At 35.9% G+C, this 142514-nt stretch overlaps 15 protein-coding genes and 1 non-coding gene across 17 annotated transcripts; 7 read left to right on the top strand and 9 right to left on the bottom strand.

The window, feature by feature from the left end:
* Positions 1 to 5180: 5180 nt before the first annotated feature.
* Positions 5181 to 8968, bottom strand: LOC133862206 (signal peptidase complex subunit 2). The gene is made up of 5 exons (XM_062297971.1): positions 8777 to 8968; positions 8519 to 8670; positions 8046 to 8127; positions 5692 to 5834; positions 5181 to 5565 (listed from the first exon to the last, which is right to left on the bottom strand). Exons 1-5 carry the CDS (start codon positions 8876 to 8878, stop codon positions 5469 to 5471), a joined length of 576 nt encoding a protein of 191 aa, XP_062153955.1. The 5' UTR covers positions 8879 to 8968; the 3' UTR covers positions 5181 to 5468.
* An 832-nt stretch (positions 8969 to 9800) lies between these two features.
* Positions 9801 to 17034, bottom strand: LOC133864226 (peroxisomal nicotinamide adenine dinucleotide carrier). The gene is made up of 11 exons (XM_062300508.1): positions 16765 to 17034; positions 16585 to 16662; positions 16293 to 16367; positions 14908 to 15038; positions 14575 to 14629; positions 13218 to 13328; positions 12468 to 12536; positions 12294 to 12401; positions 12133 to 12201; positions 10835 to 10889; positions 9801 to 10225 (listed from the first exon to the last, which is right to left on the bottom strand). The coding sequence occupies exons 1-11, from the start codon at positions 16843 to 16845 to the stop codon at positions 10032 to 10034; spliced, it is 1026 nt and encodes a 341-aa protein (XP_062156492.1). The 5' UTR covers positions 16846 to 17034; the 3' UTR covers positions 9801 to 10031.
* A 6121-nt stretch (positions 17035 to 23155) lies between these two features.
* LOC133862764 (protein SRC2-like) lies at positions 23156 to 24359 on the top strand. The gene has a single exon (XM_062298634.1). The coding sequence runs from the start codon at positions 23256 to 23258 to the stop codon at positions 24189 to 24191; it is 936 nt and encodes a 311-aa protein (XP_062154618.1). The 5' UTR covers positions 23156 to 23255; the 3' UTR covers positions 24192 to 24359.
* A 19333-nt stretch (positions 24360 to 43692) lies between these two features.
* On the top strand, positions 43693 to 45466 carry LOC133862762 (uncharacterized acetyltransferase At3g50280). The gene has a single exon (XM_062298632.1). It carries the CDS (start codon positions 43794 to 43796, stop codon positions 45270 to 45272), a length of 1479 nt encoding a protein of 492 aa, XP_062154616.1. The 5' UTR covers positions 43693 to 43793; the 3' UTR covers positions 45273 to 45466.
* Positions 45467 to 46263: 797 nt separating this feature from the next.
* On the top strand, positions 46264 to 47522 carry LOC133862765 (uncharacterized). 2 transcript variants are annotated; one of them, XM_062298636.1, is made up of 2 exons: positions 46264 to 46497; positions 46869 to 47522. In XM_062298636.1, the coding sequence occupies exon 2, from the start codon at positions 46871 to 46873 to the stop codon at positions 47294 to 47296; it is 426 nt and encodes a 141-aa protein (XP_062154620.1). In that variant the 5' UTR covers positions 46264 to 46497; positions 46869 to 46870; the 3' UTR covers positions 47297 to 47522. The 2 variants fall into 2 exon arrangements, with proteins under 2 accessions (XP_062154620.1, XP_062154619.1); XM_062298635.1 differs by having other exon boundaries at positions 46267 to 46497; positions 46633 to 47522.
* A 113-nt stretch (positions 47523 to 47635) lies between these two features.
* LOC133862763 (BAHD acyltransferase DCR-like) lies at positions 47636 to 51179 on the top strand. Its single transcript, XM_062298633.1, has 2 exons — positions 47636 to 47651; positions 49885 to 51179. The coding sequence occupies exons 1-2, from the start codon at positions 47636 to 47638 to the stop codon at positions 51177 to 51179; spliced, it is 1311 nt and encodes a 436-aa protein (XP_062154617.1).
* A 1682-nt stretch (positions 51180 to 52861) lies between these two features.
* LOC133864807 (26S proteasome non-ATPase regulatory subunit 7 homolog A) lies at positions 52862 to 56701 on the bottom strand. The gene is made up of 10 exons (XM_062301224.1): positions 56378 to 56701; positions 56057 to 56149; positions 55861 to 55942; positions 55341 to 55437; positions 55107 to 55182; positions 54874 to 54932; positions 54656 to 54778; positions 53523 to 53580; positions 53339 to 53424; positions 52862 to 53132 (listed from the first exon to the last, which is right to left on the bottom strand). Exons 1-10 carry the CDS (start codon positions 56562 to 56564, stop codon positions 53061 to 53063), a joined length of 933 nt encoding a protein of 310 aa, XP_062157208.1. The 5' UTR covers positions 56565 to 56701; the 3' UTR covers positions 52862 to 53060.
* A 5180-nt stretch (positions 56702 to 61881) lies between these two features.
* On the bottom strand, positions 61882 to 62716 carry LOC133865053 (WUSCHEL-related homeobox 5). The gene is made up of 2 exons (XM_062301523.1): positions 62337 to 62716; positions 61882 to 62223 (listed from the first exon to the last, which is right to left on the bottom strand). Exons 1-2 carry the CDS (start codon positions 62665 to 62667, stop codon positions 62015 to 62017), a joined length of 540 nt encoding a protein of 179 aa, XP_062157507.1. The 5' UTR covers positions 62668 to 62716; the 3' UTR covers positions 61882 to 62014.
* Positions 62717 to 69170: 6454 nt separating this feature from the next.
* On the bottom strand, positions 69171 to 72911 carry LOC133864830 (eukaryotic translation initiation factor 3 subunit F). Its single transcript, XM_062301258.1, has 6 exons — positions 72570 to 72911; positions 71952 to 72031; positions 71117 to 71346; positions 70013 to 70134; positions 69822 to 69935; positions 69171 to 69572 (listed from the first exon to the last, which is right to left on the bottom strand). The coding sequence occupies exons 1-6, from the start codon at positions 72789 to 72791 to the stop codon at positions 69483 to 69485; spliced, it is 858 nt and encodes a 285-aa protein (XP_062157242.1). The 5' UTR covers positions 72792 to 72911; the 3' UTR covers positions 69171 to 69482.
* Positions 72912 to 75491: 2580 nt separating this feature from the next.
* LOC133862769 (aquaporin PIP1-2) lies at positions 75492 to 77173 on the bottom strand. The gene is made up of 4 exons (XM_062298642.1): positions 76756 to 77173; positions 76223 to 76518; positions 75988 to 76128; positions 75492 to 75861 (listed from the first exon to the last, which is right to left on the bottom strand). The coding sequence occupies exons 1-4, from the start codon at positions 77090 to 77092 to the stop codon at positions 75769 to 75771; spliced, it is 867 nt and encodes a 288-aa protein (XP_062154626.1). The 5' UTR covers positions 77093 to 77173; the 3' UTR covers positions 75492 to 75768.
* On the top strand, positions 76564 to 76636 carry TRNAK-CUU (transfer RNA lysine (anticodon CUU)). The gene has a single exon. It is a non-coding gene; the product is annotated as a tRNA-Lys (tRNA).
* Positions 77174 to 89327: 12154 nt separating the features above from the next.
* On the top strand, positions 89328 to 93873 carry LOC133864332 (glycosylinositol phosphorylceramide mannosyl transferase 1). Its single transcript, XM_062300631.1, has 5 exons — positions 89328 to 89870; positions 90709 to 91105; positions 91718 to 91881; positions 92003 to 92073; positions 93431 to 93873. The coding sequence occupies exons 1-5, from the start codon at positions 89674 to 89676 to the stop codon at positions 93589 to 93591; spliced, it is 990 nt and encodes a 329-aa protein (XP_062156615.1). The 5' UTR covers positions 89328 to 89673; the 3' UTR covers positions 93592 to 93873.
* A 1210-nt stretch (positions 93874 to 95083) lies between these two features.
* LOC133864616 (uncharacterized) lies at positions 95084 to 97436 on the bottom strand. Its single transcript, XM_062301000.1, has 3 exons — positions 96655 to 97436; positions 96019 to 96572; positions 95084 to 95862 (listed from the first exon to the last, which is right to left on the bottom strand). Exons 1-3 carry the CDS (start codon positions 97378 to 97380, stop codon positions 95610 to 95612), a joined length of 1533 nt encoding a protein of 510 aa, XP_062156984.1. The 5' UTR covers positions 97381 to 97436; the 3' UTR covers positions 95084 to 95609.
* Positions 97437 to 100415: 2979 nt separating this feature from the next.
* LOC133862806 (nematode resistance protein-like HSPRO2) lies at positions 100416 to 102116 on the bottom strand. Its single transcript, XM_062298680.1, has one exon. The coding sequence runs from the start codon at positions 102034 to 102036 to the stop codon at positions 100639 to 100641; it is 1398 nt and encodes a 465-aa protein (XP_062154664.1). The 5' UTR covers positions 102037 to 102116; the 3' UTR covers positions 100416 to 100638.
* A 19604-nt stretch (positions 102117 to 121720) lies between these two features.
* LOC133863564 (large ribosomal subunit protein uL10) lies at positions 121721 to 124226 on the bottom strand. The gene is made up of 5 exons (XM_062299557.1): positions 123755 to 124226; positions 123603 to 123671; positions 122624 to 122722; positions 122164 to 122556; positions 121721 to 122013 (listed from the first exon to the last, which is right to left on the bottom strand). Exons 1-5 carry the CDS (start codon positions 124007 to 124009, stop codon positions 121864 to 121866), a joined length of 966 nt encoding a protein of 321 aa, XP_062155541.1. The 5' UTR covers positions 124010 to 124226; the 3' UTR covers positions 121721 to 121863.
* A 3523-nt stretch (positions 124227 to 127749) lies between these two features.
* On the top strand, positions 127750 to 132796 carry LOC133864815 (syntaxin-31). The gene is made up of 6 exons (XM_062301235.1): positions 127750 to 128154; positions 128247 to 128497; positions 128949 to 129094; positions 131278 to 131316; positions 131907 to 132104; positions 132303 to 132796. The coding sequence occupies exons 1-6, from the start codon at positions 127935 to 127937 to the stop codon at positions 132460 to 132462; spliced, it is 1014 nt and encodes a 337-aa protein (XP_062157219.1). The 5' UTR covers positions 127750 to 127934; the 3' UTR covers positions 132463 to 132796.
* The last annotated feature ends 9718 nt before the right edge of the window (positions 132797 to 142514 follow it).

A 142514-nucleotide genomic window follows, 5' to 3' on the forward strand; every position in this document is an offset into this window, starting at 1 on the left:
GTACTCGGGGGAGGCCGCGCGGCCTCCCCCCAGGGTCGGGGGTGGCCGCGCGGCCTCCCCCGGCTGGCAGCCACCCCTCTGTTTTTTTTTTAATTTCTTTTATTTTTTTTATTTAAATTATTAATATTAATTTCTTTTATTTTATATTGATTTAAATTATTAATATTAATTTCTTTTATTTTATATTGATTTAAATTATTAATATTAATATTTTTTTTGAGTCAACTTTTTCTGCGCTGGGTCCCACCATTAATCTGAAAGACAGTCAAGTGGACTCAAAATTCGGGTTTTTAGGCGGGTGGGTGGGTTTTAGAAAAAACCCGGATGAAATAATTATTCATTTCTAATGCCAAACAGACCATTAACATTTAAACTTTTTCTACTCTTTATATCACATCAATAATTTTTTATTACTATTCAAATAAAAAAATTTATTATAATACAAAACTCTTTCACATTTTTATATAAATTTTTTTTACTTTATATCACATATATCGCTCTTTATTAATTTAACATTAACAATTCACTGTTATGATATGTTTCATCACTTGCCAAACAAGGCCCTTAGCATCCCTTTTCTTTCTATGATTCTATCGGTTGTTCTTTCGCACTTCAACACGCATATTTATAGGGTGGGGTCAAATTTTGCAATTTTAGAGGGATAAATTGAAAAATAAATAAATAAATAAAGGATAAAATTAAAAAAAGTTAAGAATAAAATTTTAATTATTTTTTAAAAAGAAACCTTTGGGCCCCAACCTCTTGCTACCTCCGCGCCCCTACATATGTACGTTTAATTCTTTTCGTTAAATCCAACGTTTTAACTTTTCTTTTTTCAACCACTGACACGTGTAACTTCAACTAACTTGAGCTTTTCTACATTTCACCACCACCTCCTTCCAATAATGTTTCTCATTTTTGTTACAGTTTATTGGATTTCCTTAAAAAAAAGAAAAAACTTATATATTTCTCATTGCATGCCACCTGCAAGGGCACTGCACCAATCAAGAAGCTCTAGACTCCATGTCAAGAAACACGTAATAAATGTGAAAATATGGTATATGGTTACCTCAAGACAAATTTTTGATCATTTTTACTTATATGACAATTTTTACTTTTATTATTTTTTTAAAGAAAAAAACCTTAAAACTAATTAGAGGACCTCTTTGCTATATAGGCAATGTAATAAAAAATTGTGTCTTGAAATGACAAAAAATTATATCTCATAAATTTGATAGTATTGAGACAAAATTGTGTTGTTCTTGAAAGAGTTTGTTTTTTTTTTCTTTTTCTTTTTTCTTTTTTTTTAAATAAGCTCGAAAGATTCAATTGTTTAAAATTTTGGTAGCCAGTGTGGATAATCGGGTATCAACCATTGACCACCTGCTATTAAATACCTAGTGTTTTTTTTTTTTTTGAAAGAATGAGTAGAACTATATATTGACAAAAAGAATCAATTGTACATCAAAATGTTTACAAATCAAAACAACAAAAAAACCTGATTAACCGACTACCTGGTTACTAGAGCCGATCAACAATTTTGGCCATCCGAATTTCCGCCCTTATTTTTATTGAACTTACCTGTTCAAGTTAGCTAAAAGTCGAAAGGAGAGAAATTGAATGGCAAGTATTCTTTCAGCAACTAAAATGGTTGGGTTGGTTTATGTAACTATGTTTATTCGGTTAAACGGTGTGGCGTTATTTTATACTATTAGATGTAATAGAATAAATTATATAAAATAAAATAAAATTTTAATCGTAAAATAAGTTTTGAGAATCTTAATTCGTGTGAGAACATAATTTTTTTATTAAAATAATTTTCCAGATTTATTACTAAAAAAATACAAAAAACAATTAGCTAAAATTACTATAACCCTTCCTTGCAATCAAGCTAGCAATACCTTTTCTTGTTGAAACAATCAAGATGTTCTATTGGATTATATAAATGAACGTTTCTTACAAATGGATATTTACACAAACTGATGGGGAAAAAAACCTTTTGCACCTCTTGTTATGTATTACATATTATATTATGGACACCTATTTCTTTTAAATTGAGTTAAAGCAAATTATCTATCAACCCAATCTGTATTACCGTTCGAGCATGTGAGAAGCTAATTAAAAAATTGTATACTTTTCACATGCAAATTAAAAAAGAAAAATGTTTTTACAGAGACACATGATAAATTTATGGACTTGATTGGAAGAAATTTCTCTAATACAGTGTATGAGAAATTTTTGTCCTTGTATTATTATCTTATGTGTTTGATCTATAAAATAGATTATGGTATAATTCCATGTTAACTTTTAGAAAGATTAAATAAAGTATTCATCTAAATTATTGCTTGGTTGAAAGGTAAGAGGTAATTACTCCACAACTTTACTTTCAGAAAAGGAAAAAAAAAAAAAAAAAAAGTATAAATATCTATTTCAAACTGCCATACAATTTATATGGCAGTTTTTTTTTTTTTTTGAAAAAATCGAAAAAAAAAAGAAGAAATCCCAGTTTTTTTATTTTTTCTTTTCATTTTTCTGTTTTGTTTTGTTATATATATATATTAGATTTTTTTTTTATATAATTTATAATTTATGTTTTTTTTTTTTATAATTTTATTATATTAACAATTTTTTTATAATTTTTAAAAAAATATTGATATAATTAATAATTTAAGAGAAATATTCACAATAAAGTTACGTAATTTGACGTAACGGGTAATAGGGGTGGGCATGGGGCGGGGCGGGGCGGTTTTCCGCCCTTTTTGGCCCCGCCCCGCACCCCTGCGGGTTGGAAAAATTAGACCCGTGAACCCCTTATTTTGAGGGAACCCCGTGCAGTGCGGGTACGTGCGGGGCGGGGGTGCGAGTTTGCGGGGCGTAGCAGGTTTTGTTGAAGAGAGTCAAGAGACCTCTCTGAATCTCTAAATATTTGGTTTTCTTTTATTTTCTCACATTTTCTCACCAACCAAACAGGATACCACTCACAATTCACAAACCAAACAACAAAATAAAAACTTCATAAGAAAGAAATACCAAAATATTTTCTCAACTGAAATCTCGAAATATTTTTTAAGGAACAAAACAGAGACTCAAAGAGATACAGATCGGAGTGCCGGAGAAAAAGACCTTGAAGATCTTCACTGTCAGCTACAAGAGCATGTACAGGAACCTTGCCTGTGGACCTCCAGCAACCTTGACCACCCCGCAATGTTCGCAATGCTCGCCATGGACTCGAAGATCTTGAGAGGTTCGTGAAGAGGAAGGAGTAGTGCAAGAAGAAAAAATGAAAGATGAAGAGAGAAGGAAGAGTGCGGCGCTAGAAGAAAAGAAAGGAAAAAAAAAAAAAAAAAAAAAAGGAGGTTTAGTTTAGGGAATGCTAGGGTTAAGGACTTTAAAATATATTTTATTTATTATTTTTTGTTTACACGGTGCGGTGCGGGGCGGGGGGGGCGGGTCCCCGGGATTTTGAAAAATCCGGACCCGCAAACCGCACCGCACCGTGCGGTTTGCTAAAAACTGAAACGAAATCCGAATATATTATGCGGATTAAGTGTTTTTGCTAGGCGGGTCGGGTCGGGTTTGCGGTGCGGATCTTTTTTTTGCGGGTCCTGCCCACCCCTAACGGGTAATGTGTACCTTTTCCAAAAAGATAATTGCCTAACATCAATCATGTCAAGTAAAAACATAGTAGAAAAATTGCCCAGCGACAAGAGTGGGGAAGGGAGCGACAGAGAGATGAGAATAGACTTAATGGGCATATGCTGGGCATATGCTCCACTTTTAGCCTAACTTTCAACTCCTTTTAGTATCTGCTACCATGATTAATGTTTCCCCTTCTGGCATGTGACTCCGAAGTCAAGCTCTAATGTGCATCAACAATGACTTCTTTCTTTCACACACCCCCCTCTCCCATCATATGATGAACCTCATATGTGAGGGAGGCCGTGCTGAAAGAAAAGAATAAGCCTTGTTTGGTAAGCAATATAATTTTTTTTAACTTTATTTTCATATTTTTCAAAAACAATTAACTTCAAAATATTTTTATTTTATTTTTATTTTTTATATCGCATTAATAATTTTTTTATTGCTATTTAAATAAAAAAATTCACTACAATACAATTTTTTTTTTTTCACTTTTCTATATAAATTCTTTTCACTTTATATCACATGTATCACTTTTTATTAACTCAAAAATTCTTTTTCCACTATTATGTTCTGTTCACTCACTTGTCAAACATACCACTTATTGAACTCGAGGTTCCCTGCTCCGATAAAAAGAATTAGTGGTTCTTCAACGAATTGCCAGATTCAAATTCAAGAGAAAACCAGCCTTGTGCAAATAGCATAACTCCATTTCAATTTTCAAATGGACAAGCCAAAAGGAGCATCTCACCGGATCTGGATTTTTTTTGTTTTTAGTTTGTCTGAATTTCATAAAAATTTGAACCTAAAATAGGAAAAGGTACAGGGATCCAGATTTTTTTGTTATTAGTTTGTCTGAATTTCATAGAAATTTGAACCTAAAATAGAAAAAGCTACAGGGATCCAAATTTTGTTTGTTATTAGTTTGTCTGAATTTCATAGAAATTTGAACCTAAAATAGGAAAAGCTACAGGGATCCAGATTTTGTTGTTATTAGTTTGTCTGAATTTCATAGAAATTTGAACCTAAAGTAGAAAAAGCTACGTATCCCACTTGTGGCTAGACAATCTAGGATGCAAAACCTACCTGCCCAAAACAAGTGAACCCCGTTACCCAAATTAAAACAGCCTAATAAAAGAAGATTTCAATCCACAACACACCCTTCTCTCTCGCATTGGCAAAACAATTGGCTGATATTGTGAATGCATGCATCATACATCAAGAAGTTGGTACAAAGCAAAACTGGGAGCGACGAGGGCAACGTGAGCTCCACGCCGAACATGTACTGCCAAGTTTCTAGCTGCCATGAAGAGTCAAGAGGGGAAAGATGGCATATGGCAATACTAAGAAGAAATCTAATTAGCCACAAATTAAATTGTGCATGATCCTTGATCCACACCCATCTCAGCATTGAATCAAAGACTGGCAGTAAAATTTTCGATTAAAAAGCAACTAGATAGTGAAAACCATCTGACCCATGCATAGTATACAGCATTAGACAGTAGCAAAAGCTTGACTATCATCAGAAGTGGGGAGAATACTGAAGAGAAAATGAAATTTTTTGAGATAAATAGATGGCAAATATTCCAGGTTTCACTAGCTGAATCGACTATAATGGAGTAAATTGTCTTATAAGGCTGACAAGATTTTAATTCCCTTAGTTCGGCTCTACGTTTATCAGTGCAAAAAAAAAAACCATGATGTCAATGAGGAACATCTTAGTCACGTCGACATATAACTAGAGTTCTTTCTGCCAACCACTGTCCTATCAGACAACGTCTGAAGCTAAGTCTCCCCGGAACTGGAAGATCATTTTTACGATCTTCAAATCACTTGTTCTTCTTTGGTTCTCTAGCATATTGATCTACTAATCCTTCAACATCTTTCCAGAATAGGCCCTCCACCAAAATTCCATCCTTGGTGAACCTGTAACATCACAAGAGACCAGAAAATGTAAAAGGCATATACGGATGCAGTTCAAACCTCAAAAAAAAAAAAGTCAATTTGTGTGCTTGTGTGCACGTGTACGCAGAGAGAGAGAGAGAGAGAGACCATTGAGTAACACTTTTGGTAAGATGTACAGGTTCATTTGCAGAAATTGATTTAGGATCTGCACTTGCTATGGTAAGTGTGTACATATCTGAAAATCTTGGCAATTTGGAAGACACCACCAAGCCAGTGCTGGTAAACGATTCCTGTACAGAGAAATTACAACAAAGATGAAGGACAAATAAATTTTATAACACATTCAATATGTCTGAAGTTACGTGAGACAAATTTGGTTGACATTGACACATAATTTTTTTTTTTTAATTTTTATAAGTAATTGGACACAAGGGGAGGGGAAGGGGATTTTTGAACTAGTGAACATTGACACATAATTCAAATTTAGGCGAGGTAATCAAATGGAGTCTTAAAATATATATTTCATGAGCCGGATCTTGTTTAATAAACCTGTTGATTTATTCAAGAAGCAAATATTCAGAGAGCTTGCCTTGTTTTTACTTCTCTTCGGATCAAGCACAAGTTTGTAGCCTTGAAAAGGAGGTAATGCATACTAAGATTTATGACTCATGAGCTTACTGGTGGCTTCAAGAAAACCATGAAGGCTAGACCTCAAAAGGGGTGCTAAGTTCGTAATGTAAAGATCTAGAAATAAACAATAAACATAGTTTAAATTCTCAAATCTATAATAGGAACTAAGAGATGCCCAAACCTTCCGAGTTGTTTAAACAATAATCTTTCTAACGCACGGGTAGAGTATTAGACCATAAAGGTTCCTACACACAGGAGGTATCCAAAGGCCCTAAATACTTGAAGTTAGATAAAACAATATCCAAAACCTCCAAAAAGGGACTCTTCTTCATGGATGAATGTGGAGACCTCAAAATCAACATTGGTCTCAGAAAGACTTGTCACATACTTTGAGCTTTATCAAAACTGGTCTCTCTATTTAAAGATTCTTGTATTATCTATACTACAAATGCACCAAGTTGTGCTGGTACTCTTGCTTCCAGCTTTTTCAGGACAACCAATCCAAGTCCCACCAATTCATAATCATAATTACCAAACACTGCTAACCAAAATAAACCCCATCAGACCTCTAACTAGAGCTACTATCCCCAAAAAGGAGACCTCAGAAGCAATACGAGTTAGCACAGAAACTCCATAATTTAACCCAACATCTCAATCACTCGGGAATATTTTGAGAGCTGTCTACAGGCCATCATGTCTTCTCCTAACCAACTCGTGCTAGTACATTGTCTTTCTAAAGAAGAGCACGACTACTTCTAATGCCCTACCTTGCATGCATTCCCTCCCTTGAACAAAATATGTAATCTCGAATACGGGCCCCCATTCATAACTACAGAGAGGAAGCACGTGTTGTTGGCACAGACAGCCAGTAGAAGTAGATATGATACATTTTCATATCTTTTTTTATGAATAAGTTTTCATGTATAACCCTGGGCCTTTTACCATTAAGACACCACTAGAGTATGAAGCCATGAGTACAAGAAGCTATACATTATATGAATGATGTTTTAAGTTGTGATAGTTTGAAGCATACAGTATGTCACCAAGAAAACTAAACTCTGATGATTCAGCAACTATCCTTCATTCGACTATCTTATGCCCGCAGACTCAGTATTTTCACAAGCAATTATCGAAGGATTTAGAATCTACTTAAGAACTTATAGCTCACATGAAAGTATCTTCATGGGGATAATGCTAGATTGCTACTGAAAAATAAACTGTGATGGAAGATTAATTGCATTAGAAACCTTTGGTTTTTAACCAATCTAACATACATAAAACATCATTGGAAGAATTTTGCAGAAAAATAACATCTATGGGACTAACTTTACAGCTCATTTCTCCTCAACCCATTCAAGAATGCAAATATCAAGTATCCAGTTATCCCTGTCCAAATTCTAAAAATTATTGTACAGAGCTATTGGCAAAAGCACAAACGGGCTCATCAGGCAGGGTATTGGACACTTTCTACAAATTTTGCACAAATATATACCTTCTAACAGATACTCCTTCAAGTTTCAAGCAGGTTATCGCTTTATTTGATGTGAACACAATGATGACGCCAGTTATTGAGGATATCAGTTGATTCCGAAGGATTTCGGTTTTGTTAAACTCCATAAAATGTATACATAAACACTTCTAGCACAATACTTGCAAATAAAAAATAGAGCTACTGAAACTTTGTTACCATCTGAAACTTAGGATGGTGATTAAATGTTTGTGAAAACTACGGTAGCCAAACAATTGTTGAGAAAACTGACCAATATTTATATTAGCAAATATATTGCATCAAAAAAAAAAAAACTGTATCTCTAAATTAAAACACATTGTCTAGTATAATTGCAAACTTTCCATCTCAAAAGAGATCTTACCGCAGGAGGATAGGTAAACAGAATCGCATTCTTCTCCTTTGTGTATAAGATCAGCTGCAACAACCCATTGAAGACTATATACTTGCCAGAGTCAAGGATCAAACAAGCTAGAAAATGAGTAAAATGGCATAACATACCATATCATATGCTTCCATTTGACTGTCAAAAGAGCAAGAAAAGAAAGAAAGATAGAAAAAAATTATTTGTTCTTTTCTTTCTTTTCAGGTCCCAAACCGTGAAATTTGGCAAATTGTTCTTCATTGATTTCCTTTCCAGTTTTTACAAATAAGCGAGATCGAAGAACAAAGCGGACACATTCTCAATAAAACTAAAGATTTTGAAAACCTGAAACCAAAAAGGCCAAATGTCCCTTTCTCTTTCTCGTTCCACATCTCCTCAGCAACCAAACAGATATTAACGGTAACAGAAAGAGAATTGACACCTAAAAAACCTCATGCGAGGAAAAAGGATATAATACGATGCAGGCGATGAGAAAATCCCGGTTCTCAGGGAACTTCTTCTTGTAGAACTGAGCCACCAGAGCAATGATAATTATGATCGTTCCCATCACCAGTCTTACATTACTCATCCTCACGTCTTCCGCATAACCACGACCCGTCACGATCTATTCAAAGAAAATTGAAAAAAGAAAATAAAAAATAAAAAGAAGAATATGATAACGGATCTATAAGAAGAAAGAGCGAGTTAGGGTTTTCTTTTTCTTGATTTACCTCGGAGATGGACTCGTCGAGGATGTGCTTGATAGAGTGGTGGTCTAAGAGATTGGCCTTCTTAGGGTTTTTGGCTGCCGTTTCTGGTTTCTTTTCTTGCATGTTTGGGAGGAATGGGGAGACTCAGGAATGGGAGACAATTGAGAGGGGGCAGGGGGAGCTGAACCTTGTCTATGCGTGCTTGAAACTTGAAAGGGTAACTTTATATATATATATATATATAATAAAATAAAAAAAAAATTAAAACTTGAAAGGGTTTATATTTTGATCTTTTTAGGTATTTTATGCTGTACCCTATGCCGGCTGCGTAATGCGCCTGTTCGAAGATGGTAAGGTTAATATTCCGTTATGCCGTGGCCCTGGCCGCTGGTGGTGATTGAAGAGGCCATGCGTGGTCTAGTAACATTCAGCTTTTGTTTATGTTTTTGTTTTTTTTTTTTTGTTTCTTGTTTTTTTTGCAATAATGTAATTTAAAAGGTTAACGACACATCAGATTCAATAAAATAAAGATGAGAGGTAAGTGTAATATATACTATATAGCATTCCTCAAAGTCAATAGATAAAAGTTAAAAAAAAATAGTAATATTATATATTTCATACCACTATCTCACCGTAACATTATATAAGTATCACGTAAATTGTCATGTTAATTTGTAAATATTAATAAGTATTATATATAAATTCTCATGTCATAATCTATTTTTTAGTAATCGATGCAACAAGAATCGCATAAACTTCCACATCAATTTATAAAAGATTTATAATATATATAATGAATTTGAATTGTTCGCATCAGACCATATATTGTTTGCACAAAAAAGAGAAATAGCCCAACCCTGTAATTTATATAAGAGTACAAGACTAAAACAATTGAGGAAGAATGTGGTGTCCTAAAATGGGATTCGACCCAATATTAAAACTTATAAACAATAAAAAAAAAAAAGGGTTTTTAGATGAACGAGTGCAATAAATTAATTTAAAAGAAACAATTAAGGTGTCAGGAATAGAAACAAATATCAAAATCTGCTATCCCAAAAAAAATAAATTTATTAGATTTCTGATTCCATTTGTTTTTACAAAAGGGATAATGATATTGCATGAATAAATCAGAGGCATTTCAACGTCTAACGTCTAGGAAGTCTAACGAATATAACAGAATCTTTATCACAAGTGCTGGAATGCACTTATAAAGATTTATCCAAATGACACCCAACAAAGATTGTGCCGAGAAAAAATAAAAAAGCGAGAGGAGGAATCATGGAGGCTTTGATTTCAGTGTGTTAATAGCATCCTTGGAAAGCAAGAACCGAGCACCCCTCACAAGTTCTTCCTTAACCATGAATAGAACAGCAGCAGCAAGAACGCTTTGCACAATTTTTGTACTCATCCCTTTGTAAAAGCCATAGAACCCTTCATAGCGGATCATCTTTAGAATTGCATCCAGTGTTCCTGAATAAGGAATGAAAGATATGCAACGTCACAACCTGGTTAAAATCTACTCAAGAAAATATCTAACAGACATGAGGAATTGGCTCTGTTTATATATTAATGTATTTTGAGGGGTGGTTTTTCAATAATGTCTTTTGTTTTTTAGCAATAATGCTATATACCACACCAATATCCCATCACTATCCTACTATGCTGATGTGACAATGCCAATTCAAATTTTTTTTTTCTTTTAACAAGAGCTAATCTAATGGTAGATTGTAACAACCACGTTGGCATAGTAAGATATTGACAAGATATATAGCATTACTCTTTTAAGAGTGTTCTGTGTTTGAATTGTATGTTAATGTTTTTGTTTTGAGAAGAAAAAACTAAAATTTTAACCAACGTAGCCTCTTGAACAAGATTGACCTGTGCAGAATTGACCAATCTACTATTAATAAAAATCACATAGAAGAGCCAATATTTCATGGAAAACCCAACCAATAATGGGCTACATATTCTTTTGTGTCTATCATACACAGGATCATGCTGCAGATAAGACTTACAACAATAGGAATTGATATTCTCAGAATAAATGGTTCAAGTAAGAATCACCAAAAGAATTCGAACCTTTATAATGATGCCTTTTATCTCCAGTAGAAACCTGTTTTGCTTGAAGCCTTGACTGCAATGGAAGAGTATTAGTGAAAATTTGAATAGATCAACATTTTTCAATATATATATATTCTTACAAGGTTATTTCAACTAAAGGACAGAAACAAGGTTAGTATTCCTGCTTTCATATTCAATCTCACCACCAAATGCTTTAGAGAAACATTTTCTCTTTCCAGTTCTACCCATCAAGCTAAATCTCAGCCAAGATATCTGCTGAATAACCTATAGTATTGGCCAGTTTTTCCCTTCGTTTCAAGGACAAATTTCTGTTGCCTCTTGCTTACTGTGAAACAAACTTTTGTCTCAGCTAGCCAAAACCAACAAGTTGCTAAAATTTAAAAACAGGACAGGAGAAAACACTTGAGAGGAACTAACATAGCCACTTAAGCTTTAGTTATTAAAAATAGGGTTAAATACCCTATTGGTACCTAAGTTTTAGGCTTTTTTAAATTTAGTACCTGAGTTTTCATTTGTTTCATAGGTGGTACTTGAGTTAGGGATAAAAATCCATTTAGTATTTCTGTTGCATTTTCCGTCGAAATATTAATAGCCCGCCACGTGTCACAGTTGACACGTGGCACTATATAAAAAGAATAAAATCTTTAAAAATAAATTAAAAATAATAAATTTTTAATTTTTAATTTTTTTTTAAGAAAAAGAAGGGGGGTGGCCGGTCACCCCCATTTTGGCCAAGAGCCACCCCCTTGGCTGGTCTGGGGTGGCCGAACCACCCCACTCATGGCAAGAAAAAAAAAAAAATTATTGATGGGTTTTGGCCCTTGAGTGTGGCCTTTGAGGGTTTGCCCATGAGCCACCCCTCTTCACTTTTGTTTTCTTTTTTTCAAATTTTTTTTTTAAATTATTATTTTGTTATTTTTAATTATTTTTTTATTTTTTTATATAGTGCCACGTGTCAACTACTAAGGTTGACACGTGACGAGCTGTTAATATTTTGACGGAAAATGTAACTGAGGTACCAAACGGGTTTTTACTCTTAACTCAGGTACCACCTAAGAAACAAATGAAAACTGAGATACTAAATTTAAAAAAGCCTAAAACTTAGGTACCAATAGGGTATTTAACCCTTAAAAATAAGTCAGGAATTTCAGACTTTTCAATCAACTTCACAGGGTTTAAGTTGGCAAAGAGCGGTCCAAAACAAGATTTTGTGAGCTTAATTGCTATCCATTCAAGTTATGACTTAAGTCAACACTGCTTCATAGGCATTCATTTCTAGAAGCTGATTCATATACCTTAACAACTAAAAGAGGATACGTCACAACAGTAGCTCCAAGTTTCGCCAAAGCACCAAGAAGAAATATCTACCAAAATCAGGCATTTTGTCAGCTAAAAAACTAACATTTTAAGGGATGGAAAGCAATATGGGAGGAGCATGGAAGAGCTGAATCCAAACCTCTAAAGCAGTCACTCCATTGTTGCCCATCCTACTTAAGGCACGTCTTTTCTTCAGCCTCTTCAACATAGTTTCATACAGCATGAACTGTATGGAAGGATTGCTCACCTGCGATCAATAGCAGGAAGAATCAGTGATGTCCCTTAGCACATATAAGAGCCACTTCTCACGTACCATGATCAATGTCGGGAATACACCTTTCCAGAAACCCCAAACTCCAGCTTCATCATAGACTTCTTGAATCTGTAAATGTTCCTCATTAGAATATAAAATAGAAAGAGGCATTAAAGCCCACGTCATCTGCATTGCAAAACTTAAGTCAATAAAGAAGCCAACAGCAAAACAACTTTGCCTCCCATCCAAAATTTTATGCTTACATAAGACATAATAATGCAAGCTATCTGCAATCGCCAGAACCCAGCAAATGACAAAAAAAAATAAAAAAATCGTTTGGAGCACTACTTTTCTCCACATTAATCAATTTACTATTCCTTTTCTCCTCGTTTTCTTCACTCCCTACAAACTACTTTCAATATTCTGAGATGCAATTAATCAGTATTGACACTTGAAATTCTATGTTTGTAAATGTCCAATCTTCTCTTTCGTTTCTATTTCTGTCTTCAACATTCGATTGGCTGACCAATCTGCATCAAATCTATTGGACAACAGCAACAATGATGACAAATTCAATTTATCAATCCAGCAGAAATGTAAAATACATCCGAATTACTGTCATGTCCTCATAGCATATCCTCCAGCAGAGGATAATTATGATCCATTTAGGTGAAATATGATGCAATCATGAATGCTTTCATACATCTTGTATAGAAGTTTGAAACCAATAGGAGGAGTAATCTTATAAGCTCTAATGTCATCCAACCCCTTTAAAAGGGGAAAACTCTTTAAAAAAATGATTGTACCTACCGCATGTCCGGTTCCAAAGGGAGGAAGCTCACTTGCAGCAGGAATTGTTTCATCTGGAGTTACAGACTGCGTCTGACCAGGGAGGGACTTCTTTGAGATTTTTGTATGTGTCTGCTAGGCAAACCTCGTTAAGTGATAAAATAATAATAATAATAATAAATAAATAAATAAAAATAAAAAAGACTAAATTCCTAGACTCGCAAAAAGTATAATTTTTTTTTTGTGTGTGGGGGATTATGTTTCTGTTTGTTCAATTTAGAGCATTCATGATCAAATTAGTTATTTACATTAAAAAAAAATGCATATCAAAAACTTCCAAAATTTTGAAAGAAGAGCATGAAGGTTCTGACATTTTAGGGTATTTCAGAATCTTGAAAGAATATAAAAACCATGAGGATACAGAATTAAAAACAGGAATTAAGAGATACTTTTTTGCTAGTATCATGCATTTTAATTGGAGTACTTTCTAGCTATCAGGCAAAGCTTTGCATAAAAGAATTTACAAAATTCACCCTAGCTTGCCAAATTCATGGCAACTTCCCCGATCTGTCACGACCCATAGAAAGCATTAGCCACATCTGTGCAATTAATCTAACATGACTAATCAAATTATAATTTGAGTTCCTTAGAATCACTTATAAAGCTTAGTTTCACCAAGTAAGAAACCAATGTGACTTAGCATCCACGAGCACCTTTATAATCCACCCACTCAATATGAGCAATTCATCTTTCCATTCTGGAACTAACTTTCAAGTGTGTCATAATTCTCCCCCACTCAAATCTTTGACGTCTTCGTCAGAGCATGCATCATGCAATGCTTCAACATCACATTGTGTTACTAGGTTACTCTGATACCATTTGTCACGATCCAAGGAAAGCACTAGGAACATTTGCAATAACACTATAAAAAAACTAATCAAGTTGCCATTGGAGTTAAGTAGAATCACTTATGAAGCTCAGTTTCACCTAGTAAGGAATCAATGTAGGACTTAATACCTATGAACACCCTTGTAATTTACCACCTATGAACACCCTTATAAACTACCACTCAAGGAACCAATGTAGACTTAACACCTATTATGATCTAAACAGAACGAATAGATTGGCTTCCCAACTTCTGATACTTAGAACACTATCAAGATTATGATTTCACAGGTCATGAGAATTGCTAAGAAAGTAGACACAGAAAAACTTAATCAGCTGAAGTTCCAATAATATTTTCCAAAGTAAGTTTTTGCCGAAGTAAATCATCAAAATAATACAAGAAAAGAGCAAAGGTAACATATGTGGAAATCAAAATTTTGTCTCACATGTTATCATGAAAGAAATTTGAGGCTTATGTCAATTTGCTTTTTACCTGCATTCGTGTAACAATTACCCATATAGGGTTTGTCAAAAGCACATTCAGACACCTACAAAAAGGAATTTTTCAAGCAACTTTTGAGCAGAAAATTACATGAATTGAAAAGAAATAATCAAAAGGAAGAAGACAATGCAGCAACTACTATACACAAGTGATTGTTGGGGGCACTTAAGGATTTACAGCTATTCTTGGGGGAATAGTAAGAAACAATGATTGTTCAGCCCTAAATTGTATAACCAAAGTCAATCACCCACATAATTTGTGAATAAAAGTCAGGGAAATATAAATAATTTAAGATATTGTAACTCCAAAAACAAAATAGATCACCCTGATAAAGCAGCGACCACAAGTGATGAAAACATTCCAACCGATCCATCACCAATCCCTATTTTCATACGTTTAAGCGAAGCAGCCTCAGCCTTGTTCCTGAATATTTGATAGAAATAATAGTAAACACCCTGTACCATAAAAATTGCAAGTATATAAGAAATCAGAAACATAAATAAACTAAAGATACAGATTTTTGGAATGTAAGTTAATACACAACCTCACCATAATAATATTCAGTCCAAGGAAAGAAACCACAAAATATTTGGCTTGTCTTCAAAACGAGTTCCATAATTGAACTTAAAAACGAGCTCTCTCTCCCTTTACATAGTCATTAGAAGACAACATAACGACTATGATATGCAGTTTGGAGATCCACTAGGCACATAGTCTATACAACTGGAGATAGTATTCTCCAATCCATTAAAATCTGATCCCAAGTCTTCAGAAATCAACCAGTACCTTCTAATTAAACCAAAAACTGACATTTCAAATGCTTGGGCTCAGCATTAAGTGACATCCTTCGCTTAGTCGGCCACATTAGGTAAGATCATTACTCTAGATAACTTATGGAAGCGGCATATCATTGTGGTAGATTGGTATTGCTTGTGTAGGAAGAGTGGGGAATTCGTTGACCGCCTCTTACTCAATTGCAAGACAGCTAGTGCCTTATGGAACTATCTTTTGGCTTGTTCAATTTAGTGTTGGTCATGCCCCGTCAAGTGAGCGATCTTTGCTCTGCTTGATGTGGTATATTTGGAGAGGAAAAAAAAAATGACCGAAGGCGGGGTTAAAGACTTTCTTCTTAATTCCCTTTTTCATTGGATGACTGTCCATGATTGTTTTCATATTTCTAATTTTCATGACTTTCTTCTTTTTTCTTTTTTTTCTCTTTTATCTTTTTTGGGTTAGTTGTTTTGCTTGTATATGTCATGTGTATTTGGGTGAATCTTTTGGTTTTTAAAGAAGTTCAGTTACTTATAAAAAATAATATAAATATAAATATAATTATTAATTAATTGACATGATTGTAATGGACAATTGGTCTTTCAGGCGGAGAAGACAACCTAAAAACTGAGGCCGGTGCAGATAACATGTCACATGAAATGAACAAAATAATGGCACATTTTCCACGGTCCACGGGACCACATGCCATATGCTTTGAAAACCAAAATACACGCTAGTCACAACAAAATTTACATCATATACGCACAGTTTTGTTCAGGTAACCTGACAAACAGCTGTGTTCGGTGCCTAATAATTTGTATAACATAACCAACTCAATTTGAAAGGTCGCCAATAATCACTTCGAAAAAAATAGAGTTACAACAACATTACTATGAAGCAATAGCAACTAAAGGTAATTAATTACAGAATGCGCTCACCTGAGACACAGCTGTGCCCGCTAGTGACGGCGTTAACCCTCCGTACAACCGCCCCCATCCCTCTTGTTTTACCACCTACATATTTTTCCAATTACAGAATACAAATAAAGTAACAAAAAAATAACTAATAAAAAAAGTAAGGTTCCGTTTGGTCGCCGAGAAAAAGTAGGAAAAAAAAATCATTTTCTCAGCTATCAAAGTGAATATAAATGAAGAGAAAATTATACAGATTACATTAAATTATTTTCTAAAGAACCAGAGAGAAAGTGAGAGAGAGAAGGGGGAGAGAGACCTGAAACATTAACTCAATGGTTCCATGCTTCCTCTTCTCCTTCTTCAGATCACGCTCTGTTTGTTGACGAGTATTCACCTACAGATCCATCCGCAACAAAATCACAAAACTAAAACCCAAGAAAAAGCAAAACGAAGTAAACGCTTACGGAATAGATAAAACAGGAAAGAAAGATCATACGGTTTGAAGAGGATAGGTGATGAGCTGTGCTATGATCCCCCCACCGGCTCCCGAGAGCCCGTTGATCAAAGCGTCTGACATATTTTCTCGGGAAATTTGTTGAGAGAGGCCTTATTTTCCCGGGAAAATGCGTTGAGGCATTGAGGGAGAAAGGGAGATCGACCAGCACAGGCAGAGAGGGAGAGAGACTATCTCAGATTTTGGCTGTAGCGAACAAATTTACACATGCCGATGGCGCTATGCTGCTATGGGTCGTTGGTTGAATGTTCCGTTCAAGAAAGTATTAATGACGTTGAGTATGGTCGCTTTCTACCGGTATGACTATTTTATCCTCTAAGAAGTAAATAAATACCGATGTTTGTCATCATTGAAGATGGAAGTAACCCTTCTAAATTTTACTAGTTAGATAATTAAAAGTTATTTTTCTTTATTACGGTGAGTCACTTTTTTATTGCACTTCAACAGTCTTATTATTTTAATTATTAACTATCATTATTCTATTTAAATAATATTTTTTTAGATTTCTTTATTCTTTCTTTATTTAATATTTTTGAATGTTTTCAGTTATATTTTTGAATATTTTTCTTATTCTAATTGTCATATTTTTAAAAATTTGTTTTTTTTTTTCTTATAGGAAATATATGGATGTTATTGATCAAGAAATTAATGCTCTCTTGCTCAGCAAGAGCTACATCATGCAAAGCAACATCCTGAATAATAAAATGACACTATTCAATCCAACTCTTATCCAACTCGTATCTTGTATTATATTATATTATTCTTTACTATATTTAAAATTGTGAACACTGAAAAAATTTATTTTTTAAAATTATATATGAATGGTTTAGAGAACTCGAGATAAAATTAAAATTTTTTTTATAAAACTTGAGTAGAATTCGAATTTAAAAAACCTACCTATACATGATTTTAAAAAATATGAATACTAGAATTCCTTCTAATGTTCTTCTGGATTCCATTTGGAATGACATAAATGTAATAAAAAATTACATCTATGTCATTCTGGATAACATTGATGCAATTTTTTAATTTTTTTTATTACATTTATGTCATTCTAGATGGACATCAAAAGAACACTAGAAGGAGCTCTAGCATTCCTCTTTAAAAAATAATCAAAAATAAAATGCTACCCAAACATGTCCATTCAATTCCCAAAACCTGTTGGAATATGTGAGCAATAAATGTGTACGGCACTGGATGTCTAAAGTGTGAAAATATTGTGGTTTAAGAGGAAAAAAAAAATACACTTTTAGCCTAAAAAATTGCATAATGAAATAGAGCTGTGCATGAAAAAAAAAAAACCAACTTGAGAGAGAAATGGCCAAATTTTTATAGTTTTAGTGAGTATTGTTCACTTACCAATTTTTTTTTTTTTTTTTTTTTTTTTTTTTTTTGTTATAGTAGTGAGGCTGCTGAGAGTAGTTTTTACGTGTTTTCATCAAATTGCCTCACAAAAATAGCTTTTTATTTTGGTGAGACTGCTATGAATGCTCTGACTTGATGGCTTGTGCAACCTAACAAGCTAAAAAATAAAAATAAAAATTCGTCTTGTCAGAAAATAAATCGTATCGAAATTGCGTTTTCAAAAAATTATGATTTGAAAACGCATAAAATTGTTTTTTCAGATCGCATGCAATGGAGTTTAAAGGCTAACATATGATTTTAAATGCCAAACTGTGATTTTGCCAAACGTCTAACTGCATTTTTAAAAATTATTTTTTCAAATCATACATTTTAAAATTGCTATTTTTAAATCGTACTTTTTAAAATCACAAATCCAAACAGACCTTCATCTATTCAAATAAATACTTTTCAAGTAAACACCAACAGTAAATAAGTTATATAGCTATAATATTTTTCTAAACTTTAGCCCCGTTTGTTTTGTGTAAAATGTTTTCAATTGAAATCAGTTTTAGGAAAATTATTTAAATTGAAAATGTTTTCCACATTTGGCTCGTTATTTCTTATATTTTTATATAATTTGAGAAGCTGTGAGAAAGAGAGAGGCGACAAAGAGGAAAATAACGTGTAAGAATATAAGGCTTTCAGAAGTATGATTGAAATTAAATCAAGTGCAATTATCCACCTATGCATATCACTTGCAATTTAAGCAGACAATTGTGAATGGCATTGTGGGGCCCAGCTATTCAGGCGAGTGTTTGGGTAGACAAGACTTGCCTAAGTAGGTTGGCACCATAAGCATAAAGGCCTTCTCACAATAGTCTGTCCTGATGTGTAGGAGAACGAACGATAAAATACGCATATGAGAAGTGTAAACTATTTTACGCCTCATGAATGTTATTTTTCTAAGTCAATTAAAAATATTTTAAGGTTGACAAATATTTTACACCGTGCCAAAAACTCAAAAATAGAAAAAACTTTTTCCAAAAAAATTTTAATCTGAAACAAACCAGGCCTTTCTTTTTTGCAAAATTTTCATGTAATTATAATTTGTTAGATTAATATTATAATTTAAAATAATTATATCATAATTACAACAATATAGTAATTTCATTGTCAAGAAAATTATAATCGGGATTTTGTTTAAAAGTGTTAACTAGTCATTAATTATCACAAAAAGTTTGGATTCAATCTTTTAATCAATATTATAATATTCTTTTAAACTATCGCTTAATAAATAAAGTCCAACAATGAAATATTCAATTGAAATGAGAGATAAATTATATAAATAGGTTTAAATTCAGGACAAAATCTTTAATATTACATTAAAATAATATTTATTTATAAAATTTAAGTTAATGAAAAATAATAAATTAAATCATTTAATCGATGTTATAGTAGAAAGAGACCGGGTTGCATTGACTTATTTTGGGTAAATATTAATAATTTTTTTTTGACATGTCCACACAAGAGGGGGAGGAAAAATTCGAACTAGTGCCCTCCGCTTCATGAGGCGTAGACTCCGGTCGAAGAACATGTAAATCATTAATAAAATAAAATTAAAAAAAAAAAAAAAAAAAACCTATAAATTTTTTGTTTTTGTAAATTTTTTAGAAGTGTGGATTTATCCCTAGCTATAGCTATAGCTATATATATACATATATAAGTGCACTTTTAGCGAATATAAATTTTTATTAAGATTATTATTTTAAAAAGAAAGCTTAACCAATTAGAACGAAAAGAATGTGTGAACCCTAGCCATAAACATGATATGCAACCGCCGTGCTTATGAAGGAAGACTCGTAAGATTTTCACGAGTCCGGCCCGTTCCTCCAAAACCCTAATTCCTTTTAGGTCCACTCCGATATATAAAGACTCCTAACATTGGCTCCGTGATTGACTCATATTCGATCCACAGCGACTTTCGCTCAAATTTCTGAGCGATTTCTTGTATATAAAAGGGGATCATCGTTTTCTTCTATTTGGCGTACGTGTTTTCGAATTTACTCCATGACTGTCTTTATCTTTCTGCCTCCGGCAGCAACCAGAAAGAGAGGAGGGAATAGAATGGAGGAGGATGCTTTTCAAATAACGGTTGGGGCGTTCAGACTCGCTGCTGCATTAACTGAATATTATAACAGAAGATCCATAGTGGACGACGTCGTTTGTTGTCTCACAATCCACCACGCCGCGGGCATCGACGACCCTGTTACCAATCCTTTTGCTGCTAATTACAACAGGGTTTATCGTGTTATATACCATATAAAGCCCGGCGAAGAGTTCTTGACGGCGGAAAGCGAAGGCTTTCCCGACCCGGTTTGGAACAGTAAGGAGTGCATCCCGTTGAGTAGGGTCGGACCGTACAAGATGTTGGTCTTGGACGTGGTTCGGGTTCACAACGGAGACCCGGAAACCTCCAGCGGCATAGTTTTGGTGGGCAGCGCTGCGGTCCCTTTACCAAATATGCTCGACAAGAAAACCACTAAGCGGGTTGTGCTTGCGAAAGATGAAGGGCAAGGGTGGCATAAGTCTGTTGGAGGGTACTTAGCAGTGTCCATGGAACTGAAGGATGTTAAAATAAAGCATTACTAATTTAATTACTAGGTACGCAGTTTGCTTTGTATATATGTATACGTATACCCAGGATTAGTACCAGTTTGCCTTTTGCTCATGTTTTTTTATCATGTTAATCAACTTACTATTTGCCATAGAATCCTTTGTTATCATGGTTGGAGCCGGCTTTTAGGCTTTGATGGGGTCAAATTGAAAAAAAATAATTGTGGGGGCCAAAACTACAAATTTTTCAAAGAATAAGGATAAAAATTATATATATATATATATATATATATATATATATATATATATATATATATATTTTTTAGATTTTTTTTATTTTTATTTTTGGGGAGCCCTTTGGGCCCCCCAAGCCATAGTGTGGCTCCGCCCCTGTTTGTTATAATCCAACCGGTCGACGAGTTTCAACTGAAACTGAAATTGATTCATCCGGCCATCGTATAATTTATAGATATGTTTGAAGTTTCTGTTTATAAATGAATGATACCAATGCAATTTTATGAAACATAAAATAGCAAATACATTATCACATGCAAATTTTGTGATCAAGCTAGCTAGATTGAGAGGAAAAAGAAAAGTCAACTTCTTGAACCATATTGCTTATAAGATACTTTTTTTAAAAATATATAGTAATTTCATAGTTTTTATATTTTTGGATTTTTTTTTTTGAAACTCGATTTATTCTTTCTTCTTATTTATTTATTTATTTTTTTTCGGAGTAGCTCTAATAGTAAAACCGTAATAGTTCCAAAAGGAAATAAAATCTCCTAAGACTGAAAATAAACACAAATAAGCATATTGTTGAAATACTTTGTGCCAAATAATATTTCCAAATTAACGGGAAATACTTGGTGCCAAAGGATGACCATATTAGGAAAAATATAATAACTATAATATTACTTGACGACAACGTAAATATAAATATGGGATTCCTCTAAAAGAGGAATCAGGAGATTTGTCAATAATCTATTCTTTCCTTCTTGGTATTTTCCTTGATGGCAGTTGACAACTCAGAAAGTCTCCTAGCTATGTCAATACGGCAATTTTTATTATTAGGCAATCTTCTAATTATATTAGTTGGGATACTCAGGCCATCCCGATCGCAGAATATTCTAGCCGTCTCGACCTCGGAATACTCTCGGGATGTCCTTGCCGTCTCAACCTCGAAACACTATATCCGTCTTGACCTCGAGATACTTTCGTTGTCTCGACTTTGGGATATTCTAGCCGTTTCAGTCTCAGGTCGTTGTCTTGCCTCAGCTTCCCACTAGGCATCAACTAGGCTAATAGGCATTTCCTCTTGTACTTTCAGTGTCGGATAGTAGCTGTCCTCATGTCCACTTGGTACCGCTGATATAACATGTTTCCCTTAAGGTAGTTTACACGTCGGAACCTAAGGCTCAGAACTGACCATAAAACCACTTCATCTCGACTTGCTACTAATCATTCGGCGTAGCTTTTTGCCCGACGGTAAAATTGTTATTAAATAAACCCGTTTAGAAATAATCCTGATGTTAAGTTAGATCCTCTTGGTAATAAGAGCCTCTCATGAACATGATGGAAAATCGATCTTGTCCTACATCAATTTTGCAACATCAAGTGCCCTGTCATCCACATGATAAAAAAAAATGCTGACAATGAGTAAAAAAAGATATGCCCTCAATCTCTGTGGCAGTGAAACCGCCCCTTTTTGTGCTGTATAAATTATGGGGCACTTGGCGCGGCAAATTTGTCGACATAGCTTGCATTGTGTATATGACATATGTGCTGTCAAAGCACACAGACTCTTATCCAAGAGCCCAAGTATATATTGAAGGACTTTTATCAATAACATAAAATAAGAGAACATAATCAATACTTTAACATGTGCAGACGAAAAATCATTAATTTGATAAGAAAGTAACAAATAAACCTATTTGAAACATGAACAAAACCTAAAATCATGATGGTTGAAAATTGATAACATATGGATTAAATTGAAATCAGGCAAAAATTTAGGATTTAAATATGATTTGTTTCCTAATTTTTATTTGATAATATAACATGTTACAAAAAGAAAACAAAACACCAAAACTTCAAAAGGGAATGAAAATATTTATTTGATGTAAATTGAGTTCTCCATATATGGCGTGCAATTGTACAATACTTTCCTAATTATCAGATCATATGAAACATATTTTTTTTTAAAAAAAATAATAATTACTCGGCATATATATTAAATGCAGTATATCACTTGACATTACAATTTAATCAAAGAAAAAAAGAATTGGGGTATCAAATTGAGTCGATGATGAATTACACTTTGGGTCACATATACATATCCCTAGCTGCTGCACCAGATCCCTATCCATCTGACTACCCCTCAAGGGCAAGAAGGTCATTTGGAGCCTAAAAACTTTCCCTTTACTTCTCCCAAACCAAACAACGTGCTCTTCCTCTTATCTTCTCTCCATTGATCATCCTACGCACCCTTCTTGCGCACGTTAGCAGAGACCGCCATGGCCTCGTCGCGCCCTCCGCCACCGAAGCCTTTGGACCTGGAGCTCACCGTCGTATCCGCCAAGCACCTGAAGAACGTGAACTGGAAGAACGGCGAGCTCAAGCCGTACGCGGTCTTCTGGGTCGACCCGGACCGCCGGCTCGCCACCAAGTCTGACGACTCCGGTTCGACCCATCCCGTCTGGAACGAGCGGTTCACGCTCCCAATCACCCTCCCACTCCACGAATCCGTGCTCACCCTCGAGATCTTCCACTCCAAGCCCTCCGAGACACCCAAGCCCTTGGTCGGCACCCTCCGCGTCCCGCTCAAGAACCTGGAAAGCCCAGACGACCAGAACCGGATCCGAAAATTTGAGCTCACCCGCCCCTCGGGTCGTCTCCAGGGCAAGATCCGCGTAAAGCTCTGCGTTCGTGAACGCCCTCTGCCGCCGGATTACCATATTGCCCCTCCGCCGAGCTATTTTTACTCCAGTGCCCCTGTCATTCCTCCTCCGCGTGACTACAGGGGATACCCGTCCTCTCCGTACACGTCGCCGCTCCCTGCGCCCTCTCCGTCGCCGCCGCCTCCATACCAGTACAGCTCGTATCCTGATACTTATCCGGGGTACTACTCCGGATACTACTCAAACGCGCCGCCACCGCCCCTTCCGCCTAGGCCGTTCTTCGATCGGCCCGTGAATTACGGTGGGCCTGGCGGGTCCAGTGGGCCGTCTGCCCCGGTGGACTACTCGCAGTATGAGCAAAAGCCCAGGAGCTCGAAAATGGGCCTGGGGACGGGACTTGCTGTGGGCGCGGTCGCTGGAGCATTGGGTGGGCTCGCGTTGGAAGAGGGATTGAAGTATGAGGAGGATAAGATAGCTGAGAGGGTCGAGAATGACATGGCTGCGCGCGACGATCAGAGCGATTATCACCCAGATTATACTGACTTTTATTGATATAATTGGGACCGAACTTGGCGAGGTTAAATGTGTAAGTGGCCAATGTCGGTTTGATTTTAGAGTACATCTTTGTGTGTATATATGTTCTAATGGTTTGGATGGAACTTGTTTGGTGTTTATGAACTTTATTATGGTAAATAAATGAAAGTTCACGAGCTTGGCATACATTGTTGTGAGTATGTTGAAAATTAGGGGGAGCTGCCATTGCCATAGATTCCATACTGAAAGACAAGATAATGCAATTGACAAATAAATATAAAGCGGAATATAAATAAAGACACAAAGAATTTCGTGGTTTGGTCTATATGACCTATGCATACATTTTGTTCTTATTTCTTTGGTGATGCTTACAATATAACACGTTTCTATTTATTAGAGAATTAGGGTAAATGAAAATAATACAAATATTCTTCAACTACAACTAAGTAATAGTCTTCGACTGTAGTTAGGTCACAATCTTCAAATATATGAGTCTTTAACTGTAGTTAGGATGGATAATAGAGCTTTGCATTGTGACTGATTTCTATTGTTTGATTTTCGATGTTAAAATTCGGATGAGCTCTAGCACCTTAGCTTGGGCCTAACTCAACACCCTTGTATAGAATCGGGAAATTGAACCATTTGAGTTATCTGGTTTTGATAATGGAAACCGAAAGTTTGTGGTAGAGTAATGTGGACAAGTGTTTTGTCTTTGGATTATAATAAGGAACAAAAAAAACTAAATTGAAGAATCGTGGTTAAATCTGTTGTGAGTCTAGGGTCCTGTACCCGGATCCATTCTCTCAGTTTGAGACTGAAAATAGGAGATGTATCTTCCACAGTAATGAAATTCAAACTTGAGTGATTGTTTCAGTAACTAGATAACCAGAGTCCGTGAAGAAAGGAATAACCACATTCCTTGAGCCTCCATGGTCCAATATCAGCACCAAGTAATCCTATAGATTCTGTAAAGCTTCTTGAAGGTTTCCTTCTTTCTGTTTTATGTGATTTCCTAAGGTTTTTCGGGTCTATATATTTGGCAACAGATTTTTGTGGTTTGTATTTTAGAAGGGTCATTTCCATAATAACTAAACTGTCAATTGTTGCCTTTGCATTTGTCAGATCACAAGTTCTTGCGACAAAAGGACAAAGGTGACTCTTTACCTCTACATGTCTGGTTTAGCGGTTGTAAAATGAACAATTTGAAAAAGTAGCGATTTCAAAAACATAATTAATAAAAATGCATTTGGTAAAATAGCAGGTTGAACTTTAAAGTCATATTTTTTTAAAAACTCATCCTCTTACTTATGGTTTGAAAACATGGATTTTTTCACGTTGTCAAACTTCCATTTTTTTCTCAAACGCACTTTCAACTGCCCGTCCAAGATCATTTGGCTTCATCATATATGTAATCAGTATTAAAGTCTCCATTAATATTTTCTTGATCCCAAAGAGATCTTTTCCAGTGCAATTTTGCAGCATGGAATTTGGAAACACTTTTGACTGCTAATGTAGTTGAAGTTGTGGTAGTACATTCAATATATTGTGCCACTAGGAAATGGACACTCAGGAACTCAAGTTTGCAATTGCTCCTGCAAAGTTGTTCATGCATATGATATCCAAGCAACAGTTTTGCTGTATTCTCTGACCCCCTGCCTCAACCCCAATCATATTCTCCTCTTTCATCTCATTCTATCTATGGATCTAGATTCTCAGCAATTTTTTGCTTGGATTGCTAGCAATTTAGAGATAGAAAATGTGAGAGAATAAGGCCCATCTGTTCCAGCAGGTGAGTGGGACTGGTGGGCCCTATAGGGTCTGCCTTATATTTGCTATCCGAATTACTAGCAATCTAGACAGTAAAATTGTTAGAGATCTTTATCCCTGTCTCAATGTCCTCAAATGTTTTGTTGCTGGGTTTAAACTTTAAAGCGTTCTGAGTACTTTATATGGCTGGCTCAAGAATAGTTTTTTGGTGGAGCTTGTATGATCTCTGGCAAGAATAGGAAGTTTGTTGATTTTAGTATCAGGATATGAATGTTGGATGTTGAACATTATATGACCGTCAGGCTCACTGGTATTTGCACCTTGTGACGTTTGGAGAACAAAGTGAAGATGGAGAGAAGGGTGAATTATGGAATCGTAGGTGAAGGTTGAAACCAGGTTAGCAATTACGGATAAGGAAGTCGAATTCTGATGTTATGATGAAAATCAGCCATGCGCCATGCGCAACTTTGTGTACTTCATAGTTCATAGGATTTCAGATATAATGCAGAAGGGTCATGTGGATGATGAAAATTGCGGTAGATAAATAGAGATTTTCAGTAATTTTTTTGTTTGAATTGCAAATGTGAGAGAGTCTCTATAGGCAATAAGTTCACGCCGGTCTCCGGCAATGTATCTTCCTCTTCCAACAAGTGAGTTTCATAAGGGCTCTTTTACAGTAATTCAGATAAGAAATTACTGAAAATCCAGATAGACTGGAGTTACAGATGGAATTTGGAATTTAATTGTAACTGTTGATGGGTTGTGGTTGATTTTCTTTGTCGGGAGTAATCATTCTGAAAGGGAAAATCTTTTCAGCAATCAATTATTTTAGTACACAATTTAAAGAAGCATTATACTTTGTAATTCAATTGTGTGCGCAAGGTGGCAATGGAGCTGCTAATTCAGCCCAAGCTTAGATCACAATCTGTAGCCAATTGCGACTCATGGTTCCTGTGGCCAGCTATTAGAAACCTAAATTCACAAAACAAAGTTTCCTTTAAAGGAAATTATTTCAACCTATTTATTACATATGCATGTAAAAATGACATGTTTTAAGGACGGATGTTAATATAATAAACTGAGTTTGAAGAATTTCTCATAAATTTCTTCTAATCATTTGGGAAGAAACTGTCTATTTACAAACTGTATAATCCCGACGTCTATGTAGACTAAATCTCATACCAAGCAACCCTACGGCATTTCGTGTCTCCAAAAATGTTTGGGTACTACATTTTTTACTATAGCCCTCTTATAGACTCCGTAAAAGCCTATGAATGTCATGTGACACAATATGAGAGAAAAAAATAATAATTAAGCAACACAATTTGATAGAGAAATTAAGGGAAAAGTACATATATTCCCCTCAAACTATCACTTAATTGTCAATGTACCTCCCAAACTACCAATTGTGTCAATTGCCTCCTCAAACTACAAAAAAATGTCAATGTCCCCCCTAATACCAACAAAAAGACAAAAATAACTCTAAATTTTTTTGAATAAGACAAAAATGTCCTTATAAATTCGAAAAAAAAAAACTAAAACTAAAATATTATTTTTTTAAAAAACAAATTAAATAAATTAAATAAATAACGAAAAAAAAATAAAAAAACGAAAAAAGATTTTTTTTTTTTAAAAAAACAAACGAAAAAATAACTGAAAAATATAAAAACAATTTTTTTTTTTTTTAAAAAAAACAAACGAAAAAGAAAAAGAAAAAGAAAGATTTTTTTTTTTAAACAAAAACCAAACGAAAAAATAACTGAAACTTACAAAAATAATTTGTTTTAAGAAAAAAAAAACAGTTTTTATTTTTATTTTTATTTTTTATTTTGTATAAATTTTTGTTATTTTATATTTTTTAAAATATTTTTTTAATTTTTATTTTATTTTAATAATTTTATGAAGGGTATTTTTGTCATTAGGAGGACATTGACAATTTTTGGTAGTTTAGGGGGAGCATTGACACAATTGGTAGTTTGGGGGGGGGACATTGACAATGATATGGTAGTTTGAGGGGGTTATGTGTACTTTTCTCATAAATTAAATTGTTTAATAGCTGACGTAGTAAGTGTCACGTGAAATGACACGTTAATTTGTAAAAGACTTATAATAAAAATTATATTACTCCTAAAAAAAATTCTTCTTGCCCTTCTCCTTATGCGTACATAGATGGTTCTCTTTGCGGGTACGGGGGTATTTCTCTTTTCCACTACATATACATATTGCAACAACGTGGGCTTGGATATAGTTTCATATTTATGGAATAAATGCAATCCTGTTGAGCATTCAACTTCAAAAGGATTGCCTGAATTTTGTGTATACCATCAATATTGTTATAAAAGTTAACCTTGTGTCAAGGTGCTGATCGGAAGTACCTGCACATAAAAAGGAGTTCAGTACAAGAGCTTATTGAAGTGGACCAGCGGAAAATAACTCTGATGCTTAAGTCTATATAATTTAGGATAATACTTTTTAAAAAGTAAAAGACAACGTCCAAGAGAATAAGACAAAAGTCTAGTTTAACCTTTTATTGCAAATTTGCCATAAATGCTAGCCACATGGCAGGCCTTCATTGGAGGATTCCCAATTGTTGTGTTCCCTAGGCTATTCATCTCATGGGATTTATTTATTTATTTTTTCTTTCATATAATTACCTCAAGCTTCGCGGAGGAATTAGGGCTTTATTTTGGCTCGCGTGCTTGATGAGGTCCAAGTAGAGATGTTATTGGACAATAAAGTTCAAATATGATGTTGTCCATGATCTATTGATTATCTTAGTTTAGTCATTGATTTCAAAGTTTTTCAATGTCACCATTATTATGTCTTATCATCATTATGCGAATGGAAATTATTGATACAGCTGAAAAGTTATTTATACAAATGTATTTGTGACAGGTTTGACTCGCAATCTTACATAATCAAAATATACAAAAATACATGAATTCAAATATCTGTATTAAAAAAAAGTAAAATAAAATAATTATGTGTATGTTCTAAGCTTTTTGAATAAATGGTGATTGAATATAGTATTGCTAGAGCAAAAATTTTGAGTTCGAATCCTATACTTTTTATCACACATTTCAATTAAATATTTCGTATGTTAGTTTTACTTATTAATGGAGAGTAAATGACTAAGGGTGATAAATGGCTTACTTATTTCTTCCATTTTTGTTAAATTAATAATTTTTTATCAGTTTAAGTTTTTGGGATAAATGATGATTTAACACTAATAATCCCATAGTAGCATTTGTCATATGATTTTGGTGTTTTATTTATTTATTTTTAAATAAATATGATCCATAAACTTCCTTCTATTATAAGACAGAATGAGTACAACATTTACATGAATTACATGTTTTCTCCTCCAATATCCATTATTCTATCATGAAAAGACATACCAAAAAAAAAAAAAACTTACAGACACGAATAAAGTTTTCCTCTGAATTGAGTAAGAAAATTTTCTCAAACTCACTCTATTAAACTAATATGTATCCAAGTATATATAATTCTCGCATGCATTTTTTAAAATGCATGTAAGAACTAAAAACGTATAACATGAAGACATGCCAGATCAATAAATTGAGTTCGAAAAAATTCTTCAAAATCGCAATCGGCATGCAAACACTACATTTATTCCATTAGCTTCATAGTGGTCATTATAACTAAGTTAATTACTAGTTGTCAAAGATAACAATGGCACCACTTAGCAGGCACAAATTGGAAAAACTCGACTTTTTTGTGAAATATTTATATGAAGATAATGTGGAGTACTAATTAATGACAGAAAGATCCCAATCTGCATATATCAACTTTCTCTCTCTCTCTCTCTCTCTCTCTCTATATATATATATATATATATATTTTATATAATCTTTTTTCTTGGAAACTTTGAACTAGAAAGATTTAACAACAAAAGTTCATGATGTCAAACGTACATATATATATATATATATATATATATATATATATATATATATATATATATATATATATATATATATATATATATATATATATATATAATTTATTAAATATCTCCGGCCATGGCTGATGTAGCACTAGCGAGCGTGTGGGGCATCGTCCCAAATGCCCCCACATGTTTCCATGGAAGAACATCAAGATATGGACACCCTCCAAATTGCAACACACAAGAACATTGTTCCAACACTTTTATCGTAGCTACCCATTTGGACATATCTCTAAATCTGACTTTTTTTCTATGTTTGTGCTCCACAACCAGCATACATGTTTTGATTTCTTCGCAAATAGCCAAATGCATAGTTGTTTACGGAACCACAGATATATCTAATGATGTCGTCCAATGTACTTCTCCCAACAAAAGGGACATTGGTTGGAAAGTGGAAAGGGAGCTCCTCCCTCCTCCTATGGATTCCAAGATTCATCCTCTTTGATCTCGTAGGACCCTTGTCTTTCCCCCCGGCCCTATGAATTATCACCAGATGGGAGCTGGTGTTTGACATTTATAAGCTAGTTTGATTAAAGTATAAGGCATTATTGGAATCATAAATAAATTAAAGTTGGCTTATCGATCCACCATGCGAGTGGGAAGAGGAAGTTTTTTAGCCTCCTTCAATGTACACATGATATATATGCATGTAAGGTTCATTAGCTTTGTTCCGAATTTTGACTAGATCGATTATTGTGCATGCACACTCATGACCATTTCAGATTCCAATACTGTTTATATATATATATACAAACACACAAATATGAGAAATTAAGCTTTGTATCATGTACTAATTAATTAAAAGAGTAGATATATGTGATGCAGGAGAAAGACCGACATTAGTATGTTGTAGTTTACCTTTTTTATTAGGATTAGGTTTTTCTTTTCCAATTATATATGCATGTGTACTTGTTTTAGTTTTCATTTTCTTTTCCTTTTCTAATTAGGATTTTTTTAGTTTTTTCTTATATAAGGGATAATAATTCAGTTTTGAAGTATCAATTAAATTTCAGTTTTTTAGATTTATTTTTATGTTTGCTTATTAGGTACGGGGCACCTACGGTCTTTCTCTTCATTATTTGTTATTTTATCTCTTGTTGCTATTGATCATACGTTTTTGTTGAAAAATATCTTAAAATTAATACTTTTCATGGAGGCTAGATAGAATTCTATAAGGAGAATTCTAGTCTTTTTTTGTGTCTTTTCAAATGTCATATGACTTTTAAAATTACCATTAAATTTAAAATGATCATTATAACTTTACTCATTTTCTTGATATATATATATATATATAAAGCCGAATGCATGATATATGGTGGTGTAATTGAGTTAATTAGTCAACTAATATAGAACACTAATTTTGGTAACAAAAGTAACTCTTTCGTTTTTTTTTTGGCGGATAGATTTTTCAAAGGAAAATCTGTATACAGGAGAAAATAAATTATTGCTTCGATTCCTAAGCAGCAAAGTGTCACAACCGTACAAGTTCCATGCTTTTGAACGACTTAAAAAAAAAAAATAAAATAAAATTATTACACCAGGACTTTGAATATGATAAAAGTTTAATCATGATGGATGGTGCCACTTTCTGACATCTCGAGCACCAAATGATAATGGCGTTCCTTTGATAAATATATTTGTGTGTTGTCAACTTTCTTGCTGGTGGACGTTCTCGTGGCTAGCTAGTGGGGTTTCGAGTGCAGTGGCACGTGTTTAAATCTTGAGAGAGAGAGAGATCAGAGCATATATTTGGGAGTGGGAATGCATGGTTCTCGTTACATTCTTTCCTGTAATCGATCCTTCCGCACCAAAGAACGTTACATCGAAATCAGTTCTTCTAGATTAAAAATAATAATAATAATAATAATAAACACTTTACATTTAACCCTTTAACTTTACCCATTTTAAAGTTCAGATACCTTATTTCTAAACAGGTAAAAGTTCAAGAGTTATAAGTAAAGTTCATTAAAAAAAAAGACAAATATATATATATATATATATATTTTTTTTTTGTCCCTCAAACTATTAACTTTTTTATTTTGACCCTCTAAACTACCACTACTCATAGATATTTCAAGGGTCAAAAGTGAGGATATTTATAAGAATTTTGTCAAAGTGGACACTAGCTTGCACTTTTCCATCCATTTTAACATATGACACTTACTTGTGGCTTTTTTGACAAATGACTATAGTTTGATCGTATCTAAGTGTCCAACTTTAATTTGGAGGCGTAAATAAAAAAAGTAATATAAATGGGGTCCAATGTATATTTTCCAAAAAAATAATAAGCATGTATTTATTGAGCATGTGAAAAATAACTTCTTTTTTTTGAAAAAAAATAACATTAACAGAGTTTAAGGAAATTTAATTAAAAAAAAGCATATATTTTGACATGTTAAAATACGCCCAACAATTTTATATTTAAAGTTTTCCTCCAACCCTTCAAAACTCCTTACATTTTTTTTTCCCTTTTCCTTTCGAATTTCATTAATTCCAACAATAAAAGCTTATATATATATATATCACAATAAAGCAAAAATTTGTTAAGAGAAAAGCTCTTGTTCAAATCACCCCCACCCCCACCTGGCAATCTACATCCAAGTATATAGAAGTCGGGTGTACTTCTTTAATTTGAAGAAGCTTATCATTCTCGACAGGAATTTCCTGCATTTCCGGTGGGACGTTTGAGTTCCATCAGCCCTGCTGCACTAGTGCCACAGCTAGCTAGCTAATTAAGCTGACCATTAATTCAAGTAGTAGTGGTAGTCGTAGTTGTTATTGTTGTTGTCGTTGTCCTTATCTTTTCTCTGTTTCTTCTTCTTGTTTTTGTTCCCCGATTGATCGAACTAACGTTAATATCACCATTAATTGATTTGGGTTTCCAGCAAGTTTATCATCAATCACCATTCAGATTCGAGAATCGAGACCATGCGCGCATCCGTAATAATGACCGCCACATATAACAGCCAAAAGGAAAGACGTAAATAACAGCCAATACGTGAATTACTCTTGCTTCATCAAAGGATGTTACCAAGAGGATCCTACAACAATATTTTGGACCACATATATAAATCACCATCGTTGTCGATTCTTGAGAACATGCATGCATTTGGGTGAGTTACCGAGTGCTACACGATCTCAATCACGTTGTAATAATAAAGCTACAGTTTGTCTAAACGCAGCGTCACGCCAATATAATTGTCCATTCATGCTTCTGGGACATGCCTACCCTACACTTTCGATGTATTCTACTAGCATTACCACACTCCCGGCCAGTACTTGTCCTTTTGCTTTTTGCAAGTAACCCACCCTTTCTTCCCCCCAAGGAACCTCTAAAATGTACGTTATAGCCCACTCTAGGACACACATCTAAAGATTTGATAAGATTTGCAAAATAGACATGTCTCCTTTTGTTTTCTTTTGCCCATGATCATCGATCTCTTTCGTTCTACGAATGATGGAATTCTCTAGATATGGCAGCTAATTAATATTTGAGACGGTCAATATTTATTTATTCTAACCGGTAGGTTCTGCAACTCGATCAAGCCGGCATTATAACCCTCTATTATTTGGACTAGCTAGGATCTGTCCAATGGAAAAGGAGCCGGTTCCTTATAACATGAGAGTATAATTGTCCAAATAAACAGATTTTACAATTCGGTCAATAAATTGCAGCCAATCTCTTATGAAATATTTAAGGTTGTTTTAAATTTGTGGGCTGAGGCTTATGAAAACTTGGGAGTTGCGTGGGTCATGAGGCAGAGATAGACATATATCCTTAGTCAATTAATTTGTGTGGTTTTCAACATGTTTAATTTGGGTGTGGGACTGGGGTAGTAGGACACAGGGTGTAGTTAAGATCGAATAAAATGAAAAATAAGATGGAAAATAAACAAACAGTCGTCGTGATCGATCATGACCCGCATGCAGCTAATTAAGATACTCGATATGTGTGCTTCACGACAGTTATAGTAGTTGATGAAGATGACAGGAAACAACCACGTTCAGGCCCCATATCAATTTGTCAGGTACAATTGGAACCTCCAGACCTACAACAAAATAAAGAGTGGCATGGCCGGGGCATCTTATCCGTGGAATTTCATATACTTCTATATATCTGCAGTTGGACAAGCTGTCGAACGTCCAAGCTTAATTATTCTCTTCATTCTACTCATAATTAAGCTGGCCTCGGTACGTTTTCCTCTCTCTTCTCGATCGTCTAGTAAAAAGCTATAAATTATTAAATATTAGAAATCATACATTAATTCTAAGTATAAAACGAATTAAGTGAATACATAGCTTGTAAAATTATGAAATATCTATATATATATATATATATATATATATTAGGAATTTTTAATATTTAGAATACGAAATATTGGGAGACATTTTGTCATCTCTGTTGTCAAATTTTCCTAGCTAGTATGTACTGTATTATTGACACACGATCATATCGAGGTAAACATAAAAGAGGATGATAAAAATTCAGGTATAATTCATTCTTAATAAATGGTTTATATGATGTTAGAGCTTATATACATACAGTTAAGATTTCACTTAAGTCATGTGAGACACTTAAGATCGTAATATACTATAATGTTCTACATCCATATATATATATATATATATATATATATATATATATATATATATATATATATATATATATATATATATATAATATCAATACATTTTAATCCAGTTTATAACTAAAACGTTACTCCTTCCTTGACTTAACCACAAAGCATAATACATTCCATCATATACTCGATGAACTGCGTACGTCTGATACCATACTAATTAAACATGATGGCCGGTTTTGATATCCAATTATACATATAGACCTCAAGTAAAACTTAGCATTGAAAACCGGTTTACAATGAAAAAATGTTCAAAAATTTATATAGATATAATTAAGATTGCACTTAAGTCATGAAAAACATAACATAAGAAAGAACGATCAAATTAAAAAAATAAAAATTACTTATAAGTTTCATTGTTTTTTCTTAATTAATTATTTGATTCTTTGGACTTTTTTATTTATTTAATGTTTGGACGAGACGAAAACTCTTTGAGAATTTTGTCGTCTGAACCTAGCTATCAGCTGCAATAGAAGCTTGGCCGGCCTAGGCATATATAGCTAAGGCTTAATTCAAAGAACGTCAACGGGAACACCATTCCCTGGTGCATGAATGCTTATCCTAGCCTATGAAACCTAAACTGTCCAATAAAAATATAGCCATTACCTAAGATCATTGTCAAGCTTTTGACCTGTGCCGTCATGCAAAGAGATCATCGACATAAATTAAGGCATATGTTATCGACACAAAGGTAGTAGGTACCATGTATGGGGCTCTATATAGTTATGTTATCTTTTATAAGAAGTCCATTGTTCCATGTCATCTATATCGAAGTGGCCAAAGTTCTAACATTCATCTCCTCTGAACCCATGATTTTGTCACCACCAGTGGCTATTTTGGATTTTTGCGCTTTCTTAAAGACATTCTGGTTTTTATATATACATATATATTTAATCTGATAGGGAATATCCAATAAATTTAACTTATATAGCTACTTTGAGTCCACCATTTTTTTTTTTTAGGGCTAGGACTGATCTAATTAACATCAATCAACATTATTTATATAGTGATTGCACGCCAAGCACTAATAACGGAGGCAAAAAATAAGACAAAAGGTTAGAGAGATCAGGAAAACCCAATAGAACTATCTCTGATGCTTAAGTGAGTAAGAGAATAAATAAATTGACAAGCCTCAAGAAATAAAGATGCGTAGTAATTGGTGGGTCCTCATCTCTTTATATAGGCTCATTGCTTCGTCCTCTCCTTGGTATATAGGGTTTTAGGGACTCCCGATCAAATTGTGTTGATGATTCCTCTTGAGAATATTGGGGGAGGTTTCATGGTGTGATTAAGCAGTTAGCTAACATAGTAAGAGGGCCGGGAAATTGGTTGTTGTGCATCCTCTCGTGGTAGACGTGTATTATGGTCTTCAAACAAGGTAGATCCTTGGGACATGCTAACGAGCTACTCTTTGGCCCCGTGACCCTAATTAATATCCTTGATAGCTAGGCTCGCGTGCTCGATCTAATTGGGTAGGCGAGCGTTAAGGGCTCTTCAACAATGTGCGGTTAAACTGTCGTCGAGCCTGAGGGGCCCCAGGCTAGATAGACCTTATGTGCCATTCAATAGTTGGGTACGTATATCAGTATCCCCTAATTTTCATGGACCGACATAGCTACAGGTCAGTTCATAAAGTTCTAACGAGTAGGTGAGATCTCAACATATAGGCCTTAAGGGCCTTGCATGCGGGGTCCATGAGGTATAGTACTAAACATAATTAGACAATCTCCTTGTATTGTTAATTAGGACATACGGTGTAGTTAGAAACGCTACACCGTTATTTTTTTTGTACTTGGATAGTGTATTTTCATCTCATTTTTATCTAATGTGAACAGAAACGCTAGTTGATTCCAAAAATCCCCCCACATCCACTCCCAAATTCCCTAGTTTTCTATTCGCGGGTTGTTTACTTTACACTCCACTATACTATTTTTTGTCTTTTCACACGTTGTGAAAGCAAAATATGTCTTAATTCAGGAGGCCTCATTTCTTATTTCTCAGCTTTATTCACCTGCATCTAATGAAGTATTGTTTTGATCAATCAATTAGAAAAATATATGACTAACTAATATCATATTTTCTTAACTTTATTAGAAAGAAAATATAGAGTATTTTCTATATAAGTAATTTTTCTTATTAGGTATTAATATATACTAGTATTTTATTAAATTTCTTTAGGAGTGAGCAAAATATCCGAATATCGCGCACCTACCGACCACCACCGAACTGCCATCGACTGCCTATCGCCTTTACTGAGTTTTGGTGGTCGGTTAGTCAGCATAAAATTAAAAATTTATATCGAAGTCGGTTTGGTTCGGTTAATCGGAATAGTTGTATTTTGTCGGTTAATTGAATTGAACTGAACCGAACACTAACCAACCGAGCCAAACTGAAACATTAGAGACGGTGTCGTTTTTGTAGTCTTCTTGAAACAAAACAACATCGTTTCATTACAATTGAAACGACGTCTTTTTGAACATATTAGAAATTTTGTTTTTTTTTCCCAATAATTTCCTAACTTCCTAACCCTAATTCAATCGATTTCTCATTTCCTCTGCAGCTAATACATAAGCCCCCCCCCCCCCCCCCCTCTCCCCCCCCCTCTCTCTCTCTATAAGAAAATGTGGTTTGCTAAGCTGGCCTATGTTGACAAGTAGGGGGGAATATCTAATTGTAAAATTATAAATATGAGAGTAGCTTTCTCTCCCTCGCTCGTTCGCTCTCACTCACACACAGATGAACACACACAAACCATTGATTTGCTTGATTATTGCATTTTGTGCTTCCCAATTCATACAAATGGGTATGATATTTTTCCAATATGTACTTTTGAGTGATAAACTCTGTTTTCCAATATTTTTGTACTAATCGATCTAACCGATCGCCTTTTAACTGATTCCACCGACTTATCTGATTTAATCAAAATATCGAAATTAAAAGTTGTCGAAATAAAATCGGTGAATTAACTGACATTAATTAATCGACTTCGGTGGTTCGGTTGCCGAAGACACCCATACCAACACCGACCGAACCGATACCCACACCTACATTTCTTAACTCACCTCACCTAACACAATTTTTCTATAAATAATCACATGTAAAAACGAGTGTATTTAACAAGTCATTCGATAAATATGTAGCCTTATTGGCGTCATTCAATAAACGTAGATATTTAATGTTGAACCATCCCAAATTTTAAAGTTCCCTCTTTGCTTTTACTTTCATTGTACTCTCCAAATTTTACATTTTATTATAAAATTTTACAACCTAATTAATGAAACAAAATGGATTTCTCAACTAACAATGCGTCTCATGGGAAGACATATTTCTTAAGAAGTAATGTTTCTTTTCACACTCATTTTACATCGGTAAACGTGATGTGCTTTAAGTTATTTTTTCATGTTAGTCGCTTTTTAAAAAAAATTATAATAACTTAAAATACATCATGTTAATCGGTGTAAAATATGTGTGAATAATAACATGCATTACTCATGCATTGCCATATATTTGCATTAATATTGATGCATATTGGAGGAGAAAATGGGTGAATTTAATCCTATAGGACAAGAATTTATTATATATATATACCATCCTAGGCAGCTTTTGGTAGCTTAAGATGGGCTCCAAACACAACCTTTAGTACATATTACAAAATCAAAGAACCTGAAAAGCGAGGGATGCGAGAACCTTTCATGGTTGGACTTGAGCTGGAAGACACGTGGCAAGTGTCAAAGTTCACTGCAATGCATTGGTGTCTACTTGGGGGCTAGCCCGGTTTTGAATATAAGTATATTAAGTATATAAGTAAATTAATATTATATGTTGTTAAAGACAAATGTTACACAAATCGATGATTTCTCATAATTAAAATACTTATATATTTATATGTTTAAAGTTTTTTTTTTTATTCTAAAAAAGAATATTTATATATAATTAAATGAATAATGTTAGGGATCATCTTTTTATCCTTCTAAATTGATGTAGCTTTTAAAATCGTCATTGAATTTATGATTAATCGCTATTAAATTTTGATTCAATGGTAATTTTAAAAGTCATATCAATTTTGAGAAGATAAAAAGATAGTCCTAACATTACTTGTAATTAATATATGTTTTACTTCAAAATTGTACTTGAATTCTATCAAAATTAAATTTTACCCTTCAATCTTCAATTCTTCATTCATGTTTTGTCTCCTCGAACAATAAATTCTTGTTTTGCTTGTTAACATTTTTTTCATTATTCCTTTTATTTTATTTTTTTCAACACAAAATTATTAAACAAATAACTTAAAACTACTTTCATCTTTTACGTAATATTAAAATACTAGTAATTCATATAAATAATTATAAACAATATTGATTCAAGATTTAATCCTTATTTAATCCTTATTGGTGTTGGTTATCGAACACATCATTAGCATGGTACGTATAGATTAGAGCCTACCCATCAAAACAAACTTGTTGGGACAAGTAACAATCCGATCAATAATTTATTAAGAATCCGGATCCGTGTCAGCATGGTACCCGAATTCCTAAGTCCGAGTTGGGCTTGAACTGTCATACATGTGGAAAATGCCAACATTTTCTGGGGTCCTCGTACTTGGACGCCAGTGTTGTATTTTTAAGGACTAAGGAGCAATGGAACTTCCAAGTCAACTAATTAAGTAACCCACATACCATCAACTTACACCAAATGTACCGTTGGATCTCTGCCAGATGCCGACAAATCAGAAATGGCGGTTGTAGAGATTCTTGGTGCACCGACCTTTCCCATAAGGTAATCGCATGCATACTGTCACACATAGGCTATATACTAAAATAAGATTAATTACTATAATGATAGACGTAATTAATTTTCCACAAGACAGTTCAGGATTAGCTAAACAGTTATAGATTCTTAAAGCCGGCCTTTCTTGGGATTGGGAGAATGATTGACAGCCAACATACAGAACGTAAAAAGTCGGCGCTTCTTCTACGAATAATTAAATCTTGCACGAGAAATTTTTAACATTATTTTACAGTGCCAATTGCCGAGTAATGCTGCATTGCTGCTTGATTAAGCAAATTCTTAGAAATGACAGACCTTTTTTCTTTCTTTCTTTTTTTTTTTTTTTTTTTTTTTTTTTTAATGATCATATCATATTAAAACGCTTCGGGAATAATGATGGTTTAATTAATTAATATCTCTTTGTTAATGCTTTTTAAAGAGTATATTTTCTTGATTGTTAGAAAATGATATAAAAGTAAAAATAATTTTAAATGATTTGTGATTGTTTTACGTTTTGGAATGTTTATAAATGTTTTTGTTGTAAAAACAGAAAAATAAAATGAAGAAAGAATAAAGTGTTATCAAACAAAGTGGCTTTGTTTGTTAAAATTTTGCTTTAAATAAAAAAAACATAACAAACAACTCAAATCCAAACTACTATAAAATTATTATTTAGATAACTTTTTGTATGAATAAGTGGGAAGAAGGATCAATTCCCATTTTTCTACTCTCTTCTCCCAACAGCCGGCCTTAGACTTCATCATTCAGAAAATATATATGCTCTCATCATCTTCTTCTTTTTTCTTTCTACTCTTCGCTCATGCCCTCCCTTCCCATCCTCGCCTTTTCTTTTATTTATATATGTTCTTCGACTAGATCAGCAATTTTGACATCTCTGCTATGTATTTATCTATATACTTTTGTGTTGTGCTGTTTATCTCCTCCTTGACCGCTAATTGCTAATTTTGTTTTTACTTTGAATAAGAGTTTTATTCTTTTTATATTTGTCCTAATAAGCGATCTATATATAGGATGAATGTTAGTGTGATAGGTTATCTCTCACGGCCTGGATAGTTCGGTATGAAGGGTTATCTCTTACAGCCGGTTTAAATAAATTTTTAGGATATTTTGCTTTCCTTGGCTTAGATCTAGTTTGCTAGGAACAAATATCATCTTTAACTATTTTTATACATGTGTTAACAGAAGATAGAAGTCATAGATAACACTTTATTGTAAGAATTTTGTTTGTATCAATGACTTTATAACCTCATAGCATGTGAATATGATTTTGCAAAGCTTTACGCTCGTGATCCTTGATCAATTAAATACTCACATTCTTCATTAAAAAAAAAAAAATCCAAACTTCTATTAAAAATATAAAAATAATTTTCATATTTATATCTTATCATGTTAGTTCGCAAAAAATAGAAGTGTCATAAGCAGTTTCATATACAAAGTGTTGCAATCATGAACCTCAGCAAAAAAAAAAAAAAATTAATAATAAAAATTAGTTTTCAAGATAAGTTTATCTCGATCTTTCACTTCCATCATCGTAAATATTTTCTAAATATGAAGTTCATTGCATGTTTGTTGGCTAATCGACAATAAATAATTTTCTTTTGCTTCTATATATTATCTTAATTGATTAGGTTATGCAGCTCCTAATTAACTTCGGGGGGAATACACCTCATGATAATTGTCCTATCTATGAATAAATTATTTTTCATAATCTTGTTGCTCATCCACTTAAAACTTCTTTTCTTAATCCGCCCATTTTTATGTTTTGTCTTTTGTCTTTTCTTTTACTTGATGGATAAGATTGAGTCTGAAAAAAATGTTTGGGCTACTACATTTTTATTACAACTCTTTTACAAATTTACGGAGGAGTTTATATATTTAAAATAAAATAAAAAATCTTAAGATTAGTTGAAACTGTTACATCGACATTGTGAGATAAAAATGTGGTTTATAGCATTACTCTCACTCTTTTAATAATGATTAATCCAATGCATGGTTTATTGGGCCGTCTTGGGACTGCCACATCAATATGGTATATATCATACTCAAGGAATAAAAACGTAGTTTATAGCATTACTCTTTATAAAAATAAGTGTCATGTGGATCGTCATATAATACTTTACATTTTAATGATTAACGTGGTATAAGTATTAAGTAAACTGTCATATTAATTTATAAATATAGTAACCGTTATGTAGGCTATTACATGTCAAATCATATTTTAGTGATTAACGTGATAAATATCACGTAGATGTATCACATAGATTGTCACATTAATTTGTGAGTAATTAATAGCAAAAATTTGTCAGCCTAAAGAGAAGCTAGCAAAGAAGCGTAAGATTTAAGGTTGAATAAGTTTGTCTGTCTCACATTGGCCGAACTTATGTCTCACATTGGCCGAACTTACTTATGAATATACTAATATATATGGAGGTCATATCTTTTGCAATTGCTATATAACGTAATATTTCTTCTAATAGATATGGTAAAAGATCCATGTGGATCGATCTTATCAGTGTATTTTAATTATTCTAAAAAGATTAATTGTCGCATTATCACAAGAGATACGGTCGTCCTCCTAGGAGATATATATCCAATGGCCCTATCCACACAAGTTGCCAAGTGGAATTATGTACTCTTATTATTTTCGTACTCTTTTTTTTGGGGTATTTGCTATTTTTATTGGCTACAAGAATATTATACACCACATTTTTATTTTATTTTATTGATGTGATCATAACAATTAATTTTAAAATTTTATTTTTTTAAGAGAGACCGATTGATTGTCTCACTACGTCAAAGTACGATAAAAGTCGGATTTATAGCATTTATCTTTTAGCAAATAGTAATACTAAAAGAAAAATGATAAAAAAAATATATTTTTATCCCCTTACTAGTCAACCTTACTGATGGGGTAGTGCAACTAATCAACTTTTAGAATTTTTTTTATTTTTTTTTAATATTGGCCGATCTATGGATTAATTGACACTACGTGTTAGCATAATAGGATAAAAATGAGTAATGCTATATATATAACACACTAGTTATGCTGATGTGATATTCTCAATCTATCATTAATTTTTATTTTTATTATTCTTTTAATAATAGTTGAACTAAGAGTAGATTGACAATGCCATACCAATTATTATAATGAGATAAACAAATAGTAATACGTTATATATAACATCACTCAATAAAAATATGATTTATAGGATTATTATTACACTTTTATTTTACGATTATCCTTGTTAAACTATAACTTTACAACAATTAAATATCAAATTTATTGCTAAGAATTGAATGCGTAGGAGGCAATATATTACAAATCTCGTATGTATAGGCATTTGTGTAAATCTAGGCAAGACTCTCGTGGGATACTGCTGCGATTTGAAGGAAAAATCTCAGGAGATTCTAGTAATCTCCAAATTGTATCATAAAATCCGAGTCCCACTTTCCATAAATGGCCGTTATTTGTATCTCCACCATTGCCATATCTGCCAAACTTCCCCCACAGTTTGCATGCCAGGACGGTTCTACAACCTGCCACGTAGCTATTTGTTACAGGTGTCATCACCATAGTAATTAAGAGCATTCAAACGCCCTATGGAGTTAGATAATTAAATAATATTCGTCCTCTCATGCATTCTCGTGCAGATGTAGTAATTAAAAAAAAAAAAAATTAATTAATTAGAAGTTCACTTGTTAACTATATACTATTAATTATTTTACTAATTACAGACGATCATTCGAGCTTGTGTTTCTTTGTCCGATGCAATTCTTGCAATAACATGCATGCTTGGTTTACTTGTGCGATGGTGCATCAAATTTAGGATGAAATTTCTTAACTATCGGAAAAGAAGAAAGGGGAAATGCAAAAAAGTACACCTTTTTGAATGCTTTTTCGTAAATTATCTTATAAATTAGAGAAATAATTAAGGTAAGAGAAAATTGCAAAGCCATTTTTTTTAAAAAAATATATATATATATATATATATATATATATATTTTAACAATTCGAACTATTAAATCAGTTAATCAATAATTTTAAAAATAAAAGTTGTAAAACCTTTTATACGTTATTTTCATCAATTATGAAGAGTAACTTCAATTTATAAAAATATATAAATTAACTGAAGTTCAGGGACACGTGGTCTCCAACCATACCCTGCTAGCATTAAAAAAAAAAAAATGTTCAAGAGGCAAAGTACGTCTCATATACAAACTCCAAAATAAAATCACAAAAAATAAGGAAAACACAGACACTAAAATAAGGGGAAATACCCACCTCGATCAGCGTTCAAGTGCATGAACCCACCTCATTATCTACGCGCTTTGCCACTATAAATACCCATCCAAACTCTCCCTCCTTCCTCACTCACTCCTCACACGCAGCGAGAGAGCGAGAGGCATACCAGAGCGAAGAAGAGCAGCAAATTCCAAACAATCATAAATCCCGTAAAAATGCCTTGCTCAACAGCTTCCTCTTCGCCGTGTTGTACTCTGATATCCAAATGCACTGTGTTTCCGGACAAAAAGTCTACACACGGAGACCTCAAGCTCTCCGTCTCAGACCTCCCCATGCTCTCTGTCCACTATATTCAAAAGGGCGGCCTCTTCGCTCGCCCTCCCATTCCCATCGAATCCCTCGTCACTCTCCTCAAGAGCGGCCTCTCTCAAACACTTTCCCACTTCCCGCCTCTCGCCGGCCGATTTAGGACTGACTGCGATGGCTACGTGTACATCACGTGCAACGACGACGGAGTGGATTTTATCCACGCCACTGCCACCAATTTGTTCATTCGCGACATTTTGGCTCCAACCCATGTGCCTGACTTTGTCAAGGATTTCTTTGCGTTCGACCGAACCGTGAGCTACAACGGACATTTCAAGCCCATCTTGGCTGTGCAGGTCACAGAGCTCGCCGACGGCATTTTCATCGGCTGCGCTGTGAACCACGCGGTTACCGACGGCACGTCGTTTTGGAACTTCTTCAACACCTTCGCTGAGGTATCTCGCGGGGTGAAGCGGATCTCGAAGCAACCGGACTTTACCAGGAGCTCTCCGTTGATTTCTCCGGCGGTGCTGCTATTACCGGAGGGAGGTCCCACAGTCACCTTCTCCGTCAACGAGCCGTTGAGTGAAAGAATCTTTAGCTTCAGCAGAGAAACGATTCTAAAGCTGAAAGACAGGACGAACAACCGCAAATGGAGCGATAACGGTCACGTTGACGCCGTCGAGTTGATGGGAAAGCAGAGCAACGACGCTTACCTGAATAACAACACGAACGGAAAAGTAACGGCCATTCTTGAAAACTGGTTCAAGAATGCCGTTTCGAAACCGGTAAACGAGGAAATGGAGTCGAACAAAAACAAAACCGTGGAAATCTCATCGTTTCAGTCCCTATCCGCGCTTCTCTGGCGATCGGTGACACGCGCGAGGAAATTGCCGTCTACCAAAATGACGACGTTCAGAATGGCGGTGAATTGTCGCCACAGGCTGGAGCCCAAGCTGGATCCGTATTACTTCGGGAACGCGATTCAAAGCATTCCAACTCTTGCGTCAGCTGGTGACGTGTCGTCTCGTGATATGCGCTGGTGCGCTGAGCAGCTCAATAAAAATGTTAAGGCCCATGACAACGCTACGGTGCGCCGCTTCGTAGAGAATTGGGAGAGCGATCCAAAGTGTTTCCCGCTGGGGAACTTCGACGGTGCATCGATGACCATGGGTAGCTCTCCGAGATTTCCGATGTACGACAATGATTTCGGGTGGGGCCGACCCTTGGCGGTCCGGAGCGGTAGAGCCAACAAATTTGATGGCAAGATATCGGCCTTCCCGGGGAGAGAAGGTGGCGGAAGCGTAGATCTTGAGGTGGTTTTGGCGGCCGAGACCATGGCGGGCCTTGAGGCCGATTCCGAGTTCATGCAATACGTGTCCAATTAATTACAAGCAAAAGCGTGGCATGCTTAAGTTGCTTGACATTGAAATGTTATGTGTGACGTGTCTAATTGTAAGGGAAAAGAGGCATGATGGGGTGCGTGCGATCAAATGCGTCAAAGCCAACTGGTTGATCGGATTAGGCTTGGGAGGTTTTTGTTTATTGATTTGTGACATAAATTAAGCTTCTGATTAATATCTGTTATGACTTTTCTTTTTTTATTTACGTCTTCCATTTTTTCAAATTTTTGCTCCTATTCGAATTTTAAAGTATTAATCTCGCTGACGCTGTACGTATTATATTTTGATTGTAAGAGCGGACGGAAATTCTTAAATTAGGCGGAGGGTGGGAGGAGGGAGGTTCTATCTGTTTTAGGTGTTCTTAAGTTGCAGCCTAATTCCAGAAAATTACAATTCCAACTGCTCAAGGTAAAAATGAAAGGCTCAAAATTTCATATAATTAACCGTCTCAAATATTGTAAGCACGATCTCTCTCAAAAAGACTAGTTTCTGGACTTAATTTCTCTGTAAGAACTCTCAAATTACTAAGGTTATATGGACATGTTTGTTATCATTATTATTTACTTACATTACGTATTTTAAATGTTGTAGGATTAATTAATATTACGATATGTGGTCCTATAATATGATATATTTTTTTTTTTGGTTCTTTATCTAAAGAAGGTTGACAGGCTTATCTTAATCAGTTACTTGAAACGACTCTACTTTTAAAAGGGGAGATTCCATTCAAGAAATTTTTTTCCTGGTACTGTGAGCTGAGCCCATTTATGATTCTGAGCAATGTACAGGTCAAACAGATAAAGAAACATTAAATAGGGTAGGATAGGACAGGGCGACCATTGTTAATGCCAAGTTGCCAAATGCTTCATTTTATTATGAAGTTTCGATTTTGGAAGGGGAGGCTATAAAAGTAATTTGACAGTCCATTCGAGTCTGTCTGTCTGTCTGCGGGTTGTTGGATAAACAATGGGCAGCTCAAATGGGCCATTGTTCGACATATATGCCAGCCCATTGGCCGTATTATTGGGCATGGTGATGGGCCATGGAGCCCAAATTAAGATTTTCTAAATCTAAAATCCAGAGCCTCAGCCGCGGGATTTGCTGGTTCGGAGTTTGACGGTGTTTGGGTCGGGAACAGCGAAGGAGACTCAGATCTAATCACAGGAAAATACGAATTTACCGTTTTGCTCTTCCTCTCTCTCAGTCTCAGGTAACATCCTTTTCCATTTCTCTTCGATCTTCTATATGTTCTGAGTGATGCCGACTTCGGCTTGGGCTTTTGCTGCAATGATTTAATCGCAAACTCTCTGGATTGCTTTAATATGACATGGGTAATGATTTTTAGCCAACTATGAACGATTTGAGCATGGTCTCGGGAGGGAGTTTTTTTGCATGTTTTTAATGGTGGAAGTTGAATACATATGCAAGCTATGGAACTGTCAAAGAAGACGAGGAGAAGGGGCTTTCTGAAAAACTCGGTTGCTTTTGTATGCGTAGTTGTGTCTGTTTGTTGCCTTTTTGTAGTTATCATTTCTATGCTTCGGCTTCCTGAAGTTCCAGTTGGGTTGTATCGAACAACAGAGATGGGAAAAGTTTCCGAGAATGAGAAGTTCATAGGGAGGTTTGGGGAGATGATGATTGGGATGTTGCCTCAAGATCTTGCTTTTACTGTGTTTGTTCCTTCCCAGAGAGCTTTTGAGCGCGATTTGAGGCTGCGAGTGAATGATAGTCTTGTGGGGGAGAAGATGAATGATACGTATGCTGTAGTTTCTCGGATTTTGGGTTTCTCAGCTGTTCCTCGGACGCTTTCATCAGTAACGGTACCGTTTGGTAGGGAAATCTCATATGATTCCATCTCTGGGTTTACTTTGTACATTTCAAAGGATATAGATGGGGTGCTGTTTGTTAACAGAGTCCGATCAGAAAGGGTGGATCTTAGAAAGAGAGAGATTGTTGTGCATATTATGGATGGAGTCATCATGGATGCTGAGTTCGAGCAATCAATTTGAGCTTATTACAGTGAAGAAGAAGAATGAGTGAAAACCATCCATCCAAGCTCTATTTGAATTGACTTCATCCTTAGCTTGTATACTTCATTGGTCATGGATGGTAGAAAAATAGTCAAATGATTATATACTGAACAATCATAATTTATTATGATACCAAAACAGGGATTTTGAGATTAGATTTTTGAGACAAATAGTAATTTGATAAATCAGAGACGTATTTTGCGCATCTTTTGTCCTCGTTTATCCTGCCAATTGATTATAATTTCAATTGAATTAGAAGCTTTTGCTATTTTGTTTCTCTCGACAAAGCACCTCAATGAAATGCTGTAAACCTTCAAAATGGAAATCGGCTGCTGTTTTCCGTCAAATAGACCTTGTATTTTTTGTCTTCGCCCAACGGAGGACATCCTCTATGCAAGCTTTTGATTATGGCAACCCATCATCATTTATATGAAAATCGCCCTGGTCAAATTTTGGTGCTGTGATACCATTTTATTTTGGATTCCGATCCCTTGTCATTTCCTGTCCAAAGAGAAGGAAGCAGGGGTAATAATAAGGGGATGTGAGAAAGGTCTCTGCTCGGGCGGGGCTCTTCTACCTGAGTAGGAACGTTCCCTCTTACATACCCCTATCCCTAATAACAAGGGACTGCAAGAGAGGCCCCTGCCTAAGTGAACCCTCCTACTGCTCGGACGAGACTCCTTTACCCGAGCAATGGAGCCCCTCTCACATACCCTTGTCCCCTAGCAACAGGGATCCTTATCCTTCCATTTTTATCCTCGAGATGATTGTTAACCCCGTTAACAGGGTGGAAGAAGCCTGCTGTCAAGACGAAGCATTATAATCAGGTCGATCTGCATTACTCGATCGGGACTTACCCGAGTTGGAATTTGCTGACCTCATTTTGCAGTATGAATGATGAATAAAAGAATTCCATAGGATGCTCAGCTCCATCTGTTTTCATTCCAGATTAATTTCTGTGATGGGGAACAAAAATAAAAAATAAAAAAAATAAAGGAAAGAGAGAAGCATTTGAAGAAAGGAGTAATGCTCAAATGTTAAACAACGAACATCCGTATCCCCAACTTGGGAATTTAGACAAAATAAAGGGCCAAGGAAACTGAGGCTCATCAGGAGCGTAGTAAATCCTATGGCGTCACTTTTGAAAACATGCATATATAAAATCCTTTTGTAAAATGTATTCTTTTTTTTCCCAATAAACTTTCTCATGACGACCACTTAAAACTGTCTAGCTCTATGCCATTACACACCAAGTATTAGGATGACTACATTAAATTTTCAAACAGGAAATTGTGGAATGTCAAATTAAGCACAATCAACAGATGTACACGCATCACGCATGGACACACACACACACAGCTAGCGTATAAGGGGAAGAAGAATTCACTCCACAGAAGTGCCTCACATTTCACATTCACCATGGCAGCAGTTCCAGCCCCCAATGAACAGTACAGGCAATATAGATTCCAGTCAAGTCGTAAATTAAAAATGCAAGATTTTCTTCTTTAATTACCCCCCATCCTGCACTTACAGGAAGAGGAGGAGGTGCCATTTGGGTTATCTACTTGTAGTGATAAATTTTGTTAATATATTCAAACACTGTAAACACATGAATTTCAATCAAGCAATTAAGTCCTTGATCTATAGCATATATCAAACAGGCAAGCTAGAAATGAACCTGTAAATGGTAAAGAATCTCTTGGTTTAATGCATGGGATCTTTCCATCAATATATAACAAGGCCAAGATAACTACGTATCGACAGGATGTGGAACTTCGATTAATATTAGATAAAGGATGAACAAAAGGTATAAAAGAATATACAGGAAAAAGGGGAACGCAGAAGCTAGTTCTTCAAGAACCAGATGCTATAATACCAAGCTATGTAAATATCACCTAGTGATCTACACATAACAACTTAAAAATACTGTAACACTTCCTCCTAACTAACCGTGATCTATCTCTTGCATGAGCAAACTATAACCAGACGAACATCGAAATCTCCTATTAATCTGGGAAAATCACAATTTTGAAATCTCACTCATTAAAAAGTCCATGAATAATGGAACGTACCCATGCCAGCAGAACCTCCAACGACGCATTTAATTTGTTAGTGTCCCTGGCGACCCTGTTGTAGTTGTCGACGATACTGAGCAGGACCGGAGGGTACACTATCACCTTCTCTGTCGCCGGTCGGTCTCGACCCTCGAAGCAATTTCCTGCTTTTACGTAAAAGTGAATAATTTTGAATATTTTGTGAGCGAATGTTTTTGTTTTGAAAAAAAGGAAACTAAAGGGAAAATGAGAACTTTCCTTGTCCGATGCAATTCTTACAATAACTTGCATGCATGCTTGTTTTACTTGCGATATGATGGTGCATCAAATTTAGGACGAAATCTTTCGACTATCAGAAAATTAAAGGAAGAGGGAAACACAGAAGCACGCCATTTTTAATAACATGCATGCTTGTTTTTTTAATAAATACCAGTCCAAACAATCCCTCCTTCCTCACTCGCAATTCCAAACAATTAATCATCAATCCCGTAAAAATGGCTTCCTCATCAAAAGCTTCCTCCTCGCAGTGTTGTACTCTGATATCAAAATGCACGGTGTTTCCCGACAAAAAGTCCACACTAGGAGACCTCAAGCTCTCCGTCTCAGACCTCCCCATGCTCTCCGTCCACTACATCCAAAAGGGCGGCCTCTTCACTTCCCCTCCCATTTCCATCGAATCCCTCGTCGCTCTCCTCAAGAGCGGTCTCTCTCAAGCACTTTCCCACTTCCCGCCTCTCGCCGGCCGATTAAGGACCGACTCCAATGGCTACGTGTACATCACGAGCAACGACGAAGGAGTGGAGTTTATCCACGCCACTGCCACCAAGTTGTACATTTGCGACATTTTGGCTCCGCCCGATGTGCCTGACTGTGTCAAGGAGTTCTTTGCGCTCGATCGAACCGTGAGCTACGACGGCCATTTCAAGCCCATCTTGGTTGTGCAGATCACAGAGCTCGCCGACGGTATTTTCATCGGCTGCACTGTGAACCACGCGGTTACCGACGGCACGTCGTTTTGGAACTTCTTCAACACCTTCGCTGAGAAGTCTCGTGGGGTGAAGAGCATCTCGAAGCAACCGGACTTTACCCGGAGCTCTCGGTTGATTTCGCCGGTGGTGCTGCAATTACCGAAGAGCGGTCCCAAGGTCTCCTTCTCCGTCAACGAGCCGTTGAGGGAAAGAATCTTTAGCTTCAGCGGGGAAGCGATTAAAAAGCTGAAAGCCAGGACGAACAAAAACAAAACCGTGGAAATCTCATCGTTTCAGTCCCTATCCGCGCTTCTCTGGCGATCGGTGACACGCGCGAGGAAATTGCCGTCTACCAAAATGACGACGTTCAGAATGGCGGTGAATTGTCGCCACAGGCTGGAGCCCAAGCTGGATCCGTATTACTTCGGGAACGCGATTCAAAGCATTCCAACTCTTGCGTCAGCTGGTGACGTGTTGTCTCGTGATCTGCGCTGGTGCGCTGAGCAGCTCAATAAAAATGTGATGGCCCATGACAACGCTACGGTGCGCCGCTTCGTAGAGAATTGGGAGAGCGATCCAAAGTGTTTCCCGCTGGGGAACTTCGACGGTGCATCGATGACCATGGGTAGCTCTCCGAGATTTCCGATGTACGACAATGATTTCGGGTGGGGCCGACCCTTGGCAGTCCGGAGCGGTAGAGCCAACAAATTTGACGGTAAGATCTCGGCCTTCCCGGGGAGAGAAGGCGAAGGAAGCGTAGATCTTGAAGTGATTTTGGCGGCCGAGACCATGGCGGGGCTTGGGGCCGATTCAGAGTTCATGCAATACGTGTCCAAATAATTGCTTAACATTTAAATGTTGCGTCTCTAATTGTGGGAAAAGAGGCATGATGATGATGGCATAGCGGAACAAAATAAAATAATTTTTGTTATAATAAGGCCAAGGGCATAGTGGCCCAAGCACCTTTTCTTTTCTTTTCTTTTTTCTTTCTTTTTTTTTCTTCCTTCAAGTGGCAAAACTTAATTATTTTGGCCTGAAAGTATAATTTTAATTATTTATATATTAGAGTAGATAAAATTTTCAAAAGAAGTTGGAGGGCCAGGGAGGCCTTGGCCAATGCTCGCCATCCCCTCCCTTCGTCTCTGCATGATGGGGTGCAATCAAATGCGTCAAAGCCACTTGGTTGTGACTTGGTTGTTTGGATTAGGCTTGGGAGCCCGCACTTCAAGCCTGAGATAAGTAGGCTTTACATTTTCTTCTTTTAGGTTTTCCAAATTTTATTGAAATTGGATAGTTTAATTTCAATTTGAGCAGCTCAAGCCAAAAATAAAATACAAATACCTTTATTAATCACATCTGTTTATCTTAAAATCGTTATTCAACATTAGAATATGCTCTTAGTATTTTTGTATCACATCCGCATTTAGTTACACGAATAGCAACTAATTGTTGTTAAATAGCAGTCCACTTGTACAATATGAATCTATACGTTAGACACATAAAAAAACATTAATCGGATAGGATAGGACAACCATTGTAAATGGGAACAGGATCCTCTCCATTTACTCATAAATGAGAGGCATAATTGTCTTTTCACATTTTTATGGAATGTAAAAAGATAATTATGTCCCTACTTTATAACTAAATGGAGAGGATCCAAATTCTTGTAAATGCCAAGTTGCCAATTTTATTATAAAGTTTCGTTTATGGTATGAGAGGCCATAAAACTAATTTCACAACTGTGGGATGAACAACGAGCAGCCCAAATGAGTCACAATTCGACATATATTCCAGCCCATTGGCTGTATTATTGGGCAAAATTATGGGCCAGGGAGCCCAAATTAAGATGATTTGTTTAGACGGAATAATTACTGGGTTTTGTAAGAGTTTGACATGTGTTATTTAAGTATTAAAAAATACTTTTTATTTTATTTAATACTATTAAAAAAAACATATGATAAGCTTTACTTTAATACATAACTTTTCACCTACTTAAAACACGTGCCACTTAAAGAAACTAATTTGCGAAAAATTTCAGTCTCTCCGCTCTCTCTAAGTTGTGATTCATTTTATTACGAGTGTATACTAAAATGCTGTAAACCTTCAAAATGAAAATGGGCTGCAAGATCTTTTAAAAAAAAAAAAAAAAGAGAAGAAGAAAATGGGCTGCTACTTTCTGTCAAATAATCCTTGTATTTTTTCGTTATGACAACTCACCATCGCATATATGGAAATCCCCATGGTCAGATTATGGTGCTGTTTGATTTTGGATTCGGATTTCAGCCATTACCTGTCCAAAGAGAGGGGCATGGGTAAAAGTAGGGGAGCTATTACAGAAGCAAGCCCCTGCTCGGACGGAACTCTCCTACTCGAGTAGGAAAGCCTCCCTCTCACATACCCCTGCCACTAATATAACAGGGAGCTGTGAGTGGAGCCCCTACTCAGCTCCATCTGTTTTCATTCAAGATTTCTGTCTTGAGGGCAAAAGTCACACTTCTCTAATAAAATGACCGGGAACAAAATGAACGGAAAGAGAAAATCATTTGAAGAAAGGAGTAATGCTCAAATGTTAACCTGGGAATTTAGACAACATAAAGGGCTAAGGAAAAACTGAGGCTCATCAGGAGCAGCGGCTACCAAATAAGATCCATGTCAGTGGGTCAAACTCAGAAATAGAGGATTAAGTCCCTCAGAAAGCTGAAACTGATTAGCGCTTCAAATTTAGCTTCCAGCTGTAGCTGGTACGGCAACCGGCTTCGAGTCTTCTGCTTTCTCATGTTCTTTATTGAGGATCTGCAATCATATTCCAAATTTGAAGTCATCATGCCATAAATGGAGATATGGGAGGACAGAAGATGTTTAAGCCATTGTATTTTATTTTTAAAATTTTGTATTCACCCTATAGATTTGAACCCAAGTCTATTAACAAGATCAACTTGTTGATACTGCTTAATATTAGAACAACATATCAGAGTGAAGATTCAGGAACTGTATCTCACCTTGTTGTTGATCAAGTTGTGGAGAGCAATTACGCTTCGGATCACGGAAGAAAGATAAATAACCAACATCATATCATTTGTTTTTACTGCATATTAAGGGCATGAATCAACAATCCATAAACAAAGCAAAACAAATGAAAACCCCCGCCACTCCAGCAAAGTAAAAATGACATTGTAAGCTAACCCGAAAAAGCCTTGATCAAGTCAGCCACATTGAGATTTGGCAGTAGATTGAACACATCCTAAAAGGATTTTGAAAAGATACAAACATAAGATAAATGAGCCACTGTAACAGAAGATAATAAATACCCAGATGAACAAAATTATTTCAAATGTAAATTGGTCAGTAGTGAACCACAATAATTTGGGGTGAATTGAGCACAAGGAGAGAGAAAGTGAGATGATCAAACAATGACATACATTAAGAAGCGGTGGGTCAATATTTTCGAGTTATTGGGGATAAGTTGCATCCTATGGTATTTGAGACGAACGTATGTTGGCCATATATAGCATTAAGCAGACCAAAACTATAAGTGAATGTGAAATGGTGACTCAATAAGACGCCAATATAAGGCTTAAAATTCAGAGTCAAGTGCATTGGTAAATAAAAATCATGCTGATTCTCCTAATCATCCAAGCATTAGGCAATGGAAGAAATGCAGAAAAAACAAATATGTTAGAAGAGACTGATCATTTTTCACGTATCGGAATGGGTGATTCCATTGTTTATAGTCATAATGATTATAGTAAACTATTCTTTTGAAAACATATGGCATCACTTTTGAAAAAATAAATCCTTTTTGTAAAAAGCAACATGTTCACGAAAAGTATTCTTTTTCCCCCCAATAACCTTGCTCACGACGACCACTTAAAACTGTCAAGATCTCTACTACCATTCACACTAAGTTTTAAGATAACTACATCAATCAACAGATGTACAGACATGGACCCACACAGCATATAAGGGGAAGAAGAAGAACTAATTCACTCCACAGAAGTACCTCACATTTCACCATCACCATGTTTACAGTTCCAGCCCCAGTGAACAGTATATAGATTCCACTCAAGTCATGAATTAAAAATGCAACATTTTTTTTTCCTCTCTAGATCGGAAAGTTACGCATGCACCTTGTGAGTCTTGAATTCAAGACTTTACCCCCCATCCTGCAGTTACAGGAGGAGGAGGAGGTGCCATTTGGTTTATCCATTTGGGATGATAAGTTTTGTTAATATATTCAAACACTATGTAGATACATGAATTTCAATCAAGCACGTCCTTGATCTAGCATATATCAAACAGGCAAACGAGAAATGAACCTGTAAATGGTAAAGAATCTCGTGGTTTAATGGGATCTTTCCATCAATAACAAGGTCAAGATAACTATGTATCTCTTTAAGCCGGGCATCCAAACCTTTCAGCGCCGTCAGTTTCCCAGTCACCTGCACAAGGCATAAGAAATCTAAGATTTTGTGCCCACCTCCCCTGATAAATGTTAAAAATAAACCAACAGAGAGAGAGATTCAAAAAACAAAACCTCCGTTGCAAGGGTGCTAATGGTAGTATCTTTGACATCCCTAAGCAAGTGTTCCACTCCTATTAGAGAGAAAGGTAGAAGGTAAATCAACACTATAAGTTGAGGATCTAGTTGACTCACACGGAGAGACAAAAAGAAAATGGCATAAACATATAAGGTCTTTGCATTTTAAACTAGAGAAAATGCAGGCAATGACTTAAAATGAAGCTCAGCTGTCTATCCAATGAAAGTACCAATTTCCTCAACTTCATGGGCAGCGATTTCTGAAGGCACGTGCACAAACACCTTTTGGCTTTTCTGTGTGGCATTCTGTAAACATATAAAACTATCAGTTATTTGTTCCTAGCCCCATATGAATCAGGTCTTAAACAAAAACTAGTTCTAGCCATTAAAGGAAACAACAATACTAGAGCCTTTACAAATTAGCAATATGACAAGACTGACCAAATAAAAGAACTTGAGTCTACCTCTTTAACTTCCTCAACAGCGTAGTAAGCTTTTGTGGGTATTCCCAGTTCCTTAGGTTGCACATCAATTATAACCAGGACAGGATTTGGAACATAGCTGCAATAAAAGAAACTTTGGTTAATATTAGAGGAAGGACGAACAAAATCTATAAAAGAATATACAGGAAAAAGGGGAATGCAGAAGCTAGTTCTCCAAGAACCAGATGCTATAATACCAAGCTACGTAAATATCAACTAGTGATCTACACCATACAACTTAAAAGTGTAACACTTCCTCCTAACTAATCGTGATTTATCTCTTGCACGAGAAAACTATAACCAGACGAACATCGAATTTGAAAGGAAAGTGGATAATTAGTAATTTAACAACCTTCTAGGATGATCAAATAATGACGCGCATTGACAATAAGTTGGGGCATACAAATGTAAAGGGGAAAAACAACAAAAATGCAAATAACAATATTGGGAAACGCCACAAAAATCTCATATTAAACTGAGAATCACAATTTAGAAATCTCACTCATTAAAAAATCCATGAATATCCAAGTCATTTTCCCGCAGCTTTGGACCAGTGCTGTACCACCCCACAACATGCTCCTTGGCTGTTAAAAAAAAAAGTATTTGTCAACGTAAATTATATTAAATTTTCAATTCTACTACAAGAAATCCGAAACAAAGGGACCATAATTTCATGCTAGACCCAGTTCAAGTAATACCATTTATTCTCTTGAACATGGAGAACATTGATTCGTGGTAGTTGTGGTCAAGAAACCAGATGCGTGGGTCCTTTTCATCTTCTTCAAAGGGAACTGTGAAAATTATAGATTCAAACTTTAAATTAGCAACACCTATTAGCGACCTACGCAGTAGTAAATATTCATTCTTTTTTTTCAGTAAATTCAACAAGTACTAACAAACTTTGTCACACAGAGATTACGGTATAAGAAGCAATGCCAAAGCGGTAAAAAAATATAAGAGAAATCTCAGATCCGAATGAAACCAGAAATCGAATAAAAGCAGATAATAGAGGGACGTGCCTGCATAGCTGTTGGTGACGTCGACGGTTCCTTTGAAGGTGGAACCGAGCAGAACACCAACGACGCGTTTGTTAGTGTCCCTGGCGACCCTGTTGTAGTTGTCGACGATGCTGAGCAGGACCAGAGGGTGCACTATCACCTTCTCTATCGGTCTCGAAGCTATTTGCTGCGTCTTTATCACATCCATTGCTATTTGGTTTCGATTTTTCACTGCTTTGCTTCTTCGCCAGGAAACCCCTGAAATCTTGTATATAGCTTTTGCTTGCTTTCTCAGTTGCTCCGCTCCGTCTCTCTCTCTCTCTCTCTCTCTCTGAGACTTTTCAACGAAGTCGGACTGGGTTACTTGTTGGGCCTAAACTATATATGCCCAAGTCGTGGCTATAAGACCAATGCTGGGCCTTGTACAGATTCGGTAGTTGATGGGCCGAACTGTCCATGTGATTCTCTTGATCATTTTTGTACATCTTGCCCAAAAACATATGTGCCTTGTGACAATGAATTGATACATTTTGTTGTTACTTTTCTATCCTTTAAAAAATAAGGTGGCTTTTAAAATTACTATTTGATCAAATTTAATAGTGATCAATCACAAACTCAATGGTGATTTTAAAAGTCACTTCATTTTTTGAGAGATACAAAAAAGACTTTTAACATTACTCATTGGACTGTCAGGCAGCTTATAATGGGGTTGTGGGTCTATTTGTTCCATTTAGATGAGCTGCATTTTAAATTCTTCAAAACAAGTGGGCGTCACAACCCCTCTCTTAAAAATACTAGCATCAACTTCCCTTAATTTTTTTTTTTTTTTGATTTAGGGAATTAATTCATTTTTTGCTTCTCTATTTAAATTCACTACACAATAGCTTCCCTTATCATTTCCCTATACCATTTAAATATTTTTTAAATTAAATTCTAAGAGAAAGAGAGAGGAAAGATAAATTATTCAAATATTGTTTCAAATAAATGCTAGAGGAATGAAAGAGGAAAAATAAAGTTTTTTATATTAAAATAATACTAAGGAAACCACTTTTGCTTCCCTAAATTTATGGTACAACTTTTGGTTTCCTTGGCCGGTGTTTCTTTAGTTTAGGGAACAGCAAAAGAATCTAATTTATTGGATATTTTAAGAGTTTTTGTTACATTTAGAAAATGAAATGAGATTTAGGAAAGCTCCTGCTAGTGCTGTTAGAGCATTCACATCTGGTTCATCAAAATTCATTTTCATTTAGGTAAAAAATTACATTTTTCTATTTTAACTACACATTTTTTCAAAGCACCTACATCTCACTTTTTATTTTAGTTATTCATTGCTAATATTCCATTTAAATCTTTTTTATCAATGATTTTATTATCTTTGTAAGAATTAAGAAAAAAAGAAAAGAAAAGAGAATGATAAAATTATATATATATATATATATCAGCTGGGCTTGAATACTATTAATAACAGAAAATCATCTAAAACCCATGAAAAGAAGAAATTGGATCAGAATGAGCATAGTGAAAAGCTCTGTATACCCAAATGTCGGCCTAGCCCGATCTAACTTTGGGCCTAATTTGTGGGGCTTCCTTGAATTCTTTTATAGAAATAATATAATACAAAATATAAGATGGTTCGAAATTAATGTTATAAGCTATAACTGTCACCGCTTTTGATCATCATGCATTGAAGTGTAGATCTGAAGGTAATCAGCTTGGAGATCAAGATGTTTCGTATAAGAAAGAGATGATGCTGATTATCACACGATTCACACCCTCCTAATATGTGGTGTATTAAGTGGCTAACTATAAAACTTTTTTTGTAAGTAAAAATTTATTGAAGAAATTCAACAAGAACCCAAAAAAAAAAAAAAAAAAAAAACCCCAAACTTTTTTTTTTTTTTTTTGAAACAGAACATAGATTTCATTAAACGAGAGAAAGCCTCCCTTGGTCAACACTTACACAGTTTTGAACTAAGTCCGGAACCGACTCAATCCAAACTTGACAAAGACATTGAGTTACAGCCATACGGGCTAAACTGTGAGCCATAGAATTACATTCGCGCCTTACAAACAAAGCCCTCCAGGAAGAAAAAGATTGCAGAATGGTACAGGTATCATCAATGATACTGGCATATCTCGCCGAACATACACCTGCAGAATTTATTGCCTGCACTATCACCAGTGCATACCCCTCCAAGAGAATCTTCTGGAACCCCAAATCACGCAAAAACTCTGCCCCTTGACGGGCAGCAAAAGCTTCAGCCACCGCTGGATCCGTCAGGTAGGGGAGAAAATTACACATAGAGGCCCGAACTTTACTCGTTGAATCCCTGGCGACCAAACCCACCCCCATGAGTTTTCGTTCTTCATCAATAGCTGCATCCCAATTCAGTTTGATCCACCCAACTGGAGGTTTCTCCCAACTAACCTGAGCCCATGGACGTTCGCTCCTATCCGGATGCCATACTGCACAAGCCCCCTTAAAATCAGATAACGTTGCTCTTGCACATTCCATCAAACATCTAGGGGGCAGAATCGTCCCTCCAAACACCAACTGATTTCGACGTGTCCACATTTTATGAGCCGTAACAGCCATCAATTCCAAATCCTCCACCTCAACCCGATTACTAATGTGATGAAAAATGCTCAAGAAATCACCCTCAGAAATAACACTCTTTTGTAACCTCCTTGAGCATTCCGCCCATACTGCAGTCGAGGAAGCACATCGCCAGAGAAAGTGACCTGCTGTCTCTACCTCCACCCCACATTGCGGACAAAAAGGTTCAGTAACAATTTTACGTTGAAACAGTTTCTCTTTTGTTGGCAAAATATTATTGTAGCCACGCCAGAGGAATAACTAAACTGCACGAGGGACTTTCAGCTTCCAAATTACCTTCCAAAAAGGGTTATCAGTCACGCTTCTGGAACCACTTCCCATACTCTTAGTCCTCCTTTCAACCTCTAAATGATACGCACTGCGAACCGTGAAATATCCGTTCTTTGTACCCGACCAAATGAGTTTGTCCTGTTGAGAGCGGGGAGAAATAGCCATGCTACAAATCCGAGCTGCAACCGAAGCAGGAAAAATACTTTCAACAACAGGTATATTCCACCAATTTGTCTCTTGATTGATGATTGCATTAACTGTTGAATTACTGTCTATGATCCCCAAGGGGTGATAAAGTTCGTGAGAGTCAGTAGGTAGCCAACGATCACCCCAAATCCGAATTCTATCCCCATTCCCTACCTTCCATAGTAAGCCTTCCTTGAGAAGTGATTTAAAGAAGAATGACAGACAACTTTAAAGGAGTTGGCTTTGGATCTAACTCAAAACACAATCTTTGAAACAATGCGCCCGATATTGATCTTTGAAGCAATATATCATTTTTCTCACGCCATAAAACATACATTGTAGCAGCCAGGAGCGGAGCTACCCCTGGCCTTGGGGGGGCCAGGCCAGGGGTTTCCCCCCAAAAAAAAAAAATAATAAAATTTTATCCCTAAATTTTTTTTTTATTTTTTTAGTTTTGCCCCCCCCCCCCCCAAAATCATTTTTTTTTCAATTTAGCCCCCCAAATCCTAAATCCTAGCTCCGCCCCGGAAGCAGCTATGCACCATAATTCTAACCACAATATAAAGAAAATAGTGAACTCTAAAAGTGGGAGGCCACTCAGGCATCTATCTAATAAACTCCTTAATATTAGTTGCATGAATTGAATGAAGAGGTATAGTCCAAAGTCAAATTCATACATGATAGAACATAATTTTTTTTTTTTAATTTTTTTTTTGACATGTCCACATAAGAGGAGAGAGAGGGGATTTGAACTAGTGACTTCCGCTTCATAAGACGTAGTCCTTAACCGATTGAACTACCCTTAAGACGTACAGAATATTAATTTGGTGCATCATTTGTGCTTATGCTTACAGGAAGAGAGTTGGAAGCATCACATGTGAATCTAATATCAAGAGAAATGATAGGGGTACCAAATTTCTTTACCAAAAAATAGGTACCAAATGATGTGGAGCTTATTCATTGGTACTTGTAGCATTTCTTTTTATTAATTGTTTTGATAATTTCCAATGAATAAGCTCCACATCATTTGGTACCTATCTTTTGGTAAAAAAATTTGGTACACCTAGCATTCCTCTAATATCAATGAGACAGGTGGACATAGCTTGTATAATTACGTGTTAAATTTTCTCCATGAAAGGTAGTAGTGCATGTGAAGTGTCTTTTGGCGGTTATCTCTTTTTTTTTTTTTTTTTTCTTTTTTCTTTTTCTTTTTTTATATATAAAAAAATAATAAAAAATAAATAAAAGAAGAAGATGACAAGAAAATATAAAAGAAGCAATTAGGGCTTTACAGTGGCTGCAATTCTGCATGAACGGGTAGCCACTCCATGGCCATTTCCATGCTTTCTTTAGAGTGTTTTCAGAGGGCCGCTATGTGCATGACACGTAAGAAATTTACATGAAAAACATATTGCCACAAATGCTTTGGTACTGAGAAAGAAAACATCATGCTATAGAAATATACAATGAAAAGCGAAATAATTAAAATAAGAAAAAAAATTTACGGTCTTTGACCTGTATACGTTTACAGGATAAAGTCAAAATATTATATTTTGTTTTTATTCATTAATGTATGTACAATACATGAGACTTCTATTTATAACAGAAATAATTGTGATAGGTTATAAGTATGATAAATAAATCAATCAAATTATCAAACCTAATTATATATAATAATCACTCTTATAAAAAGTAAGTAATGTAAAATATCATCTTAATATATTTTCTTTTAATATAGAAAAAATATTATCTAAAAGGATGGACTCTTGAGGGTCATTGTAAATGGGGCAGCACGAAGAGGCAAGGCTGACATACGGCATAAATTAAACTTAAATAGATTTGTTCTAATTGGGAGTATGTTCCGATCGAGCAACTCTCCATCAAAAAAAAAAAAAAAAAGGTTCAAGTCTATGTCGAAGTTCTAAACTCTTAACTTTTTTCCAGTCCTTCGAGGAGAGAGGAAACCTCTATGACAATGAGAGAGATTAGAAATCAACTCACATCACAGATCAACTTGATATTACAAATTAAATGGAGTAAAAGGGAGAGGGGTGGGGGGGAAGACTGAAGAGAGGCCTTAGGAAGTATGTTAAATCATGAACAGCAGAACGAAAAACATATGAACACAGGATTAAGAAAGGAAAAAGGGATGTTTTGCTGAGAAAGGAGATCATAGGTTCGTCTGTGGTGTTAAGCCGAGAGAGAGAGAGAGAGATTGAAGAAATTCAAACGACGTTGGGCTCTTTATTGACCTACGGTTGGTACATAAAATTCAATATTAATCGGAAGCAGATTCCAAGGTATGACCCATTTGTACCGGTAACGTAATATGTTTATGCACTCTCCAAGAAGGAAGCGATTTCTAATTTCCAAGCGCACAAAAATATGTCCAACAGAGTAAACACAGAGAGATAAAACAATGTTTTACGAGGATGCAGAGGAGAATGTCGAAGCTTTTTCAATATTTAAAAGAGAAGAATCTATCACTACGTAAATTTTCAGCTAAACTTAACCTAAATTCTCGGAAATACAATAATAATTCCTAAGAGAATATTTTCCTTTTGCACCCAAGATTCGAAACTTGTTTACAGAAAGCTTAAACGCAGATCCAATGGTGGGTGTTCCATTTCTGTCCCAATATTGTATGAAAAAGCTGTAGTGATCTCCTTGCGCTCATTTGTGCGCCGTCTGAGCTTCTGATCAGACTCGTGATCGAACGAATTTAATGGGAAAAGTTGGAGGGTCTCAATCACTCGTTCATGCTCCGAAACAACCCGATTCATCTCAGCAAAATCTGTGAAATATAACAAAAGAAGATCGTATAATAAAATCATGAGTAAAAAACTAAAAAGATATTTCTTTTGAGAGAGAGAAACATTTTCATTAATCTTTGATCCTTAAACGTACGTTTTGCAGATGAAATCTTGTCCTCTTGATGAATGAAATCCTTTTCATCAGTGGATACTCGACGGCGCTTCTGTCTTTCCCTAGCTTTATGGTTCTGGAACCAGTAAAAGACGTTCTTACTCTCGATCTTTCCATAAAAGCTAAGCTGAGTGGAGATTCTCTGAATTTGATCAGTGCTCGGGGTTCGAAGTCCGGACCTGAATAGTTCAGTCAGAACTTTTACCTGTTCACTGGTCGGAGTCCAACGCCCACACTTCGTTCCAGTGCTTCCATTACCGCCACCACGAACACTTCCTGCTTTCACGCAAAAGCCTGACATTCCCTCGTCCATATTACACCTTCAAATGATTTTGACACCTTCTGTACGCCTCTCAACTTTCACTCCGAGCTTCTGAACTCAAAAGATGCCACTTCGTGTGCATATATAATACCCTAAATTTAATAATTTATTTCAAACTTCTTTTCTACCTTTGTTTTTGTTTTATTAAAGGACAATTTTCTTTTAAAATGTGCCAGAGAAAAAATTATGTATATAATAATTTTCATGTGTTACATACTCAATAAATATTTTTTTAATAGTATTAAAAGAATTAAAAAAAAATATGTGATTCTTTAAATGTTAAGACCCGCATAACAATTTTATAAGAATAATTTTATTTAGTAGGCTATTATACGACTGTCAAACAAATTAATATGTGACAGTGAAAATCAACTCTTTGATCAGCACTTGCAAAAAATAAAACAAAATTAATAACATGTTTTCATTGCCACGTCATTCCAGTTGAATCGCAGTCGAATAGTGGTTTTCTAAATAGAATTACCTCTATAATAAATAACCACTTATTCCAAAAGCTTAAACGTATATAGGAAATGGTTAATTTAATCATTTGATTTATATTTTATCACTCTCCCTTACATGTGGGCTCAAACTCCCCCTTAAATAGTGAAGCTCAACAAGTATAATATTTTTTTTGAAATGAGATGTGAATTGATTGAGACAAACTTTGAACTCATGACCTTTTGATTTGTTACCATGATAAATCACCACTTATTTCATGTGTTGGTCTTCATTTATTAAGGAGAAGTTTGAACCCACATACGAGAAAGAGAGATTTACTCTTTTTTATAAACTTAAACGTGTGGGATAAATACTGATTTAAGATAGTATCAGAGTAAATGTTGAGTTTGAACTTTAATTCCGTCGTTCACTTCTCATTTCAATTAAATTTTTTATGTATTAATTGAGCATTACTTAAGCTTTTTAGATTAACGATGCTACAACTAAATTAAGAAAACTACTGGTAAAACTTTGTCCTCTAGTAAATCAGATCGAGATCATAGAACAGCAGAAATAGGCCTTTGTTTATTTCAGTTTGCTTTGATTTTCGGGAGTCCGAGATTGGATTGTGCGGATATGATAGGTGTGCTTGCTTTCCCCGGTTTTTTGTGCGGGGAGATAGAAATAGAGAGACAAGCGTAAAAGCTGCCACTGTTGAACGCTTCGGTCTGCGAGCAGACAAGATGCAAGCATCAGTAGTTATGATTATATTATTTTGGTTGTATTTAATAAATCTCTGTGAATTCCTTGAGTTCATGTACTGATGAGCAGAGATATATAGATAGTGTCTTTGTGTTTTTCAGTAAAGTATGCACTTGCTTCTATTATACATGGCTTATTATATGCATATAAAATTGATCGATCTCTGTTCATGAGTAGACTAATGTAGTAAGTCCATTTCCCACCAGGACATCTGAGTAATCCAAGCTTTTTTTTGTTTAAACAAGTGGGTGTCTGCTAGCTACAGATCGATCATATAGAATAGTTCAAATTTCATATGATATCTTAAGTGGGTGTTAGGCATAAAGAGATCGATGCAAGTGAAAGTCAAAGTTACAGATTGTCTGATTTGGGTTGGACGGTTGCGATCACAGCAGACTGGCAGAGATACTCAGTTTTGTTGACCAGAAGTACAGCTGAGTCAGCAGATGTTGGGTTAAAACCTTCTTTTAAGGGTGTAGGAACATAAACTAGTAGACAACAAAGCCACCGGATAGAGATTAATTTGGGAGAGACAACTCATGACCAGCCAAAAGGGGAGCAGCCTAGCTTTTCTCATGTCATGTGGCTCCTGTCTTAGGCAACTACAAACCTTTTTTTAAGTCATCTGGTTGCTTCCATCTTTTGGGTCGAAACTTATGCAACTTTAATTTTCTTCTTTGTTTTTTGGGAAAACTTTGGGAAACATGCATAAAAAGATAACCTCTTAATCAAGATCAACTATATATATATAGACTCTGGGCAATTATATATTCTACTTCCACCTCTTCCCTTATTCAAAGAACTCATTTTGAGTGCTTTAAGTAATATTTGAACATGGGGAGTTTAGACTGTGGAGATGTGAATATATTCTGCAACTATTGATATTTCGATCGAAGACATGTTAGTCTGATACCACCCCAATTAAGGCTTGTCTTCGGTCTCTTGTTTTCACTATACTCTTATTCTTTTTTCTATTTATTTTTATTTTTTATTATAAGTCGATGAAAAGAGGGTTAAAGAAGTGTCTTTTTCATTCTTGTTCCGAATGGAAGCGAGAATGGGAGACCAATTGAGAATACTCTCAAATACAATTTAGAAGCGGCCCATCGAGCTAACAAGTGTTCACAATAGTTTGTACTCCTAGACAATTTACGAGCCTTCCAACTATGAAAAGAGAGCAAGTGAAAATAGATATCCGAAATAATTGGAGCAAAGTTTCAATCCTCGAAGAGATCTGGATGTTGAATTGCAAGGATTATATTGATAGCATCACCTTCTATCTACAGAGAGTAAATCCCAAGAGGGACAGCATGTTGAGTTAAAAAAAATTCATGTAATGTTATATCTGGCTACAACTCTTTTACATCTTGCTAAGAGATGTTAATATGTGATCAGAAAATTAATGTCAGCCACTAAAAAGCAGAAAAATAAATAATATAGAAACTCGATCTTCTCAAAAAAAAATATATATATATATAAGGTTTATTCAGATTTTGGTTAGATCAGTTGTAGTTTTATAAAAGAAAGTGCAGCAGCGGCAAATTGTTTAGCGCAGAGTTCAACAATTCCCGAGGTGTCTTGCTCACGGGGTGAAATTTGTCTGTTTATGCTTGGCACTACGGCTTGCCGTGATCTAACTCCTAGGACTTCTTCCACTAAAATATACCCAAGTCTATGATGTGAAGGTGGCTGCACACCGAATCGAACACCCGATTTTTGTTTGCGAGCTTCCTTATTATCCGTGGAGCTTTAATTTTATTATATTATAATTTGTTTGTCTATTCTGTTTGTATCGCTACCTCATTAAGGAGCACTTTCAAATTTGATGTGTTCCAAATAATCTAAAGAATTAAATATTACGAAATGGAAAAAAAGTGTGTTTCGGGGTTTTTTTAATTATTTTTTGTTTTAAAAAGGTGTATTTTTTTTTTATATATTTTTAAAAGTATTTTGTATTTGAATTGTTTGTTAATATTTTTATTTTGATAAGAAAAACCATACATCAACTGATCATCATTTGAAAGAGACAATATTTCGCATGAATACCAAAAGGGACCAGTTTTAATTTGCAAAGCAATATTTCATATTCGCAGAATATCAAAATTAAGATCATATATATGTCGTGTTTTTCCTGTCCTTAATGGTTGTCCACGGATCATCTTACAGTCTGATTGCTCCAATGTGAGAGAGAGAGAGAGAGAGAGAGGGGTTTAGTCGAGTTCCGACAGACATGAACGAGGAAAATGTTATTCAGTGAGATTCGAGAAGTTTAAAGCTAGAAATAGGGCACGCGTGAAATCTAGGCCGCCCCCGATATCTTCGTCTTTTGAAACTTTCTTGTCTCCACCACGTTTGTCTCCACTTCCTCCATCCGGACAAAAAGGCCAAAAGCACTGATCATCCCATGACAGCATGATCAGGGGAAAATTCTCAAGGCCCAATCATAGGCGGTCTCCCAACCCGTGACTCTATAACCGGTGGAAAAGCAACCATGAGGAATTAGCACGTGTTGTTAGGAGAAGATGCATTCTTTTGGGAGGCGAAAAAGAGAGGAGAAAAAAAAGAAGAATGTTAGGCTTACACCCAACTCTCCACATCCAAATACCTATACCTAGACGTGGCATTATCACACCAGATTTTATTTTATTTTTTTCGAGAAACATCTACAGCCCCAAAACATGAATCTACAACCCCCCCCCCTCTCTCTCTCTCTCTCTCTCTCTCTTAGTGTCCGGCACTCTCTCTCTCTCCCCTCTCGCCGACCATCCATCTCTCTCGAGCTCCAAGTACCGCCTTCCATATCCCGAGCTCCAATCTCTAGCCTTCCATCTCTCTCTCCATCTCCAGCACTCTTTCTCCCCTCTCGCCGGTCGTCCATCTCTCTCGAGCTCCAGTCTCCGACCGTCCATATCCTAAGCTCCAATCTCCAGCCTTCCATCTCTCCTGGGTCCAGTCAGCCCTCTCTCTCTCTCTCTCTCTCTCTCGTCGATGTCCATCTCTCCCAAGCTCCAGTCGCCGGCTGTCTCTCTCGACCAGTCCAAAATGTTTTCCGGTTCTCTCTCTTAATCCAACTTTTCCCCCATCTCTGCTTTCAAAAGAAAGAAAACGAAAAAAATAATAAAAAATAATTTGATGTGGTAATACCACATAGGGGTGTAGGTATTTGGTATTTGGGTGTGGGGAGTTGAGTGTAAGCCTAACATTTCTCAAAAAAAAAAAAAAAAAAAAAAGCATTTGATGTGAAAGGTGCAACTTTGGCCGCTTTATTTTGTGTATTTGGTATGGTCATGAAGAGTGCATTTAAATTGAGACAAATAATGGTAAAGATTATTGTTAGAACATGACGCCGGAACAGAATAGCGATTATTCTGTAGGCTAATCAACAGGTAATTTGGAAGGAAGAAACTAGAAAATTCACCCCAAAACAGAGAGAAAACTCTAAATTTTGATAACTAATCAATAATAATAAGCTGCTGAAAAACGCCCACAAGCCAGACTTTAATAGCTGAAAATTAGGTCTTTAGAAGAATTTTGCCAAAAATAGCAAAATCCCGAAAAGCCTAATAAATCTCCTAAGACTTGAAATAAATACAAATAAGCATATTATGGAAATACTTTGTACCAAAGAATATCTCCAAATTAATGAAAAATACTTGGTGCCAAAGAATAACCATATTTTAGGGAAAAAAAATAATAACTATAATATTACTTTACGACAACGTAAATATAAATATGAGAATTCTTTAAAAGATGAATCAAGAGATTTGTCGATAGTCTCTTCTTTCTTTCTTGGTATTTCTCTTGATGGATGTTGACAACTCGGTAGAGAATATCTTCTAAATCACAATTTGCCAAAGGTTTCTTCTTTCCTTCTTGAGTAGTTGACCCTTCCCTTTTCTTACTTAAATCAAACCAATCACATCGCCACATCATAGACTAATTAATTCTATAGTTGCGTCCGATTTTCTCCTGCATCAAAACATTTTAGTACGTGTCAAGATGATCATCAAAAATACTTGTAAGGATAAAAGAATTTAATAAAAGAGCTTATTAGAGCACTAGCAGCAGTCTTCCCATCATTTTCCTTATATTTCATAAACAATACTATTTTTTGCTTCCCTATAAAAAAATATTTCACAATAAATTTCATTATATTTCCCTATATCAATTAAATAATCTTTTTTACTCTTATTTTATTCTTTTTCTCTTTCATACTTTTTACACTCTCCTACTTTATTACTCTATCAATTAAATAATTTTTTTTGATTAAAATATTGGATTGCAAATGAATAGTAGATATGTATATATAGCAGAATACTGTTCATTCACAACCCTTTCATCTAAATATAGGGTATATGCAGCGGAAGGTTTTTTTAGTGTTTTTTATAAAAAAAAAAAAAAATTTAAAAATATAGAGAGAAGAACCAATATAAGGTAACTGCTGATAATGCTCTTAGAGTGGACCGATGAGAACAACTCTTATGGTTAAGTTAGCATATTTCAAATTGAACAACTTCAGGGAAAGAAAAAGTGACATGTAAAAGAAAGAAGACGAAAGTCCACAAGGGTTTGCTGCCTTTTTTAGCTAATTTTGCCGTAACCGTTTGCCATCTATTGCGTCTTCATTGGAGACTCCTGTTGCAATGTTCCTTAAATTCCACGACTCCTATGTGCCTATCGCGCCGGGATCATGGATTATTGACCTCCTATGTGCGTATCGCGCCGGGATCATGGATTATTGACATGTCAAAGGAAAGGAAAGGATCGAGTATGGTACCATATTGTTGCTCTTTATTCGATTTTTTAATCAACTGGATATCGGGTCTACAGGCTCGACAATTCTAACGCTAAATTGTGCGCTTATATGGTGAGCCCATAAACACACGACGACCAAGGACATGCCCTGGTTGCCCTGTTCGTTGGGAAAAAAGCCCATGAAAACACGAGAAGATCCTGCTTCAAATCGAAACAGTGCAGAAAAATTCTCAAGGATAGGGATTGAGATCACCGTTATAGTGGTAAACTAATAGTTGCTGTGCGGCAGGAGGGTGGCAGTGAGGCATCGCTGTGGCAAAAACAAAACTAAAGCAATATCTATCACTTAGCAATGTTGCAACATCTATCACTTGCCTAAAACATAACTGGAGTTATTTATAAATAAAGAACACAGCCAGTGTTAATCCACTTTCTCTAATCAGGCTACACTCTGGAATTCCAATTAACAAAGAAAATATGTTGATTTGGGCAGGTTTCTCAACCCTCTGTGAAGTTTAACCACTAGAAAGAAATCCAAGTAAGAAACATCATAACCACAAAAATCTGTGGCAGCATTCTTAGATCATTAGAGAAACCGTATCTGACCTCAAACACAAAAAAATTGCTCAAAACATAACATGTTTCTAGCAAATAATTGGACAGCTATGAAGCATTCTTTGTCAAATTGAGGACAACCTAGCTACCTACTAAAAATCATGAAAACTATTACAACCGTCTCTAAATAAAATTTGGCTTCCTCGAAGTTAACCAAATAGGCCAATAGCACTCACCGAGAACACTTTCGTAAAGTAAATTATCTTCGCACAACAGTTCCTTCAACTAAAGCTGAATTACAGGATCTGAGCAGCTGTGTTCAACTTTTCAGCTAAGCCGAGCTGTGTCCTGGTGATGCTTGATAAATAGAGCAAGAGCATATTGTCCTGTACGGCAAAAGAAAAAAAAAAAAAAATAAGCCACATTGTATAACCAGTGGTTACACCTGTAGTAAACCAACATTAACTATGGGAACATCCAATTTAAATCTTTGAAACTAATTCCAAGACTATCAAGTTAATTAGAAGAGGCCATTGAGTTCATGGGACCAAGCCACGTTTAATGTTTAAGTTAGTCCATAGAATTCAATTGTAATTTTTTTTTTTGGACTAAAAAAACCCAAAACCTTTATTTACCTGTAGGCTGTTATTTACAAGCTTATCAAAGGCTGGTGGAGACAGTTTGGGAAGGGATGATACAGTCTCTGATATAAATCTCCCTATGCTGTTATCCGGAGCAACATGCCCTTCCTGAGGAAATAATAATATATTTATAATATCAAACAAAAAGCAGGTGTGCGTGAACAGAGAAGGTATAGTTACTTTACCACAACATTGTCAACATATTTGTAGACATCGTCAATTAGAGCTAGTAGCCTTTCCATTGAAGCTTCCATCCCTTCTAAATCATTTGGGAGTTTATCAACCATTGTTGTCTTTAGAATATCATCTGCCATCATGAAATTTATTCTCTATAAGAGTTGCATTGAGATTACAAGTCCAATAAAACAAACACATATCATTCACTTGCTTTATATTTAATAAACACATTGTGAGTCCAAGCTTGGACATGTAACCGTGGACAGTGAAGGAATTAGACAAAAATTTTTACAATAAATTCAAGAATGAATGCAGCACCAATTTAAAAGGTTCAAAAACAATTAGTGCTTTAAACTTACCTTCTTCTTCATTAATATTCTGATAATTATAATATTTATAATATTGAGGTTTAATGACTGACTGTGCTAGTTTCAAATGCATTGAAATGATATTAAACAAGGACAGTATATTGTTTATGCCCAGTAGGTATAGGAAGAGTCAGATGAAGCGCAGAGGTTAACTATTATTATTTGACAAAGCGATATGTATTGCAAACTATTATAAAAAATGGTGGAATACGCACGCGCGCACACTAAGTACGCAGTCCCACCAATTTAAAGCCATTTTCAGAATCTTTAAGCCAATAATTAAAGAAAGAAACATGCACCAGAGAAGCCTTTAACAATCTGAAAAGGATAACAAACCAAATTCAGCGAGATTAGTCTGCTGCTTGACACAGATGATTGAGAAGCCTATAGAAATTCACCTTACTCCTTCATTTTCATAAATGCATACAATTTCACTCCTGTTAGGGACTCCTAGCAGAATGAAGGTCAATACTCTTGTCTCACTTTGGAAAAAAGGCAAAATAATCTCAACCAAAAATCTCAATTCTTATTCTTTCAAGCATGACTACTTAAAACCATCAACTTACCTAGGACGATCTTGCATCTACATTGAACAAGTCTTGAGTTTTGTCCATATAATACCCTTTAAGTCAAAACTTCAAGTAAGAGACTTTCATCATCTCAGGAAAGAATTTTAAAAATCACTTAAGTCTGTGTATCATCAACAATTTTAAAAAGAATGAGGCACTTTAAGTGATTTCTTACATCCAACACGTTCAGCTTCAACCATACGAAGATCCAGAGGAATCTCCTGGAATTGTGCAGCAAGTTGCCGGTCACCAAGTGACAAATTGACAGAAACATAAGCTTTGATTGTACTCTTTCCATTCTCAAATCCCGTATCAACTGTCAAATGAACAGGATTGGAAACTTCTCTAGAATAGAATTCATGGATCAGTTGACTACCTCCGGTAACTCCAAGACCGGTTGAATACCTGCATGCATTCATAGAGGTAAAATAGCAAACATTATAAATAACTTATAAAATCGAAAGCTCCTTCACATAAACCCCCCTATATAATACAATAAACTGCCAAGCAAGCCTCAATTCTTAACAAATACTAAAACATGAATCTGAAGTTCAAAAGTCATGAAACTGAGAAGCTACAGCTAAGTTGATATAGAGAGGATTTCCCAAGCTTGACCGTTGACACCCTTCTTTTCTTTTCTTTTTCTTTCTAATAAGCAATTAGGACATCGATTTCGTTTCCCTTTTGATAGTTAGTTTGGATATTGGTCTCATACCGAGTAACTATCCTTATACTAAATCCTTCCACTATTTACCCCATTGCATCTGTTTATCCAAATTCAGTGCAGAGGTTAGGTTCCAGAAACAGGATCATATAAATTTGAAAAAGTTCCTAGTCTTCTGATGTATATAAGTTACAGCCCGTGGACTGGTATTCGATGGACAAGCACAACAATTGAACACTCTACACCTATAGGATTATCAATACAAAAAGTAAAATCAGAATACTCTGCTTAGAGATATGCCAATAACTAAATATTTAAAACATTAAAGAAGCAACATGAGATTTACCATCCAACAATGACTTCCTTGGGATTCACTTTTTGGTGGGAAGCTAACATATTGTGATGGTACTCAATATCCAAAGCAACCTGCAATTCCAACAAACGTAAATAAAACTATCGCAAGCATAGACCAAACTGAATTAGGTCAGTTTGATCACTAAACACAATAAAATTCTATCAAAACTCATTTTGATTGCTAAAACATGACAAATATCATTCCATAAAATTCTATCAATAGAATTTGGTCAGTTTGATCACTAAACACAAAAAAAATTCTATCAAAACTCATTTTGATTGCTAAAACATGACAAATATCATTCCATAAAATTCTATCAATAGAATTTGGTCAGTTTGATCACTAAACACAAAAAAAATTCTATCAAATCTCATTTTGATTGCTAAAACATGACAAATATCATTCCATAAGCCTATCTAAGATCCCAAATAATGCAAACCAAACATCACAAAATTTTCAGCATATTTTCCCTTTACACTTTATATTTTATCGGCAACCAAACAGAACATAAGAAAAGACCAATAATTAGAATCAAATAAATCTTAAAATCCAGAAAAAAATAGCAATAACGCGAAATTCGATTTAAATTCGAGTGGGAGTGAGGAGGACCTGGCCGGAGGACTCGTTGTGAGGCACAGCGTAAGAGTTGCGGATCTCAATGACACCGTCGGGTGAGATCGAGCCGAGGAGCGTGCCGATGACGCGTTCGGCTTGGTCGGGGCGTCTCACGTAGCAGTCGCAGACGTTGAAGATGACCAAAGGCTGAACCTTGGCGGACAGGGTCGCCGAGGAATGGCCGAACTGTAACACTGTGTGCTCGCTCGCTGCCATTCTCTGCGCTCGCGTTGGTCTGTCTGGGTTCGGTTGGGCAAAGAGAGTGTGTGTGAGAGAGCGTGCAGCGAGAGCTAGGGTTTTTGGAGAAGAGCAGGAGGTGAGAGCGGAATTGTTATGGGTACTTGGTAATTTTTGTTTGGTTATAAATTGGGCCGTGAGAACCTGTTAAAAGGACTAGGTCACCTGGATGTGGCCCGAGAATCTGAGATTAACTTTAAGGCCCGTTTAGGTTGCGAAATAGGCTCATATAATGGAACCACAATTTCTATAGAATAACAATTATTTTATTTCGTAGGAACTTATTCTTATAATTAATTATTTTTATGGGGATAAATATTTTCTAACGAAGTTGAACACACATTCCTTAAAAAAAAAAAAAAAAAAAGTAATAGCTATTCCGTAAGGAATAAACAACGTTTTCGGAAAAATTAATATATATTTGAACCCTACTAGGGGTGAAAATGCGGATACGGTAATTAGTAATATCTTCATCTGCATAATACGATTATCACTTTTAGGTATCCGCGTTCATGCTGATATTGTAGTTATTATCCATTATCCGCATATACGGTAATGACTATTTTGAATTACTATCCAAATCTATATGCAAGCTTAAATAATGCAGTTATTACTATATGCAAGCTTAAATAATAAATTAAGATTTTACTTATTATACAATTCATGATTATCAGTCATAGATGGTCGTTGTTTCATAGAGTAATCGAGATTTGGATTATTCAAAGAAAATGAACCAAAAAAATAGAAAATGTAAATATAATGAGTATGACTTTGTGATAATGAAAAACCTAATATAATCTTAAGATCATAAACTTACTGAATTCAAAATGACGTTGTTTCAATGAATTTATATATATTAAAAAACAATGCGGATGTGTTTGTTAACCACATTTACATACTTTAAAAACTACATCTGTATATGCAAATAGCAAATGCAAACGGTTATTATCTGTCCTCATTTTTGCCCGTACATTCAACCATTAAAAAAATAATAATAAAATAAAAATTTTGAATAACTTGAATTGTTGTGGTCAGCCATAAATTGTTGTGGTCGACCATGAATTGTAAAACTCGTGGTGGTGCAAACCATCTCCGGTGAATTTGGTGGTGGCCTTGGTCAATGGTCACCCTCTATTCGCGTTGGGATGGTGCGCCACCCACATCAATTAAACCTTTATTTTTTTGTGTTATTTGTTTTTTATTATCTTAGTTTTAGGAAAAACCACTTACTTTTATTGCTGTCACAATCTCCTTTTTGTGAATGGTTTTGTGTTGTGACACGTCATCCAATTTGTTACCCACACGTAACATGTTCATTCGAATTTCGTATGCCAAATTTTGAAAGTATTTGGAAGACTTCACATGTGAACTATTGTAAGGATCTAAGGCAGCTGCACGTTAGGTCTTACAACCCGATGGAAGCTCGTGGTTTGGGCCCAATTACCTTAACTCATTCTCAACTTAGGTTGACCGGGGTAGATGTTTGGTACGTAGATCAAATGTCATTCAAATTATTATAAAAGTCCAAGCTAGTTAATGATAAATTAAAACAAGGTTCTAATTTATGACGATCTTTTTTAGATTAATGAGATAACGCCTATATGATGGGAGCTTGGTGTCAACTATCCGTGGTTAGAAGCCACAAAAACATTACTCTAATAGCATATTAAATTATGAGTTAACTCAAATAAAAGTTAATAAAAATCATAAATTTTATTATTTAACCACTAGTTTAATATGATTAAAAAAAAAAAAAAAACGAATTTGAAACTGTTACAGCGTAATATTTTGTAGATCTTTAATGAAAATTTAACTTCAAAATAATCCGAATTCCACTTAATCTAATTCATCAATTTATACGGGTGATATGTGATACAAAGATCTAGATAAGCACAATGGCAATGATTAGAAGAAAAACAAAAAACAAAATCGGATATCTATCTCAATACAATAAGGAGTAGTAGGTAACCGTCGGCCCATCTCCAACTATAGAATAATTTAATAAAAAAATGGCCCCAAAAAAAGTATAATATATAACTCACAACATGTAATTTAAAAGAGTAATGTTATACTTGTTAAAATATTCATTACATGATTAAATTTATTTATTCCTATCTGCTTAAGTTTTTAAGATAAGTGATAATTTAATATGGTATCAAAACGAAGATCCTGAGTTCAAACTCTGACTTTTTCATTCATCTCCTATTTTTAATTAAATATTTCGCGCCAATTGCATATTTACATGTGTTAACAAATTAATATATATATATATATATATATATATATATATATATAGTACTAAGATCGTGTGCAATAAGGTACAATAGGGCAGCTTCAGAATTTTTCCAGGTCTCTGCAAGGCATGTATTCCAATAGTGCAAGAAAGTGGACCATCGCTATTGGGGCACTTGTCCAAACAAATAAGATTAGGACAAATTTTGTAATAAGATAGCCTCAGGGGCGAACCACTCCTAGGCTTGGAGCATAGTGCCCCAAAATTTTAAAAAATTTCCCAAGTTTAAAAATTTTCTCACAATTTTATATATTTTTTTTATTAAAGAAATCCATCAAAATAATTTTTTACCCTCCATTATTTTTTAGTTGCGCCCCTCTCCAGGCTCTCCTAAACTCTTACATCCCGCCCCTAAATAGATAAAAGCACTAATTCGATTTATAATATAGTTCAGAACAGAAGCATTGTTATTGGATAGACAATACAAGCTGACAGAAGCATTACAAAGCCCAACCACTAGAAATGGGGCCATCAACAATCTCCGTTTGAACAAAAAAAAGACAGTAGGAAAGAAGGCCCTTGAAAGAAGCATACTACTATTACACATCTTAACGTACACATACACAAAGAAAAAGGAAAGGAAAAAAAACAGAGAGACTGGACAAGCTTGGCTTGATCTTTAACTTGCAACATCGATCACGGGCTGTATGATCAGATCAATCATCACTTCGATTTGAAGGGAATGGCCCTGATCACAACCTGGTGGTACAGAGCTGCCAGTGCTGCCCCAATGAATGGCCCCACCCAGAAAATCCACTGCACCCACAACCACAGTATATGAAAACAAAAAAAGTGTAAGAAGTAATTAGAACATATATAGATTAGGTTAATTACAGCTAGCGGTTCTTAGAATTAAGAGATGGGAGAAATCAGATGGTTTACGTGGTCATCCCAGCCGCGGTCCTTGTTGTAGATGATTGCCGCACCAAGACTCCGAGCTGGGTTAATACCAGTTCCGGTTATGGGGATGGTAGCCAAGTGCACCAAGAACACCGCGAACCCGATTGGCAGAGGTGCCAAAATCTGATCAAATACAATAATACACCATCGTAAAAAAAAAAAAAAAATCATCAACCAATCATATTTTGAGAGGAAGAGGGAGAGTGAGATTGCTTACGGGCACGTGGGAGTCCCTGGCGCTACGCTTGGCGTCAGTGGCGGAGAACACAGTGTAGACAAGAACAAAGGTGCCAACAATCTCAGCGCCAAGGCCATCGCCCTTGGTGTAACCAGGGTTCACAAAGTTGGCCCCACCGCCCACAGTTAGGTACGTGGTCTTCTGGAACCCCTTCACAACACCAGCACCGCAAATCGCACCCAGGCACTGCATCACCATGTAGAACACCGCCCTCGTCAACGACAGCTTCCTCGCCAGAAAAAGCCCAAACGTCACCGCCGGGTTTATGTGACCCCCTGCCATTAAAAAATTATAATCGTTAATCGACTCAAATCGTGTGAGCCCGTCTAGCTCAGTTGGTAGAGCGCAAGGCTCTTAACCTTGTGGTCGTGGGTTCGAGCCCCACGGTGGGCGTCTTTTTTTTCTTAATATATTTATTATTATTATTACTACTTTTTTATTTTTTATTTTTCGTCAAAGCCGAAATGAAACATAATAAGAATAAATTACATGCAGTTTTTGCAGTGTCGAACCTGAGATGCCAGCGGTGCAGTAGACGAGGGCGAAGATCATGCCGCCAAAAGCCCAAGCGATTCCTTGAATTCCGACCGTTGTGCACTTGGTCTGGGACTTAGCGACGCCCATCACCGTCAAAATCGTGATGTACAGAAACAGGAAGGTGGCCACGAATTCAGCGATCCCAGCCCTGTAAAAGGACCAGGAGGTTAGCTCAGACGGCTCGAACAGCGGCGCCGGCGGTGGCTCCTTGTAGTCCTTGCCTTCGTCTTGGCTCTGAGCCGCCGTCCCAATTGGCTGCCTCTCCGGGAACTTGTTGGCTCCCAATCTAACATCCTCTTCCTTACCCTCCATCTTTAGCTCTAATCACAAAGCGCTCTCTCTCTCAAAAGTTGATTAGTGAGGGACCGTTCGATCACTCCGATGAGACTGGTGTGAGTGGAAGTAGCGAGATTATATAAGGCACAATGGCCTAAGTTGATGAGGCAAGGAGGTGAGGTGGTGGGACCTTGTCCGTATTTCTAATTGAATTTATTTTCTTATCTCGTAGCCGACCAATCATTTTTCTGATTTTTCATGGTAAAAGGACTTCAATGCCCCCGTATGTTTGTTGAAAGTGACATTAGATTTTCCTACTTGGCACAACCTGGTCCATACACTTGTCAGTTTGTATGAATGAGTCCACCGTCCATGTGCTTAAAGAAACGAGGAAAATGTTGGGTTTTGTTTTTCCAGCTTTAGTTTAGTCCAAGTCAGCCTCTCGGTCGGTTCCTGGCTAGATCACATATTTCGTCTCGTGTTAGGTACTGCATACGTGGCTAACAAAGAAATATTAGAGTTTTTTTTTAGTGTCTTTTTTAGGTCTTTACTATTTTTATAGAGAGAGAAATGAAACTGTAATTTTTTTTTTTGTTGGAAATAAAATAAAGTGTCATATCAGAATAAAATGATAAAAAAAAAAAAAAAAATACTAGAAAGAAGTCTAATATTTCTCAAATTACTAGGGCTCACCCATGGCAAATTGGCAATATTTGACATGGCTCCTCTTTCATAAATCACCATTTTTTATCTACACTCAATCAGAGGTAATTCTCATAGCACCTTTACTCACGAACACCATGACCTAAACGGGTTTACAATACCATTGATCGCAACCACTTTTGTCAGATGAACAAGCCATAACTTGACCTCAACTCCAAACATAATGATAAAAAAAAAGTTAATGAATAGTGATTAATAAGTATGATCAGTCTTGTCCCCATGTTAAGAGATTTTCATATATATATATATAGCCAAATATTATCAATCTCACAATCATTGTGGAAAGCGTCTGCCAAAGGATATCGTGAATTCGTGATGGCAAATAGGTTGTCATGCTTCTTATTTCACATGGCCAAGAATAATTAGTTCATTAATAATTATTACGAGCAGAGGATCGGAGCTAATCATTATCTGTTCATAGGGCAAAGAACCGCGCTCCCACACATTCATGCTGGCAGTTTTGTTTAGATGATAACCATGGGTTGCTGGAATTTGATTATACTAATCTCGTCGATTAATAAATATATATATATTCCGGTTGAATTCTTTTATTATAGGTGACATGCATGGATGGATAACAAAAAATAATGCGCATGTCGTATATGCGGTGCCATCTTCTCCGAATCTTTTTGGGATATATCTTCATCATCATCTCGTTCTGGAAAATTAGAGGTTATTATATTAAATAGACCATTCACATCTGAGTAGAAGCTGGATCAGGATGGCACGCCCCACTGATCGATGTGGTTCAAACACCCAGATTCACTTCTCCCATTTAGGACAACTACTACAGTGCCAGGTTCTTATTTAATTTGGACCACATGAACACTTTGATGGCCAGATTCTTTAGGGGACTACCAAAGTGGTCAAGTGTTCTATAAGCAGGTTTTGGACCCCCCATCTTTTTATTTGTATACCACACAAAAAGAAATAAGATCCATGGCCTCCGGTGACCCTCCTCCCATCCTCACATTTTTTATATAGCACATCTCGAGGGAGAGGTAAAAAGTTAATTTTAGAAGAATTTGTATAGATTCTTTTAAAAAAGTTGCTGAGACCAGTTATTGCCTCATAAGCTCCAACGTGGTTGGTATAGATCATTTCTTCTCTCAAGATCCCAGTGGGGAGAGATACTTGAGCCTCAGTGAAAATTAAAAGTACCGGCGATCCTTTAGTGCAAAAGTAAACGATAAATTAATTAAACTCTAAATGGCTATAATTAGCCAACGGAGCTGATGACTCATAAAGAGGTCTTATTTAATTAGTTTAAACATAGAAATTAAAAGTTAGTGCCTAGTGGGAGTAGCTTAACCTAAGCTTGTTGTTACAGGCTGTAAATTCAACTTCTATTAGATTATACAAGCTATTACTTAAAATTACATTATTCAATTGAGTGGCAATTTAATATTTCGTCATGTTCTTCGTTTGTATGTACGTTGGTTTAACATTAACACAACGGACAAGTATTCCCAACTAAACATTGTTGAAATTCTCAATCATGATCTAATGGTGACGATACAGGTTTATTATTATATGTATTTTTTATGAGCTACCGCCTATTGAATTTGGGCCATAGCTTTTGCTGATATGGCTGTGTATATCACTATCCCTTGGCTGTCAAGCTCGATCCCCCCACCCCCCCCAAAAAAAAAACAAAAAACAAAAAACAAAGAAAGAAAGAAAAATTAAAAAAAGAAGAAGAAGAAGAAGAAGAAGAAGAAGAAGAAGAAGAGAAAATTAGTGTTATTTGATGGCAACAATTCATGATTGCATTATATTTGGGAATTTTTGTGTTTGCATCAAAAGGAAAAGGGATCACTTTGCTTTGTTCATATATTAATAATCTTCATGACAGAGATAACAAGACAAAATTGGTTACCCTATCATGAAGTGCAACTAATATATCCTATGCCATACGTAGTTTTTAGGGGTAATTTTGGATCACAATTTTATTTTTTTTTATTATTTTTTTTTTTTGACAAATTGGGTTTTGAGGAAAATTTTCAAATTAGGTCTATTAATAAACTGACATTTATCTTTAAAAATGAAATTATCATAGGCATTTTTTAAAATGTATATAAAAATTATATATTCTATTAAAAATGCATGTAAAAATTACATGTTTTTTAAACAAATGTCAGTCTAATAAAATGAATTAAAAAAAAAAAAAAAAAAAAAACCTAATTTGTCCTTTCTAAATATGATACAATATTAAAGCTGAATCACAAGTCTTTAACTGTATTCATCCCTTCAACCCACTTTTTGTTAGAACATATTACGGGATTTAATTTATTGTAATCAAAATAAATTAGATTTGATGAATGCATTTATATATGCATTGATTTAATTTCTCATTTCATCTTGTATTCTCTCCGTACATCTCTATAAATATAGATTTTTTATATTGTTAAATCATTAAATGAATAAAAGTAAAATATAGCCTTAAGACGTGGAGGTAATAAAGCCGAACTAAATAGCATAAAGATGTGGCTTTGTACATCACTATCCCTTAGAAAGATGGCTGACAAGCATCCCCACAAAAATAAAAATAAAAAAGATAAAAAGAAGAAGAGAAGAGCATATATAGTTTTATTTGATGGCAACAATTCATTGCAGTTTGGCATTTTTCTGTACGTTTGCATCGAAAGGAAAATGGATAACTTTGCCTTCGATCATGACAGAGATATAGCAAGATAAAATTGGTTCCCGTTCCCCTATCAAGTGCCACTACTTAATATATATCTATATATATATATATATATGCCATAGGTAGTTTTTAGTGCTAATTTTGGATCAAAAAATGTTTCTTCTACATTGGGTTTGAAAAAATTATTAAACTCATATTTGTCTTTAAAAGCAGTGATTCTCACATATATATATATATATATATAAAATTACGTATATAAAAATTAATTACATAATATTTTATTTTTGAGAAAATCCCTAGCGCGCAATCAATTAACTGCATGGTTGAGGAATGGCTCGTATTAATTAAAAAACTGCCTCTAATGCGAACTAGTACGTGATTACGTACTTTGAATCGTTACCACCAAGGAAAAAGCTTAATGGGGCACGTTACGTTAGAAGCAAGCCGATCGAAAAGATGGAATCCTCGCAATGGCAGACAATATTATTGAAGTACAGCCTGAAATTCCATGCAACCACACATGACAGCGATAGCACCTAATCTGTCACCAGCTCTTCAATTCTGCAAGCTACACTTGCAATAGTGACTGGGGGTGTCAAATTCGGGCTGCTAAAAAGAGAGATTATATATCATTAATTATTTGTTTTGGGTAGGTGTGGGTCTTGTATTTTACTATTTTACATCGATCGTCCCAAACAGAAAAGTCCTCTAATTTTTTCCTTTCAGATTGTCCTTATTTCACAGAAATTTGAGTGGCTTGGTAATAATAATAATATACCCTCATCCACGTACGATAGCCAAGGCGGAGTTACTAAGAGGCGAGAGGGGGGCAAACGTAACCCAGCCTATTCTCTTAGAAATTTATGTAGCCCATATATAATAGTTACTTAATTTGCTGGCCGGCGCCCATTGCCCACTCTAAAAGAGTCGAACTCTCTCTAATAGTTACATATGTAAGCCAATTTTTCAGACTTTTAAAGTGAAGTGTTAGAGGTTGTCAAAGCAATCCAAAGAAGCTTTTTTAGTCATTGTGATGTGTCAAAAGATTCAGAATTTCTAAGTTCTCCTCTAAATTAAATCCACTTTGCACTCACGATGTGTCCTCCTTTATCTCACTTGATTCACCCAATCCCACTCACAGTCGGTCACGGTCACATGGCATGTTGCTACTATTGCAAAGTAAAAGCACAATTCAGTTTTAGGTGCATGTGCCCGGCCATACACTACAAATTATCTTTAGAGACGAAATGCTATAATTTTTAAATTTTTCTCTCAAAATTTGGTCCCTAAATAATGTGTTATAATATTTCTATAAGATAGTGACATATTTTTCAAAATAATTGATCACATAAGATTGTGACACATCATTTAAAGAGAAAAAATCGAAAAACGTAGCATTTATCTGAACTTTGATATCTTTTTTATTCCACCCACAAAATTTATCTAAGTCGTCCTAGCTTACTTCTCATGGTTGTCAAAACTCAAAATACCCAAAACAACAAGAAGGCCGTCTGTGATGTTTTGCAATTGGAAACATGCGCAAAAATTTGAATTTTTAATCTCGCTCCAAGTGAACAAAAATATTAACTCCACCACTAGTCTATAGCCACGTCTAATGCTTATATATATATATATATTGTAAGCTTTAAAATTCATGTTACAACTGTGATAGTGATATGTGAAAATAGGGTAACATCTCTATTCCATTTAAATGCAAACATCTGGTATTTGTCCCATTGAGAGAGGAAATTATGTAAATATATGTAATTCTTTTATATGATTGAAAACAAAAAACAAAAAAAAAACAAAAAGGGTGATATGTTAAATTTTAGTCTAAAATGAAAGGGCATGTCAACCAATATTTAACGGACGGAATTACTAGAAGTCATGTTTTCCGGAAACAATGGGAGTCTTGTCATTGTTACTTTCGCGTTTCGATAGACTAACTACACTTGAAAAAGGACAAAGAAGTCATTGGATCGGAATCTCTTATCATTTCCTGTCCTGGGCGTAGAAAATTGTAAAAAGCCTCCAATGGCCTAACCATGCATGATGCACCTACTCAAACAACAGACAATTAGGACAGGTTTGGGTAAGGATTGTTTTATTATTGTTATAATATTTTAGGGGTAATTATTTTTTTCCCCATCAACTATCGGTCATTGTCAACATGCCTCCATGAACTGACACATTGACCAAAAAGAGAGCATCTAATTATCAACTTTACTTACTTTGCCCCCCTCCGTCAGGGAATCATGTTAACTTGGACGGAATACGCCATTTTTTTGTGTTAATTTTGGTTTAAAGACCAAAATGCCCTCCAACAGTAATTAATAAAAAAAATATTAAAATTAATATTTTTAAAAAAGTTGAGGGCATTTATGTCATTTTTGAATTTGACTTAGGGTATTTAAGTCTTTTTACGAATTAAACTGACGGAATTGAACAAAGTATGTAAAGTTGGTAGTTGGATACTCTCTTTTAGTTGAGTTGTCAGTTCATGGGGGCCTGTTGACAATAGCTGGTAGTTGATGGGGAAAAAATGTAATTACCCTTATATTTTTTTATTTTTTTAAAAAATATGTTGGTTTTTTTTTACAATTCAAATTCTATTTAGATTTTATTCATTTTTTTTTTTCCTTCTAATTTTGACTCAAATTTTCTAAACCATCAAAGTATAATTTCAAAAAATAAGTTCTTTTAGTATTTGTAATTTTGAATATAATACAAAATAGTAGAATATAATAATAAAAAAAAGGAGTAATTACCTTTTCTCCCCATCAACTACCAGCCATTGTCAACATGCCCCCATGAACTGACACATCGACCAAAAGAGAGCATCCAACTACCAACTTTACATACTTTGCCCCCATCCGTCAGAGAATCCCATTAACTTGGATGGAATATTCCATTTTGGGGCGTTAATTTTGGTCTTTTAAACCAAAATACCCTCCAACAGTAATTAATAAAAAAATATTAAAGTTAATATGTTTAAAAAAGTTGTGGGCATTTATGTCATTTTTGAATTTGAGTTAAGGTATTTAAGTCATTTTACGAATTAAACTGACGGAATGGGACAAAGTATGTAAAGTTGGTAGTTGGATACTCTTTTTTGGTCGAAGTATCAGTTCATGAGGGCATGTTGACAATGGCTGGTAGTTGATGAAAAAAAAGTAATTACCCCCTAAAAAAAAAAAAAAAATTACTCATCTAGATGAGTCCTTAGATTTTACAATCACGTGAATTGATGCGATTTCTTGCCTAATGAAAAATGACGCGTATTAAAAAGATGGCTTGTTATTACAGTTAAAAATAAATTATATTTCGAAAGAATTGTTTTTTACTTTTGAATAGATGTTTTTTATCAGAAAATTAAAATATAGATTTTGGTTAAAACTTTTCTAAAATATAAAGCGAAAGATTATTTTTTAATATAATTAAAAAAAAATACTTAATTCCCATTAATAACATGTCATATTTTTTAATATAGAATATTTTTCAAGCCATTTAATATAAGGTACAGTTTAAATTCACATAATTTTTTAAAATTTATAAACTCTTTAAAATTACAGATAATCCTTATCCCTAGTCTAAGAGTCAATTAGAGCTCTTTTCCCGATTTCAGGTCAGAGAGAATTGTCGGCATTTCCAATTGCAGGTGATCCGATCCAAAGTTATTACTCTGATAACCATACCTTTTGTTTTAATTTTTTTTTTCTGGGCTATTAGATTTGTAACTTCATTTGCGAGGGCCCAATCAATGAATAAATGAAAATGGAGAGGGATTGGGGCTTGGAAGATTGGTCCGCTCCGCAAACCTGACTGGGTCTCAAAATTGGGCTTAAAACCCCAGTCATCCAACCCAACTTCTGAAACGTCAGCGTATTCAACTTCCTTTTTCGTTTTTCCAAACCAACAGAAAGCGGGTCTAATCTTGCCCATTCTTTCCATATGGATCCTATATTGGAACCGCCAGAGGTTCGGCCTCCCGACTTCACATTTCACACTCATATTAAATTTAATTAATATGCCGTATTTTAAATAATTTACATTTTTATGTTTTAAAGTGATTAACATGATAAGTCACTTAAAATACATTATATCAACTGGTATAATATGAGTGTAAATAATAACATTATTTTGATATTGAGTTAGCTAAATGTTATTTAAAAGGCTACTGAAAATTTGAGAAGAAACCATCAGCATATGGCTAGTTATATGTCCGTTACAAAAAAGATTATTTTTTTTTAATATATAACTGCTGAGAAGAGATGGAATTTAAAAAATATTACTGTTAAGAAAAGATAAATTTTCAAAAATATAATTGTTAGATAAAGATTAAAGAAAAAAAAATAAAGAAATCATAGATAAATAATATTTAAATTAAATATTGAAAGTGGATAGCTAAAAAAAAGTGTAGGTGTTTTAAAAGAATGTATAGCTGAAATATAAAAATAAAATTTGTTGGACCCGATGTGAATATTGGATTTAAAAAATGGTTGATGCAAAAACTCAGCTTGGCAAATTAAATTGAAATGTGGCAGCTCATTTAGCTTGCATCTGTTGGTCAACTTGGAAAAGTAATTTTTTTTTTTTTAGTAATTAATCACTAAGATGTGTTTGGCATCATTACAATACATTACCATGCCATCCTGTTAGACTTACGAAGTGGATTGCATCGAGTTGCTGTGAAAATGACCCCCATAGTTATAAAAAGGTACCGTTAGTTCAAATATGTTTGGAATTATCTTTAAATTTTAGAGGGTAACAATTGATTTTCTCAAATTAGTACACTTTCAATTTGCCCCTTTTGTTAGCATTTTTCGTTAATTTTGATAGAAAATGAAACATGTATCTCAAATTGTCAATTATACCTATGTAAATATTTTTATTATTATTATTTAAAAAAAAAAAAATCGTGAAAGGAGACTTACAACCTGGTCATAAATTTCCACAGCTCCATGGCTAGAGACCTATGGTCAGGCCGTGGGTCTCAATGTCCCTCCATGGCCAGAGACATGCATTCAGGCTGTGGGTCTTCTTCATATTTAGAGATCCACGATATGGGCATCTGTGGAAGGACAAGCCATGAATCTCAATGGCCCGAGACCCATAAACTTAAACGTGGGTTTTTATAGAAGGACTGTATATCTATATGCAATGAAGTCTTTATAACGAGAGATTGTTTCGAGGAGTTTGGTTTTTTTTTTTAAAAAAAAAAAAAAAATTATGGATATAATTCCATTTTTACCCATACATAAGAGATATAATAGATAATTTAAGTCACGTGCACGTGAAACATATTTAGTTGGAATTAAAAATAAGGTCAATTATCGCTTTTTAAAATCTAAGACCACTCCCAATAGCTTATCTACTTTTCAATCTAAAATAAATAATCAAAACTCATTTTATCTAGTTTAGTTAATAAATTTTAAAAAGCATCTTCCATCCAATTATCTAAATTTCTATATATTTTATTAAAATAAGCATTTTTAAACCTTCCACCACTACATCCCTCAAACCCTCACATTTGGGCCCTACACGCATGTGCCGGCCTATTTCCCCAAACGACACTCCCAAAAAAACACACACCCATCTTCACTGTCCGATTGCAACCTCACGTGGGACCCGGCTCTACTAGCAGCTCTGATCAACACAAAATCTCTGCATGTCTTTGAAATCCACGCCTTCATAGCGGCACCATTCCCCTCCATCTCCACCGCTTCTTCTTCCTCTAATTCGCTTTCATGGAAGGAAAGACGCTTTTTTTTATGTTTTTGTTATCTCTTTAAGAACTCAAACGACAAAACCTCGTTACCGGCGATGTCCACATAAACCCTAGAAACCGCCGCCATCGTCACAAAAACCCAGCATAGCCTCTTTTTTTTTTTTTTTTTCTCCTCCTCCTTTGTCTACCCGTTTATTGCGACGACGCACAATTACTAAAGCAGAAAAATCGGTTTAGGATAACCAGTTCACCGGCCCATTCCTGGATCGCCGAGGAAGAGATAAAAGGTAGGAGAAGAGGAAGCCTCGAAACTCGGAGAGAGCGAGAGAAAATGGGAAAAACCAATAAAATAAGTATCCGTTTGTGAATAAGCCTCATGAGGCGTTGCACTGTTCACGAATGTAACAAAACTCTATTGTAGCGTTAGTGTGCATAATCCGTTGGAGTCGTCTATTAATGTTTTTGTTAGCTAGGTTGGCCAAAAGTTGGATATACATCGTACCCTCGATTACAAAGGAAGGGTAGGTTTGAAGGGATTGCTTATAGTTTTGAAAATATGTAAAATAAGACAGCACTATTGGACTTTTAGAGTCGTGAATCATGATGTCGCTGATGTCGTTTTCTTTGGGGGGGTCAAACACATGCTTATAAGTTATAATATTCTAAATTAGAAAAAAATAATTATAATATTCTAATAACATTTTTATTTTAAAATTATCTACGATGCTGATGATATAGTTCCAAACAAGCCATCAAGGTTAGTCTTAATTTATTTATTTTTTTTAAAATCATTTATTAATTAAAACTGACACATTACTATTGTAAAATGTTTATATATAAAAATATATTTATTACATTTCTCGATATTTAAAAGTGTCATCATAACAGACTTTCAGCTGTTTGGAAATTCAACAACCCTCCAACCTGGTGGATAAACCTAAGTTAATCAACACTCAGAACGATCTCCCATTTGGAAGCTGTGGCTTCAAGCCCCAATAAAATGATAGATAATCTTTGTAGTTTGCAAATATCTTGGTAAAAGATTTGATACCCTTAACATTTTTCATTAAATTATTATTGCCGTAATAAGATATTCTACTGGAAAAAAAAGACTAAACATATTTCTTAAGATCCGTGAGATACAAAAAATAAAATAAAATAAAAAATACAGAAAAAACAATTAGACAATCACAAAAGAACGCAAGATTTACGCGGTTGCAGAATAGTTCTAGCAGATTTCACTATGATTGAAAAAATAATACAAACAACTTTTACAATACAGAGATGCTAATTAAAAACCATTAAACTCTCAAACCCAGAGAACCTTTGAAGAACCTCTATAAAAAAAATCCTATAAAAGACCTCTTTATTTTTTCACAATTTTCTCATACTTTCAAAGAGCAAAAAGAGGTCTTCAAATATAAAATCGGAGCTTTTAGGTGGCGGCGTCCAGACGCTCTCCTTGGCTGTCTAAACGCCCTTAAGATTTCGTAACTTAATGTCATGTTTGTCACGGACATGCCCAAAGATAGGCACTTTCTGGAGTTCCGGTCCAGACGAGTATATTGCCCTATTTGAACGAGCCTGATCCAGCCATCCAGGCTAGTCCTTGGAGCTCTTGTCCGGACAAGATGTGCAGCCTGTCTGGACAAGGCTCCACAACTTAACATCTTCTTCATTTAGTTTGAAACGGGCATATCAAGGAAATAAAGGAAATATTGCCGAAATTTAAACCATACCTTGAGTTGTTTTATTGACATAACTTATTAATCAAAATACATATATTTGTCAAACTCTCTCTAGCCCCTCCCTTGTGAGCATGGTTTTCACCGGGAGGGGGTGGCCTCACGCTTTCCCTTACCGGTGGTGATTTCCCTCTGGCTCTTCGTGAGTCAGGGTATTTTTTGTTTTCCCTAGGTTGGTCCAGTGGGGTTAGTTTTTCTCTCAACCTCTAGGGTTGTGGAGCTTTTGTTCCCCCCGACTAAATCCGGTGGTGGCTGACTTTCCCATAACCTTTTTAGACTATGGTGGCTTGTTATTTGTTTTTTTTTTTTTTGTTATTTCTTTCGTTTTGGCAGGACTGTTCATGTCAAGATATCTTATTTGGAGGAGTGGCCAAGCCAACGTATCGTCGGCGGGATGATTTTTTGCCCTTTTTTTTTTTTCTTTGATTTTGGAAGCCAGATCTACACTTCTCCGCCGACTTTTGACTGACACGCATCCCCTCAGCCCCCAGCCACATTCTCCGTCGTCTTCCGCCCCTACCGCTGCAAGCTCTGGTCGTGTCTGTCGTCGGTGATCTGCGAGTGGCGCCCACGTGCCTGGGAGCTTTTTGCTCTGTGGTGTGCTCTGCCTTTTTCAGGCCGTGCTCGGCGGCAACCGGTTATACGGCGTAGGATCTCCATTTGGGTGGTCCCGGTGACGGCGTGTGTCCTTCACGCGCCGCCGTCCGGCATCTTGACCTTTTCCCTCACTACCGGCAGCTTGTTTTGGGTGTTTTTTGTGTTTTTCTCTTGTTTCTCCAGTCTCAACTTGCTTGTGTTTGGATCAAATTTTATGGGAATATTTGTTGGCTAATTGCTAAATCAAATTTGTTTTATTAAGCTAGATCATTCTGGCTTAGAGAGTTGGGAGGTTTTGTCCCTTACTTTCAAGTTGTAAGCCTATGGGCTGTTTGCAGCATTAATGATAGCACATGCAATTTTGTTCCAAAAAAAAAAAAAAAAAAAAAAGTTTGAAATGGACATAAATCATTTTATGATCAAAATTAATTGTTGTTGTATTTAACATAATAAATATGTTAGCAAGCTATTAGATCTTACATTAGCTTTGTGAAATTTGTAGAATAAAAATAAAATTTCCAGCATATTTCTAAAGAATATATTATCAGGTTATTTAAAAAAATAATAATTTTGTGTGACACGTACATGTAAATTGTAACGTAACAACTAAACAAGAATGTCCATTATTTCAAGATCAAGCACAAAGGAAAAAAAATCCAGAAACAAACAATTCAAACTCGATGGCTACGTTTGTTATCCACACGACATGTCAACCAGTTAAACAGTGATAACTAAACTTTATAGATCCGATCCACGCTTTTTTTTTTTTTTGATTTTCTTTTTAATTAAAGATTATTTGAATTACTTAAAAAAATATACTTTATGATGCATACCATTACGTCGCTGTTCACCCTTCCTCTACTCCTCTAGAGAATCTCTGTCCCTAACCGTAGCAACCTCAACAGTTCAACCCTTGCATCTGAGCAGAAATTGTGAGATCAGGCCGTGGCTTCGATGAGACATTGGCTTATGCAATCAGTGACATCAGCGAACCATCACCGCTAATAGAATCATCACGGCCGTCCGTTCTTAACTCCTTTCACTTCGAACGCGATCAGGCCTGCGCTACACCATAATATTCCCCTTTCTCTCTACGAGAACCGGAAGGCGCCGGCGAGAACGAGAACCTGTTGGAACCGCATGGACGAATCGTTGTTGGCCTAGAAGAATCGCGGTGATGAGAGGGAGCTTGTTGAGCCGTCGCGCGTTGCCGCGGCTCCGGCAACTCTCGATCTCTATCCTCGGATCGGTCAAGATCAAGCTCCTCCTCTCCTGCATCATCGCCTTCACGGTGATCGCGCTCCTGAGCGGCGGGTCGGGTTTTATGGGATGGAACAATCACAGCCCTGCTCCGGACCAGTTTTCCGCTCCACGGTTCGTACAGTTAGATGCACAAACAAAAAAAGAAAAGGAAAAACTTGCTGATTAGCATCTTAATTCTACTTACTAATATCATTAATATAATTATATATTTGCTGCAAAAGGCAATTATTTTAGGCATTTTTTTTTAAAAAAAAATTATTTTGTTTTTATTTATTTGTTTGTTTATTTTTGTGTTTTCCATGTTTAGTGATTATTAAAAGAGAAAAATAGTTCAGTTTGACCATGTCCTGGATTTGTGCTCCATTTTGATTATTCTAGTTGATTGAGTTTTAATAAACTTTATTTAGTTTTGGTAACAAATATTTAAACGACTTTATAACCTATTAAATCAATATATCAATATATATCTTATTTTGGAATGGTCGAATATTTTCGTAGATATTGATTCTGGGAAGTGGTTGAAGAGGAAAATGTTAAATATAGATAATGGAATGTACACTTAATTAAACTATGCGTGTTTTCTATTTTATTTTTTTAGTTGTTTTAGATGCTTCCTCTAGTATATATTACTCCTCAAAGGCTAATAGGGTTCACAGTTGACACACTTCACATGTTACCTGAAGGCAATTTTGCTAATGGTCACATGTTATGGTGTCAAAAATGTTGTGAATTAATTGATTTACCAAGCTTTGCAGATTAGAGATGAATTTATTTATGTAAAAGGATGGCATGGTTTGAGCTTAATGCATAGTCACAAATAGTAATTTGTAGGAGTACAATAATAGGTGGATTCAACAGCCTTGTTCATTTTTCTTTATATATATATATATATATTTTTACCATGTGTTCATATGCGTTCATGTTGGATATATATATATTTTGTGCACAGGAAAGGATATGCTATTGTAATGAATACATGGAAAAGATATGATCTTTTGAAGGAGTCCATTTCTCACTATTCAATGTGTCGTTGGCTTGAATCTATTCATATAGTGTGGAGTGAGCCTAATCCACCATCGGATTCTCTTAAGAAATTTCTGAACCACATTGTAGAGGCCAACTCTGGAGGTGGGCGCCAAGTTGAACTGAAGTTTGATATCAACAAGGAAGACAGTTTGAACAATAGATTCAAAGAGATTAAGGATTTGGATGCAGATGCTGTTTTTTCTATTGATGATGATGTTATATTTCCTTGCTCCGCGGTCGAATTTGCATTTAATGTTTGGCAAAGTGCACCTGATACAATGGTGGGATTTGTGCCGCGTGTCCATTGGGTTGATCAATCGGTATGCCTTCATCTTATATTTATTTCCTGTTTTGGTTGAACTTTTATTTCAGATAAGTTCTTACCCTCAAGCTAGTTAATCTAAATTCTTGCATTTCTTGTGCATTTGCACATGCTTCTCTGGTTTTAAGGGTAAAAACATTTGCATCAGAACTGTATCCATTAACACAGATATTACTTCTCGTTGCCTGGAAACCTTTCAATGGCTTCTGCGTTAGGCCAAGCCATTTTCTATTCATGGTACTGAAGACTATAGGTGAAACACTTGCCTTGTTATTCACTGCTCAAGTTTCTGTCCTACCAAATGTGATAAAACGGATTTGCTCTTATAGCGCACAGAATTACATGGAATAGAAAGTTGACAAGTTGTAATAGATCAATCAGAAGAAGCAACCTTTTTGGGAATCTGTTTTATGGTCGTGTATTGTATATAGTACTGAGTATTAAATCCTTAGCTAAACCTGTAATTTGGACTCCTTTACAAATTTCATTTTATAACTTCTGCCATTTATTCACTGTTGGCATTACCTAAAAAGAATCAGGAAGCCACCTGCATTTTGAATATCTGAAAACTGTCAGAACTAGCCATTTTTATAAGTCCATCTCTGTGCAGAAAGCCGGCAATGATTACTATACATATGGTGGTTGGTGGTCAGTTTGGTGGACGGGAACTTACAGTATGGTACTCTCAAAGGCAGCCTTCTTCCACAAAAAGTATTTCGGTCTGTACATGAATGAAATGCCAGCATCAATTAGAGAATATATAACCAAAAACAGGTTCTTCTTCATTTGATTATGTATTGCTTACAATTTTTCCCCTGCTTTTGTTGATAATGTTTTCATCATTTGATGTGTCATCTACAAGTTTATTCACTAAATCATGGGATGGATATTCCAGGAACTGTGAGGATATTGCAATGTCTTTTCTTGTTGCAAATGCCACTGGTGCTCCCCCTATATGGGTTAAAGGTAAATGACTTACCTGATACAAACTATGTTATTGTCCATGAGTTTTACTTCTTGATCTTTTCTTTTCTTTTTTTCACAAAAAAAAAAAAGGCTAGTAGTATTCAGTGTCATACAAGTTGTGGGAGATATGCTAATTATGATAATTGGAATCTATTTAAGATGGGATTGTTTAGTAGTTTGTTTGATAGAAAACATACCAAGCAGAATTCAAAAAGCTATGTCTTAACTTGGAATCTCAAAAGGAGAGTTGTGCCCTGAGCAACTTGTGGTGAACCATGGAATTCTGCTTTTTAATTACATAATGATTGTTGCAAATTTCAAAAATGCTGGTTAAAGGCACTACTGAGGAAGCCTGTGGTGGAAAATTCTAAATCTTGTTCTTAGCCCTCACTTTTCCAGCGTTTTACAATTTTCAAATTAGAATTGCTTACATGAACATCTGCAACTACCAAGCCTCCCCAGTAAGGACTGGTAAATTCATGGTGCAAATCAAAACATTATGTGGCATTGAACGATTAATGTGGTCAACCAAAACATCCACATTTCTGCTTGTACTCCCAGTAATCCTTTGAATATCAAATATCATTTGATCTGTGCTCCATAGAGTTACAGATGAAACTTTTATTAGACCTCTGGTTTAAATGGCACTTCTCCCACCAAAAGAATGGGCTGAAGGATAAGGTTGTGCATGTTCAAGACCCATGATAGGTTAGCACCGGAGCTATTATTATAAGCAGCGGTTTGAATAGGGGGCTTATATGGAGATGTAGTTACTTGCATGCACACTGTGTTGATAGCATTGCTGTATGCACAAGCATGGAATTTTCCCCTGCCAGCGTGCCGACAGTCTTTGACTTTAGGTGGCTTGTTTTGCTGAGCACTACAGATGTTGAAGGATTATGTACCAGAAGTTGATCCTGAGCTAGCGTTGGGATCTTTAATGGCATATAACCATGCGGTCCTCAACAGACTGTCTTCTTCGCAACAACAAATTTTTTGTGTAGCCTAGCTTTTCCATATCAAAGTTCATATGACCTTTAGATGCATTTTGAGAAGCACATATATCTTTTAAAGTATATGCATGTCTGCAATGGTATCCAATTGACTCCCCTTTTGTTCAAATGGAAGGAAAGATACTTGTATTGGGTATAGGTAGCAGCATCTGCGTTAGCTGTTTCCTGATTGTGGTGGTAGCAGCAACTGAAGAATATAAGTCAGTTATTTCCTAAGAATGAACTGCATCTAATAGTTGGAAAGATTCTCATTTCTGCTCATTCGTGGTATTTCATTACCTAGTTTTAGTATGTACACTTTGTTTATAGTTTTTCCAAATATGTTGTTGGTGCCGTCATTGCAGGTAATATATTTGAGATTGGTTCAACTGGAATCAGTAGCTTGGGAGGTCATAGTGAGAGAAGAACCCAATGCGTTAATAAATTTGTGGCAGAGTATGGGCGAATGCCTTTGGTATCTACTTCTGTAAAGGCCGTCGATAGTCGCAACATTTGGTTTTGGTAATGCAGTAATTTATTTTTCCTTTCGATTGCTGGATTCCCACTCTTTTTGGTTTAGCAAGTTGAGTTATTCCAAGACCAAAAAAAAGAAAGTAGAGTTGCCCACTTCTTTTTGGTTCTTGAGTTGTAAAATATTAAACTTTCTGCATCACTTTGTAGTGTTTTGGCGATAGAAATTATTTAGATTGATTCCTTGTATTCTGATCTTGTAACATATGGCAGTTTCCATGTCAGATAACTACTTGTATTAGTCTTCTGAGTAGAATGAAGTTACTACTTCATGGTTCGTCTTTTTTTGCTTAAATGCCCCCTTTGTGGTTTAGCAGGAATCTATATAGGCATATCTTTTCTTCTTTCTGAAAGCTAGATGAAACTTCCCTTAATGATGTAAAAAATGAAGAATTTTGACGGCATTGCAGCACCGATCTAACTGTGGATTAGAAAATTTCCCCCATTATTCAAGATATTCTTCGTCTTCTGGCAAAGTTTCGTTAATGGTTGGGAGTTCATGTCCTTGGGAAATGGTTAGTGCAAATGTTTGTGCTCGTGGGGTCGCTTGCTGTAAATTTTCTACGTTGCCTTGGACATGCTCTCTCGTGTGAAATTATGGTTGGACAGTGGGAAAGATCCACCCTCGTTGTTTGTCTTCCTCTCTCTGTCTGTCGACTGTCTGTCTGCTGACTGCCTTCTTTTTGTTTTTCTTCTTCTTGCTATCTTATTCATTAAAAGAGAGGAAAAAAATAAAATAAAATTAGGCTATGTTAATGTGTTTTGGGAGTGATTCAGTATCTGTTTGATGAAATATTTTGATGCGAGATAAAGGTAAAAACTATTTTTGTATTTTTAGGAGTGTTTTGAATATGAGATGTTTATTAATGTTTTGTTTTGAAAAAAAAAAAATTTAAAGATGTAAAATAATTAAGAATGTTAACAAACATAGCCTAATAATCTGTCTCTTCTTTTGGGAGTCTATCAATTTGCTTAGAGGCCAACTATAATTTATCATGGCTGCATTGAGGTAGAGACCTTGGAGCTGTTTGGTAACCAATTCATCCCATTTCAATTTCCATTTCACTTCTCCCAAAAAAATCAAATCAAAAACATTCCAACTTTTTTACACTTTTTACATCACATCAATAATTTTTTATTACTATTCAAATAAAAAAACTCACTACAAAACAAAACTTTTTCACTTTTCTATAAAATATTCTCAAATTCTATATCACATCAATCATTTATTACTACTATTCAAATAAAACATCCTATTTTCCACAACTTATTAAAACCTGTAGCGTCAATTTAAGTATTAAGTTTTTCGAAGTAAAAAGCAGATATAGCATAATAGCAATCCGTCAGTTCTTGAAAAACTTATTTGAAAGGTTTTCCATAATTTGTTGTGTGTAATTTTATGATAAAATATAGAAGGTAAGAAAATATGGAAGCGAGAGAGAACAAAAAATGCAAGAATTTTGGGGTGATTCGGCCTTGAAGGCTCATATTATTCACCACTCAAAAGTGCCCTATAGAGCAACATCTTATTGATTACACGATTGTTGTTGCATGGTCTATTTACAAGGAAAATGTGGATAGTGGGGTAGGCTACAAAAGGTAATCAAATTCCAGAGATTTGAGTACGTATAGACAACTATAGTAAATACCTATTAAAAAAAAAATCCTAAATATTCTAACAAGTTGTGGGCACATATAAACCAAATTATGTAGTAATGTAGAGAAAGGGGTAATAAAATATAAAACATGAATAACACAACGGGATTATAGTGTTATGCAAAAAAGACACGACCCCTCCTCGGTTATAAAACTTATGAGTAATGCTAGAAATTACACTTTTATCACACTCTTGACTCTGCTGATGTGATAACATCAATCAGTCTTTGGATCAACTCTTATTTTATTTTATTTTATTTTTTTAAAAAAAGAAATTTAATACCTGATTGATACTGTCACGTCAACAAAATAGAATAATGGTGAGATAAAACTGTAGTTTGTAGCGTTATTAAAAACTTAATTGTAGTCGTCATATGATGATGATGCATTGAGTGGGAAGCAAGTCTCTTCACCACCGGTGCTCCAAAGGAAATTGGCATACTTGGAAGCATGAAAAGGGTTGCCTGGCTCAGCGGCCATTGCCTGCTGGAACCTCTCTTCTGCTCCCCACATGTCCTTTCGTGCCATCCACAAGAATTCTGCATATCGACTCAGTCCTTCGGCTTCAAGTGGGTCTACAAGCACAGCACGCTTAAAGCACTCTTCTGCCCTGCAATACCCATTAAAATATCAAAAGACAAAAGAGACAACCTTATCAAAGTCTCATACTTTTAGTAAGCAAACAAAATAACTTCGACAATTCGTTTGAGAGAAACTTCTGTCCTCAATGAATTCAAACAATAACAAGAGTAAATTAGACACTAACCTATCATTGTCATGAGCGACGAGATAGAGGAATTGGGCATAGTTAGACAGCAGGAGAGGATTATTTGGGTCCTGGTATAAACCCATCTGGTACGAGAGATCAGTCTTAAAGAAATCCTCATAATCGTCGGATTCCGGCGCCACAGTCACCGGCGAAACAAACCGTTGCATTGTTTCATGATCAAGAGCCTCCCCTCTCATCTCTGCCTGCATCCTTGAAGCCTCCTCCACCACTGATTTCCACAAGTTCGTCTCTTCCTCTGCACTCAACTTCTTATTCCCAAACAAAGAAGCCTCAGATATCTCATCACAAACATGGCTTACTTTGCCGCCACCACCACGATTTCCTATACCAGAAGATGTATCGGAAAACGACCTAAAATCATGCTTAAACTGGGGTCGATTCCTGTTCTTAGTGTCCGTAATGGTTGCGCAAGATATTTCATGTGTAGCAGCAGCAGTGGCAATAACAATGTTGTCGGCCATGGAAGATACCGTGAAATTAGCCAAAAGAATCATCACGTAAATCATAAGAGTCGGCGTCCGCGGGAAAACCTGTTAGATTATAAATAAAATGATCAAATTCTTCCCTTCCTATCATCTTAAACTTTTCAGATATGTGGTGATTTAACAAAACCTGTTGAAAGAGCCACACGAATGATGCATTCAGTTCTCTCTGCATGTTATCAATGATCCCTTGTAAATCTTCACCGTAGAGAGTTTCCCTTATATGCAACGCGTAGCTCTGAAGCTCTCGAATCATAAATACCATTGAAGAGAATGCCCTGTTCACAGAACAGTAAGTGAAATCCCCTGCTTCTTTCAAGCTCTCTTCCCATTTTTGCTTCCTCTTGATTATGCGAAGCGACAGGGGAATTTCCACCCTGTTCGCTCTCTGCTCGATGCTCATGCGAAAAATCTGATCATCTCTCTCCGGCCACTGCGGTGGCTCAGGCTGGATACCTAGCAAAGAAGGCTCCAATACCAAAGATTCCAGCTTCAAAGTTGCAGTCTGCCGTAACTTGACGCCATCTTCACCTTCAATGTGTCTGGTTTCCTTATCAACTTCGTCGCCATTATCAGAAAAATTTAACCTCTTTTTGAACAATTCTTCATCTGGGGATTCATCAAAATTTGCACTGCAAGCTCGCTTTATACTGCTTCCTCTAGAATAACATGACTGGAAATGAGCGGGCTGATAACCTAATCCACATGCAGGGGATTTATTGCGTCCACAATATATTTTCAACCATGAAGAAGAAGCTCTGTCGGCTGGTTTTGGAGCAGGACAGAGTAAAGAAGGAACCGTAAGCTGAAAAGTCTGCCAACTCTTCAGCCTTGGACAGAGTACCTTCAATGCCATAACCAGTTATCAACCCTCAATCTGCTGAAGGAAAAGCAGAGAACCCACAAGCAGAGCACAGAGAGAAAACTGGTTAGTTATTAATGAAGAAAAGGCATAGGGGTTGGTTAGTCACAACTCACAAGCCCGTGAAAAAATTAGCTTTTCGTGTTATATAAAATCTAAATAAGATTCGGAAACACCTCTAGAAGTATTCACTCATGGTTTAAACAAATAGAAAAATTAAATTAAATTACTAATCATAATTACGTTGAGCCTAGGTTAATTTCTATAGAAATTACAGTAGATAAAACAGAAAATAATATAAAACAAGTTAGTTAGTAGTTGATTTAGATCTCAAACAAGAAGCGAACGAAACTTTGAATGAATTAGTTTATAAAATAGAAATAAATAGTTCTAGTGATAACAAAATCCTACTATTATTCTATTGCACAGAAAATATAATGGCTCTTCAACAAGAAATTCTTGTTCTTCAAGGAATTTGATCATTTTCTTCCCTCTTTTTCTTTTTCCAAGGCATTGAGGAGCATAATGATCGACCCTCTTCGTACACTAAAAAGTTTTTCTCTTATTTGTGTAATTCTTATTCCTTCTGTCCAACATATGATATCTTTATTAATGTGTTTGAGAGGGTGTATATTGTTTTTAATTTGAAAAAAAAAAAAAAAAACTGTTGATGTAACGTAAAGATAAATAAATAAATAAAAATTGTTTTTATTTTTTGATGAGTGATTTCGTGTTGTGGGTTGTTTATATTAATGGTTTTTTTTTTTTTTTTTTAAGAACAGAACACAAAAACAAACGCAGCCGATATTTCCTTCCACTTTCCTGATCACCATTGCAGCATGCACAAATTCAAAACTAACCTAAAAGGAAATTGCATGCATACTAATTATACGTAGGTTTGTACGTCAGAAACTCACTGATATCATGGGATCTTCGAATACGAAAGATTCGAAGCTGTCGGAGAAGATGATAATGGGCTTTTGGCTCTGGCTTTGGGAAATTTTCATTTATAGGAAGAAAATATATTTATTTCACAAGGGAAAAAATCAAATAAATCCCTGCCCCCACGAGGTAGAGCCTGTATTCTCTGGTTACATACTATCACACGTAAGGAAGGGCCTGTTGAAATAAAAGGAAAAAAAATTTTAAGGTTCTTTCTTGGCCAGTACATTGTTAGGTTGCCGACAAACTTAAACATGTGAGTGAGAGGTACTATGATCTACACGTGGCCGTCGATACGAACGTTAATGCTTTTGTTCCGAGTCATGTGAACGGCCTTTTTCACAGACCAAACATCACGGACGCTCTCGACACGTGAAACTTCTCCGTCAAACTAGCCCGATTTATATAACCAGGCTTTGGCTATGGTCTCCAAAAAGCCCATTATCATTATAAAGCAAAACTGACCTTCTTAGAAATAGGGTTGAGCACCATCGCTACGGACGGATTTCATCCCTACCTCGATCTCGTATCCGCCTCTAGCAGGTGATGTTTTAGGAACCACCGGTTCATTTATGGAGGAGGGCAAAGAACGGCCGTATACGCCACCCAATAAATGAGTATTGTTTTAGGTCCCGTTTGTTTAACCCATTATTTCAAATGATTAAGCACGTTGAGTTCAAAATTTGTGGGGTCTATTGGCCCATTCATTCAAAGTTTTCCTTACAAAACAATCTTTTTCTTCTTTTTTTTTTTTTTCCCGCGTGACTCTGCCACCGGTCATACAACTATTTCGTAACAAAAAAATGTTGGGCAAGTGTCTTAAATATGCTCATGACCTCAGTTTTAGTACCGTATTAAATCATTAATTATTTTAAAATTTATGTTAATAAATAATAATATATTTAATTATTTAATTAATACTTTAATATAATATTAATTTTATGCATCGTCGAATCCCACAAACACAATTATTAATTATTTATCGATTTATGGTTTTACCAATAAGATCAATCATAGCCATTTTCTGTCGAGATGCATAAATCCTTCCGCACATTATACATCGTCAATTCAGTAATTATTTTTCATATTTTATTGTCAACTCCCAAGTTGGCAATTTGCCAAGCTACCATGCCCACATAAATAAATTAATTAATTATATTTTTTTTTTCTTTTTGAAGTATATGCCCACATAAATTTGATACCCACTTCCAATATCACCCTCGCTTCCTTGTCTCAGATATTGTCGCATATTTTTTTTTTAATTTTTTTTTATAAGAGATATTGTCGCATATCTTCTTGCCTTGTAAACAAGTTGCTCCTTAAATTTGTAAACGGATATTATATGTTTTTATTCGACACCAATATCAAATACCAACCATTACATGCTTCGTCTTAATCCTAATTTCACGTGTACTTGTCCCCACCGTTATACGATAACCGACCAACCCTTGGAAATTTCTTACCACTTAATTTATTTATTTTAATTTATTTTTTCAGCCAAATTAGGATAGAAATTTTATATATGTCAATTTAAATTGAGATTTTTGGATATTAGGTTTATCCGAAATAACACAGAAATTCAGACAATTATTATTGAGATTTTGTGTTATAAGTCATCTGAAGAACAGACAAAATCCCAAAATGCTCGTATTATTGTAGATGTTTATTCACAAAATTAATGCCAATTCAAATTTGATGGATTCAAAACGGTGTTATTGCATGGATCAGGATAGACGTTTTGAATATATATATATATATATATATATATATATATATATATATATATATATATATATTTTTTAAAAAAAAAAAAAAAAAGTGGATCGTAATCCCTTCTCTTAATTAAGCTGTCTGAATTGATGTATTATTCAGGTAGTTTAAGAAGCTCATCCATCCCAAGTCCGAGGAAAACTTGGGTTCATCTTTGGATCATATATCATTCTTCTGTGCCTTCTTTTTTTTTTAGTGTTTTAGTTTTTTCTTTTCTTTTTTTTTTTAATCATCTCCTTCAATTTGACTGCAATTCCAGATTAACTTACTCTTCGAAGTTTGGATCATAATTGGCAGATCAAGATTCGGAAGACCAATTCATAAAAATTACAAGTTCATAGAATTTTTTTACACGAAGAGCTAATTCATGAACTAATGGTAAAAATATTAAAAAACTCAGCGAAAAAGAAGTATGACAATACAAAGAATTAATTTAACTTGTTCGTTTTTCAAGTGTGTAAACCTAACACTATTAGCTGGAGTCAAACGAGTTGACCTGGAGTCAAACCGAGTCAAACTCACCGGGTCCTCCGAGTCCATCTATCCGAGCCGCACCCCACCATGCTCGTGGCTCCAAAAATCCCCCAAAAACGTCTTTGCCGCGTCCAAACTCGGGAAATACGTGGGCTCGAGGAAGATCTGAGTCAGCGAGTCTACCGAGTCGGAACTCACCACAACTCGGTTGGCGTTGGCCTCCAAGCTCCCCGTCATCACCACGAGCACTTGCTTGTACGCGAAGAAGAACCTCTTCATCGCCGACTCGATCGCCTGCAAAGCCTGAAGCAGGTGAATCTTCTCGAACTCCCTCTTCTCACCGTAGAGCTTCATCGCCGCCTCCTGGATCCTGGGTCCACCCATGGGGTCCACCTCCACGCCAAGGATGAACGGCACCTTTTGCTTCAGGTCCTTGCACTGCCTTGTCATCTCCACGAGAGCTCTTGATCTGAAACAAAACGGTGCCGTCTCGTTCAACGACTTGATGCACAGCTGGTTCTTGAGCCTGAGAAAATCGTCCGGATCCATCAGGAGGTGGAGATCGTTAATCTCGGCGAGAAGCTTCCAGATCCGTTCGATCAGATAGCAATCGCTCGCGGCCTCTTCAAAATCTTTGCTCTCGACTCGCTCTGCGACTCGCTTCAGGAGCTGTTGCGATACGTGGATCCACGACTCAAGGATTTGGTTCGTGGTGTACACCGTCTGGTTTTCGTGGTTGTCGATGTGATCGCTCGGACACCTCTTCAGGGCGTGGAGCTCGCTCGGCTTGCACACCAGGTCGTACTCGAGGTTCGGCTTTCCGGCGAGGTTCGGCTCGCCCAAGCCGAGCGTGTACGGACACCTCAGCATCTCGCACTCGATGGAATAGAGGATCTTCTGCGCTACGTCCTCTGCTTTGTGCCACGTGGCGAGACGCGGGAGCAGGCTGGACTCGCTGGTGCGGCTCACCACGGAGGTCTCGCCTGGAAGCTTCCACACCTCTGCGTAGCTCCCGTTGCGAGCCAGGACGCCGTTGGATGACCTGAGATCGACGATCGGAGCCGTTCCACGTGTCCCTTCGTCCTCGCAGATGTTAGCGATAAGCTCTATCTGAGTCGTCGCAAGCGACTCGAGCCTCCGCTTCCACTCGCGCCGGTTCGCGTACGGCCTCGGGTCCGACAGCACCGTGGAGACGAACCGGAACGAAATCTCCAAAGCTTGCAAGGCCGGTTTCAAAATAGACTCATTTTCCCAGCTGGGAAACTCTTTGGAGCTCCAAAGTTTCCGGAGCTCCGGCAGTCGAAGATAGTTCTCGTAAGCCGAGGAAGCCGTGGCTGAAGCGGCGGAAATCTCGGCGGCACGGAAAGAAAACGGCAGGCAAACTTGGAGTTTGTTGGAGAGTTTCGGAGATTTGCTTGGCATGTCGGGTGAGACGATCTTTGCTTTCCAATCTAAATCAACCATTCTTGAACTGTGAGAAAATGAAACGAAAGGGAAATTGATGATTATTTATTTCTGGGTTTCTTTGAATTTTGAGGAGCTATACGCTTCAGAGAGGGGTATTTATAGGCCATGAGGAAATTCTTTGAACAGCTAAAGGCGTGTGGACTGTGGAAAGAGGATATGAGCACGAAAAACGAGGCTTTTCAAAAGTCACGTTGGTTTAGAAATTTTTTTTAAAAACTAAAATAAAATTGATTTTTCTATTTGGAATAAAAATATTATCGAAAAAGAAAAGTAGAAATCGGCACTCGAAGCTTATCCATTTAACCTACCTAACGTAGAAGGTGTCGAATGTCTTTGCACGTATATGAAGGAAGCTGCCCTTGTTGGAATCTAAGAATAGAATCGTTGAAGTTGGACCTGGGTCCTGTACAGTTCAATTAAAGGCCGCGTAGGGGGTGGTCTCATCTCCTGGACCACCTATTTTTGTGTTCCTGGTCTCACACACTCAATCATATTTCGCCACGTGCTATGCTTGGATCAAAGCAACGCCGTGATTGGTTCCAAATACTTTTTGATCTTTATAGTCGTGGTGCAAAGGAGCATTACTCTGGTGTTTTCCTAGGATGCTTCCTCAGTGATCCTCACCGATTCCAGTTGTTGATATCCATCCTTACCGGTTTGGCACAAAGTTCTGAGCCCGCAATCACAAGCTTTGATTGTCGGTTTACTAAGAAAAAGGGGACTCAGAAATTTGTCCGTGCTTTTCGGGAAAATGACAGGCTAAATCTGATTGATATTTCGGCCTCATTTTGATTTTTTAGTTGATATTACTCTTTATAAAATGAAAATTTATGTCATTCCAATTACATGCTAACACACATTAATTAAGTTATAATTGTAACAATTTTTTTTTTTTTTTTTTAAAGATCTCATGTGGCAACATGCGCCCACAAAATGGATAAAACTCAAAATCAATCGATTATATCGGATTGACATTGATAATGAGTGGACTAGAACAGGCCAATTGGATTATATTTTGCCTTCTCGGATTGTATTCAAGCCAAGCAACTTCAATTAAACTGTAATGGACAAAAAGAATTAGAAAAATAATAGAGCAGCGTGGCGTGGTTTAGGATAAGGTTGAGCAAATATTTGATTAGTTTACTTTCTTCATTAGATTACCAAATGTTGAGCCCAAAAGGCAGGCTGCAGAAATCTTTCTTTGTTTTTGATTCATTCATCCATCTTGTAAAATGAAGCTAAGGATTAAGGGTTGCCACTAAATTGGTCCAAGTTATGAAATCAAAGATGCAAAACATTAATAAATAAAATGCCAATTTGGACACAGAATCTTTTGCAACATATTCCACCATCAAAAGACGAATTAGCTAAAACAAACCCATTAAGCAACAAACTCTTGCCTTCTTTTTTTTGTTCTTTCTCCCTTTTACCTATCATTAAAGAGTCCCATTAAAGTTTTTGCCAATCACCAATATTGCTTCTCCACCTCTGTGATTCCGTAGTGTTTGTCAACATCAAAATTGCAGCTTCACCAAACAATGATGAAGAGTTATTTTACTGAAAGAAATGGATAAGATAATTTGGTTTCCCCATGAAGTTACCAAGTTGGAAGGCCCTATTCTAACTACAATATAGCATTGGTAGTAATTAAACTAGATCTAGTACCTAATATATACCTAACTTCTCTAGCCCCTCCAAAAACAAAAAAAAAACAAAAAACAAAAGGTTACCTAACTTCTTTTCATTTTATCATTTCTTCTTTTGCCCTAATGGTTTAGGATTTGGATTGGGTGCACTTTAATTATTATTTTTTTGTATGTATTGCATACAAATACCAACAGGTTATCTATGGTAAGGGCCTGGACGGTAGGGTATTTCTCCCTTTTGATCATAAGTTAAAATCTTGAGGGTGCTATCTCCTTTTGGGTTCAACCACCTTAGTATAGCCGTGATTCAAGGCTCCATTCTTATATGGTGTTGGGGATGGGGCTACTGATTAGTGTGAATCCTGTCTGGGCCTCTATATTCGATAATGCTACCACTGTGTGTGGAAAAAATACCAACAGTTAATGTGGGAAGGTAAGTAAGTTTGTCACCAGCTATCCAAGCACGTATAGGTGAAAGGTACGCATATCATCTCGAATTAATTGTTTGTATTGTATGTAATATAGATAAGGGCTAAATACTTAATTGCCCTGTGATTTACAAACTTTATTTTTTACCTCATAAGTTTTCATTTCTATTATATGAGGTACTTGTGCTATGGGAAAACGCGGAAAATAGTTCATCTATTCATTTTTCCGTCCAAAATTAACGTCCTGCCATATCATCCTACACGTGTCGGCATACCTATGCGACACCTGTCCCTATAGCCATGTCAGCGCTGACGTAGCTACTATATATATTTTTATTTTAAGGACTTAAAAAAAAAAACAAAAAAAAAAAATCTAAGAGTGGCTGAGCCACCCCTTTGTGCCACATGAGGGTAGCCGAACCATCCCCGAGGCCAGTTTTGAGGGTGGTCGGCCCAAAGGGGTGGTTGAGGACCATGAGGATGGTTCGGCCACACCCAAAACTGGCCTTAAAATAAAATAAAATATATAGTAGCCACGTCAGCGCTGACATGGTTCTGGGGAATGTATCGCACAGATACGTCAACAAGTGTAAGATGACATGACGGGACATTAGTTTTGGACGGAGAAATGAACAGAGGTACTATTTTCATCTTTTTCCATAGAATAGGTACTTCTTATAATAAAAATAAAAACTCAAGGAGTAAAAAATAAAATTTATAAACTGCAAGAGTGTGTAAGGTATTTAACCTTATAGATAATTAATTGCATCCTATTTGTTTATGTAGTCAAATCCCTGTAACAATTTTGTTGGGGGGGGGGGAGGTGTATCTGTTACGACTTTTACTTTTCTTAATACATGGTTCAACAATCAAAAAAATATATTATTTTCTTCTAGAAAGAGAAAAACAGCGGAAAAGAATTAGAGTAGAAAATATTTAACATTCGATGTTTTCATTAAAAAAAAAAAAAAAAAAAAAGTAAGTTTTCCTAGTTATTCCCGTTGAGATTATTATTGGGACTGGTTCCAATGAATTTTGGATAAGCTAGCCCCCATTCCCTTTGTCCCATTCCCACATGACTGCCCTCGGTTCAAAGGTGGGCGAAAGAAGCATCACTTATGTGGACTCCATCTCCCCGCGTTTACCGCTTCAAAACTCGCCGACCCCACTGCCGCTGATTGGTACACGCGTCACTCACAGTCTCGTTCCTCTAAAAGCGAAAAGACTGCCGTCTCCCCCACATACGTAGTGGCCTCCAACTCGGCAAAGGTTTTGCGCCCAACTAACCACGCGGGAAAGCATGTGAACATTACAAAGTGCCCCACCCTCCCCGACACGTGGCGTGCCCCATCACGTGCCTCACACCCACTAGGCCACTATTACTAATCCATTACCCACTCTACCCGTCCGGTGTAGGTGGAAAGATGAAGTTCCATTGGCGGTGCCAACCCAGCCTCTCAGGATCATGACACGTTGTAAAGACGGTTGGACATTTAACGGTTATGGGGGTGGCTTACAGCCTTACACGTCTAGCTGGAAGTGGGGGACATGAGTAAGTTGGGCATAGGCCGCCAAACCCCGAAAAAATATATATAAATAAATAAATAATGTGTTCCTTTTTTTTGACTTCGAAGGGAGTCAAATTGTGAGCTTGCACAGGTTTCCCAGCAAGGTAGCATGTTTTGAGGCGGGTTAAGGGGAGCATTATCGATCATTGCACTAAAGAAGTTCAATTGGCGCGTCCTTTTCATTTGTTTCAAGTCTCTATCCATTTGATAGATATACTAGCAATTCTATTGTGGGCTAACCATTCGAACGGTAAAATATAATACAGGTAATATGAGATTTGAATTATTTCACTCACCTATTTAGATAAAGACTCTCTCATATATATTGTTCAGGTTGAACAACTTATTATGAAACTCTGAATCTTTATTTATAAATAGGAAAAAAAATTATAAAAAAGCCTTATCAACTAATAGTGAATTTTAAAATAGCCACATTAATTTTTAAGTGTGCTAAAGTGATCTATCAAACTACTTAGGTATGCTAAAAACGCTAATTTTTTCTGATAATACCCTTATTATCTTAAAATTAAAATATATTTTTTTTTTGGATAAATTTAAAATTAGTCTCTGTAATTGACTTAAATTACAAATCCATCATCGCGTTATAACAATAATTCAGAGGTAATCACGGTAGGCCAAAATAACGATTTAGTCCATGCTGTCAAAGCACTTGACAAATTCTGTTAGTATTTATATCAGTACCAATAAAACGATCCACTACAAAGGTGCTTGGGGATGAGCTATCGCCACCCCCAGCCCATGGGGTTGCCACACGCCACACACCACCCACGGCCACCCCCAACCAAAGGGTGGATTCCGAGCCATCCCTTAGTTTTTTTTTTTTTTTCTTAAATAAAAGAATTTATTTTTTAAAGTTTTTAATTTATTTTACTTTTTAGATTTCTTTTTTTAAAAAAAAATAGTTTTTTAATTTTAATTTTTTTTTAAGAGAATAAGGGTATTATCGAGAAAAAAAAAATGACCTTTTGACACACCTTAATAATTTAATGAGTCACTTTAACACATTTAAAAATTTATGAAACTATTTTAAAATCGACTGTTAATAATTAATTGATGGGTTTTTTTTATATATATATATATATATTTTATCCTTATAAATAATAATTGTATAGTAGATGGGAAGGAATCGGAATTTGTGGTGGAAGCTTTGAGAGACTACCTTGTGCTAAGCTCGCAGAACTTTCTAACCTTATCAACAAGCTAGACTGTTCTACCTACAGTGACTATGACTCCTATAGTCTAGACTGATTTGAGTTTGCCAAGAAAAGTAAAAAGTTAGGGACTTCTAGACAATTTTTGTCATGATTTATGGAGCTTCTCACGTTATCTTCTTTAGACAAATATGGGGCAAGTCCATTTGATAGTAGGATTGCTAATTGAAAAATATGTTCCAAATTGTTTTTAGTGAGGTCTTCCTCCTGGTGAGCTTATCATACTGATGCTTAGAAATTTGTTTAGTCAAGCTAGTATAGGGGATTGAGATCATGTACAGTTTTAGGATGAAATGACATCCCATAGAAGAGAGAAAATGAGCGGTTTGATTGCTTGAACACTCACACTGAATCACTTTGTTTGGTCATAGGGTTAGTTTGGCCACTAGCCTGTCAAACACCTCCTTCACCCACTGCCCAATGTCCGTGTTATGGTGGTAGAATCATCAATGTGGCCAAAAAATTAACATTCTCAATAGCCAATTTGAAGTGACCAAACTACTCTTATGACAAAAAATGGTTGTTCGGCTACCCTAACCAGCCTAACTACCGTTGTCTCATTCTAAGCTATTCATTTAAAATGAAAATGCCCAATAAAGAGATATTGCACCGCATGTAATACCTTAAGCATTGCACATTATATTCATCATAGTTTAATTTAGGTAACTTATTTGGTTGCACTATTTGTATACGTGACCTAATTATCTATTCCTTTTTTTTTTTTTTCATCAAGGATAAGGTGGTTAAGACATTAGTTTGTTACTTGAATTTAGTTTCGTCGTGATATGTTTAATGAATTTGGGCATAAAAATAAATTGAAACAACTTCGAAAAATGGGGATAATGTTGTTGTAAGTGAAAAAAAAATAAAAAAAATGAAAAACATGGATATGATTGAATAAAGTAAGAATTCTTTTGTTAAAAAAAAAAAAATTAATATTCTATGCTGTCATACATTAAATGATAGACTGAATTTTCCTCCAAATTAATTTGGAAGAGATTCTCAAACCCAATTAATCAAACTAAATCACATAAAATACTCAATGGACAGTTTAATAGATTAAATTATTCCATAAATAACAAATGAATCATATTATGATCTTTTGCCTTTTCTTGTACACTTCGTCTACTCAATAACTCTTTTACTTTTGGGCACAATATAAAGTATACATTACGTTTCCCATACATAAGAACTATGTGCTCAAATAATAGTGTTTACATAGCACTTGAATTCATTAAATCCATGAATAAGAAAGCTTATCCTCTTATGAGTGGCCACTGTCCCATAATCCTTTTCAGGACAACAACTGGAATTGGCTTTGTTTGATAACAATTTTTCCTTTTTTTATTTTTATTTTCTACGTTTAAAACAAAAACATCGGCAACTAACCCAAAACACAAACATTTACAAAATACTCAAAATTACGTTTAGCTTTATGTCACATCAAAACACATTTTCAAACAAAAAAAAAAACATAATATTGAGACAAGATCGAGTGACAAGAACTTAAGAGATAAGAGTTACAAAATGATAAATTATATTTATTGTTGTTAATATAAAAGTAGATGAGATTTGTAAGAGTACTAGCAGCAAATTCTTACCCATTTTCCCTATATTTAGGGAACAAAACTATTTTTTACTTCCTTCCCTATAAAAAAAACACCCCACAATAGATTTCCTACCTTTCCCTATATCAATTAAATATTATTTTTTTACTCTTATTTTATTCTGTTTATCTCTTTCCTACTTTTTTTCTCTTTCCTATATCAATTAAATATATATTTTTATATTAAAATAATACATAGGGAATAAATAGTAGACATGTATATATAGGGAATTACTATTCATTCTCAACCCACTCATCTAAAATCCCTCATCTAAATATAAGGCATCATGAAATTTTTCTTAAACATAGGAAAGGGAACCAATATAAGGTAACTGCTACTAGTGCTCTAACGTTAGGCTCTTTCTATATAAATAGAATCTTGTATACAATCAAATGATTAAATGAAAGATGTACGTAGCCAAGAAATAATTTTACAGTGTAGATGTTGGACATACGTACGCCGAACCACTTAAAATTCATGTGTTTTTTTTCTTTTATCTCTTCAAATTATTATTAATTTTCATAGATATATAACACTGAAAAAACAATAACACAAAGATTCTCCACGCAAAGAACAATAGATGTTATGTATACCGTGTCCCACTTGAATTCATCATCTTCTTCTAGTAGTATTCTTTGATTGTCTGAGGAACAAAGCTAAGTAATTAAACAAATAATTGATAATTAATACGTCCATCTAACAACTACTCTGATTTGGCAGAACCTTTTAGGCTCAGCTCAGCATTGCGTCGAGTGTTCTTGCGTCACGATTTTTGAATATTAATTGCTATACTTAAATTTAAGATAAGTTCAAATCATTACTCCGGCAACCAAAGTCAAAAGTTAAATATACGAACAACGGCATTTGTCGGTGTTGATAATAGCAATAATAATTACTAAAGAATTATGTGGGCAATTAATAAAGTAGAAATATCTTATGAGACCAGCAGCCTGCCTGATGATGTTTGAGTGGATAGACATTACATGCGAGTGATAACAACATTTTCCCTCCTTTTTGTAAGTCAAACAATTTTAAAACACTCGAACATTACAAGTTTTACATCGTCGGTCCGACTCGGCCGGCTCTTTAGACAAAGTGGCATCGTTTATATCTAGCTTGTTTATGATCTGATCTGATCTGATATGATATGATTATTAAAGTATTTTTCGGAGTACCCTTTTTTTTTTTTTTTTTTTTTTTTTTTTTTTTTAATGTGACGTAAAGATCAAAATTACTTTTATGTTTTAAGGTGATTATTAATATATTTATCTTTAAAATAGAAAATAAATGTTGAAGTGTCCTATATCGCTAAGAGATTAGTGATTTGGAGACTTTATAAATCATGGACACTCTTCCTCTCTCAATACGTCTTTTGTGAGTAAATTAAGCACATGGACTTTTACATGGTATCAGAGCAAATTTTTTGAACGATTTTGGACCTTTTTCCTCCTGTTGTTGAACACGTAAAAATGCGTGTTAAAGTGTCCTACGTACTCATATTGTTAAGAGATTGTTGATCTGGAGACTTTATAAGTCAGAAAAAGTCATTATCTCTCGAGACATCTTTTGAGATTTGAGTTTGCGACATTTACCATAAAAATATGTTAACGTGTTTTTTGGGATAATTTTTTTTTCTTTGTTTGAAAAAATATTTTAATGTGATAAAAAATAAAATAAAAAATAATATTTTTGTGTTTTAACAGTGTTTTGCGATGATAAAAGAAAATAAAACCACAAACAAACAAACTTGACTGTGTTCCTCCTTATTTGAAGTCATTTCTAATTAATTGCATGAGTCAACGGCCATTTATTTTTATTTTTTTATTTTTTATTTTGAAGAGAACGGCCATTTATTGACTGAGTTTGAAAATAAATGGGAGGAATGGTCAAGTAATCTAGAATGAAGACTGAGTTGCAAACACGAGTCTATGATTTAATTACCGATGATTACAAAGAAAAAAAGGTAGGGTCAAAGAGCATGGCCACCGGACTTGGACACATGAGAAGCACCGAGAAATAGGGTTGGGCATCGACCTAACTGGGTCGAAAATGCCCACTCTTCAACTTCCGACCCGACAAAACTCGGACAGTCAAATTTGCCTTCCTAGTCAACTCTCAACCTAGGGCGTGTCGTGCACCCTAGAACCACTGCTGGGGGGCACATACTCAAATGGTTGAAAAAGCAGATTCCAATACTAGATATTTCAGTTATTTAAAATACTTTTTTTTTTCTTTTTTTTTTTTTTAATTTTATTTTTTGAAACATGTTGGTATAATTTTCGGTATGGTGTGATTCTGCACTTTTTTTTATGTTCTTCACGCTTCTTAATAATTCTGTAAAACATCAAAAACTAAGGGACCCTTCTGAGGGTCCTCTTCGATGCCTAAATTAACTTCTATAAGAAAATTGCTCTATACATAAAAATTGAGTCTGAGTTCTTACCTGAGGTATGAGCCTATTTATAGGCAAAAGGTAGAGTCAAACCTAAATTAGAATTCCTGCTCCTTATTGATCTAGAACTGGTGTCACAGTTCTAATTGGACTTTGATCATTTATTAGATTTCTGATATAATCATTCTTTTTATCTGATCTCTTATTTGACTTTTGATCTGATTTATCTTGAGTAGTTGATAAATGTCTATTTCTTCCTTGAATCGGGTTGAGTGGAATGTATCCCAAACAGTTACCCCACAATTCTCTTATCTGAAGCTTGCTTGAATAATGTGAATTCTATGTCTAAGGAAACCCGAGCTTTGTCTCATTCTAAAAACCTGCTAAACCTGAGGGTTAAATCCGACCCCCTAGCTCTCTTTCTTTCTTTCTCTCGACAAGGGTTGATCCGAGATGCTTTCTTGTTGCTCTCGGCTAGAACTGATCCGAGAGGTTTCTTCTTACTCTCAGCTAGGACTAACCCGAGAGTTTTTCTTCTTGCTCTCGGCTAGGACTGATCCAAGAGGTTTTTTTCTTGCTCTCGGCTATGACTGATCCGAGAGGCTTCCTTCTTGCTCTCGGCTAAGACTGATCTGAGAGGTTTTTTTCTTGCTCTCGGCCAGGACTGATCCGAGAGGCTTCCTTCTTGCTCTCGGCTAGGACTGATTCGAGAGGCTTCCTTCTTGCTCTCGGCTATGACTGATCCGAGAGGTTTTTTTCTTGCTCTCGGCTATGACTGATCCGAGAGGTTTTTTTCTTGCTCTCGGCTAGGACTGATCCGAGAGGCTTCCTTCTTACTCTTGGCTAGGACTGATCTGAGAGGCTTTGCTTCTTGCTTTCGGCTAGGACTGATCTGAGAGGCTTTTTTCTTGCTCTCGGCTATGACTGATTCGATAGGTTTTTTTCTTGCTCTCGGCTATGACTGATCCGAGAGGTTTTTTTCTTGCTCTCGGCTAGAACTAATCCGAGAGGCTTCCTTCTTACTCTCGGCTAGGACTGATCCGAGAGGCTTTGCTTCTTGCTCTCGGCTAGGACTGATCCGAGAGGCTTCCTTCTTGCTCTCAGCAAGGACTGATCCGAGAGGTTTTTTTCTTGCTCTCGGCGAGGACTGATCCGAGAGACTTTGCTTCTTGCTCTCGGCTAAGATTGATCCGAGAGGTTTTTACCTGCAAAATAAGCGACATCAACGGGTTCCCGATCCTTGGACCGGGAACACTACGATGCTTAAGTCAGCTCTAATATTTTATTCTGAAAATACTTATTCTCAAAATCTGGGGAATTTTTTTGTCTTTTATTATAACTAGTATGAGTTAAAAATAAAAGTCTAGTTCTTTGCAAACATAAATGCTAACAATAAAAGTCTAGCTTGAAATTCCCGAGAGCCCTTTCTACATGATCACGGGCAGATTCTGTTGTTGCCTCAGCTCTCTACGCCGTAGGCTTCTGCTTCCTCGGTCTTCTATTCTTTCTATGTCATCTCGGGGATCATTCTCCTGATGCCTCTCGTCTAGCTGAGGACGGTCTTGGGGATAGTAATCACGTGGCTGCTGATCCCGGGGTCGATAGTCTCGATGATTCCGAGGCCTGTTATTTCCTGGTTGGTTTCGTTGCTCTCCAAAGAACCGAACCAGCTTGCCATTCTTTATGAATTCTTCTATTAACAACCTTATGGTTACACACCCCTCGGTGTAATGACCTGCTTGTTTATGAAAATCACAATACTTGCCTGCATTTCTATAAGGAGGATTACCTGGTATTTTTTGTGGTTCCCGAAACGCTAAATCTCTTTTGATCTCCATCAGGACTTCTAATATCTCAGCAATAACTCTGCTTAGATCTCCTTGGCGGTTATCCTCCCTCTGAGGATTAGTGTTGTTGTTGCGATCTTCTTCCTCATGCTCATCTCTGTTCATCTCGGGATTGGGCTGTCCCGGCCTCCTGCGCAACAATTATGCATTTAAGGCTTCAATCTGAGCTTCTAACGCTGCTATGTGATCCTGATCTCCACCGGGTGGTGGAGGCTGTGGATTATTCTGAATAATCAATTCCAGTGGGGCTCTGGGCAGTCGGTTGGTCTAGCTTCCAGAACGTGAGTTCATCACCATGCTGGATCTTCTTTTTCTTTTATAAGGAACGAATGATCGTTTCCCACAGACAGCACTAAACTGTTGGTACAGTTTCCGGTATGGTGTGAATATGCACATTTTTCTGATGTTCTTCACGCTTCTTAATAATTATGCAAAACAACAAAAACTAAGGGGCCCTTCCGGGGGTTCTCTCCGATGCCTAAATTAGCTTCTATAAGAAAATAATGTTCTATGCATAAAAATTGAGTTTGAGTTCATACCTGGGTATGTGCCTATTTATAGGCAAAAATGTAGAGTCAAACATGAATTAAGATTCCTGCTCCTTGTTGATCTAGAACTGATGTCAGAGTTTTAATTGGACTTTGATCATTTATTAGATTTATGATCTAATCATTCTTCTTATCTGATCTCTTATTTGACTTTTGATCTGATTTATCTGGAGTAGTTGATAAATGTCTATTTCCTCCTTGGATCGAGTTGAGTGAAATTTATCCCCAACAAAACATAAGAAATCAATTATAACAAGAAAGAAAAAAGACAATAAGGCATGGGCAACCTAAAAAGAAATCTAAGAACGAAAATACGCGGGGACAATACTTCTGAAGATGCTGGCTCTTTGGCTCAGGCACAGATGCCACAAAGCCGGGATCACTATTAAATGTGATTTGACAACTGTATTGAGTCACAAGGACCTAAACACCAAAATATGGATAAACAAGGGAAGAAGGATACAACAAATAAGCCCAGTAATACAAACAAACAAACACAAAAACTACAGCAATAAGTCTGGCGGGGTGGGAACCTTCCTGGGAGGTGCATGAGAACCATGTGCAGCCCAAGGACGACTTCTTAGCAGTAGGAAACAATGAAATCATCTAGAACCACCGAAAGTTAGTGCGAAAAGTGAAAGAGGGTGCTGTCGAAGGCCATTTTTTCTTACAAGAGAAACAAATGTATTCTTCCTCTTTTGAACTTAATCTGCTGAAATGAAAATTGAGTAATATTAACTAAAAATATATATTATGAGAAGTTCACCTAATTTATTGGAGATATTCTAACGACGTTGAGGATTGACGATAATGTTCAAAAACAAAATTGTAGCCATGATAATATTAAGGGTGTGCTTCTATATAGAGCGGCAACGAGAAATTGTTCAGTAGGATAAAGACGCGATGCTAGAAATGTTTTTTTGTTTGAGTAGGATTGTAATAAAACAGTTTTTTTAACAATCTTTTCGTTTAATCTCGAGACTGCAAAAATTTGCTTAATTATTAAATGATGCATACCGACACACTTTATACAGGAAAAGCTTAGGTGTTTTGCAATGACAAATTGTTTAGTAGGATAAAATCGCGATGCAAAAGGAACGTTTGTCAAACTCCTATCACTTTCTTCTGTGCGTGCGATTTCATATATAATAAGTGTAATTTTAAATTAAATCATAAAATATAAATTATTTAAAAATTATATTTTTAAAAATTATGATTTAAAAATATAAAAAATTTACTTTTTCAAATCGCAAATAAGATGATACTTTTTAAAAAACACAAAATTTATAAAGCTAATTTATAATTTTAAAAGTTAAATTACAATTTTACCAAACGCATAACTGTATTTTTAAAAATTACTTTTTAAAATCGTTATTTTAAATTACACTTTAAAATCGCAAAACCAAACAGACAACACGCTCGTTATTGAAACTTTTAAAATCAAATGACCCATTTCAAATCTAGTAATAATTTTCAAAAATTATAAAAGCCACTTAAAATATGTGCGAAAATAAGAGTAACATTACTCAAGAATGCTAATGTTTTCTTATAAGTAAGAAGCTGGGGTCTAAATTAGTCAAAATTTCAATGACAGCTTGGGAAGACTATTTAGAAAAGATTCAAAAGAGAGCCCATTCTATAAGGATGGGCTGTAAAAGTGATATTTTACAGCCTCCACTCAAACTTTGCCACATCAGCTAACACCAACATATGGAATAGAGATGAATGCAGCCAATCCTTCACCTAATTGGTATATTTTCGTCTTTTTCCTTCCTGGTCTAGCCGGATATGAACACCTAGGGCTGGGCAGGACCCGCGGTAACCCGACCCGAACCGCAGACCCGAACCGCCCCGCCCCTAAACTTAATCTGCCCACACCCCTTATAAGCGGATCCCGGTTTCCTGTTCAGCAAACCGCACGGTGCGGTGCGGTTTGCGGGTTCGGATTAGCGAAAATACCGGGGACCCGCCCCGCACCGTAGGAAAAAAAAAAATCAAAAAAAAAATAAATAAAATAAAAAAACCCTAAAACTAAAGTTAACCTAGGCGCCGCCCCCTCCTGTCCTGTATTCTCTTCTTCACTTCTTCAGACTTCACTCTTCATTGATTCACTGAACGGCACCACTACCAGTCACCACGGTCCACGCCGGCGCTTCCTCTTCGCCTCTTCGGCCCTTCCACCCGTCTTCGGCCCTTCCACCCCATCAGTGCCCTCAACCCCTCACAGTCTCACGGTCTCACCTTGCGCCGCCTCCACCACTAGTCCACTGCCAAGCTTAAGTCTACCCCTAATCCATCTACGCCGATCTTCATTTCTTGGTATTTTGGAGTATTTTTTTAATTGTCTTTGCTTTTATATTTCAGTTTATAAAAGTAAATTTAAGGTTTGAATTTATTGTAGCCTACAACTGCACGGCCAAGGGCTCCAAGTCTCTGACCGGCGACCGCAACTCAAGGTACCTTCTAACTTCTAAGTTCTAAATGGGTTTAGTTCAAAGGGGTATGGGGTTTTCTTTTATCCTCATTTGCAGCTTGATTACGTTTAATTGTTTTGTTTGATATGTTTTAAGATCTCTGGGGTTTGACGATCTAGAGCCATTATTGTTTCTCTTTTATGAGTTTGTTGATTTTTCTTTGTATGGCTTTCTTAGATTAAGTTTTATTTGTTTGCTTTGAGTAGCTTTTGTTTGGTTTCTTAGATTAAGCTTCTTTGGTGGCCAGAAGAACAAAGAAAATGTTTGTTCTTTGTCAAATGCAGAAAAAAAGAATCTGATTGAATTGGTTTTTTAATTTTGACAAAACCCATTGTTGTTCTTTGTCATATTTGGAAAGCTTGTGTCCAGCGTTGCCCTTCCATTGTTCGTCTTTTTGATTGGCAGAATTTGTTGATATATGGTTGTAGTTCTTGGAAGAAGAAGTCGATGCTGGGGATTCTTTGTAGACTTGTCTTTAGTTCTTCAGTTTATAACATCTGGTATGCTAGGAATGCAATCAGACATGGCCATCCTATTTCTGAGGTTCAGATTCTCAAGAAGATTCTTTGGGAAGTTAGATGAAGGATTTCTGGTGCTGGAAAATTCAATAAAACTAAGGAAAACATTTGTATTTGTCAGGCTTGGAACCTAGACCTCTCTGTTTTGGTCTAGTTGTTTTTGTTTTTGTTGTAGGTGGTTCCAACTTGTTTGCTGGTTTGTTGTATTTAAAATCAAGACTTGAACCTGTTTTGTTTGGTATACGTACATTTTTCTTGTGTTATTTATTATCAATAAATTCCTCTCTTGTGTTCTTGTTGGACGCTGCATTGTCTTAAAAGCAACTTGGACCAGGATGGATTTGGCTCTGCAGGTTGGTGAAGAATTTAATCTTCCTGTTGATGGTTTAATTAAAGTGGATTGATGGTTTAATTAAAGTGGCGTGGCTGTAGTTAGTTTCACTGTTGAGTGAAAAAAAAAAAAGAAAAAAAAAAGTTCACAATGTTGAACGTTGGATGAAGGAAGTTGGTTGGTGCAATTTTGATGTTCATGAAAGTAGTTAGTTAAAGTAGTTATTTTTAAAACCATTAAAAAATAATATATAGTTAAAATGGAGAAATATTTAGAGAGTTTGGTACAAGAGTTACTTTAAAAGTGATGAATAGAATAAGAAAAGTAGGTTGTTTACTTAAATTTGGAGAAAATTTTGAAGAGCTTGATAAGGATGCTCTAATAAATGTATATAAATGATGATGCTTCTTTTTGGTGCTGATTCTGGTTGTTGTTAATTAGTAATTATGTTTAGGTTGTTGTTAATTTTTATATTCCTGCCTTTGTTGGTCTAAATCGTACTTTTTACAAGTTCAAGTCCATAACTTTGTTTGGTATGATTTAAAGTTCAGCTTAATCAATAATTATGTTTAGCTTGCTGTTTTTAATCTCTTAAATAAGATTATAAAAGTTCAGCTTAATTATGTTTAGCTTGCTATTGATTATGTTTTTTTTTTCCCACTTAATGTAGAGTTGTAGACTCAAGTCATGGATGATAATTCAACTCCTCGTCATAATACTATTGGTTCTAGTTCTGCGTCATCTGCACCTAGTCTTTTGGACAGTACCATGCCTCCCATGTTGAATGATAATGTTGACTGTGCTGGGGTTGGGGTTGGATCTATAGGAACTTCTGGCTCTCAAAATCCTAGTTCAGCTGTCCCACACAAACCTAAGAAATCTGAGCAAACATCAAAGGTTTGGGAACATTTTACTAGGTTAGAGGAGAGTAATCCCAAGGATCCTAAATCACAATGTAATTATTGTAAGACATTGTTTAGCTGTCACCCTAGAAGCCACGATACCTCATCCATGTTACAACATATCAAGAGAAGTTGTAAAAAATTTCCTGGTAGATTTGATAAGTCCCAAACAAAGTTGAATTTTGAGGCTAAAAGGGAAGGACAAGGGGTAGTGGGCGAAGGGACATGTGGTCATCTTGTTTTTACCAAGTATAATGCTACAAAAATAAGAGAATCAATTTCACAGATGATTATTATGGATGAGTTACCATTTAGATTTGTGGAAGGTGAAAGGTTTCGAAACTTCATGAAGACAGTGGAACCTAGGTATTCAATTCCTTCTCGTTATACTATGATGAGAGATTGTGTTAGGCTTTATATGTTGGAGAAGGAAAAATTGAGGGCAATGTTCTTGACATCCGATATTCGGGTTTGTCTTACCACTGATAGTTGGACTTCGGTACAGAACCTGAATTACATGTGCATCACTGCTCATTTTATTGATAGTAATTGGAATTTGCACAAAAGAATTTTGAACTTTTGTTTACTTCATAACCACAAAGGTGAGACCATTGGACAAAAGATTGAGTCGTGTATGCTTGAGTGGGGTATTAATAGCATTTTCACTATCACAGTTGACAATGCTTCTTCTAATGATACCGCTTTGGAATACTTGAGGAAGAGAACGGCTCATAAGACTGGTGCCATATTGGAGAATCAATTTATGCATGTGAGGTGTTGTGCACATATTTTAAATCTGATTGTGTCTGATGGTTTGAAAGAGGTTGATGAGTCCATTGTGAAGGTTAGAAGTGCAGTGAAGTATGTGAAGTCTTCTCCCTAAAGATTTGAGAATTTCAAATATTGTATGGAAAGGGAAAAAATTGCTTTCAAGGGTTTATTGTGTCTTGATGTTCCAACTAGATGGAACTCCACCTTTAAGATGTTAGAAGGTGCTGAAAAATGTCAGAGTGCTTTTGATCTTTTGGAAGAGTATGATGGGAATTATGTGCTTTCGTTGACTGAGGAAAAGAATGCTAAAAAAGGTTTGGGACCTAATTATGATGACTGGGATCGTATTAGGACTTTTCTCAAGTTTCTCAAACTTTTTTATGATGCCACATTGCGACTTTCAGGGTCATTGTATGTGACTTCTAATATGTATTGGCAAGAAATTTGTGGCATTCAAATGCATATACAATTGTATCGTGATAGTGGTGATTATGTGTTGAGTTCTATGGCAGAGAGAATGATGATGAAGTATAATAAGTATTGGGGGGATTTAGATAAGGTGAATGTGTTTATGTTTGTTCTGTCATACTTGATCCACGAACAAAATTGGGGTCATTGGAATTTTGGTTCAAGGATGTTCTTAATGAGGAGCAATGTACTAATATGGTGAAAAAATTGAAGCACTACCTTCAAAAATTATATGATCACTTTGATGCTGGAGGGACTTCATCTCAAGTTGAACATGGTAGTGATTATGCATGCCCTCAAGGTTCCTCAATGATAGAAGAAACTGATAACCTTTCACTTCACTTCATGAACAAGTTTCATAATTACCTAACTTCAAAAAGTGATGTTCATAACAAATCGGAGATAGATCGGTATTTGATGGAAGATGTTGAAAAACTAAATGTGAATTTTGATATTTTAAATTGGTGGAAGGTGAACTCATCCAAATTCCCAATACTTGCCAAAATAGCACGAATTGTGTTGGCCATTCTCATTACTACAGTTGCTTCAGAGTCGGCGTTTAGCACTGGAGGGCGTGTATTGGATCCTTTTCGAAGTTCATTGGCCCCCAAAACAGTTGAAGCATTGGTATGTGCACAAAATTGGCTAAGATCAAAACCCTTGAGCAATGGCAATGGTTGTGACACAGAGATGATTGAAGATCCTGAAAGTTATAAGCTCGATTCAGGTAAGATTTATGTTATTTAGTATTCACTTCTTAATTTATTTTGATATTTAATATGTACAAATTGAAAAATTCTAATTATCAGTTTCAATTGAGAATGTAATTCTTTTTTTCTTTTTCTTTTTTCATTCTTTGTAGAAATAACTTCGAAGAAAATCAAAATGTTGCTTGAGGAGGATAAGTGACGTGAAGATTGAAGATTGAAGTTGCCTTTTTTTATTTTGCTATTATCTTTTACTTTATTTTTAATGTAACTTAAGTTTTATGTGTTAATGTGTGTTACTAGCCTACTAGTTTGATTTGTTTGTGTTTTACAATTTTACTGCTAAATCTGTAACTTAAGGCTAATGTGTTGCTTGTTTGGGTGGGAGGTAGGTTGCTTTTGCTTGTTATGTTTATATTTGTGTATGTTTTAATTAGGATTTAGTTTGATAGATGCTGAAGATTTAATGTTGTTTATGTTTGTGTATGTTTTAATTAGGATTTAGTTTGATAGATGTTGAAGATTTAATGTTGTTTATATTTGTGTATGTTTTAATTAGGATTTAGTTTGATAGATGCTGAAATTGTAACATATTTTAAATCATTGTGTGGATGCTGAAGATTTTGTTAGAATTATTGATTTGTTGATTATATTATTAACTTTGAATGTTGATTTTTATATTTACTTAAAAAAAAAAAAAATCATGTATACTTGCTGAATAGTGACTAGTGAGTGCTGATTTTGAATTGTTGATTTGTTAAAAAAAAATGTTTAATTATTGAAATGGGCTTTTAAACTTTTAATTTATTTTACACTTTACATGGTTAATCAGGTTTTTATATACAAAAAGGATAATTTTTTTTTTTTTTTTTTTTTGTTTTATAACAGCAAAATCAATATTTATTCAGGTTTACAGTTTTAAAATTTAATAAAAAATTTACGAAATTGCCCCTACTTAATTCAACCCGCCCCGCCCTGCAAACCTGCGCCCCCCGCCTCGAGCAGATCCGCCCCGCACGGATACCATCACTCGTTGATGTTTGCGGGGCTTCTTTACCCAACCCGCATGTGCGCGGGGCGGGGCCAAAAAGGGCGGAAACCCGCCCCGTGCACACCCCTATGAACACCCTGGCCGTTCTCAACCACCGGCGACTGCAACGCTGACCACCAGGACCCGTCGCCAACACCCACTGAAGGAGCACTGCCACACCATCTTGCTCAACCACCAGGACAACCCAGACCACCGCACACAGCACTGCAATTACTCCCACTACAAATAGCTTCAAAACCATTGCTAATTAGGAAAAAATTTCACAAAAAATTCAGCGCGATGATTATCAACAACCTAAAGCATTGTTCAGTAACCACCGCTGGAGCACAAAACACCAAGAGCAAGATCTGAAAACACACTCACAGAAAAGCTCAAACGGTGTCGTACATGTCCAGGAGTGATCGGCCCAACGATCACCATTTTCGCAAGGAAAACCAAACAAAGCCACCCACCACTGGTTCAGCCGGATCTGGGCAAGATCCGGTTGGAAACCCACGCACACCTGTGTGGGTTTCGTGGGTCGGGGTGCGTGGGTTTCCGACAGTGTCGAGAGCTCGCCGATGGTTGGGGTCAGGATCTCGCTTCACATTGCCGGTGGTCGGGGTATCTGTGGATTCTGGCGACGGCGTTCAGCTGGGAGAGGTGGGGCGGCGGCGTCGTTTGGCTGGGAGAGGTGGGGGGGGGGGGGGGGGGGGGGGGTATGTGGTTGGTTCGCCAGGCCTAAGGTTAGAAGGAAAATAGAAATAAGAAAATGATAATCCGGTATATTAGGCTATAGTATATTTAGTGTGCGTTAAATGATGTGTCGAATCCTTATTGAATGCTGTAAAACACCAGTTTTACAGATGGTTCGGATAAAAGGTATTCTCCTTAGAAAAAGGTTGAAATCCTCTCAAATTAATTATTCAAATTTTCGGACTAAGTTATCGTAAAAAACTACTTGCAAAACCCATCTATCCAAACAAAAATTAAAATGCACAACCACTTATGATCAGATAAGTCTTATAAATGATCTCTCACAATCATCTGACTAAATTTTCTCAAGTTGGAAGAAATAATTTGAGAGAATCTTGTTCTTCAAGACATACCTGCCACACTAAAGAAACAAAGACAACCATGAAACATCAAACTTGAAAATGTAATCCGCAATAAGAACTAAAACTGTAGAAAAAACTGACCGGCAAGAAAATATAATGAAAGGTACCATGCAAAATTAAACTTGAGAATTTCTCCGACAAAACATCGTCAACAAAAATACATTAATAATAAACTCGGGCACTCAAATCCAAAAGTAAATGAAAGCGTCCTAAAATAAAAGCATAACCAACAAGAACTTAATCGAACAGACTAAAACCCATGTCATCATCGGACTCTTCAGCCGGCTCGTCCTTCTTCTCTTCCTCCTTGGCAGCAGCAGCTGCAGGGGCCGCACCAGAATCAGGTGCTGCAACAGCCGCAAAAACAGCAGCAAACTTGCTTGGATCCTGCATTTTATATCCAAAATAATTAACTGAATGAATAAAGGTATGTGATTTAATTAAATACACGGCAAACAGTGAAAGAGCCAAAGCATATACCGAAGAATTGGATACCAAGTGTTGGAAAAAAAAATACTTAAAAAGAGGATAAAGTACCTTTAGGAACTCCTTAGTTTTCTCTGCCTGGGGGAAGGAATACTCCGTGGCAATAGCAATTGCAAGAACATTCTTGTAGCCATTGATAAACATATGTGGTGCAGCTGCTAGGGTTGGGTACGAGATAGCCAGAGACAATGAAGTAACCAAGGCGATACCAGTAGCAAACTTCTCAATAAGGTCATCCTCAGTCAGATCAAGTACCTCAGGGCTGAAGACCGACCCATTGTCATAAACAGATAGGACAACAAGACCATAAGAGAATGGCCTTATGCCAAGCTTTGCAAGCAGGGCAGCCTCGGAGGAACCAACCTTGTCACCCTTCTTAATAAGCTCAACAGGGGTGATAATTTCAACAGTACCTTTGTTAATCTTGGTTGGGATGTTGAGAACCTGAAAGACAATGGTATAAGAATCTGAAGTTCCAATTAAATGAAAAATGGAATGAAAGATCACAAACCTGGAAGAAAGATGTCTGAGAAGGGTCGAGTCCGGTGTTGCCAGGAGGGACAACAACATCAATTGGAGCAACCAAACCAACACGAGCTGGTGCTCCAACCTATTTGAAGTTTGAAAAGTTATGTTAGCACCAATGGACTCAAATAAGCACCAAATTTCAATCATCTCAGGCATTAACAAAAAAAATCGCAAAATCTGACAGAATTAAACCTTCACAAGTTTTAGAACATGATTATGACATCCTCAATTCTCATTAATGACGATTAGCTCACTTTCAAGAATAACCAAAACAACCTTCTCCCAATACAACTAATAAAATTTCAATATTTTCTGTATCTTCCCCCATAAATTACTATGAAACCCAGACAAGACAACCAACACAGAGCATATTATCAGACGAAGCATCCTCTAAGCACATAATCAAGCATCATTAACACCCTCGACTGTTGTCACAAATTCAAGCAAAAAATGGAATACAACAATGCATGTCTGTCGAGCATTTCTTGAGAATGTTCAAAACAGTTCCCAGCAGCATTTTAACAGAAAAAAAAGGGTTTCAGGCAAACAGTCTAATACACCCTCAATTAGGCAAGTAACTGGTACTGCACAATTTATATATGTACCACAAACTTAGTAGTCAATTACATAAGCAAGAATTTAAGAAGATATTTATTCCCGACCATTAAAAAATTAAACAACAAAAGTAAAATATAGTTCCCTTATTTCCTAGCTCACATTAGAAACTTTATATTAAACATCCAAAGATAGCAATCCCACATTGTTGTATTCAATTGAGCACCCATCCAGTTAAATAATCAAAAAAGAAAATTTTAATTGTAAATATACATATCAATTTAACTACAGAATCATTGAATCCTACACCAGTGTAAAAAAACAAGTACCAAAGTTATATGCAAAACAACATAGAAAGGTGCATAAATTTCTATAAGAATTAATTCAAAGGATTTCAGACAACAGACCTTGTACTTGGCGACCTCCTCGCTGACCTCCTTCAAATCACCCTTGGTGAAAATCAGCCCGACGTTGCCCTAATACAAAAACACACCTTTGATGTAAAAACATTGCGTTTTTCCACCAAGAAAATGAAAAAAGGACAGAGAGATTTGCGTACCACAAGAAGGGGAATGAGGCTGAGGAAGGTGGTGTTGCCGGTCTTGTCAGAATGGATCCTGATGGAGCGCTTCATCATGGTGTTCTTGCCCATGAGCACAACGGAGTCGCCACGCAGACCCTTGCGAATGTTCTGGAGTTGAGTGGATCCGACGTTGTCGGCCGCCACCAAGAGGATCTGGGTGTACTCGTCCAACAGCTGGCACAGCTTGCCATCGTACGCGATCTTCTTGTCGGCCTTCGAAAGTTTTCCCATTATTTTCCTACGATGTTATGGGTTTTTTCGGAAAAAAAACTAAGAAATGGATATACAGAAGGTTGCCTAAGCAAAATCGAGGGCCAAGACGAAGCTGAGGGCTCGGTCAAGGCGGACAGCGATACGTCGCCGTCTCTTTAACCTCTCTGTCGACTGTGCTAGGGTTTGGGGGGTTTGGGAGGTTCTGAGGTGGAAGGAGGCTGGTAGGAATATGTACTGGTTGGATTCTAGGATTATATAGTAGAGGGTAGTGAGCGGAGGAATTAGGGTTTTTCAAGTAAGACCTTGATCGGACGGCTGGGATTCATTCCTTATTGAGGATCTGACGGCAAGAAATGGTGCTTCGTAGGAAGTAGTCTGGATATTATAGAATGGGCTTGTGATCTGGTGATAAGGCTTTCTACTTGGGCTTCTTGGGCCTTGCATTCGTAGAAATCTACATCGGCTTGACCAACCCTGTGCCCCAATTTGGTGATTTTTTTTTTTTATTTTTTTTTACGTGTCCATACAAAAGAGGAAGAGAGGATTCGAACTAGTGACATCTGTTTCATGAGGTGTGGTCTTCAGTTGATTAAACTACCTCTTAGAGACCCCAATTTGGAAAATTAGGTGCCCAAACCAGACCTATGGCAAAAGTGTAATTTAGAAAAAACAAAAACAATAACAAAAAAAAACAATAATTTTCCTCAATTTTAAAATAACCTTGTCGATTTTTAATTTTATCAAGGGAGGGTCCAACTACCGACATCTCCTTTATTAGTCATAACTAGCCAAGGAGCCGGCGGTGCTTAGGACTAGGACATGTGAAGGCAGTAGCCCACGACCCGGACTGAAAGGCCAACAAAGCAAATTCAGATTGCCCCCTTCAAAAAGGCCACCGATTTGAATCACCTAAAAAGTCGACGGTCCAGCAAGCCAATGGCCTATTGGGCTAATGGACAACATGGCTCTCGGGATCGCAAGTCCAACCATTCAACAAGGACTTGGAATGACCATTTCTCAAGTGCAGCATCCAATAGTGGATCAAGCGCCCTGCCAACTCACGTAACGACCTGCTCAAGTCGTACACACTCAACGTCCAAGTGCCCCCCTAAAACAAACCTAAGGGTATAAGGGAATCTCCACGTTATGCACTAAAAGCCCCTACACCCTAAAAGGGATGAGGGGAACATGGGCCTATAATCTATATATAGAACCAGCGAGTACCCCCCTCATCTATGCCTTTTTAACCCTGCTCTGACTTTGCTAAGGTTCCTCTCCATCACCCTACTAACTTGAGTGTTGGAGGGGTTTCGTCAGGTCTACCACTGGCTACCCTCTAAACTTATTTTTCCTTTATTACAATTCCAAACCAATGTATCAACAATCAATAATAGTCGTCACATTATTTGTTGAGATTTGATTGAAAGTGGGACAACTTGGTGCTTAAGATTTACTCGTATACTGATACAATACAATGCTTTAGTTTTTCTTTTTCTTTTTTTTCTTTTTTTTTTTTTTAAAAAAATAAAATAAAATAAAATTGGTACTGATTTCATTCATAACATGAAACAACTAAAACAAAAAAAACGCTCTACATAACCAAAGTCAATAACTCTGATGATACAATCTCTTTAATACACTCGGAAATACAATCAAACCAAACTCTATATGTATCTTGAGAAATTCTCGCTTTAGCTAACATATGTGCTGCTGAGTTCCCGGCCCGTTTGGTATGACAGATTACCTAAGACTCGCAATAATAAAGGACCATCTTAATATCTTCCACAATCTACCCGTGCATGGTCCAGTTCAAGTCAGGATTCTGTAGAGCAATTGCCACTTGTAAAGAGTCGCCTTCCAATATGATATTCGTGAGACCCCTAATTTTGCAAAATTCTACTGCACGCAAAGCTGCATAGACTTCGGCAACCACGGGCTCCACCAAAAAATTCACGGAAATACTAGCAACGACATACACTTTACCAATAGAGGCATGCACGATTATACCAAACCCCATCTTACCCTTATGTTGATCCAAGGCAGAGTCCCAATTAACCTTATACTTTCCAAATGACGTAGGTCTCCATTGTGTGACAACAAATATTCCCTGATCCCTTCCTTACACCCCAATAGTCCCCTCTTTTGCCATGGACGTTCTGTACTCATTGATATAAGTGGAGGTCAAAAGAAGCAAAGCATTCGGATGAATGAACTCCCCACCGTGAACCACAGTATTGCATCGAAACCAAAGTCTGCGTGCCACCTCTGCATGTAACTCAACCTCCTCAGGTGTACACCTCTCAATCATGTACTCTAATACATCCGCAAAAGACCTTCCTACAACACAACTCTTACGAATTTTCCGGCCACATACCCACCACATATCAGTCGACGATGGACAGTCCCAAATGATATGGTGAGCCGTTTCCTGTTTAGTGAGACAAAAAACACAAGGAGGGTCCAAATCAATACCTCGTTTATTTAAGTTGTCTTTAGTTGGGAGGATGTTATGACAAGCCCTCCATAAAAAACATCTTTACTGGATTCGGAACCTGCATGCCCCAAATCGTCTTCCACAAAAGTTGGATACCTGAATTGTGAGAACACTCACCATGATGAACCTTTTGGCGCTCTTTTTCTAACTGATAGGCACTCCGAACCGAGAATTCGCCCGTTGATGTCCATTGTCAAACCATAATGTCAGGTTCCTCTTTGCAAAAAACAAAACGGAGTAATGGCCCATTCCACCATTGAGAATCATGATCAATGAGAGCGCTAATAGTTGCATCATCCGGGAGTAAATTATGTAGGAACTGAACCTTATATGTCGTCGGTTGGGGGATCTATCTATCCCCCCAAATTCGAACATCTCTACCATCTCTGATTCTCCACACAATTCCCTCTGTAATAAGATATTCGGTTGAGAAAATACTGCACCATGCAAACGAAGGTCTACTTCGAAGGCCAACCCCAAAAAGGACTCCCTAAGGAAATATCTCGCTTTCAAAATCTGCCCAGCCAAGCTTGAAGGGTTATTATGTATGAGTCGTCAACCCTGTTTTGCAAGTAAGGCTTTGTTAAAACACCTCAAGTCCCGAAATCCTATACAATGCTTTAGTTAACTATGCATACGAAATTTCTCATCATTAACTGAATAATAATAATAATAATAGTCATTCTTTTTTTAAAAAATAATCAATAAATTATTCTATAAGATTTTTTGTTTAATTAAAAACATATGGGGTATGTTTGTTAAGTGTTTTTTGTTTTTTTTTTCTTTTTATTATTTGAAAAAGTTTTAAATGTGATAGAAAGTTGAAAAAATGATTTCAATGAGGTATAATATTTGAAAAAAGTGTTTCATGTAGGATTCATAGAAAAAATTCAGCTATCCCTCTCCTCTAATGAGGTGGTCGTATGACTACTTCTATTTTTTTTTTTTTTTGGTTGTAATTACTTATTAATAAGTGAACTTTTAAATATGAATTTTTTTTTTTTCAAAATTTTCGAATAATAAATTTTCTAAAAAATATATTTAATTTTTAAAAATGTTTAAATATATATATATTTTTTTGTTTTGAAAATTTGTCTCTACTGATTGTTTTCTTTTTCTTTTTTTTTTTTAAAAAAAAGTACTGTATTCTTGTGTTTGAAAAGAAAAAAAATAAAATTATTAAGCCAATTAATATAGCCCAGAAATATTAATTAAGATTATTAAAAAAAAGGTTGTTAAAAATGAAATCTTACATTCTTACCGATGAATTTTTTACGGGCCCCTAGCCCCTTTGAGCAATTGAGCTCAGGTTCTCATGGAAAAGGTTGGTAGGTTAGTTATTGAGCCCGAGTCCGGGACCTCCAAGGGGGCGAAATTTTCACTTAACTCCGGGTAGCCTGCGGTCCTATCACCCACGATCTGAGCCCCTCGATTCCGACGAAATTACGAATGGCGTCCACGTACAGAGATCGGACGTCGGAGTTCCGATCGCTCTCGGAGACTCTTAAGAAGATCGGAGGACTCAGAGCCGTCAATCAAGCTGAAAATGATCCGGCTCCATCGAAACCGTTGGTTTCAGCCTCCTCTAGATCCGAATTCAACACGAAGGCCTCACGAATCGGATTGGGGATTCACGAGACCTCCCTGAAGATCGCCAGACTCGCCCAACGTAAGCCCCATCTCTACCACTCTCACTCTTCATTTCTGTAATATTAATTTTTGTGTAAATGATAATTGCCTTCTAATTACGCTGAAATGCAGTGGCGAAAAGGTCGTCAATGTTCGACGATCCGATTGTAGAAATACAGGAATTAACGGGTCTGGTAAAGAACGACATTACGGCACTGAACGTAGCTCTTTCGGATTTACAGACTATTCAAAACATTGAAATAGCAGACGGGAAGTACTCCGAGGATAGAGTGGTTCACTCCACAGCTGTCTGTGATGACTTGAAGGGCAAACTCATGGGCGCTACCAAACAGCTTCAAGATGTTTTAACAACAAGAACTGAGGTTTATTTCGATATGATTATAGTTTTATTTTTTACAATAAATTATTATATTATATATTTTTTTTATAAGTAAAGTATATTCATTCCAAGCGCATCTTTTACAATAAATTAGTAGAAATGGTTAATTTAATTATTTAATTATATTTGAAGTTGGAATGCTCATGATTATATTTGAAGTCAGATTGCTAGAAGTCAGAATTTAAATACTAGAATGCTCATGATAAATTACAACTATAAATTACTAGAAGTCAGAATTTTCATTTCATGATAAATTATATTCAAAGTAAAAAATGGTGAATTTAATTATTTAACCATTTTCAAAGTCAAGGACCACGGCTATGATACCGTGATAAATCACTTATCCTAATAACTTAATGGCTTAATGGCATGTTCTAACATTATACAAGTGCAACTCTTTATCATTATTATTATTATTATTATTTTTGTCGCAGAATATCAAGGCTCATGAGAATAGGAAACAAATGTTCTCCAAGAATGCATTAAGAGATAACCCTTTTCATCAAAATGCGAAAACTGTGACGGAGCCACTCCCTTGGTCCAGTTCATCAAATGGAGCTGCGAATCCACAGCCATCAGCGTGAGTATATTCAGTTTAAGTTTAAGATACACAAGTAATAATGCTTTCTAATCTACTATGTCATATTGTTTTTGGTAGTGTAGTGACATCATTGGTCTACATGACATGGTGATGATCTTTAATGGGCTAACATTCTAAATGAGTACAAATGTAGTTGTCTAGTTGTATTGGTGACAGGTTTGCAAGGTTAATTTTCTGACCTCCAGAAGGGTACTTAATGATATACATGAGTTATTATGGCAAACAAAATATGGTTATTTTTAAGGAAAAATGTCATATATCAATGAGCATATACTAGGATTCTTTTTGTTAAGCTAGATTTGGACCTAAGACTTTCCCAACGTCACCCCAGCCTGCCCCTTTACGACCTCAGTGAATGCATAGGGCAGTACATAGTGGTTTTCTTATAAAATTCACTTCTTTTTTTTTTCTTTTTTTTCTTTTTTTTTTTTGGTATTGGTATTGATGGCTACGAATACAAGTACTTGTTGGGTGATGCTTGAAATTATGATAACACGGTAGGCCATTTTGCTGAACCTCATCTTTATGCACCTTTTGGAGTTTTCCTTGTTAATGTTTAAAGAGTGCTGCTTCAGTAGATTTGCTCGGGCCTGGTTGAAAAATAATTCACTCGCATACCAGTGGCCCATCATTAAGATCAAATACATGCTGCTCTCCAATATTTTTTTAGTATTTTACAAATCTTATAATATATGCATGATCGGTAAGAAAATGTTAAACATCAGTTATGTTGCATTGTTGCTGAGACAGCACCATTTCGAAGTTAGGAAGGAGTCACAACAAAACCATCTATATAGTACTTCTCGATTATTGTACTCTGTTTTTGGGTTGAAACTTTCAGATTAGGCTTATTTATAGATGTCCTGGCTTTCACAAACAAATCTACCTGTGCAGAACACACACAGGTAGATTTGTTTGTGGAGATCTGTGATTGAAGTTAAGTATGGGAGTGTGAGGGTGGCTGGTGCTCTTTACTAGCGGTGGGGTCTTATGGTGTGAGTGTATGGAAGTATATTCAAAGGGGGTGGGATACTTTTTCTAAGTTTGTGCGATTGGAGGTGGGAGATGGGTATCATGTTTGATTTTGGCATGATCTGTGGTGTGGAGATAGGCCGCTCAAGATCTGTTATCCAGTTTTGTTCAGTCTTGCTCATTTTTAAGACGCTTGGGTGGTAGATAATTTGTTTATGGTAGATGGAGTTGTTCATTGGAATGTTGTCTTTATGCGTTATGCTCAAGATTGGGAGGTGGATATGGTTCTTTCATTTTATGAGTGTTTGTATCCTAATCGGATTCGGCATGGAGCGTTTGATAAGTTAGTGTGGAATCTCTTTAAGAGGGGGATCATTGAGGCGAAGACTTTATATAAAGCCTTAGCTAGTCAAGAGGTCGTCTCTTTTCCTTGGAAGAGTATTGGACATGTTAAGGCTCCGAAGCGGGTGCCGTTTTTTGTCTGGACAGCGGCATTAGGAAAGATCTTGACACAAGACAACTTGCGTAGGTGTCATATAGTGGTGGTTGAGTGGTGCTGTATGTGCAAGAAGAATGGGGAATCCATTGATCACCTTTTACTTCACTGTGATGTGGCACGGGCTGTTTGGAGTTTTTTTCTATAGTTTATTCGGGGTGGAGTGGGTCATGCCAAGAAGAGTGCTGGATTTGTTGAGTTGTTGTGGCACTTTGCTGGGTCGTGGTCAAGTTCAGCAAATTTGGAAGTAGGTTCCCTTGTGTGTTATGTGAGGTTTTTGGTGCGAGAGGAATGCAAGGTTATTTGAAGATGTGGAATTATCGGTTTTGGACTTCTGTCAAAATGTGTTTAATACGCTATTTGTATGGGTCTCGGCTCATAGCCCGAGTCGTCTTATGTTTGCCGAATTTTTACATTCATGTTATTTTGTTTCCTCTGATTAGAGGCCCTTTTGTGTGCTTCCTGTGTGTTCCTCTGCGCTTTTTAATGAGATTATATTACTTATCCAAAAAAAAAAATCTACTTGTGCAGAAGTCTTCACGGATATTTTTCTTCTCTTATCTTGTGGTATTCTAGTAATTTATGGTATATTAATTGATGTCAAAACAAAATCTTCCAATTCTAAAATAATGGGGTTCAATGGTTAATTTGCTGATTAATGATTCTTGTGCATCTCCCTCTGTCTCTCCTACAGATTGTCAGCAAATGGAGTTCAAGTTGGCAACCAGCTGAGGTGCGTTTCATGTGACTCTACTACTCAAGATCAAGTTTGACTTTGTTACATTCTCTGTAGAGCACGTGTTTTTGTGTTTGACCATATTATTTGATATGCTTAATCTGACGAGCACAAACACATGCACCTGCCCACACACTCGCCCAAGCGCGCATAAAGAAACACATTATTACACTCTTTTCGTTAGTCTTTTAAACATGTAGGAATTAGGAAACACTTTCTGGAGTCATTTAAGCTGATTCTGAATGACCTGTTTCTGAACTTTGTATTTTTAGCCTGTTTCTGACAATAATTGAACAGTTGAACTCCTGGTATTATTGAAAAGACTAGTGCTGACTCTTCTACCTTATTTACCGGTACTATTGAAAAGGCCATGTAGGGTCTTCATCATTTCACATAACTTCCACACTGAAGCTGCCGTGACTTCTTGCAACCATCAAAATCATATTCAAAAGTTGTGCATATTTAGTCTTAAGATTCATCTGTTTCCCTATCTTAGCAATTACTTAAGTTGCCTTTGGTAATGTGTACTCTCATGACTTTTGAGATTGCGTCTGATGGTGAATAACAACTTGTATTTACCAAGGCAGGCGAAGGTCAGCTGTTGATAGCACTCCGTCCCAGCAGATGGAAGTGTCCATGTTACAGCAAGTGGTTCCACGGCAAGAAAATTATACACAAAGTCGGGCAGTTGCTCTTCACAACGTAGAATCCACTATTACGGAACTCAGTGGGATCTTTACACATTTGGCTACAATGGTTGCACAGCAAGGGGAACTGGCAATCAGGTTTTACTCTTTTAGCTTCAATGTGTGATATCTGCAATTTTCGTCTTATTATTGTAATGTTTGTATCTATCTAGCTTTAGATGGATTAAATTTTAAAACCAAATGAAAACTGTGGAAAGTATTTCGATTATGCATATGATTATTTGGTTGGATTTCAGAAGTCCTGTAGTATTTGATCGCCCTGATTGATATGAGCAGGATCGATGATAACATGGATGAGTCATTGGCAAACGTTGAAGGTGCTCGCAGTGCTCTGTTGAGGTATCTTAACCAAATATCATCAAATAGGTGGCTTATGATAAAGATATTTGCCATTTTGATATTTTTCCTCACGTTCTTCATTTTCTTTGTGGCCTAAATGTTATTACTGAGATCCTACAATCTAGTTCTTGCTGCATGGGGCATTCAGGCTTCTCCCTGTCTGTCCATCAGCTAGCTTCTGGGGGAATAGGTTACCCGTATGTGGGAATAAGTAGGGCTCACTTTTTGTGTAAATTTACTTGCGATTCCCATTTTACAATTTTTAGCTATATCTTGTTGAAGCTTGTAGTGATCTCTAGAGAAGCATATATATTCTTTTATGCGTTGTGTGTGAATCAGATGATTGAGCTTGAAATTGTATATGTGACTGAAGTTATATTGATACCAAGTTTTGCAATATCATCTTGATAGGTGAGCATCACTTTTTCGTTGCTTCTTTCTTAAGGGTTGAGTCTCTTTGATGTTCTCTTGATAAAAACGAGTGCATATGAATTTAATTGTCTTCTTCCATTCTGAGAATTGTGTCAATTTACAAGCAGATGTATGCAGATACAAATGATTTTAATAATAGTATATGTAGGGGTAATTTAGATGTTAAAACCCTCAAGCTTCTTGCTTAATGAATAATCCGCAAGTTTGAATCCTCTATGAGGTCATTGACGGGGTAGCCCTTAAGATGTCCAGGGTGGTGGTGGGCAATGACTTGGAACCATTAGGTGAAACTTTAGCATCTCGTTTTTTGAAAGAAAAGCAAGCATAGCAGGAAGAACTCTTCCAATCCTCTTGTAGTTCTCACATAGCTAACTTTAGTGACTTAGAGTTTGTTGGGATTTGTGGTTTTAAAATGTATGATTTAAAAAATAGCGATATTTGAAAATGTAATTAAGCTTTTGGTAAAATCGTGATTTAGCCTTTAAAATCATAATTTAGCCTTTAAAATCGTGTTTTTTTTTAAAAAAAAAAAGAAAAAGAAAAAGAAAAAGAAATAATATTTCATTGCATGTGGTTTGAAAATGCGGATTTTTCTATGTTTTCAAACTTTAATTTTTTTTTAAAATGTACTCTCAAACAGTATATTTTCCGCACTTTTGGTCTACTAAATTGCCTGGCCAAACAGACTCTTACTTCATTCGAGTCTTGTAGCCAGGTGATCAGACCACGACATTGATACAAAATAACTCGTGAGTTTTGAGTTTCAGTATCATAGGTCTAAGACATGGATTTTCTTACGCTTAGCACATTTATGGTGTTGCATGCATGATTTATTCTGCCCAGTAAAAAAAAATGGCATGATTTCTTCTTCTTCATATGCAAGACTTTCAAGGAACTTTGTATTTACAGTGCGTTCGTTGTTATCATTATTGGTAAATTGCCACCAAAACTAACATCCCATTTGCACTTCACCCATAAACGCAAACGGATTTTCTTCATTTCAATTAAAATGGAGAGGAGTCGGTCCTTGTAAAATTGTTTTAAAAATTAAAATGATAATTTTGCTCCTTATTTTATAAGAGATCGGTTCTTCTTCATTTCAGTTTGTTTCCCCCATAAACAGTGTTGCGTGCCGGATATTTACGGCTTTTTTCATCCACATTTTATGGCCAAATCTGACTTGATACTATTCCAAACAAACAAAGTGGTAATTTAGAGGAACGAGTTGCGGTGAGTTATAATTTTTTACTTTGAAAGGATACAGTGTAATTGACCCTATTATTTATAATTAATAATGTATTTTGAACCAAACCCACTCCAACCCGATTCTTTTGCTACCTAAGCCAAGGCCGTCTTGGACGGCCCTGGGTGCTTTTCCCCACCCATTACTAACATTTTGGGCTATTCTTAGTTATGACCTCCATTAGAGCTTTGGGATTGGCATCGCATCGCTTTCGGTGGGCCAGTGATATTTGAGGCCTCCTGTCATCATTTGTGTACTTCTGCATAAGATCTGGCTAGTCACTATCATCGGCCTATTAATGCTCCGTTTGTTTCGGCGTAAAATGATTTCTGAAAAATAATTTCGGCATTTTACGATGTTTGGTAGTGGTGAAAATAATGGTTAATGAAAATCATTTTCAATTTGACCGTAAAAGCTTCTTTAATTTTTGGAAAACGATTTACAGTTTTTAAAACCGTAAATCGTTTTCCGAAATTAAACTCTTTGTCATTGCACGCACGTTTGATATCCGATTGTCAGAATTCAGCAATCGTCGGTCGTCGGAATCCAGCCGACGCCGGAGTCCGGCAACATCCGATCGACGGAAACTTGCCGGCGCTGGAATCCGGCGACATCCGGCCACCGTTGCTGGATGCCGGCAGATCAGATTCCGACCGAAATTGGTCGGAATATTGCCGAATTTTTGGCCATGGTTAGAAGCCAGTCGGATATGGCCAAAATGGCTGGTATCCAGCCGACTCTGGTAAGATCTGGACGGATCCGGCCACTGATCTGGCCAAAACGGCCAGGATCCTGCTGGATACGGCCACTAATCCGGCCAATGATTTGGCCGGATCCGGAAGAGTCTGGCTGGAATATGTCTATTTTGGTCAGATCCGGCCAAACTTGCTAACTGGAATCCGGCAACGGCGACCGGACGTTGTCGAATTTCGGCGGCATTTGCCAAACTCTGATTTTCGCATTTCGTAATTTTTTCGTGCGAGCCAAACGCCGGAATATATTTTCGAAAAAATCATTTTTTCAGAAAATGATTTCGCCGAAAATATTTTACGACTGAAATCATTTTCGTCGAAACAAACGGAGTATAAACTTAAATGGTTCGTTCAATCTTTGATAAGGATTTCTTGTAATTTGGTTATTCGAATTTCACGTAATTTGGACAGTTTCATAGAAAGGGAGGCTGTGAGACGGAGACCCACCTTCCTATTACGCGCAATATGGGGCAACGAACGGTAAGGTATTGTGATCCTTCAATTCAAAGGATAATGTAATTTGGTTATTCGAATCTCACATAATTTGGACAGTCTTACAAAAGGGAGGCCGGGAGATCTACTTACCTATTATGTGCAATCCAGACAACCAATTGTATGGGATACCAATCCTTTAATTTTCCCTTGAATTTTCTAATAGTTCGATTTGACAATCTCTTATCAAGTTCTCGCCCAAAGAGAGTAGTCCAAATTATGGCTTACTTTAATCCGGGGTTTAAACTTTTTAATTAGACTCAAGTTGCGTTTGATATTTGTGCTTTAGTGAGTTTATATTCCTATATTCCTAATCCCTTTTATTTTAAACCTTAAAAATCAAATGAAATTGGATTTTATTGATCTTTTGATTCTTTTGGTCTTGTTGCTATATTTATGCAGACCATATCCGAGTCTTTTTACAGAAACTAGAATATTAAAATCAAAAATACTATAAATAGAATTGAGGATATGAAGTAGAAAACAAACCGCATTGGCATGCTGTATAATTTGAGCATACTATTCCAAGTATCTAGCTGATAATGGAGGAATCCACTAACATAATTGCTGCAGACTTTTCGCAAAGAATAATCTTTTTCATTACAATACCTTGTGCTTATCTTTTATTGTTCCCCACAAGTACTAGTGGAGAAATGAAGAGGAAAGAAAAACGTGGTAGACAAGCCAGCATACAAGACTCTGACTGCCTCTTTGATCCTTAGCCAAAGCAAATCCCAATTACATGAAAATAATATATGTTGTGGTGATCAACACAAACATAAAAGGGAGAATTATTAATTCATGAGTAGCCTTTTTGCTAAAAAATAAAAATAAAATAAAAATAGCCTCTGTTAAAGATGGGAAAGAACCGTAAGCCTTGTTTGTTTGAGTTTATTTTTTGAAGAATAAGTTAAAAGTGGTTTTTACCATCTTTAAAGCACATATAAAAAATTAGACCGGAAGAAAAGTTTAAGTATTTAAGATCCAATAATGGATTGGAGTACATGGACATTGTGTAAAACATAAGGCATTACTCGTCGCTTCAAAGTCAAAGGGACTCCACAACAGAATTGAGCTGCTGAAATGGTGAATAAAATATTGCTGGGAAATGCAAGATACATGAGGTTGAATGCAAGATTGCCAAAGAGTTTTTGGGCTGAGGCAGTTAATTATGCATGCTTGTCACCGACTGATCTTCATCTGCAGTAATTGATTCCAAGGTTACAGAAGAAGTGTAGTCAGGTAAACTAGTGGATTATTCAATTTTGAAAAAATATTTCATTATCCTTCATTTGCTTGGGAGGAGAGGAAAAACACAAAAAATAATAGTAGTAATAATAATAATAATAATAATAATAATAATAATAATAATAATAATAATAATAATAAAAAACAAAAACAAAACAAAAGAGATGGATAATCTTGGCTTACTGGTAACTGCATAGACATAAACTGAAAAGTGGGATATAAAGGTGAAAGTTGAATTTATACGTAAAGAGAATGAAAAGGAAAAGAAGAAAGACACAAGTCTTTTTTTCCTTTTTCTTTTGCAAGGTATATAGGATAGCACCTTTCCATCTTACCAAGCATCTTCATTTTAACGAAATTCTTAAGAGCATTAACTACAAAAAAAAAACCCCAATTATTCACGGTTTTTTTTAGACGGATTTCAATTATTGATAGTTTTTTTCTAGACGGTTTTTAAAACCGTCTAAAATTAAATTTTTACGGACGGTTTTTTGAAAACTGTCTGTAAAAAAAAATAAAATTATGACGGTTTCAATAAAACTGTCTGTAAATTTACGGATGGTTTGGATGAACTGTCTGAAAATGTAAATTTCTAGACGGTTTTAATGAAACCGTCTGCAATTTAGTTTTTAAAAAGAACAGAGTTATAAAATCAATTTGTAAACCTCCTCGAAAATACCGCTCATCCATATTCCATGTCATCGATCCGCACCACAATTCCAAGTTCACATCTCAACTGTCTCTTTCAAATTTATCAACGACTCATAACACCCCACAATCACACAATCTCTCTCTTTACTTTATTCACAAACTTGGCCAAAGAATTCTCAAGAGGCAGGGCATGTCTCGTTCTTCTTCTTCTCTCTCCGGTAGACGATTGAAGACGGGCGACAGGATTTGGACGGAACGGCGGGATTGGGACGACGGGAGTGAGTGCCGGAGATGGAGTGCTGAATCTGTCAAACCCACGTTGATGTGCGTGGGTTTTTGGCCAAATCTGGTCAGGTCATCGGGGTTTTCAGCCGAAACGGGCTTTGGGTCGTTTTGGGTTGGAACTGACGGGTTGGTAATTGGGGTGGGTTTCGGTGTTTCTATGTGGTTTTATAATTTCAATGGTTATTTGATTTGGGTTATGAAGTTTTGAAATTCATTATCGATTGATTAAGGTACACCCTTTGTTTGTTTTGATTGTTTGAGGTACTATATTTTTTGGTTGATTGGTGAAAGGGGGGTGTTTGGCTGTAGTTATTGGGTTGTGCAATAAGGGAGGAGATATGGGCTGCGACTTGTCTCTCTTAGTTTCTCTCGGAGTGGAAGAGAAACAAAGGAAGGCGTCTAGCTTCGATGGGGGTTTGGTGCGGCTGAACGGCTGGATTGTGGATGATGGTGACCTGTTGTTGGATTGTGAACGGTTGGACAGCACGATGACGCTATTTTCGTCATCTCCGTCGTCGACCCAGCGGCATCGTTGACGAAAATGAATCGAGACAGAAAAAAAAAAAAAAAAATTATAGAAAAGAAATAAATAATTAAAAAAGAAAAGAAATATTAATTAATTATATTAATATATATATAAAAAGAAATAAATAGAGACAGAAAAGAAGAAGAAGAAGAAAAAATTATTAATTGTGAATGGTTTGGTCTCAAACCGTCCATAATAAACCGTCTGGACTTTTTTCCAGACGGTTTTTTTTTGCAATTTCTGGACGGTTTGAAACTGTCCAGAATTCCAAATATTTTTGTAGTGATTCCTACTTCATAATAGCCTCACAAAAATAACTTTTGGATTATTTAGGTAACCCGATTTGATGAAATTGTCTAAAATGACTTTCCAGTAGCCTCACCAATTTGGTGAAATTTTTTTTTGTGAGTGAACAACACTCACCAACAATAGTGAGCACTATTTACTCACAAAAAAAAAAAAAACTATTAAAACTTCTTCTCTTTTTATTTTTTATTTTTTTTTTATTTCTCTCTCATGCATTACACACAACCTCCATTTTGAAAAAATATTATTTAAATAAAATAGTGATAGTGAATAGTTAAAATGATGAGACTCTTGAAAGTACTTTAAAAAAGTGGACGGTTAAAATAAAAAAAAATGATTTCTAATTATTTTAACTAGTAACATTTGATTAAATTACTAAGAATGCTCTTAAAAAAAAAATGTTAAAAGTTAAGTGGTCCTCAAATTTGTTGTCTCGTAAAGCAGTTCCAATGACTGCTGACAATCCTCTGTCAAATTGCTCTGGCTTTACCCCATCTCCATGATCCATATTTCTATGTCCTTGGCGAGCCTATCCAGCCCCCTTAAACAAAGAGCGAAGCTGTGAACACATCCATTTTCCTTGAAGTTAAAAGGGCCGAGGTGTCCTTCAAAAGCATACATGTAAAAGCAGAGAAATGTTGCTCCTTTCAAGTGTGTAGAAATGGAAGTGTGTGTGACATTTCTCATAAAAATAATAGAATATAGCGGCACATGTTTCAGCTCTTTGCAATTGGATATATAATTGTGAGAGGCTTTCGATAAGACTCATATTTTAGAGCATGTGTTTGAGAAAGGGATTGTAGCGCTCACTATTGTTCTTTAAATTTTCCTCGAGCAAGGGATAACAACTAATCCCCATCTCATTTTAACTTGGCCCATCACTAAACTAATTAGTTCCATACTGCAAACATCTTATCTCTTAGGTTCTTTTGAGTTTAGTATGGTTAGTATAATTGACTGATTTAATTTATTCAATCCCAGTCCAAGGTGTCCCTCATTAATCAATTCTAGGATGAGAGAGAGGTTACGGTAACAAAGGTTTGACTTGAGTTTAGTTTTAGTTTAAAAAAATGGTTAAATGCCCTATTGGTACATGAGTTTTAAGCGTTTTTAAATTTAATACTTGAGTTTTTATTTGTATCATAGGTGGTACCTGAGTTAGGAGTAAAAACCTATTTGACACATCTGTTAGATTTTTTATCCAAATTTTAACAGCTAGCCACGTGTCAACCGCTGAGGTTGACACGTGGCACTATATATAAAAAAAATTAATTAAAAAAAAATTGAAAAGAAAAAGAAAAATAAGAGAGGTGTCTGAGCCACCTTCCTTGGCCATCATGGGGGTCTAAAACCCATGATGGTTTGCCCATAGGGGCCACCCCCATGAGCCAAAACCCATCATTTTTTATTTTTTATTTTGCCATGGGGTGGTTCAGCCACCATTCTTCTTTTTCTTCTTCTTCTTCTTCTTTTTTTTTTTTTTTTTTGTCATTTTATTATTTTATTATTTTTTAAAGATTTATATTTTATATTTTTTATATTGTCACGTGTTAACTTCAGCAATTGACACGTGCGCGAGCCGTTAAAATTTGGACGAAAAATCTAACAGAGGTACCAAATGAGTTTTTACCCCTAACTTAGTTATCATCTAAGATACAAATGAAAACTCAAGTACTAAATTTAAAAACGCTTAAAATTTAAGTACTAATATAGTATTTAACCCGTTAGAATTATGCCACACATCCTATAACAAGACACACGAAATACATGTTCTAATTCTAACATGTTCGATTCCAATTACAATTTTGTGATTACATTCTTTTGTATTGTGGGAGTAGGTAAGGACCCCCTAATTAATTACACATTTGCTTAAATGGTAGTAACGTAGAAAAATAAACCTTAACAATCACTCCATCAATCTTGTTGGAAAAAAGAGAGAGAGAGAGAGAGAGAGAGAGAGAGATTGGTTTTTATTTTAAAAAAATAAAATAAAATGTGTTCCCCATTAATCAAGGCTACAGTAATAAAGATTCGATTTGGATTTAGTTTTAGTTAGAACTGAAACCTGTTAGAATTTAGAGACGTGTTCTATAACAGGACACGAGAGATGCATGTCCTAATCCTAACGAGTCCAATTCGGACTACAATTTGTGTGATTACATTCTTCTTTTGTATTGTGGGGGTAGGTAAGGACTCCCTAATTAATTACACATTTGCTGAGATCGCAGTAGAGTAGAAAAATAAACCTTAACTAACAATCAGTACTCCACCAAGCTTTGAAAAATATCATTGAGATCACATACTGTTGAAACATAAGGTAATGGCAGACGACTGGACAAAAGTCCAAAATTCAAGTCTTCATATCCATGATAGATTTGGTAGATGGTGCCCATTGAAAAGACTTACTGATACCACGGAATTTTCCCCCCCCACTAAGCCTAAAGAATCCCCCCCCCCCCCTCCTTCCTATGGCCTTCTGCCGAAGTTGATAGTGATGCATTAGATCCCCACTACAAGGCAGACATATCGGAGACATGCACTTCACTTGGCATGGTGGTGGCAAGAAAGAGTGTTGCAGCACAGCAGAAAAGAGCTGTTTGAGCCGTTTGAGTTGTTTGTGGTTGGCATGTGGGTACGTAGTGGGATGAGATTTCTTACCACTTTGTATCATTTGATGGACCTTGCCTGCTTTCTTTTCTCCATGCATATCAAACTTGATGTAACATTTCCTTGATTTTGGTGCTATAATGATGCCGCGCTTGAATGCCATGCCCAGAAAAGAAAAAAGAAAAAAGAAAAAAAAAGAACTATCCCGTTACGTACGTGTTAGATAGAGATACTGCAATTTTTATTACAAGTTCTCTTACCTTACAAATTGACGAGACAATCGATAATTGGTGAACTATAATACTAATTAGTTAGTGATTAATTTGCAAACTATAATTGTTACGTCAGTTTGTAAGGAGATTATAGTAAACATTGTAGTATTTCAAACATTTTTCTTCCGCGTAACGTTCAACGTGTGCCTATTTCGTGAATTCACGCCTTGTGAGATGTCACTGAGAACCAATTCGTTTCTTTAATAATTACCAAATTCAAGGTTTATATCAATCATTCTCAATGACATCAAGAGTAACCAAAGACAATGGTGCAACAACACTTGGGTTTATGAAAGAGATCGAATCATAGACTTCCAGTGGGCAAGAATTGATGTGTAATGCTAGTGCATGTATGATCATTAAGAAAATTGAATTATACGAGCTTTTAGATTTCTTTTCTTTTTAAAAATGACCGAATAATCGTGTCACATCAACAAAATAAGATAAAAATATAGTGTATATCATTTTTCAAATGTAAAACCATGTGAGTGTGTGCCTTCATAAACTTAGAGATAATTTTTCCCTCTTTTTGACCTTCATCCAATCAAAATCTCTATTAGAGGGGAAGCCCTTTGATAATGCCACCGAAATTTCTATATGAAGCCAGTTTGTCCTTTTTAAGCATCCCCTTTCCGACACATCCTCAAGCTCATTTCTCCTCCACCAGCCTTTTCTATATATATATATATATATATAATAAATTAACATATCTCCTTAGAATAAGTTAAAAATTCATATAAAAATTGCATGTTTTAAATATATACAACAGTTTAATAGATTGAATTTAAGAAAAAAATACTTGAAAATCACGTGCTCTAATAATCTTATTAAAAACGAATGTAAAAATCATATCCCCTCGAGATAAATGTTAATTTACTCAATTAAAGAATTTATGATTAATGTTAACCCCCCCCCCCCCCCCCCCCCCCCCCCCCTCCCTTTTTATTATTATTATTTAATTTAGAGTGTGGGTGATACCCTCGCTTCTAATGGTTATAGCAATTACTAACAACAAAAATGGGTCCCAGGCCCAAAAATTGGGATATGCGATATGCTAGGCCCCATTTCAGTGATTACCAGATAGTCATGCTGCTAGTGCTAGAAATGAATGATAACCTATGACCAAAAATAAATTAAGAATAAAAGTAGAAAATAAATAGACCAATGATACCCCAATGCCACATGAATATGAACCGTCAATTGTGAAAATCTAATGTTTTTTTTTTTTTTTTTACTGTTTTATTATAACTATACATGCGTAGTAGTTTAGTTAAGACTGCCGTTAACCAATTTATAAATCATGTTTGGATGAAAAAAAATGTCAAAATATATATA

Source organism: Alnus glutinosa, chromosome 3 (assembly GCF_958979055.1).
Source record: "Alnus glutinosa chromosome 3, dhAlnGlut1.1, whole genome shotgun sequence".
Classification (NCBI taxonomy): Eukaryota; Viridiplantae; Streptophyta; class Magnoliopsida; order Fagales; family Betulaceae; genus Alnus; species Alnus glutinosa.

Excerpts from the sequence above, each read along its gene's own strand:
- LOC133862206 (XM_062297971.1), bottom strand. The coding sequence starts at position 8,878 with ATGCAAGAAAAGAAACCAGAAACGGCAGCCAAAAACCCTAAGAAGGCC. Across the intron at positions 8,128-8,518 it reads CTCATCGCCTGCATCGTATT|GTATATAGTCTTCAATGGGT; the intron begins ATATCCTTTTTC and ends TGACTCTGGCAA. Across the intron at positions 5,566-5,691 it reads ACCAAAAGTGTTACTCAATG|GTTCACCAAGGATGGAATTT; the intron begins GTCTCTCTCTCT and ends GTGATGTTACAG.
- LOC133864226 (XM_062300508.1), bottom strand. The coding sequence starts at position 16,845 with ATGTCAGACGCTTTGATCAACGGGCTCTCGGGAGCCGGTGGGGGGATC. Across the intron at positions 14,630-14,907 it reads GTGGTCGCTGCTTTATCAGG|GTGTCTGAATGTGCTTTTGA; the intron begins GTGATCTATTTT and ends TCCTTTTTGTAG. Across the intron at positions 12,202-12,293 it reads ATGGAGTGACTGCTTTAGAG|ATATTTCTTCTTGGTGCTTT; the intron begins GTTTGGATTCAG and ends TGATTTTGGTAG.
- LOC133862764 (XM_062298634.1), top strand. The coding sequence starts at position 23,256 with ATGGCCTCGTCGCGCCCTCCGCCACCGAAGCCTTTGGACCTGGAGCTC.
- LOC133862762 (XM_062298632.1), top strand. The coding sequence starts at position 43,794 with ATGCCTTGCTCAACAGCTTCCTCTTCGCCGTGTTGTACTCTGATATCC.
- LOC133862765 (XM_062298635.1), top strand. The coding sequence starts at position 46,709 with ATGCAAGCTATGGAACTGTCAAAGAAGACGAGGAGAAGGGGCTTTCTG.
- LOC133864807 (XM_062301224.1), bottom strand. The coding sequence starts at position 56,564 with ATGGATGTGATAAAGACGCAGCAAATAGCTTCGAGACCGATAGAGAAG. Across the intron at positions 55,943-56,056 it reads CATGTTCAAGAGAATAAATG|CCAAGGAGCATGTTGTGGGG; the intron begins GTATTACTTGAA and ends TTTTTTTAACAG. Across the intron at positions 54,779-54,873 it reads TTAGCACCCTTGCAACGGAG|GTGACTGGGAAACTGACGGC; the intron begins GTTTTGTTTTTT and ends TGCCTTGTGCAG.
- LOC133865053 (XM_062301523.1), bottom strand. The coding sequence starts at position 62,667 with ATGGACGAGGGAATGTCAGGCTTTTGCGTGAAAGCAGGAAGTGTTCGT. Across the intron at positions 62,224-62,336 it reads CAAGATTTCATCTGCAAAAC|ATTTTGCTGAGATGAATCGG; the intron begins GTACGTTTAAGG and ends TATATTTCACAG.
- LOC133864830 (XM_062301258.1), bottom strand. The coding sequence starts at position 72,791 with ATGGCAGCGAGCGAGCACACAGTGTTACAGTTCGGCCATTCCTCGGCG. Across the intron at positions 71,347-71,951 it reads AAGGAAGTCATTGTTGGATG|GTATTCAACCGGTCTTGGAG; the intron begins GTAAATCTCATG and ends GAATGCATGCAG. Across the intron at positions 69,573-69,821 it reads TTGTAAATAACAGCCTACAG|GACAATATGCTCTTGCTCTA; the intron begins GTAAATAAAGGT and ends TTTGCCGTACAG.
- LOC133862769 (XM_062298642.1), bottom strand. The coding sequence starts at position 77,092 with ATGGAGGGTAAGGAAGAGGATGTTAGATTGGGAGCCAACAAGTTCCCG. Across the intron at positions 76,519-76,755 it reads CTGCACCGCTGGCATCTCAG|GGGGTCACATAAACCCGGCG; the intron begins GTTCGACACTGC and ends TTTTAATGGCAG. Across the intron at positions 75,862-75,987 it reads ACCGCGGCTGGGATGACCAC|TGGATTTTCTGGGTGGGGCC; the intron begins GTAAACCATCTG and ends TTGTGGGTGCAG.
- LOC133864332 (XM_062300631.1), top strand. The coding sequence starts at position 89,674 with ATGAGAGGGAGCTTGTTGAGCCGTCGCGCGTTGCCGCGGCTCCGGCAA. Across the intron at positions 89,871-90,708 it reads GACCAGTTTTCCGCTCCACG|GAAAGGATATGCTATTGTAA; the intron begins GTTCGTACAGTT and ends TTTTGTGCACAG. Across the intron at positions 91,106-91,717 it reads TCCATTGGGTTGATCAATCG|AAAGCCGGCAATGATTACTA; the intron begins GTATGCCTTCAT and ends ATCTCTGTGCAG.
- LOC133864616 (XM_062301000.1), bottom strand. The coding sequence starts at position 97,380 with ATGGCATTGAAGGTACTCTGTCCAAGGCTGAAGAGTTGGCAGACTTTT. Across the intron at positions 96,573-96,654 it reads TCGTGTGGCTCTTTCAACAG|GTTTTCCCGCGGACGCCGAC; the intron begins GTTTTGTTAAAT and ends ATAATCTAACAG. Across the intron at positions 95,863-96,018 it reads GTCGCTCATGACAATGATAG|GGCAGAAGAGTGCTTTAAGC; the intron begins GTTAGTGTCTAA and ends TGGGTATTGCAG.
- LOC133862806 (XM_062298680.1), bottom strand. The coding sequence starts at position 102,036 with ATGGTTGATTTAGATTGGAAAGCAAAGATCGTCTCACCCGACATGCCA.
- LOC133863564 (XM_062299557.1), bottom strand. The coding sequence starts at position 124,009 with ATGGGAAAACTTTCGAAGGCCGACAAGAAGATCGCGTACGATGGCAAG. Across the intron at positions 122,723-123,602 it reads AGGAGGTCGCCAAGTACAAG|GTTGGAGCACCAGCTCGTGT; the intron begins GTCTGTTGTCTG and ends AACTTCAAATAG. Across the intron at positions 122,557-122,623 it reads CTCAGACATCTTTCTTCCAG|GTTCTCAACATCCCAACCAA; the intron begins GTTTGTGATCTT and ends ATTGTCTTTCAG.
- LOC133864815 (XM_062301235.1), top strand. The coding sequence starts at position 127,935 with ATGGCGTCCACGTACAGAGATCGGACGTCGGAGTTCCGATCGCTCTCG. Across the intron at positions 128,155-128,246 it reads GATCGCCAGACTCGCCCAAC|TGGCGAAAAGGTCGTCAATG; the intron begins GTAAGCCCCATC and ends GCTGAAATGCAG. Across the intron at positions 128,498-128,948 it reads TTTTAACAACAAGAACTGAG|AATATCAAGGCTCATGAGAA; the intron begins GTTTATTTCGAT and ends TTTTTGTCGCAG.